The sequence below is a fragment of the Prionailurus viverrinus genome, chromosome D2, assembly GCF_022837055.1.
Source record: "Prionailurus viverrinus isolate Anna chromosome D2, UM_Priviv_1.0, whole genome shotgun sequence".
NCBI lineage: Eukaryota > Metazoa > Chordata > Mammalia > Carnivora > Felidae > Prionailurus > Prionailurus viverrinus.
The window spans coordinates 40,479,346-40,622,895 of NC_062571.1; the positions used below are offsets into that span (position 1 = coordinate 40,479,346).

The 143,550-nt window shown below is 46.5% G+C and overlaps 1 protein-coding gene across 3 annotated transcripts; it reads left to right on the forward strand.

The window, feature by feature from the left end:
* Window positions 1–7,278: 7,278 nt before the first annotated feature.
* On the forward strand, window positions 7,279–99,706 carry SH2D4B (SH2 domain containing 4B). 3 transcript variants are annotated; one of them, XM_047826292.1, is made up of 8 exons: window positions 7,279–7,535; window positions 37,475–37,638; window positions 39,003–39,150; window positions 53,453–53,600; window positions 65,533–65,749; window positions 68,406–68,533; window positions 92,311–92,531; window positions 96,454–99,706. In XM_047826292.1, the coding sequence occupies exons 1-8, from the start codon at window positions 7,338–7,340 to the stop codon at window positions 96,544–96,546; spliced, it is 1,317 nt and encodes a 438-aa protein (XP_047682248.1). In that variant the 5' UTR covers window positions 7,279–7,337; the 3' UTR covers window positions 96,547–99,706. The 3 variants fall into 3 exon arrangements, with proteins under 3 accessions (XP_047682248.1, XP_047682249.1, XP_047682247.1); XM_047826293.1 differs by lacking the exon at window positions 92,311–92,531 and having other exon boundaries at window positions 68,409–68,533; XM_047826291.1 differs by lacking the exon at window positions 7,279–7,535 and having other exon boundaries at window positions 37,442–37,638; window positions 68,409–68,533.
* The last annotated feature ends 43,844 nt before the right edge of the window (window positions 99,707–143,550 follow it).

Here is a 143,550-nt window from a genome sequence, read left to right on the forward strand (position 1 = left end):
TCCCAGACAGAGAGAGAGGAAGTGGGGCCTTGGGGGCCTGGATGGGACTTCACATGGCCAGGGTGTTCCCTCCGTCAGCATCTCTGCTTCTCCCCGCATGCTGACCCTGTGCTCTCCCGCTGCACGCAGACCTTCTCCGCTGTGGGGAAACAGGAAGACCAGCGGCCCCGAGTCGGAACTGTGCTAGAAAATCAGCCCATTTCTTCCAGTGTGTCGATATCAGTCCCAGGCCCAAGTCACACGTGGGTCTGGGACTCAGGACTTTTCCTTGACACCACAAGGGGTCTGGGGCAGCTCGCTGGGCGGACAGCGTTAGTTGCCACGGCTCTCCACAGCCACCTAATATGTTGATTCCCCAATTTAGTGAAGAACCAGGTCCCAGATTAAGGAATGGGGAGACAGAGCTCACATGGTCACCTCCCGTGTGCCTGGCCGACTCTGACGTGACTCCCCTTACGTGTTTAGTGCTGACAGAAGCCCCGTGTGGTGCCCTGATCACTTCCACATACACAGAAGAGGAAAATGAGTCGTGGAAATGAGAGGCAGTGCCCCAGAGGTCAGGCCCGGCCGGCTGCGAGCCTGGGCTCGGCTGCCGTAATTATCAATGTGTGATTGTGTCTATACTGTTGTCTTTTTGTTTCCCAATGTCAGCGTGGGTGTCCTTGCCCTTCAGAGGTACTCAGATCCTCCCAATTCCATGGTGGAGGAAGCCCCAAGCCCCTCCCCGTGATTTCAGCTAATGCCAGGGACCCACGCTCCCATGTGCCTCCAACTCCTGTGCCCTTTAGTGGTCTCTGTTTTGTCCCTCCTCTGTCCTGACAGAATTGGATAAAGCTTAAGGCTTCTTTGGTCTATTATTTTGTTTTTCCCGTAAAAATCTCCTCATGGCAAGCCTTTTGAGGATTCAGTCGTTTTGGTGATGATTTGAGACACGGTGGTCCACAGCCTGGGGTTGTGTGGCCGTCTGCCTCTTTCCTTCCCCTGTCATCTCTGCTCCTGCGGAACCTGAAGTCTGGCCTGTGTTACGTGCAGCCGCTCGGCTCGCCCCAGCGCGGCCTCCCAAGTGTGTGAACGAGACCTGGCAAGGTTTCCACCTTGGGTCTTTCCTTTCAACTGGACCTGATTAGTCTCCTCTTAGAAGGCAGTAAGGGTTAAAATATTCTTTTCCTCCTTCATAAAACTGAGACCATACTACCGACCTGCTTTCTGCCTTAGCAGCACATAACGAGCACCCTTGTGCGTCAACAAATATTCTCAGTAGCAGTTCTGTCCTATAGATCTGCCATGATTTGCTAATCCAAACCTTATATATTGAACCCATCAATTACGTTGAACTATTTCCTCTTGTGACTAATGCTGCGGTAATTTTTTATTTTATTTTATTTATTTTTTTTTAAATTTTTTTTTTTCAACGTTTATTTATTTTTGGGACAGAGAGAGACAGAGCATGAACGGGGGAGGGGCAGAGAGAGAGGGAGACACAGAATCGGAAACAGGCTCCAGGCTCTGAGCCATCAGCCCAGAGCCCGACGCGGGGCTCAAACTCGCGGACCGCGAGATCGTGACCTGGCTGAAGTCGGACGCTTAACCGACTGCGCCACCCAGGCGCCCCTATTTTATTTTTTTATTTATTTTATTAAAAAAAATTTTTTTTTCCAACGTTTATTTATTTTGGGGACAGAGAGAGACAGAGCATGAACGGGGGAGGGGCAGAGAGAGAGGGAAACACAGAATCGGAAACAGGCTCCAGGCTCTGAGCCATCAGCCCAGAGCCCGACGCGGGGCTCGAACTCACGGACCGCGAGATCGTGACCTGGCTGAAGTCGGACGCTTAACCGACTGCGCCACCCAGGCGCCCCGGTAATTACTCTTATGTATGCCACAGAACCCCCAGAGTTCATGACCACTGAGGGATGTCCTGGTAGGATCCCAGGTAACAGACAAGGATCTAGCTGATTAATTATTCCTGGTCTAATTAATTATTCCCTCCCCCCATTATTAGCTGCCATTTTGATTGTGTACTAAATAATTACGTATATATTTGGATATGTGTCTGGGCTTTCGCACTTCAATCTGCCTGTTCCTACGTCAGAACAGAGATATTTGCTTGATAAGTTTGAATTGGGCAGTGCAGAGTTCAGTATGCCTCTGTGTCTTCTAGGCTGTTCTCATCTATTCACTCTTTTGTCTAACTCGGGAATTATTGTATCAAGCTTCTCCCCCACTTCGCAATTGATTTTCAGAGCTGGCCTGAAATTGTATGACATGTGTAAATTGATATTGCATTCGTTACACATTGCTGCATAACAAAATACCCCAAAGTTGGGGAGCTTAAAACAACACGTACGTATCTCATAGCCTTTCTGAGGGTCAGGAATCTAGCAACAGCGTAGCTGGGTGATTCTGGTGAGGTGGCAGTGAAAGTGCAGGACCCGGCTGCAGACTCTCCTACCCAGATCTCCCTGCCAACCTCGCTCACATGACTGCTGGTGGGAGATTGCAGTTCCTTACCACGTGGGGCTCACAAGGCTGCCCCAAGTGGTGAGAGAAAGAGAACCCGAAGGGGAAGCAGAATATCCTTTATACCCTAATGTCAAAAGTGACAGATCACCATTCTGGTGGTTTCTAGTGATGGCACAGACCAGCGCTGACATATGTGGGGTCATATGTCAAATGCTATGGGGTCATATGCAATCCAAGGTCACGAATACCAGGAAGCAGGGAGTCATTGGGAGCCACACTGGAGGCCAACTGACCCGGATGAATGAGACATTTTCTGGCAGTATAGCCCCAGAAATCTTAGGCATGTCCTCAGAGAGGAGTTTTACTTTTCCTCATATGGGTCCCCACCCATATGTCAAATCCGTTTGTCAAATCCATTGCCAGCCTTGCATCTCTGGTTCTTACTGCGAATGGGATCTTTTTCACATGGGATCTTTGTTGCGCTTCTCAGGGACACTTTTACTAGAGGAGTTAAAAGTCGGTTTTCATGGCCACAATTTTTCAGTGGCGCTTAGCTGGTGACAAGGCAGAAACTACTGTAGACTTTCACTGAGCCCTTGGATTGCAAAACTGAGACCAAGTTGAGATCCTAAGTGTGCTCTTGGAAGCAGCTTCCCCAAGTGTCTGTGCCAGGGGAGGTGAGTAGAATAGGAGAACCCTCCTGGGTTCTTACGTGGTCCTTACGTGGTGGCTGTGCCCAGGCTTTCCCGGGGCTAAGATGATGGGATTCTCTGGTCATCGCTTGACTCTGCCTTCAAGGGACCATGTGATTAGGGCATGGGGGGACAGCCAGGGCAGGTGGCCTATAGCAATCAGTCTACCTAATGCCCCATAGATTTAGCCAATCTGCTCATGTCTCCTACGTCCAAGTCTCCAGCAACCTCCCTTCAGAGTGCTGTTCTGGACACCTCCCCAGGATTTGCACAAGCTGTAATCAGTTCTACCTTGTAAGTTCCTTCCTTCATTCTCTTTTCCTTATTTTATTAAATTAAACGTTTTGTTTTTGAAAGACAGAGACAGAGCATGAACAGGGGAGGGGCAGAGAGAGGGAGGCACAGAATCAGAAGCAGGCTCTGGGGCCCTGAGCTGTCGGCACAGAGCCCGACGCGGGGCTCGAACCTACAAACTGAGCAATTGTGACCTGAGCCGAAGTTGGATGCTTAACTGACTGAGCTACCCAGGCGTCCCCATTCTCTCTTTTCCAATAGATATTTCTCTAGCACCTGGTGCATGCTAAGCAGTAATAGAGGCACTGAGGGCTATCTAATAGGTAGAGATAAAAACACAAAATAAGTAAAATGGTATTTTGCAAAGTAAGTAATAAGGGAAAAAAAAACTGAGTTGAATAAAAGACGAACAAGAGTACAGAGGAGTTAAAAGTTTGAGCAAAGAGGTGAAGGAGGTGAATGAGCCCTTGTGGCTTCCGGACAGAAGGAAGAACCGGGGTAAGGCCCTGAGGAGGAGGCATGCCTGGTGTGTTTGTGGAAAGTGGGGGAGGCCAGCGGAGGGAGAGGGGTGGGAGGGCTAATCTGGGGGTGGGGTGTGGAGAGGCAGATCCTGGAGGGCCTGGTGGGCCCCTATAAGGACTTGGGCTTGGACTCTGAGTAAAATGGAAGCCAGCGCAAGGCTCTGAGCAGAGAATGCCACGATCTGATTTAAATTTGAAAAGGACTTTAAGCAGATGCAGAGATGACCTGATAGGCTCTGGGACAAGAAATGTCTCCCAAGTCTTCCCTCCTTGGAGTCCCCACTGGCAGCTCCCGTACAGTCCTTATCACTTCTCTCCTAGACTTTGGCCAAAGTCCGCTGACTATCCTCCCTGCCTCCTGCTCTCCAGACTCCTCTCCGCACCAGCACCAGAGCTGAGAAAATGCCTCCAAGTGGTTTAGGGGCTTGGGAACCTCTGGTGACATGAGCAGTTTACCAATCCCTGCGCTGTAGCCTTCCTGGCCAGGGAGCTTTGGCTTTGCCTCCGCTCCGCCCTGCGGGTGGGGGCGGGTGTGGAGGCCAATGTTTTGGAACCACATTTTAGGACTTTTGAAATACATTTAGTTTCAGGCGTCTATCTTACTTAAAACAATACAGAATGGTCTATAGCGGCCTCCCTTCCCCTTCCAAGAAGAAAGAAACCACGTGTGTGTTCCATATTTTTCCTTTGTTTACACAAAAGTAATCACATACAGAATTGAAACAATGGATTACGCTGTGCACAGCGTTCTGCGGGTCACCTTTTCGTTTTATCTGCCGTGGACATCTTCTCTCGCCAAAGCGGACATCCTCGACCCATCCTTTGTGACAGGGGTAGTGTTCTGTACTGGGGAGACCCCACCCCATAGAGGGACATTCGGGTGGTTTCCAGTCCCTTGCACAGCGTTGCTTGCGTGTACTCCCGCCCCAGAAGGAATTGCGTTAGGATGCAATATTAAACACATCACATCGGCCAATGACCAAAGAAAACAAAGTAAGGGCAGTTGAAAAGCGTCAGACAACTGTAGACCCGGGGGCCCCTCGCCTCGTTTTTAGTCGCCAGTACTCCTTTCGTTTGCGCGGCCCCTGCCCCTGGGGTAGCGGCCATTGACAGCCACCGTGTCCCCGCTGCACGGCGTCGGGGGTGGGGGAGGGATGCCCCTCCACCCAGATCCTGGCGTCACCTCGCGCCGGGTACCCTGGGCTCCCAGCCAGGCTGGCTCCCCGGCTCCTCGCGGCGCCCACACCGGCCGCCAGGGGGCGCTCCAGGCCGGGCCGAGAGGCGTCCTCCGCCGGGGAGGGGGCTCGCGGGAGGTGGCGCGGAGCGGGCAGAGCGGCTCCCACCAGCTCCTGGCGAGCGCGTCTTTCCAGAAAGCCGATCCCGTGGCGCCGGGGCTGCGCTGGGAGGCTCGGCCTGCCGCCCCACCGACCCGGGATTGCCTCGGAGCACCGTGCCCCCTGCGGCATGAGACGGGGCTCTAGCGGGGGTCATTCCTTCCGGCCGCCACCCACCCTCTCCCGGCAGGGTGGCCGCCTCGAGGACGCCATCAGATCCACCCCTCCGGAGGCGCACTCGCAGCCCTTTCCTGCTATGCGTACTTCCCCCTCCCCCCGCCCCCCGCTCTCGTTGTAGGCGCCTGCCCTCCCCCCTACCCAAAGGAAGAAGGAGGCTGCCAGCAGGAGGCTGGACTGTCTTCGTGCCCCTGTCCCCCTTGTCCCTGCTCTGGACTCCGCGCTCCCACCCAGCCCCGGCTAGGGCGGGGAGAGCTGTGCCCCAGGCAAGGGAAGGCTGTCGGTGTAAGACACCGAGGGAACCAGGACACAGGTGGGGGAGTGGCCGGAATGTCTGAGCCGGGAGGACAGAGAAGAGGGCGGGGTGAGAGCCCAGGGCTCTGCGTGGCCAGAGCCTCTGTGTGGAGGCCGCCAGGTCGGGGTCACACTGCAGCAAGCCGGCTAGACCTGAGGGCGGGGCAGCCTGGCCCTTCGCACTTGCTTTTGACCCTGTGGCTTGAAGCTCATCCCAACAGCTTAATTATTCTGTTGTGTGTTAACCTAGCAGAGGGAGAAGAGGACCCGCTCACACCTGCGTTCCGTCACCCTTGGGTGTCTGATCCACCTTTGGTCCTCTGGGGGGAGGAAAGGGGACATGAAGGTCACCAGTCCTACCAGCCCCCCATGCCAGACCCTGTTCTGTTGTTTTCTCCTGGTGGGGTAACATTTTCAAGCCATTGAAAGAGTCACAGTTGCCGGTGGATGTCAAATTTGAAAACTGGGTAGAGTCCCAAGGTGGCAACTCGTGGATTGGGTAGCCATAGGCAGGTTACTTACCTTCTGAAGCCCAGCTACCTTGTGGGAATACAGGGTCTGGGGGCCCAGTCCTACCCCCTGGTAGGACACCCACTCTGTCCAGGGTGCTTCGGATTCAGGGCTCCGAGAAAACACGGTACCATCATTCTGTTCCGTGATCTCCAGACACCTGCGACAAACAAAAAGATCAATGACAGCAACCCAAACTGACCCCTGGAGGCACATGCATAGCTTTAGGACCTCATCCTAGGGAAGCAGAGAGGAAGTTGGCCTCCTTTGTGTCCTTGAATTCCATGGGAAAGCCCCTTCCTTGTCCCTGTCGATTTTTTTTTTTTTTTTTTTTTGTCTTGCTGGGCTCTAACACAGTTAGAAGGCAGAGTTTTAAACGCATTACCTCAGGATGCTACATGTCCTGGAAAAGAAGGTTGGCAAGGTGGAGCAGGCAGAGGGAGAGGCTGAGGAGCCTAGAAACTCCTGGCTGGCTCCTCTGGCCTGTTTGAAGTTGGCTCAAAAGACATGGAATTAGTAGGCAGAGCTGCCCCCTCCTCCTCTTACCCGAGGAGGAGAGATCAGTTCCTGGCTGGCCCGGGGCAGTGTCATCGATACAGCTGGTGTCATTGTTACCTTCCACTAACAGATCACTCGACACCTGTCGGCCCAGGCAGGGCCGGTCCGGGCGATGCCCTGCAGAGACGGAGGCTTTGACCCTCCCCGTTGTCCCTGAACCCCAGGGGAGCCCGAGACACAAGCGCTGCTGGGATGCGGCAGTTGGTGACCCATCAGAAGGACTAGGTTGCTCCGGGTGCCTGCCCCACCCCCCCTTCAGGGTCCCTGCTGCCTCTTGGCTTCCTGCTGCCTGGCCCCTGTTGCTGTCCTGGGCAGAGGCGATGAGTTTGGCACTGGCTGGGAGCTGAGGCCGAGTGACGATGCTGCACAGAGAAGGGGGCCCCCCGAGTGGCCCCAGAGTGAGGAGCCAGGGGTGAGGAGTAGCCTGGGGTACCCCGCCTGGCAGGGCTTCCCTGGCTGGCCGCCCTTCTGGTGTGTGCACCCCAGGTGACACCATGCTGCAGCAGATCCTACATGACATGTACATCGACCCCGAACTCCTCGCCGAGCTCAGCGATGTACAGAAGCACATCCTCTTCTACAAAATGCGAGAGGAGCAGCTGAGGCGCTGGAGGGAGCGCGAGGCTTGGGAGGCCCTGGCCGAGGCAGAGGACCTCAGGCCCCCGAAAGTCAAGCGAGGTATGTGGCTGGGAGTCACCGAGGGGTCACCCCCTGGCCTCCCAGGAGGTGGAAAAGCTCCTGATGCCAGGCTGCATTCTTTAAAACGAGCACTAGTGTGCTGAGGGCTGGGGACTTGAAATCCTTGTCCTGTGAGTGTCTGGCCCCATTCACCCAGCCTCTGTGTTTTGACGAGGTCTGCAAGGCTCCAAGGCTGCAAGGGGGCTCCCCGGAGCCCCTGATGGGGTTGGGGAGTGAGGACTTGCTCTGTCTTGTTGTGGGAGGCCTAAGTTCTGGGAAGACACCGTTGGGATCTCGGTTTGGGCTCAGACGTCGCTCCGTAATTGCCTGGTGAGGGAGAGGGCATATTCTTGACCTTCCCAGTGGTTCTAGGATGGAGGGCCACACAGTTCCTCCCTCCCTTGTGCATGCGCACGGTGGCTCTCAGCTGGGGCCGGCACAGCGCACCCTGCCTGTCCTCCCTATTTTCGCGTGAGACGATGCTTGGGGTTGTGCCTCGAGCCTTGCTGGGGATCTGGAGAGAGGGTGTCAGGGAATGTCCTGCACACAGAATGACCAGCCCCAAATGGCAGTAGCAGCGGCAGAGAAGAAATAGGAGCCCAACCTGCCTTTCGCGTGGCTTCTATGTGGTCATGCGCCCGTGGACCGGTGCCCCTGTGATGAAGATACACGTGAGGTTGTCGGGCTGCTGAGGCTCGGGACAGAACTCAGGGGTCCTGCTGGGGACAGTACTCTCTGTGGACGCCGCACTTTGTGGTTTGCCAAGCCCCTTCATCTCCTCTCTCATTCGCTCCCCACCCCCAAACCCTCCCCTTGACCTCCATACTGTTCAGCAGAGTGAAGCGTAGACTTGATCTGTTTAAAGTTTTCAATCCAGGACCAAGTCCAGCATCCGGACTGGGCATGCAGGCCCCTTGGTGGCCTGGCTCCTTCTCTCCACTCCAGGCTCCCTGCTGGACAGTCCTTGCCACGTGCCACAAGCCACGCTCCTACCCATGGGGACACGCTTGCTCTCCCGAGCCTCTGTCTTAGCACAAGGAGTTCTTCCTGTTAGAAACGCCCCCCTACCTTCAGCCTCCGGACAAACTCCTCCAGGACGAGTCCCCACCCACTGGAGTCTTTAGGGGATGCTCCTTGTGCAGGGAAGAACTTGTTCCTCTGCAGGAGTGTAGCGCCCGCCCCTGCCCGAGAACTCGACACACTGTCTATCCTTTATCATCTGCTTGCCTGGCTCTCCCAGGGGTCCCAAAGCCACTGGAGCATGAGAGCAGGCTGCATTCTGTCTTCCATCCTTGGGTCTAACAGAGACCTGGCACGCAGTTAAATCCCTGTTTTGGACCCCAAGGGGGAGAGCTCTGAGTTGGCTGCGCCTGGCTGGTACCCAGGCCCGGGCCTTCCGGACCGGGCTGCGCTGGCAGCTGCCGTCACTAGCTGGTGACGAGGACAGGCTGCCTTTCCAGCCCCACCCGGCATGAGCCCTGGGGCCTCACACCGTCTGCAGGCTGGCTCTTCTGGGAGGAAGACAGATGCCCAAAAATTTAACTGCAAAAACATTTTTATGGCAATTTGTCACACACTGACATCTACATTTTCGTGTGTAAATTATACATTAAACTCATTTGGGTTTCTGGTGCAGAAGACTCTTTTCCGGGTAATTAATTTTCTGATTTATAAAGAATGGAGAAGAGGAGGAAACACACTGAGGACTGTGTGTATTCCAGGTCAGGATCTCGTTCAAATCTCAGCTCTTTGCTTCAGTCCTGCCTGCGGAAGGGCCTGGGTGGACCGTGTCGAGGCTCTGGGGGGCTGGCTTTGCCTTGGAAGGTCGCAGAGCTTTTGCTGCAGGGACTGGGACACACGGTGTCCGCTTCCTGTTCTGGGATCATGATGCAGGGTTCAACAAACCCGCATCTGATCTGTGAGTATCATACATTTATCAGATGCCTGCCCGCACTGAATGCTCCCCTAGCCCTGTGACCCCGTTTCAGATGGGGAAGCCACGGCTCACAGAAGTGACTCAATCCATCCATAGTCACCGAAATGCTAAGAAGTGGAGTTGAGAAGAACATCCCTTGACTTTGGCCTTGGGTCTGGGGACTGATGTCCATTCATTGACTTCCTTTTTGTTTTTTTAATTTTAATTTTTAAAAAATGTTTATTTATTGAGAAAGAGAGAGAGAGAGAGCGAGCGAGCATGGGGGAGGGGCGGGGGGGGGCAGGACACAGAATCTGAAGCAGGCTCCAAGCTCTGAGCTGTCAGCACAGACCTGGACGTGGGGCTCGAACTCACGAACCATGAGATCATGACCTGGGCTGACGTCGGATGCTCAATGGACTGAGCCACCCAGGTGCCCCCTCCATTCATTTGCTTCTGAACTCAGACTTTAATTCAACAAATGATCTGTGCATGCATTCATTTGTTCATTCATGTAAGTGAATAAGTGAATACTTATTCATTCACTTGTGCAACGCGATTAAGTGCTGCCTTTGGCATAGAGCTTTGGCCCTTGAGACTGGGGGTGGACAGATCACAGGGAACACAGCAGACTGGTGTGCCAGGAGTGAGGCCTGGGGCACAGCAGCCGCATGGTGGCTCAGGGCAGGAGTAAGTGGGGACATGTTCCACTGGCTGGATCTTTTCCTTACCTCCACTCCCCGCTCCCACGTGTCCTGAGGGAAGCTTCTGCTATGCTGCATCGAGGTGCGTGCCCCCTGGGGATCCCTGAGCACAACTTACCCGGTACCTGATGAGTCTAGATGATGCCTTGCCTGCTCCTGCCCATTGCCGCAGTCCTGTCTTGTCCCCTAAGGCCTCCCTCCCACCATCTCTTTTCTGGGGATACTTCCCAGCTCCTAGCAGACCTGACCTTGCTGTTTGTAGGGCTCAGGCCCTGTAGGGCGGGGCCGGGCGTGGTGCTCCCTGTCCCTGAGAACTTTTCCACTATCCGGTTGTGCCTGGAGAGGGGGGTAGTAAACACTGGTGATACGGATCATTCTAGTTTACAGAACCTCGGGGGGGTGTTTATCCTTGAACACACCCTCGGGGGGTGTGATCCTTGAACACACCTTTGGGGACCACACGGAAATGAGCTGGGGTAACAGTGACGGTCATGGCTGTGCACACATCACTCCCCTGACCACGCAGGCACGTTTTTTTGTTTGTTGGTTTTCACTTCACACTTTGGTGAGAATCTTCCGATGTTCTGCCCTGTTGTGGAAGATACAGACCCTCAGCTTCGATCCTTTATACCATCATGTTTCCTGTTTTGTCCCATTTCTGAGAAAATCCGAAGTCTGACAGGACTCTGGCAAGGCATGCTGTAACACTAGGTGCCTGTTAGATTTAAACCAAGCCCTTCCGATGTTACCGTGACCTTCACCCTCTCTTCCCCTGTTGAGGGCCCTTTCTCCACAAAAGCCCATGCCACACGTCAGGGGTTGTAGAGCCTCACAACCTCCGGCCCCTTCCGTGCTTGCTCGGTCACCCCGTTTTTTAGGCTTGAAGCTGGGTGTTGCCTGGGACGAGGACTCAGGAGACACGTGGTTGCACTGCCACCATGACCCAGGAAGCTTCCTCACCTGGACCTGTCCGTTCTGCCATGACCGACAGTTTGTGTCGGTGTTCAAGTGCTTCCTCTATAGCCATCTGGACGTCCTTTGTCTGAGAGCCAGATGTCTTTCCCCACCCCTCCTTCCTGCCTGCTTCTTGAATGTGGCAGACCCTGGCCACCCTGGGAACTGAGCCTGCGTGCTCATGGAAGGGGCAGTTCTCACCACGTGGCCAGCTCCGTGCCAGAGAGCCCCGCATCTTCCTGTGTCGGCTCACTGGTCTGCTCCAGCCCCCTCTGCCTCATCCCCCGCCACTGGGATCGTCCTAGGCCCACCTCTCTCTGTTGGCTTAGCCTGGGCAGCAACCAGGAGCAGCTCTAGAACACCCTCCTCAGCATCCTCCCTGTGTCTCAGAATTAAGCCGCTCCTGCTGCACATCTGCCCCGGCCTCGGTGGCCCACGTGGGCCTGGTCCAGGCCCCGATGACAGCTGTGTGACACACTCCTTTTCATGGGACATCTGCCTTCTCCCTGTTTCCTGGGAACCATCTGGTAACCATGGCAACCTCGCCTGCTAGGCCTGGGCCCTCCTAGCCTCAGTGAGTTCCCTCCCCCCTGACCCCCATGGAAATGTCGACCTTGAAAACCAGCCCTGCCTGGAACCCTGTACTTTCCTGCAGACGTTCCCCGCATGGCCATGTTCCGGGTGGTCCCCTTGCTTCACGCTCACTCCCGGCCACCCTTTCTCCGCACAGCAGCCAAAGAAATTTTGCAATACCTGATTAGCTCATTCATCTTCCGGCCGCAGTGGCTTCCAATACAAAGAAAATAGAATGCTTCTTGCTGGCCTCTGCCCCCTCTCCAACCTAATCTCCACGCATCTGTGTCCCTCTTTGGGGAATGCTCTCTCCCCAGATCCTCACGAGGCTGAGTGCTTCCCTGATCACCCACTCTCCACGAGTCCCATCCCCATCTCTCTCTCTTATGACACCCTGCCTAATTTTCTCTATAGAACCTGCCGCATCTACAGATAATCGTTTTTTTTTTTTTTAATTGTGGTGAATTACACACAACATAAAATGTACCATTTTAACGTGTCCGTTTCAGTGACAGTACATTCAAAATGTTGTGCAACCACCGCCTTCATCGAGCTCCAGAACATTTTCATCCCAGAACGGAAACCCTTTATCGATGGATGAAGCACTCACCCCCCCATCCCCTCCTCCCCTCAGCCCTTGGCACCCCCTGGTCGGCTTTCTCCCTCTATGGATTTGCTGCCTTCTTTTTTTTCCTTACGTTTCTGTTTGCTTGTTCATGGTCTGTCTCCTCCGTTAGCCTGAAAGCGCCGTGAGGCCACGGACGTTGCTGGCTTTGGTGCCGGCATCTGGACGTGGCTGGGGATGTGGGTGCATAGCTTGCACATGTGCTGTGTCACAAGAGCTGGACCAGACGGACGGGTGCTAAAGGGTCTCTTTTTTGAATGGAAACCTGTGCGCTCTGCGGTGTGACCTCTCCTCTAGAAGTCGAGAATCTTCAGTGCAAGTATGAAAGTCACAATATACTTGTGTTTGAGGATAGGTGATAGGAGCTGAAATATGATCTATAATAACATAGAAGTAATGGCAATTCTGTCACCTTTTCTCAGACTTAGAACTCACTTCAGTTTCATTCCTTGTTTTAGGTTTTTGACTTAGATTTTAGTTTGACCAATATGACCTTTTCTGTCTTTGCATCTTCTTAGTGTGTATTTGCCTCCATCTGTTGTTTTTTTTCCCCTCCAGCCTTTTGGTACCATTTTGTTTTAAGAGAGCCTATTGGTAAATGTATATGAAATAGCATATGCCATTTCAAAACTTATTTTTGGAGAGTGCCTGGCTGGCTCAGTCAGTGGAGCATGTGACTCTTGATCTCAAGGTTGTAAGTTCAAGCCTCACATTTGGCATAAAGATTACTAAAATAAATAAATAAATAAATATTTATTTATTTTAAATAAATAAATATTTATTTATTTTAAATAAATAAATATTTATTTTAAATAAATAAATATTTATTTTAAATAAATAAATATAAAAAAACTTATTTTAAAAAATGTACTTGAACCCATTTTATCTATCTTTATCAGGGCTAAAGCATTTTGTCCTGAAGATGAGAAATATAAGGACTTTAAAATACTTTTCTTCATGATTTTCTTGGTATAATCAAGAATTTTATTTATTTATTTATTTATTTATTTATTTATTATTTTTAGAAAACGTTTTTATTTTTTTATTTTATTTTTTTTCAACGTTTATTTATTTTTGGGACAGAGAGAGACAGAGCATGAACGGGGGAGGGGCAGAGAGAGAGGGAGACACAGAATCGGAAACAGGCTCCAGGCTCTGAGCCATCAGCCCAGAGCCCGACGCGGGGCTCGAGCTCCTGGACCGCGAGATCGTGACCTGGCTGAAGTCGGACGCTTAACCGACTGTGCCACCCAGGCGCCCCTAATTTTTTTTTTTTTTTTTTTTTTTTTTTTTAGAAAAAGTTTTTAGAGAGAGGTCGGGGAAGAGTGGTAATGAGGAAGAGAGAGAGAATCCCAAGCAGGCTCCACACTCAGTGCAGAGCCCAACGTGGGGCTTGATCCTAGGATCCTAGGATCATGACCCATGACCTGAGCTGAAACCAAGAGTTGGATGCTCAATGGACTGAGCCACCCAGGCTCCTCTAATCAAGAATTTGAGATGGATTTCATTTGCCTTATTTATTATTTCACGATTTACATTTTAGGCTTACAATAGGAGTTTCTTAATCGAATCATAATAACTAATTATTTGGACGTTATGTCCACTCGGTAGCTGTGTCATTACTCCCTACATGTTTTTTCCCTCTGAGGGGAAAGCAATCAATGTTTTATTCCCCCTTCGCCCCATGGCACAAGTGATTTGACCAAGCCAGCAGCACACCCCAACCATGGGGATTCTCAGCACGTCACACAGAAGTCACTAAACATCCATCAACTGACGAATGGATAAAGAAATTGTGGTTTATATACACAACGGAATACTACGTGGCAATGAGAAAGAATGAAACATGGCCTTTTGTAGCAACGTGGGTGGAACTGGAGAGTGTGATACTAAGTGAAATAAGCCATACAGAGAAAGACAGATACCATATGTTTTCACTTTTAGGTGGATCCTGAGAAACTTCACAGAAGTCCATGAGGGAGGGGAAGGAAAAAAAAAAAGAGGTTAGAGTGGGAGAGAGCCAAAGCATAAGAGACTCTTAAAAACTGAGAACAAACTGAGAGTTGATGGGGGGTGGGAGGGAGGGGAAGGTGGGTGATGGGTATTGAGGAGGGCACCTTTTGGGATGAGCACTGGGTGTTGTATGGAAACCAATTTGACAATAAATTTCATATTAAAAAAAAAAAGTCACTCAACATCAAGGGAAACCCATGCTTGACACTGACTTCTGCTGCATTCTGTTCTTGCTCACATAATGTGGTGGGACCCCATTGATCTTGGCATGCTGACTTCCTTCAACTTCCTTCTTGAATTTTTCTGTTAGGTTCAACAGTTTTTCAGTTGATGTGGGAGGCGATGACCACATAGGATCACTGGAGAGAGGGTGCCCCGGGTTTCTGAACTGTAGTCGGAGCTGTTGCTCATGGCCTCTTTCCTGGGTACCAGGGACAGAGCGTCTAGGGCAGCGCTGTGGGAAGAGGGCGTTGGGGAGACCATTGACAGACTCTCCCCTTTGGATCTCACAGCACCAGATTACCTGCCATTTGTGCCCATTCCTTTTGTTAAGAAAATGTTTCCCGTCGATATGTAAATTTTCAAGGAACAATTCTGGGGAGGGGAATGTTTGATGGTTTTTTTTGGTAGAATATATGTGATGAGGAGAGAAGAGGTGTCTGGGGGTGGGGCAGGGTGTCCAGCCTGCGGGGGACACTAGTTAGTGCTATGTAAACAAGAGGCAGAAAGTCCCTTGTGCCAAGATAATTGGTAAATTGGGGCTGAGTGTGAGTCTGAGGGGTCAGTTCGGGTAGCAGATGAGCAGTGGGGGTGCTACAAGCCTCTTAGGGAACCCTGAAGTCAGGCAAGAGGAACGTCATGAGAAGCGTGTGTATGGTGACTCAGAGCTGTCCACCTGAGCCCAGAAAGGCGTCCTAGCACCCATGACCTGTAAGGTTGGCACCTGCAGCCCTCGGGGTATATTTGGGGGCAGGCGGACCATGTTCATTCTTCTAGATTTTCACCCTTGAAGGGACACTCCATTAGCTCATTTTCTGTGGTTCCCCGGGGTGGGGGGTGGGGCGGGAACAACAGTCACCAGTTAGTTCTTCCCACTTTGGTTGGGTTGACGTTATTTTCAAAATGCCTCTAGCATGGTAGAATGGAACCAGGTCAACTGGGTTTTCATCTTGGTTCTCTTTTGACCTTTGAAAGTCACCTGTGCCAGGGGAATAACAACCCTTTCTCAACAGTCGTTGGGAGGATTCACAAAGCTTCTTCGACAAATGAGAAAAGCTTCTGCCGCCGTGTCGGGCACCTAATTATACTCCTCGCCTTCCTTTCCTCCCCTTACCACCCCCCCCCCCCCCCCCCCCAGCTCCGATGGCAGCTCCTCTTGGAACTGGCTCAGCCTTTTCCTGGTGCTCCACCACTAGACCTAGGCTAGGGACCAGTTGCCTCACGGCCCGGCCAACCTCAGTTTTTCTGGAGTCTCAGCCATAGGGAGGTGCTACCTTGGCCATGCCTGTCAAATCATCACCCCTTGTGTGGTTTTATTTTGCAAGATAAATGAGAGGAAATGCAGTTATTATATTCTTGGTTCTTGGGATGCTGACAAACACCTTTCCTACGGATCAGGCAAAGACCTCAGACGTCGTATTATAGTGCATGCGGGACTAGTCTGCGGGGAATCGCTATTGTCTGCTGATAGCTGGAGGCACAGCATTGTGTGGCCTGGGACCATCCCGGCTGTGACTGTGTGGCTGGGCATGGGGCCTTGTCCTGGGCAAGGCAGTGGGAAAAAAAGCTAGGGGTCTCTGAGAGCTGTGTGTGCATGTGTGTGGGTGTGGGAATGGTATTCATGTTGCTGGTACTTTGGGGTGGGGGAGCGCTGGGGCCAGGCTTTTCTGTTCCACCTGCCTGAACGGTGACACCCAGCACGGGCCTTCCACCGGTAGGTGCTTGTGGACTTGACTAATGGGGCCCCACTTTCTGGCTTTCTAGCCCCATGTCCTGCTGGCACGCGGCAGACAGAAAGGTGGGACAGCTGTGCTGGTTGGTGAGTGAGCTCCTAGTGGAGATGCCACACTGCCTCCCTGCAGCTCAGTTCCTCATCTGCAGTGGGGGAGGGGTTTCCGAGTGGCCGCGAGGATGCCGGAGCCACCGGGCAAAGTTCCGAGCCAACTCTGCTTGCACGGCACTGGCTGGGGGCCTCTGGTTCCTTTGCAGCTCCCCGCCTTGGCCCCTTTCCTTCCTGCCTTTCCCCAAGCCTGGAGATACGGTGCTGACTGAGGCAACTCCATCTGGCAAATGGCGCCGGGGTCCATGGCCCTCCCGTCTCTAGTGGTAGCACTTTTAGAAAGGGAAAAGCCCAACATCACGAGTAAATCACGCCAGTGCAAATTGAAACAATGAGATGGGCAAATGTCAAAGAAGTTTGACAGTGGTAATGTTGATGAGGATCCAGGAAAAGAGATATTCTCTCTTACATGGCTGAAGGGACGTATAAAGAGGGACAGAGTGCTTGTCCTTTTCCATTATTTCTGTTGGTTCCCGAGGAGCTTGGGCCCACTGGGATGGGGCAGATAACGAAGACCAATGCCTGGAGCCATGCAGCCGGCCAGCGGTCAGTGGCCCAGCAGAGAACTTGACTTTTTGGGTAGCTCCCTGCCCTTTCCTGGCTGCTGCCAAAACTCAGGGGCTTTGAGCAGACGGAGTTTGGCTCTGCTCTGGATGGAGGGAAGCCCCTGTCCTGCCTGTTGAAAGGGGGATGCCTGGCGAGCTGCTCAGGTTTAATTTCTCTCCCCTTGCATCAGGGGCGGCCATGCTTGCCCCCTCCCTGCTTCCCCTTCCGGGTTGGAGGTCAGCAGGGACACTTTCTGAGAAAGGCCACCAGCTGCTTATCTCCCGACTCCCTGTAACCCGACCCCAGGTCTCAGCTCCAGCTCAGAGTAACAGGTTGCAGACGGCTGCCTGTCCCTCAACTAATCTCTCCGGGCGGCTAGCATTACTGCTTTCCAGGTTTTTCTCACATAAAAATTAACAAAGCTTCTTAGGGTTTTCCCACTTGGAACCGGGTTTTGCATTCGACTTTGGGGTCTAAATTCCTTGAGGGCATTTTCATACCTATTTCTCCCATGTTCTTGTAAAATTACCTGACCTTAGTTAGGCCTTAGTTATTTTTACCCTATCATTTCACAGATGTGTTTATTTTCTGGCCACCAGGGTTGGGTTCTTGCAGCTGGGCTCTGTGAGATGCTAAACATTTTGGACGTCGGGTCCGTGCCCCCGGTACTTGTGCACCCCCTTCCTTTTACAAATCAAGTTATTTTGTGCCTCAGATGTTGTTCTAGATAAAAATTCATGGCTGACAAGGAACAGAAGTAAGACTGGGGTCCAGAGACCTCCCTAGCACATTGGCTGGGCTGTGTCAGTACTGAGGGGAGGTGGGGTTGAAGGTGGGGCATTAAGGATTTCCCAGTGACGATGACATCAAGTCCTAACATACATGGGGCATTATGGTCTTGGTGGAAGTTCTTGGATTTGCCCCTTAGTCTTCTCACAGCAGGGGGCAAGCCTTCTGAAAGAATGTGGCCTGGAGCCTGGGGCGGGGGCGGGGGGGGGGGGGGGGCTCGACTTCAGGAGCCATTTTACGCTCACAAGCTGAAAGCGAGTTTGTGTGTGTGGGTTTAGTGTGACCTGACTCCAAGTGCGTCGCTGACCCAGTTCTGAATACGGCATAAAGCAGCCTGACTATTGACGACGTACCTTATGCCCGCACCATGCCGACCTTCTTTCACGTCACTTGGGCCGGAAGTGGTACGGCGGCCACAGGGCCTGAGTTCAGCGGCTCTGACCAATGTCTAACGGCAGGTGTCTTCCACTTATTAATTTCACCTCAGCAGGTTATTCAAGCCTTCCTGAGCCTCAGTTTCTTTTTACGTACGTTGGGGGTGATGGCAATAGGACCTGTATCAGAGGTCTGTGGGCAAGATGAAACGAGCTGCTCCCAGTACCTGATAAACATTAGCAAAAGCACATTTCTCACCTCGTGGAGCTCTTTTCTGTTTGTTTGTATGTTTTTCCCAGAAGATTAAAGTTCACAGCTTAGGATAAAAAGCACCTGTATAAAGAGAACGCACCAGCTATTGGGGCAGCCACCTCCGTGTAGGATTCATTGAAAGGCACCATTTCATCAGAAGTGGCCCTACCCTTCGGAGATATCTGTATATCTATCAGTCTGCCTATGTATCTATTTAGATTTATTTTAAGGAATTGGCTACTGACTGTGGGGACTGGCAGGCCTGTCATATCTGTAGGGCACACGGGCAGGCTGGAAACTCAGGCAGGATTTCTATGTTCCAGTCTTGAGGCAGAATTCCTTCTTCTTGGGGAAACCTGTTTTTTGCTCTTAAGGCTTTAAACTGATTGGGTGAGGTCTACCCACATTATATACGGAGAGTAATCTGCTTTACTTAAGTCAACCAATTGTAAATGGTAATCACATCTACAAAAAAAACTTCACAGAAACGCCTAGACTAGTACTTGACCAAACAGTTGGGCACATGGCCTATCCATGTCGTCATATAAAATTAACCATCACAGCTTATAATTGATTCTACCCACATGTAGTAAACACCTACTGTGTGCATCTACTGTGAGAGATACTAGAAGTCCTCCATGTGGCTGGGTGGCCAGACACTTTGGTAAGGACATGCTGGGTAAAGGGGGATCCTTGCAAGCTACCCCTCAGGATCCGAGAATGGCAAGTACGATCTGGAATCAGAAAGCTGTCTGTAGCCAGAGTTGTTTTTCTCCTGGGTTCTTGGTGTTTTTTCTGCACACTTGCTCCTACAGACCACCTCCCAGTGCTACTCATCTGTGGACGCAACCCTTCTAATGCTATCCCAGGTCTGAATTCTAGGTGGCCTTCCACTTCCAAGATCTGTTATCATCAAATGACCCCATCCTTTTTGTCTTAGTTTAGATTCCTTTCAGTGGGCATCTGATTGGCCCAGCTCTGGTTCACATCTGTGAGCTAAGAAGCTGGGGTCATGGAGAAGGTAAGGCTGCTGCTTCTCAGAGTGGTGAGCTATGAAGGCAGAGCTAGAAGGGAAGTTGGATATTATGGGTAAACTGGTAATATCTCTGCTTAGGGTAAACCTTCTTGTCTTGGTTGACCCAGCCTTTATTGGTTTTAAAAGTGAAACTTCTGCATCTTGGGAATCTCCTTTGTTCCAGGCAAACTGGGACTGTTGGCCATCCTATCTCTGGTACATCTTTTCTATTTGGAGGGGCAGGGGGATATGATATTACCTTTCCCACTCCTTGACAGGTAGAACATGGGCATATATAGAGGGTAAAGTAAGGTTCCACGTTCTATTTTCTGAGAAGAAAATTCTTTCTCCATTGAGTTACTTTGGCTCTCTTGTTGAAAAGTATTTGACCATGTATGTGTGGGTCTATTTCTGGACTCTGTTCTGTTTCACTGATGCACACACCTACCCTTACACAAATATCACACTATCTATAGTTTCATAGTAAATCTTGGAACTATAATTTTGTAGTAAATCTTGAGACTGAATTGTTTTGAGTCACACTCTGTTCTTTTTCAACATTGTTTTAGTTATGCCAGGACTTTTGCTTCTCCACATAAATTTTAGAATCAGCGTGTCAATTTCTATAAAAAGCTTAGTAGGAATTTTAGATTGCTTTGGACATGTAGACCAATTTGGGGTGAGTTGACCTATTGGTACAGTTGTCTTCCAATTCATGAAAAAGGTATGGTGCTCCATTTATTTAGGTCTTCTATTTCTCTCAGCAATGTTTTGTAGATTGGAGAACACATTTTGTTAAATTTATCTCTATTTCATGTTTTTTGATGCTATGGTACATGGTATTTTAAAATTTAATTTTTACTTGTTTGTTGATAAGATATAGAAATATAATTCATTTTGGTGTATTGATTACCTTATTTTCTGTGACTTTGCTAAAATCACCTATTAGTTCACATAGTTTTTTCTTTTGTAGATTCTTTAAGATTTTATATGTAGATGATCATATCATATGCAAATAGAAACAATTTTATTTCTTCCTTTCCAATATGTGTACATTTAAATTTTCTTTTTCTTGCCTTATTACATTGGTTAGGCTCTTAGTACAATGTTGAATAAGTGTAGTGAGTGCAGACAACCTTGCCTTGTTCCCAGTCTTACGGGGAGGAATTTCAATCTTTGATCCTTACATATAATGTTAACCAAAGATTTTTCCTAGATATACTTTATTAGGGTCAGGAACTTTTCCATTATTACTATTTTGCTCAGAATTTTTATTAGGAATGGACATTGGTTATGTCAAAAGTTTTTTGTGAATCTATTGAGATAATTATAGCTGTTTCTTTTTCAGTCTGCCCATATGACAAATTACTTTGATTGACTTTTGAATGTTGAATCGACCTTGAATTCTGGGATAAACCCTGTATGGTCATGATACATTATCCTTTTTATATGTTTCTGAATGCAATTGGCTAATACTTTGTTAAAAATCTAAAAACTGTTTCTGTAAGGGATATTTGTCCATAGTTTTCTTTTTCTTAAAATTTTTTTTAATGTTTATTTATTTTTGAGAGAGAGAGAGAGAGAGAGAAAGAGAGAGAGAGAGAGAGAGAGAGAGAGAGAGAGAGAGAGAATGAGTGGGGGAAGGGCAGAGAGAGAGGGAGACACAGAATCCAAAACAGGGTCCAGGTTCTGAGCTGTCAGCACAGAGCCTGATGCAGAGCTTGAACTCATGAACTGCGAGATCATGACCTGAGCTGAAGTTGGATGCTTAACCGACTGAAGCACCCCAAGTGCCCCTGCTCTATAGTTTTCTTGAAGTATCTTTAGTTTATTATCAGGATAATGTTGACCCCATAAAAATGAGTTGAAAAATATTCTCTCTTCTATTTTATGGAAGAGTTTGTGTAGAATTGGTATTATTTCTTCCTTAAATATTTGGTAGAATTCTCTAGTAATTTCTTCTGGGCCCACGTTTTGTTGTGGGCAGATTTTAAAGTACAAATTCAAATGCTTTAATAGACACAATATTTCTTGAGTGAACTTTGGTATTTTATGTCTCTCAAAGAATTTGTTTATTTAATCTAAGTTACCAGACTATCGGCATTAAGTTCTTTATAAATTCTTTTGTCTGCAGGATCTGCAGTGATGACCCCTCCTTCATGCCTGATTGGTAAATTGTGTATTTTCTTGCTATTTTGATCAGTCTAGTGAAAAATTTATTACTTTTACTAATGGTTTCAAAGAACCAATTTCTAGTTCATTCGTTGTTTTCTGTTTTATTGATTTCTATTATCTTTATTATTTCTTTCTTTTATTTTTGGATTTAGCATGTTCTTTGTTTTCTAGTTTATTAATATGGAAGCTTAGACCATTGTTTTAAGATGCTTCTTTTTTTAAAAATATAAACATTCAGTGCTATAGATTTCTCTCAATGTACTGCTTTAGCTATGTCCCATGGGTTTTACATGTATTTTCATTTTTCTTCAATTAAAATATTTTCTAATTCACCTCGTGATTTCCTCTTTTATCCATGAGTTGTTTAGAATTATATTGTTTTATTATTATTAAAAAAATGTATTTTAGAGACAGGGAGAGCATGCAAGCAGGGGAGAGGGTCAGAGGGAAGGAGAGAGAATCTTAAGCGCATGGAGCTTAGATGCGCATGGAGCCTGACACAGGGCTGGATCCCATGACCCTGGGATCATGACCTGAGCTGAAACCAGGAGTCAGATGCCCAACTGACTGAGCTACCTGGGCAACCCTAGAACTATATTGTTTTATTTCTGAATATTTGAAGGGATTTTTTTCCAGACATCTTTCTGTCATCAATTTCTAGATTGATTCCACTGTGGTCAGAGTATATACCATACATGATTTCAAACATTTTAAATTTGTTGAGTTTTTTTTTTTTTAATGGGTGAGAATATGATCTGTCTTTAGTGAGTGTTCTACGTGCACTTGAAAAAGAAAGAGCTCTGCTGTAGTGTGGAGTATTCTATAAATGTCAATTAGGTTAAAAATTGGTTGATAGTGTTGTTTGGACCTTCTTTACCCTGATTTTTCCCCCCTACTTATCTTATAAATTACCAGGAGAGAATTTTTCTTAAAAAACTTTATTGAGATATAATTCATGCACCATGCAACTCAGTTATGTAAAGTGTATGATTAAATCACTTAAAAAATTTTTTTTAACCTTTATTCATTTTTGAGACAGAGAGAGACAGAGCATGAATGGGGGAAGGTCAGAGAGAGAGGGAGACACAGAATCCGAAACAGGCTCCAGGCTCCGAGCTGTCAGCACAGAGCCTGACGCTCGAGCTCAGCACAGAGCTCGAACTCACGGACCGCGAGATCATGACCTGAGCCGAAGTCGGATGCCCAACCGACTGAGCCATCCAGGCGCCCCCTATTAAATCACTTTTAGTAAATTCACCAATATGTGCAACCATCACCACTGTCAATTTTAGAATATTTTCATTACCTTAAGAAAGCCCCGTACACTTTAACTATTACTCCCTTAGGTCCTTTTCTTCCTTCCCCAGTCCTTGGCAATCACTAATCTACTTTATGCCTCTATAATTTCTCTGTTCTGGATTTTGATACGAATGGAATCATGTAATATGTGGACTTTTGCGCTGGCTTCTTGCACTTAGCATGATGTTTTCAAGGTCCATCAATACTGTAGCATTCCTTTTTGTGGCTGAATAATATTCCATTGCTCAAATGTGCATTTAAAAAAAACAATCTGTCCATCTCTTCATGGACATTTGGGCTGTTTTCACCTTTTTGCTATTATGAATCATACTTCTATAAACATTCATGCACAAGTTTTTGTGCACACATATGTTTTCATTTCTCTTAGGTGTGCACCTAGGATTGGAATTGCTGGTTAAACCTTATGTTTAACCATCTGAAGAACTACCAGCCTGTTTTCCAAAAGAGTTGCACCATTTTACATTCCCACCAGCCGTATGAGAATTCCAATTTCGCCACGTCCTCAACGACCCTTGCTTTTATCTGTGTCTTTTGATTAAAGCTGTCCTGGTGGGTATGAAATGTTAGGTCATTGTGATTTTGATTTTGATTTCTTTTATGAGTAACAATGTTGAGCATTTTTTCTTGTGCTTCTTGACCACAATATCTTCTTTGAAGGAATGTCTGTTTAGATACTTTGCCCATTTTTTGACTGGGTTGGATTTCACTATTGAGTTGCAAGAATTTTTATACACTCTAGGTACAAGTTCCTTATCAGATTTAAAAATATTTCCTCCCACTCCTGGGTTGCCTTTTTACTTTCTTGATGGTGTTCTTTGCAACATGAATGCTTTAAATTTCAACGAAGTCTAATTTTATTTATATATATCTAGTTCTTGGGGCGCCTGGGTGGCGCAGTCGGTTAAGCGTCCGACTTCAGCCAGGTCACGATCTCGCGGTCCGTGAGTTCGAGCCCTGCGTCGGGCTCTGGGCTGATGGCTCAGAGCCTGGAGCCTGTTTCCGATTCTGTGTCTCCCTCTCTCTCTGCCCCTCCCCCGTTCATGCTCTGTCTCTCTCTGTCCCAAAAATAAATAAACGTTGAAAAAAAAAATTAAAAAAAAAAAATATATATATCTAGTTCTTGTTATTGCTGTTTGTGTTTTTGGTACCATATCTAAGAAACCATTGTCTAATTTAAGGTCATGAAGGGGCGCCTGGGTGGCTCAGTCGGTTGAGCATCTGACTCTTGATCTTGGCTCAGGTCCTGATCTCACGATTGTGAGATTGAGCCCCATGTCAGGCTCTCTGTGTTCTCTCTCTCTCTCTCTCTCTCTCTCTGCCCCTCCGCTGCTCGTGCCCTCTCTCTCAAAAAGAAAAAAAAAGAAAAAGAAAAAAGTTTGCAGCAGGATCCATTCTCTTCATTGACACAGGCCTCCCGTTGCCCTTTCTCTCCCATTCTGTATCTTGGCCCCATGCTGAGCATTCTAGATATATTCTACCTTCTCAGGGCTCTCCTTCTGTCTCTCCCTTCTTCTCCCTCTGATCTGCTATTTCTAGGTTCCTCTTCATAAAGCATGGAGCCTGCTTACGATTCTCTCACTCCTGCTCCCTTTGCCTTCCCCTACTTGTGCACATGCTCTCTCTCTCTCAAAAAAAGTAAGGTCATGAACATTTAGGCCTATATCTGCATCTGTGTTTCCAAATTTATTAACACGGAATAGCACATGAAATTCTCTTGTAATCAGTCCTTGTTTTACGTTGTCTTTATAATTCCTAATGTTTTCTTTTTTTTTTTAACCTTATTTCTTTTTTACTTAATTAGTCCTGCCAGGTGATTTCTTATTTTACTACATTTTTCGAAGAACAAATGTTTAGACTCCTAGACGCTTTGCATTTCATTAATATCGGCTTTTTTCTTCATTAGTTCTTTTCCTTTCTCTTATTTTCTTTTTTAAATGTTTTAGATTAAAACGTAGTTAATTCATGTGCATCTTTTAAAAATAAAGCTTTAAAAAATCTCATAAAATATTTGAACATCTAGGCAAAATGGAAAATAATATAATGAATACTCGTGGACCCACAATGCCTTTTTAAAAACTTAGAAAAAATTTTTTTTAAGTTTATTTATTTATTTTGAAAGAGAGAGAGAGAGAGAGAGAGTGAGGGAGGGGCAGAGAGAGAGGGGAAGAGAGAGAATCCCAAGCAGGCTCCATACTGATAGTGTGGAGCCTGAGGTGGGGCTTGAACTCATGACCCGTGAGATCATGACCTGACCAGAAACCAAGAGTTGGATGCCCAACTGACCGAGCCATCCAGGTACCCCCTGGTTTTAAAGTTGTTTTTTAAAATTTCAATTCCAGTATCGTTAATATACAGTGTTATATTAGTTTCAGGTGTACAATATAGTGATTCAACAACTCTATACATTACTCAGTGCTCATCATGATCGTGATAAGTGTACTCTTTTTTTTAAGTTTATTTATTTTGAGAGAGAGAGAGAGAGAGAGAGAGAGCACACATGAGCAGGGGGAGGGGCAGAGAGAGAGGGAGAGAGAGAATCCCAAGCAGGCTCCGTGTATTCAGTGCAGAGCCGGTCACGGGGCTCCATCCCGAGAATCGTGAGATCATGACCTGAGCCGAAATCCCAAGTCAGATGCTCAACCCTACTGAGCCACCCTGGTGACCCAATAAGTGTTTTAATCCTCAATCATCTTTTCACCCATCCCCCCACCCCCCTCCCCTCTGGTAACCATCAGTTTGTTCTCTATAATTACGAGTCTGTTTCTTGGTATGTCTGTCGCTCCTTTTTTTTTTTTTTTCCTTTGCTTGTTTGTTTTGTTTCTTAAATTCCACATATGAGTGAAATCATAAGATATTTGTCTTTCTCTGCCTGACCTATTTCACTTAGCATAATACATTGTAGCTCCATCCACATTGCTGCAAACGGCAAGATTTCATTCTTTTTTTTTTTAATGGTTGAATAATATTCCATTGTGTCCATCTATATAGATGGACAACTGGGCTACTTCCATAATTTGGCTATTGTAAATATTGCTGCTAGAAACTTAAGGGTACATGTTTTTGTACGTTTTATGTAAATACCCAGTAGTGGAATTACTGGATCACAGGGTAGTTTTCCTTCTTTTAAACGTTTTAAACTTTTTATTTTTTATTTATTTTTTAAAGTTTATTCATTTTGAGAGAGAGAGAGAGAGAGAGAGAGAGAGCACAAGTTGGGGAGAGAGAGAGAGAATCCCAAGCAAGTTCTGCAGGCTCAGTGTGGACCCGATGTGGGGTTCGATCCCATGAACCATGATATCATAACCTGAGCCTAAGTCTGACGCTTAACTGATTGAGCCACCCAGGTACCCCCCACTTTTTTAAATGTTTATTTTTGAGACAGAGAGACAGAAAGAGAAAAAGAGAGAGAGAGAGAGAGAGAGAGAGATCTGAAGTGGGCTCTGTGCTGACAGCAGAGGGTCTGAGGTGGGGCTCAAACTAATGATCTGTGACATCATGACTTGAGCATAAGTCCAGTGCTTAACTGACTGAGCCGCCCAGGTGCTCCTGAATCTTAGGGTTAGTTCCATTTTTCTTTTTCTTTTCTTTCTTTCATTTTTTTTTAAAGTTTATTTATTTATTTATTTTTGAAAGAGAGAGAGAGAGAGAGAGAGAGAGAGAGAGAGAGAATCCCAAGCAGGGTTTTCACTGTCAGCATGGAGCCTGATGCGGGGCTTGAACACGTGAACCGTGAGATCTTGACCTGAGCTGAAGTCGGAGGCTTAACCAACTGAGCCACCCAGGAGCCCCAGGGTAGTTCTGTTCTTAACTTTTTGCGGAACCTCCATACTGTTTTCCGCAGTGGCTGCACCAGTTTGCATTCCCACCAACAGGGCATGAGATTTCCTAGTTCTCCGTGTTTTCTCCAACACTTGCTGTTTCTTGTGTTTGGACCCATAATGTCTTTATTAAATGTTGATATTAGTGCCTTCTTTGTTTTTATTTAAACACTTTATATACAGCAGAGACCTATGTTAATGACTTCCTAAAATTTTACTCCCCGTCTCTCTCCCAATATGCAACTCTTATTAAATTCAATGTGTATCTTGCTTATATCTTTTCCATACTGCAGTATATATTTTGTAGGCACTATGTTGCTTAATCATTATATGAATGACATTATACTGTATGTAACCTGAAGTTAATTTAATTTTGTGGTTCTGTATTTTTAAAAGACACATATCTGTGTTGTTCAAATATATTTTTCTTGCTATAGAGTATTACATTTTAAAACATATCAAGATTTATTTGTCTGGTTTCCTTTATTGGGTATTTATATTATTTCCAATTTTTCATATTCTGAACAGTGTTAAATTGGAACAGTATTTTCTGGTTCAGTTTTCTTTGAGCAAGTGTGAAAGAGATTCTGTAAGTTATGCACCTGAAGTGCTATTCCTTAGTATTAATGTACAGCATTTTCAACTTAACATTATCAAAGATCTTCAAAGTGGTTGTATCGGTACCTTCTACCATCAGCAATTTGTAACAATGTTGCTCCATATCCTTTCCAACACTTGCCTCATCAGGCTTTTTAAAAAAAATTTTTTTTTAATGGTTATTTATTTCTGAGAGAGAGAGACAAGTGTGAGCGGGGGAGGGGCAGAAAGAAGGAGACACAGAATCAGAAGCAGGCTCCAGGCTCTGAGCTTTCAGTGGCAGAGCCTGACACGGGGCCCGAACCCACGAACGGTGAGATCCTGGCCTGAGCTGAAGTCAGATGCTTAACTGACTGAGCCACCCAGGTGCCCCGCTTCATCAGACTTTTTACAAAATTCTTTCCAATCGTGTAGGAGTGAAATGATAGTTCATTCTTGTTTTTATATGCTTGTGTCTAATTAGTGATAAAGTTAAGTATCTTTGTCAGTTTACTGTTTGTGTTTCCTCTTCCGTGAAATGTCTGTTCGTATCAATAATGTGACAGGAATGTGTTAAGCTGGAAGCAACAGAAAACCTAATCACCAGGGACTTCTGTAAGTAGGGTTTCTTTTCCACCTAACCAAAAAATCTAGAAGTAGGCAGACCTGAAGCGGGCTATTTGCTCTGTGATGTTACTAATGTTGCTGGCACTTCTTTCTTGATCTTCAGATGGTGGCTTAGTAATCTGGGTCTTCAGATGGTTATAGTGCTTTTTAACACCACATCTGTGTTCCAGTTACGAAGAATAGGGGGAAGGAAGACTGGGTGTTAGGGTTCCATGGGGGGCTCAGTCAGTCAAGCGTCTGGCTCTTGGTTTCAGCTCAGGTCACGATCTCACAGTTTCGTGAGTTCGAGCCCTATGTGGGGCTCTGCGCTGATAGTGCAGAGCCTGCTTGGGATTCTCTCTCTCCCTCTCTCTCTGCCCCTCCCTGTTCACACTGTCTCTCTCAAAATAAATAAATAGACTTAAAAAAAAAAAGAGAGAAAGACTGGGTGGTATTTGTATCAGGATAGCAAACACTTGACACAGCTCTTTCATTACCTTTTACTTATAATAATTGGCCAGAACTTTGTCACATGGAAGGGAGACAGAAAATGAGAATTTTACGCAAGCATGTTGCTGTTTGATTAAATTCTGCGTACTAAAAGCAAGGAAACGGTGGAAGGAGGATGGAGGGGTAATTGGTAGGCAACTAGTGGCATTTGGGTCAATTATCAGTTGCCTTTTCTTCTGTGGGGCTGCTGATCATTTTCTTATTTGTTTGTAAGTGTTCTTTGTATATTTCAGATAAATTTTTTTCCCCCTAATCAAGATTCTGTGAAAAAGTTAAGCCCTGATATTTTAGCAGTGATTCTTGCAGTGTGGTCCATGGGTTCCTGGAGGTCTGTGACTCTGCATGTCCACAAGGTTAAAACTATTTTCACAATAATACTAAGGTGCTATCTGACCTTTTTGCCACATTTGCGCTTGTGCTAACGATGCGAAACTAAGAGTGGGTAAATGGGCTGGTGTCTTAGTATCAGTAGCCATTGTCTTTTTCCACCATCGTGTCGTTACAGTCAAGTTTATGATGGTTTCACTCCTCGATGAGACAGTAAACCTTATTTATTATATTGTATGATAAAATGAGAAGTATGCATAAAGCATTGAGGAAAAGATACCTTCTATTCTGAAGTATTCATAGAATGCTTCAAGTTTTTACTTGAAGGAAGATTGAAAGATAAACTACGGCTTTGTTAAGGCTTGGGGATTTGAGAGGCACCTGGGTGGCTGAATTGGTTAAGCATCCGACTCTGGATTTCAGCTCAGGTCATGATCTGGGGGTTGTGACATCGAGCCTGGCGTTGGGCTCTGCGCTGAGTGTGGAAGCTGCTTAAGATTCTCTCTCTCCCTCTACCCCTCCCGCCGCGTGCTCTCATCCTCTCTCTCTCTCAAAAAAAAAAAAAAAAAAAAAAGACAAAAACAAAGACTCGGGTATTTGAAAATGAATAAAGTGAAACTGTCACTTGAAAAACAACTGATACAATATATGCCAAAGATAAAATCCCAGCTTACAAGCAAAATTTAGAATTTTCGGAAAACTCTGTCACCAGAATCATGAGACTCATGGTGATGTTGACAAACACTTTCCTAATATTGTAAAATAAAATGTGTCCACATTGGGAATATCTACTTGACCTAGTGAACCAGTATTTTCCAAAGGACCAATGAATAACGTTGCAAGATCATGCATTAGTAAAAGACCCATTCGAAGCACAAAATAAACCAATTGATATTTATTTTGCTTTTTAGAATTTTAAGCTTTTTATTTTGAAATAACTTTAGAGACTTCAGAGTTGCAAGGTGACCCAGAGAATTCCCATATAGCTTTCACCCAGCTTCCCCAAATGGAAACATTTTATATTATCATGGTATATTGATCAAAAGTAAGAAATTAACATGCAATGAATTCTAACATAATAAAGTACAATAAATTCATTGATATTTTTTCAGGTTTCACATCACAATATACCTTTAAGAAACTACGATTTGTTTAAGTTTCATTGTAGTATCAAAGATTATCAATACATATCTGAAAAAACTATCAATTTTTCTATTTTCTTCTCCTTTCTAACTATGTATCTGTGTGAAGTCAAAAATTTTTCATAAACTTCAACTAAAATTACATATTGCAACAGAATCAACGTAGAAGCAGATATGAGAATCCAGATGTTTTCTATGAAGGTGGACATCAAATAGATTTGCAAAAATGCGGAACAAGGCCACTCTTCCAATTAGATAGTTTTGTTCTAGAATATGCAGCCACTTTTCATAAAAATGCTAGCTGTGTTAGCGTGTCATGGATTTGCCATTATTTTAAATAAACATTAATTTTTTTCCGATTTTAGTTTTGAATATGGTAAATATTAGTAGATATAACTCAAATAAATTAAAGCGTTTGAGATACTCAGTATCTTTAAAGAATGTAAAGGCATCCTGAGAGCAAGTTATTTGAGAACGGTTCCCTAAAGGATTCATTGTATGTAATGAGTTAACTTTTCTACAGTGCATCAGGCTAGTACTATCTATATACCATCTTTGGGAGAACTGAGGAAAATCATCATTCAAATTACATTTTATAGGGCTTATTCTTCTCACAAGACCCCAGTAGGGCAAGATTGTTCTAGACATTAATAAGTTTAATAGATGTAAAATATGTTGAACCATGATTAGCAGATAAGCCCTCTGTAGAAGTTAGCTGTTATTATTGCTTTAATTAATTGTTGCAATCATTTGACAGTTATGTGTATTCAAATATCTTCTCTCAGTTGGTGGCTTGGTTTTTAATTGCCTTTATGGTGTGCGTTTTTGTGTAGAAATTTTAAGCTTTAATCTGTATTCAAATTCATCCACATTGTCTCTTACAGTTTATTCTTTTTATGTCTTGTAGCAGAAATTCTTCCCTTCCCCAAAGTTATCATGATGTGCTTTTATACTTCCCTCTAGAAGTTTCCAAGTATTCCTTTCCATCAACTCATGAAACCACTCTTATTAAGATAACCATGACCTCCATGTTGCCAAATTCAGTGGTCAGTTCTCTGTCTTCATCCTCTTGACTGCAGTTGATGCCTCCTTAATTCCAGAAATTCTTTCTCCCCTTGGCTTCTGGGATATCGCTCTTTTAGGGTTGTTCCTCTGCCTCACAGTGTTCTTTGTCCTTGTCTCCTTTGGGGGGTCCTCTTGCTGTCTAACTGTTGAAGTGTCCTGGGCCTCTGTGCTATACTCTGTCCCTGTTGTCATCCAGTTTTGTGGCTTTAGATATCTACACACTGATGACTGCCAAACTTTTTGTCTTCTTTCTAGCCTCTCCTCTCACCCCTATTTTATTCAACTGCCTATTGGACACCGAATAAGCATGTCAAACTTAATTTGGCCCAGATGGAATCATTGATTTCGCCAAGTTGTTTCTTTCATGTTACCAGTTTCAGTCACGTGACCATTCGTTCTATCATTTGAGCTTGAAACATTGGAGTTCTCTTGTTCCCTTTCTTTCACAATCTGTATCCGGAATTTAAGCAAATATTGCTTTTTTTCTTCAGAATATATCCTAAATCTCAAGAAATGATTTCCTTTCACAGGGACCGTTCACAAATGCTAATGGACCCACGGTTTTCCCCACAACAGGTGGAGTGCATTGTGAAATGTAAATGAGATAGGTCACTTTCCCCGCCCTCCGCTTCTTGTGGCTTCCATCTCACTCAGGATGAAATCCAGAGTCCTTACCTGTGCCATCCGTGTCCACCAGGGCTGGGGCTGCTGCTGCCTCTCCACCTTCTCGCCCACTCTCCTTCTTGTCCACTCTACTGCAGCCACAATGGCCTCCTTGCTGTTTCTTGCACTTGCCAAGCATAACGATCCTTTCAGGCCCCTGCTTTGCCTGGAGAACTTTTGTTCCCCTTTTCTCTGTAAGAGTTACATTCCTGGTGACCACGATTTGCCAGGGCACCCATGTGGAGTCCAAGGCTTCCACACCGTTCACTGTTTCCACATTCCTGTTTGGAATAGATTCCATGGAGGTGTTTCTTGTATTCCTATGCATTTTTTCCCTATTATTTTGTATTTATTATTGTTACGTGCTTGGAGAAGAGAGGTGCATCTTCATGGGGACATCAAAAAGGAAAGCCTTTAAGTCTATAATTTTTCTTTTATGTGTCGATAGTTTTGGGCTACATTTTCCTTTTACATAATGCATAATTTCAATTTTGATTTTTTCCTAAGATTTCATAGAAGACCTAGGAGATATCTTGTTAATTATGAATTTATTAATGGCTTTTATTTTGATTTTTTAATTTTTATTTTTTTAGAGAAAGAGAGTGCGAGCAGGGATAGGGGCAGAGGGAGAGAGAGAGGATCTTAGGTCCCACACCCAATGTGGAGCCTGAGGCGGGGCTCAATCCCAAGAGCCTGGGATCATAACTTGAGCCAAAATCAAGAGTTGGATGCTTAACAGACTGAGCCACCAGGTGACCCAAATTTATTAATGACTTTTAAAAATGGCTATTTTTCCCATCGATTTCTAGTTTTTGTATTATGATTAGAGATTATGGCCTATAGAGTTCTCCTCATATTTGCAAGCTCAAAAGGAAAAAAGTATAATGTCAAAAGCTAAGGAATAAAGTTCTGTAATTATTAACTAAAATTTTGTTGACACATTATTCAAATCCTCTATATTATTTTTAAATAATTAAAAAATTTTTAAGTATTTAAATAATTAAAAAAATCTGTTTGATCCATCAACTTCTGAAATAAATGTAGTAAAACTTGCATCATATATATACATTTTCAAATTCTTCTTGCCTTGTTAGGAGTTTTCTGGGGGCACCGGGGTGGGTCAGTGGGTTGAGTGTCCAACTCTTGATTTTGGCTCAGGTCATGAACTCGAGGTTTGTGAGTTTGAGCCCTGCGACGGGCTCTGTAATGACGGTGGAAATCCTGCTGGGGATTCTCTGTCTCCCTCTCTCTCTGCCCCTCCCCTACTTGCTCTCTATCTCTGTCTCTCAAAATAAATACATATTTTTTAAAAATTTGAAAAGTTAGGGAGTGCCTGGGTGGCTCAGTCGGTTGGGCATCCAACTTCGGCTCGGGTCATGATCTTATAGTTTGTGGGTTCGAGCCCCGTGTCGGACTCTGTGCTGACACCTCGCAGCCTGGACCCTGCTTTGGATTCTGTGTCTCCCTCTCTCTCTGTTCCTCCTCCTGCTCACACTCTGTCTCTTTCTCAAAAATAAAGATTAAAAATTTTTTTTAAAAAATTTAAAAAGTTAGGAATTTTGTTTGATGCAAGTTGTCTGCTGTATCACATATTGTGTCAAGTTTCATGACTGTTACATCTTCTTTGTGGAGTGCATCTTTTATTGCCACACAGTATTCTTCTTTGTCTTGTTGAATACATTTGTCCTTGAATTTGCTTTGTTTGACATTGCTACTTTTGCTTTCTTTTTGCTCACCTTTTCACAGTCTATTGTTAGCTAGCTCTTTATTTTTAACCTTTTTCTTGTAAAAAAAATGTATGTTTTATTTAAATAATCCACAGTTAGATTTTATTCTTTTATTCTTTTTATATTGTTATTATTTTTTTAAGTAGACTTCATGCCCAGCATGCAGCTCGACGTGGGGCTTGAACTCATGACCCTGAGATCCAGACCTCAGCTGAGATCAAGAGTCAGATGCTAAACGGACTAAGCCATCCAGCTGCCCCTAGATTTTATTTTTTGACCACGTCTGGAAGCCTCAGATTTTCAACAGGGGAATTCTGTTCGTGTTTTTTGTGTTAACGAACATACTTAGGGTTTAGGGTTTCAGTGTTATTTTGTGTTTGTTACCTATATCAGTTAATGATGTGCTTGACTTTACCTAATGGAGCACCTAGCAAATAGTTGCTTCATTAAATTACTATTTCTTGTTTATATGGTCACATTTCATTTGATAATGATAGAATTGTATTCTGTGAAGTTCCTTACTTGCCTGCAATGGCCAGGCTGGAGATGTACTGCACGGGTTAGTATTGGTGTATCTGCTCAACAGAATCATGAAGGCCCCGAATCCTCACTTTCTCCTTGCTTGCCCTTAGCTTGTGGCTTTCTTCCTCCTAGAGACAAAAGTCTTCCAGCTGTCCCTGGCCTCACCCCTTCATTCCTGGGAGGAGGAAGGAGGAAAGTGTGAAGGGGTTTCTTCCAAAGAGTCTTCCCCTTTTGTTCCGAGGGGGAAAGCCCTTTGCTCAGACTTCCACTTACGTCCACTTTGCCAGAGACAGGGACATTTGCTCTCTTCTAGATCGATCGCTCACCAGTTTTACTTGTCCTTTGAGGCTGGCGTAGAAACATGCCTCTCGCAAAGCTGAGAGATGTCTGTAACACCCTGAGCAGATCGGGGTTTTCTCATGCAGGGAGGAAGGTGGGGGTGGGGTGGGTGGTGGTCAGGAACTGACTGTCTGCTGTAACAGCTGCATAGTTTTTGTTGTTTTCTCTTGTCCCTTTACATATTTTCATAAGATCGGTAGGCCTCTTATCATTTATTTCCCCCCACTATTAATTTAGAAGATGTATGGGGCGCCTGAGTGGCGCAGTTGGTTAGGCGTCAGACTTCGGCTCAGGTCATGATCTCACAGTTTGTGAGTTTGAGCCCCACATCGGGCTCTGTGCCGACAGCTCAGAGCCTGGAGCCTGCTTCGGATTCTGTGTCTCCTTCTCTCTCTGCCCTGCCCATGCTCACGCTCTCTCTCTCTCTCTCCCCAAAATAAATAAACATTAAAAAAAATTTAAGAAGATTTATAATTTTAATAGCGGTTGCCTCCCTGTTTCTACCAGTCATAATTAAGCCTGTGTTTCTCCATTACAGTATTTCTTTCAACGTGCAGAAAAATGACAGTGCCCTCCTGTATCAGGGAATTAATGCTGCCCTCGGTAATAGATACACGCTGAAATTTCAGCGAATTAAGTGAGGAAGCTTTATTTCTTGATGTGGATGAGGTAACTCTTCTGTGTCATTGGCTTTCAAACATGGACTCGTGGATCAGGCTGCTTTTTTCTCGCGATGCCACCATCTTGGATGAAATGGGTAGATGAGAGACAACGAGGAAAAGACATACCAGTTGCAAAAGCCACAGCCTGAGAGTGTACAGATCAGATCCCCTGACATTCATAGACTAGAATTCCTTCACACGGCCACATGGAGCTGAAGGGGAGCTGAGAAAAGTAGTCATCTGGTGGGTTCAGGGAAGGGAAATAGGGTGCCAGACAGCACGGCCGTTGTCATAGATTGTCATTCTGGTCCCTCACACATTGTGTTCTCCTCTTCATGTAAATACACTCACCATCTCCTTCATGGGGACACCCTCAAGTCGCAGGCAGTCACTGCATCCAGCCCAAAGTCCGCAGTCTGCACGGATTCTGCGTTAATCTCTAGAATGTCTGGATGTGGCTGAAAAGACATGTTACCTAAACAACCCCACCCCCACCCCCACCCCGTACGACACAGTGCACAGCAGTAGAGCAGGTCCACTATGGAAAAGAGGAGAATGTGAGCCTCACTCAGTCACTAGTTGACAGCATTCCTGAAGTCCTGCTAGTCAGGCACTGTGAAGTTCTCCTGTCCTGGCAGTGAGGGGACAGCCTTGAGTGAGGGTAGGACTGTGCCCTAGAGGAGGCTCGTCCTTGTTCATTGTCCCCCTTGGCTTCATCTGAATGAGTGTTGAGGACCACGCCCTCCTTGGATCAGGATACCCTTTGAAATCTGCCTCCCATTCATTCATGGAGCTTGGGTACCCAAAGGTTGCTGAAGTCTTGAATAATCGAAGGCTTTTTTGTTTTAGTTCAGACTCAAAAACTTAGTAGGCTTCTGACCTGTTTGCTTCCATGTCCCAGGAACAACATCTAAAATTCTTTTCTAGACATATTTTGCAAGCTGACTGCAATTCTCTGCCTCTTTTTCCCTATACCTCTACTTGCAACCGAAGGGCATCTATCTTAGGCTGTTTGAAAAGTAAGTGGGAAGGATTGCACTCTTCATGTGCTTGTGTTAGCCTGGCTCCTCCGAGGAGTTAGAGATAGGGATGGGGTTACACACACAAGGGTTTTATTCAGGAAACGCCTGTGGGGGGAAAGGGGAAGAGTGCTGGAGGAGTGTGGGAGAGCCATCACCCTGCAGCACAAGTCTGACCTTGAGTGAAGGAGGCAGGGAAGGCAGATGAGGGGACGAGGTGTTCTAGGCAGCCATGCAGCCCAAGGGAAGCTTGTCCAGGCTGCATGGAAGCTGCCCATCCGAAGGGTCTGGTGTCCCCTAGGAATGGGCCCACCATGCTGAGTCAAAGACTGGGGCCACCTCTGGGAAGCATGGCCATGGGCAAACACAGGAGCACAGGGACTGTACTGTTTGCTCACTTATGCTGTCTGTAGTTGGATGTCTGCGGAGCACATTCTCATGGCCACCTGTACCTTAGGTCACTTTATTCACCTTAGAAGTTTTATTAGGCTCTGTCATGCAAAACTTAAAAAAAAAAAAAAATCCCATCTCTTGTAATTTGGGCCCTAGAAAGAGGTGGCTTTTCCAATCCTACAAAGTCCCAAATTTCTATATTCTCTCTATTCTCTTTCATTTTGATTTGCTAAGCACTCAATCCTTTCTTGAACTCCTTTCTTTCTCTTAACACCTTGCTGAACACAGCTGCTAGCAACCAACACCCGCTCTCAATGTTCTGTTTTCTAGCATCTTCCTTAGAGTGGCAAGGTCAGAAGGTACGAGGGTCTGCCTTTCCAGTTGCAGCATCTGACAATTCGATCAAGTGTTTTGCCCTTGCATAGCGTGGATCTCTGGCCATCCATTCAGCCTGCTGCTGAATGCCAGCAACCTGCTAAGGCAATGGCATTACATAGTTTACATTTCTTTTTTTTTTTTTTTTAAATTTTTGTTAACGTTTATTTATTTTTGAGACAGAGAGAGACAGAGCATGAACGGGGGAGGGTCAGAGAGAGAGGCAGACACAGAATCTGAAACAGGCTCCAGGCTCTGAGCTGTCAGCACAGAGCCCGACGCGGGGCTCAAACTCACGGACTGTGAGATCATGACCTGAGCCGAAGTCAGACGCTTAACTGACCAAGCCACCCAGGCGCCCCATAGTTTACATTTCTGTGTCAGCACTACCCCGCTTTGGGGACAGATTTGCATTTTAGTCACGGGAATCGATGGGGTCTGTTGCTGCCGGCAAACCAAGAAATCTCAGTGGCTTAAAACAGCACGGGTTTATTTCTTCCTCACGTTACAGGCTGATGTGGGTCAGGGGCCTAGCGTCTTCGTCTTGCAACACTATCTCCGTTCCCCGTTTCCAGCCAGTGGACGGGAGGGAGAGAGAGGAAGGACTGGTGCGCTGTCTGCTGAAGATCTCAGAGGGGCTCGGCCTCCAACACCAGTTCCAGCCTTGGGCACCGGCTTTGGCAGCTGTGATGCTCCCCAGAAGGGGCGGGAGGGAGAGAGGGAGGTGGCTTTGCATTCGGGCCGGCAGGTATCTCTCTGGAATGCCTTTGTTGATGACACTGCTCTGTAGAGAGGTGTGAAGGTTGTGCTCCGTCGGCCAACCTAGCTCATCCCGTACTAATTGGGACTCAGACCTGTTTCTTCTTCCTTCCTGGTGCCTCCTTCTGCTGTGAGGCAGCGAGTGACAAGCACATCCAGTGGCTCCTGGGGGCAGATGGTGAAGTCTGGGTCTGGATCATGGGAGAAGGCCCTGGCGACAAGCCCTATGAAGAGATCTCTGAGGAGCTGATTGCGGAGAAGGCGCGGCTGCAGGCACAGAGGGAGGCCGAGGAGCTCTGGTGAGACGTGCAGACGGGTACCGGGTCGGGTCTGAACACAGAGCCTACGGTGGGTCCAAGCCGCAGGACGCTAGGTTGTGGGTGGGAGGGGGGAGGTGCCAGGCAGCTGGCTGGCCGTTTTCTTAGCTCAGCTAAGATTAGGGGACCAAAGCACCAGTCTTCCATCAGGTAGGTCTGGTGGGTTCAAATCCCGGCTCCACCAGTTACTTGTAAGCTGATCTGGGGTCTCAGTTTTCACATCTGTGGTGCGGGCATAACAACACTCTTTCCGTCTGGACATAGATTGGATTCACTGCGATGATACAGGTGGCATGCTTTTCCTCTCTTCCTCGGGGAGCTGTCCCTGGGACAGCAGAGGAGTTTGGGTTCACCTTTGTGGCTGCTTGTTCCTCTTCACCGTACCTGCCTTTCTCACACAAGGTGCATAGTTGAGCCCCCAGTGAGATTTGGAGTCAGACTTCTTTCATAAACAACTTTTAACTTTTTTTTTTCGGAAATCCGTATGAAGTTGACTTCAACATTCCCCTACCCCCCTATAAAATAAGTGACAATATTTTATTTTATTTAAGTATTTATTTATTTATTTATTTATTCATTCATTCATTTAATGTATGTATGTACTTATTTTTGAGAGAGAGAGAGAGAGAGAGAGAGAGTGCACAAGCACAAGCGGGGGAGGGCAGAGAGAGAGGGGGTCAGAGGATCTGAAGCGGGCTCTGCGCACACAGCAGAGAGCCCGGGGTGGGGCTCGAACTCACGAACTGTGAGATCCTGCCCGGAGCCGAAAGCAGACGCTTAACCAATGAGTCACCCAGGCGCCCCATAATAACAATATTTTAGTTGTAAAATTGTAGCAACAACTCAACGCCCACCGCCTGAGATAATCACGGTGAGCATTTAGGCAGCACGTGCTTTATAAACTGCTTTATTCACACCGTGATAAATTGATTAATATAGATTCACAGTGTTATTTAAGACTACTATATAGTATCCTATTACATGAGAAACCCAATTTATTGGCCCTGTTGATGGACATTTAGGTTGTTCGCCGTTTGTTCTGTTATAAAAATTCTCTGATGAACATCTTCTACCTACATCTTTGTAAACTTGAGTGAGATATAGGATTTCTGAGTCTTTTTTTTTTTTTTTATCCGTGGCTTCCTGACAATTCTGTTGATTGACACTCCCTTCCAGGAGGGTGACTGTTTCTCTCCAACTTGGCAACATTGAGTTTTGCTGACCTTAGATCGTTGTCATTCTGATGGACCCAGAAATATTGCTCATAGTTTTTATTTGAAGCTCTGTGGTTATGTGGTCCTTCAGTCTCCTGCATGAGCTTATATCTGCTGGTGTTTTATTGGAAGGAGACAGAAGGAGGCAGAAATCACCAAGAAGTTTCGGGATGCGCTGGCCAATGAGAAAGCCCGGATCCTGGCGGAGAAGTGGAAAGTGGAGACGGAAGACCGTAAGGCTGCCAAAGTCCTCGAGGAGCGCATCCACGAGGAATTCAAGGTGAGGCCGTGCGTGGAACGTGTGTGTGGCCACCTATGCGAGCTCCCAGGCAACTGGCGCCCACCTCTGGTTTGAGCATTGGTTGGCACTGAACAGAAATCTCACATGTCTGAGCAGGAAGGAATTTGACACACCAGTTGGGCCAATTCACTTCTCACTGGACAGATGAGGAAACTGAGGGTTAGACAGAGGAAGAGATTTGCCAAGGACAAGTAGCTTGGGACTGAGCCAAGATCAGAACTCAGACCTTCTGCCTCCCAAATGAAGGGTCCTGCAAAGGGACCTAGAAAGTGTCGAGGTTGTGGTCAGACCAGCCTGGCATCCAGTTCCAGTTCTACTGGTTAGTGCTGCGTGACCTTGGGAAGCTTGCTGAACTTCTCTGAGCCTTCACTTTCTTGTTTATAATATTAGGGTAATAACAACACCCAACTTGAGATTTTTGGAGGATGTAAGGAGATGAAAAATGCACATTTTCTGGCCCCAGACAGAAAATTGTTGGGAACCTTGCATACCTATTCATGCTGGGAAAGTTCAGTGCCGGTAAAGGAGATTTACACTGCTCTAGTTAGAAGTTAAGATTGCCTGAAAAAAAATTTTATTCCTGGTCCCTATTTTGCGTTTTTTTCCCCCTACAGGAATAATATATTTTGGGGGTGAGGGTAGAAAACTCAAAAATACATATAAGTGAAAAGAAGAAAATAATAATCTGCTGAATCCTATTAATGATATTATTTTAGGGGCGCCTGGGTGGCTCAGTCGGTTAAGCGTCCGACTTCAGCTCGGGTTCCGATCTCACGGTCCGTGAGTTCGAGCCCCGCATCGGGCTCTGGGCTGATGGCTCGGAGCCTGGAGCCTGCTTCCGATTCTGTATCTCCCTCTCTCTCTGCCCCTCCCCCGTTCATGCTCTGTCTCTCTCCGTCTCAAAAATAAATAAAATCTTAAAAAAAATTAAAAAAAATGATATTATTTTATAAATTGTATATTCATGGAATGTGCACATTTAAACATTTTAAAAGTATTTTTTCCTATAATGATTAGATAGAACAATGGCCCCTTAAGATCATTTATGTTGCAAATATTCTTCTCAGTGTTATTTTTTCTTAATTGTGGTTATAGTGCTTTCGGACGTACAGAAGATTACAAGTTTTATTAGCCAACTATATCAATCTTTTCTTTTAATGTTTATTTATTTTTGAGAGAGAGAGAGAGAGAGCACGAGTGGGGAAGGAGTACAGAGAGAGGGAGACACAGAATCCGAAGCAGGCTCCAGGCTCTGAGCCGTCAGCACAGAGTCTGATGTGGGGCTCAAACTCACAAACCGTGAGATCGTGACCTGAGCCGAAGCCAGACGCTCAACTGACTGAGCCACCCAGGCGCCCCTATATCAATCTTTTAAAAATTATTGTTACATGCTAAGAAAGATCTGTGCCACTACAAGCTTATAAAACACTAATCTACGTTGTTTTCTATGTCTTTCATGATTTTATTTTTTTGCACTTAATTTCCCTCCACTTTAATTTTTCTTTTAAGGTTTGTTCATTTCTCAGAGAAAGAGACAGAGCGTGAGCGGGGGAGGGGCAGAGAGAGAGAGGGAGACACAGAATCAGAAGCAGGCTCCAGGCTCTGAGCTGTCAGCACAGAGCCCGACACGGAGCTTGAACCCACAAACCGCGAGATCATGAGCTGAGCCAAAGTCAGACGCTTAACCTGCTGAGCCACCCACGCGCCCCAATTTCCCTCCACCTTAGAGTGTGGTATGATATAGGGCTATAACTTTGTTTTTCTTCCAAATAGTTAGCAAATTGTCCCATCATCATTTATTATATCATCTCCCTTCTCTTAGTGCACTCGCTGCCTTGATTCTTCTTACCTACCTTTGGATCTCTTCATGGGTTCTTCTTCATTGATCATTCCTGAACCAGATTCACTTATTTAATTATTGTCGCTTTTAAAATGAAGTTTAACATCTGCTATCAGGGAAGAACCTATCCTTGCTCTTCATTTTCAAAATGTCCTTGGCTAATTTTAGTCATTCTTGGCCCACTAGAGATACATCTGAATCATCATGTCGCCGTCCTCCTCCCCGAAACAACAAAAAAACACACGGTGATTTTCACTGGAATTACATCCGCGTTAGAGATGTATTTCTCGTTCAGTCTTCTTTTTCAGGGTGTGGTGTCTTCTTCCTGTTACTCAAAGCTTCTTTTTGTCTTTGATAAAAATTTTTGAAACACCTCTCTATGCACCGTCCACCCAATCCCAAACATGCACAATAACTTATATATACGCATGGTGCCTCCGTCTTTTGGAACTGGGCAAAGTTTATTGTTTTATTTAAATGCTTCACGTTTCTTTTCTACGTAAACCTTAGGTTGAATATTTTTTGTTGCTATCGTGAAGAAGACTGTTCTCATTACTTTAAAACCTATTGCAATTGCTGCTTATATATTTACATTGCTATTGATCTTATTTAATTTTCCCTTGCGTTATATATACATTTTTAGGAGATTCATTTACTCTCAAAACATACGATTTAAAAGCAGTTTCAGACTTGCAGCCACACTGAGAGAAAAAAACAAATGTTCGTGTGTTCTCCCCTGAAATTCACCAGTTATTGATGCCTTGTCCAATTTTCATTCTCCTTCCTCCTCTTCCTCTATATCTGTGTCTATCTATACGCAGACATATATATACACACACATATCTACGTATGTACATTTTTGTTGCTACTGCTAAATTGTTTCGCTAAACAATTTGAATGGAAGCTGTAGACATCATATCCTCCAGCCCAGGGGTTAGCAGACTATTTTCGGTAAAGGTGCAGATAGCTAATATTTTAGGCTTTGTCGGCCGCATCGTCTCTGTCACAACTCCTCAACCAGGCCATTGTAGCACAAACACGGCTACAGACAATATGTAAGCAAATGGGGGTGACTGTCCTTTAACAAGACTTTGTTTTAAGTAACAGGGGGCAGATCTGGGAGCCTTAGTCTGCTGACTCCTGATCACACACTATGTACTTCAGCGTGCCTCTCCCATGACTGAGTACCTTTGCCCCTGGGTAGCCAGGACAATCCTGATCGCACCTGTTGAAATGAACAATAATTCCATGATAGTATCCGTAATCCAGTCAATCCATAGTGGAGAGATGTTCAGTTTGTATCGTTGGGTTTTGCTTTTGGTTGTTCAAGTCTGCTGGGGAAGAAAACCAATACTTTCTATGTATCTCTAACAGCAAGAATCACATGTTCTTGTCTCTGGCCACCCTCCTTCCCAGAGGTGAGCTGAGTCCCAGATACTGGGAGGGTGGCTCCTTGGAGCTGGGGTCCTGGGGTTCATTTATTTCACAAGGAGATTCCAGAGTGAATGAGTTCTCAGAGATTTTCGGGTTGGACTTCTCCTTGAGAACTTCAGTGAGAGAGAGAGAGAGATGATACGTTGTGGGGCGCTCTGTGTGGACGTTCATGGAGGGCTCGGTAAAGCCATGAGGTTCACTAAGGAACCCAAACGCAGACTTTTGGTGTTATTTCCAAAGAAGGCCATGGTAATTATATGTTTGTTTTTGTTTTAAGAATTAACTTGCTGAATGTGAATGTTTACACATCAGTACTCACATTCTGATTCTGATTTGGCGTATCTGCATTTTGAAAAGCCTCAGACTTGCAGGTTGTATCTGTGAGGCCCTGGTGGGGTTCACCAAGGCAATGTCTGACAGGAACACCAGCACATGGACTCTGGAGTGGGAAGGGCCAGGTTTATGAACTAGGATATTTCCTGTCAGAGCTGTCTGTAAGTGAGCTACCCTTGTATTGTGATGAGATCTTCATTGCAGGAACCGCTTACCATGGGCTGAAATGGTATCTGAAAAGTTTCTGTGGTGGATTAAATATGGCCGGTGGCAAGTTCTTTGCCATGTCTCTCTTTGAGACTGCTCTTCCCTTGAGTCTGCTCTGGCCTTGTGACTAGCTTTGATCGGTAGAGTGCAGTAGAAATGACTCTGTGTAACAGTTGAGGACAGGATACAGGAGATTTGTAGCTTCGGCCCCTCTTGCGATGCTCACTTTTGGAAGCTGCCCCCATGAGAAGCCCTACGACCTTAGCCCATCACTCTGTAAGGAAACCCAGGCAAGCCAGGCAGAGAGAAAGGGGCTGTGTGGGGGAGCACTGAGGCACCAGACACGTGAGTGGAATCTTCTTGGTTCTTCCAGTGAATGACCCCAACCAAATGATTGGCCTCGGATGCCTCGGATTAACCTATGGAACCACAGGCAAATAAGATTGTTGTTGTTTTAAGCCATTATGTTTTCTGGTAGTTTGTTACTTGGTAATAGACAACCGGATCAGTTTCGCCAAAGGGATTTCTGCACTGGATTAGAGATTGGCTTAGATAATTTTTATTGTGTCTTTCAACAACCAAGACTCTAACCTGACGTGAGGCTCGCATGCAGGCATACGCCAACAACGTTCGTTTAATTTCATACACTTTTCCCCCTTTCCCTGAGAACCTGAGTGCAGGTTGTTTGGGGGAAGTGATGGTGGTAGTTATAAACTCCCTCCTCTCCTCAAGCATAGAGGGTGCCAGGGGAGAGAGAGAGATAACTCTGGGAGTAACCTTCAGCCCCCACCACGCCTGGGGGACTATGATGGAGCTCAATGGAGCACCTGTACGCGTCCGGGTGTGAGCAGAGACGGGAAATGGACAGGAGATATGTGGAATCGTGAATGGTCTGCTGGTGGGAGAGGAAAAAGTGATGGGGGAAGCCAGACAGGGATCTGGCAAGGTAGGCTGTGGAGCCCTTGGGTGCTACCACAAAGAGGCAGACAGTTCCCTGCGGGCAGAGTGGAGCTGTGAGGATCTCGAAGCAGAGGGACATGGCCAGACCAAGTTCAGTGAGAGTAACTGGTGGTGATGGTTATGATTCAAGTGCTGAAGGCATGGCGAGAGGGAGAGGCCAGTGGTCCAAGTGGGAACTGCTGAGTGTGACTATGGTGAGATTCAGGGGGATGGACACAGAGAAATGGAGGTGAAATCGGCAAGGCTTGGCATCAGTTAGATGCCGGGATGGGGGGAACCCAAAGAGCAAAGACATCAGAGCCCCAGGCTGAGGAATAGGGACAGGGTGCCACCCTGTTGCTATGGAGATCTGGGAAGGCAGAGTAGGCTTGGGGGGAAGAGAATGTGCTTGGGCTGGCTGGGCCAATGTGGTTCTCTAGAAGGGGAATTTGGGGTGGGGGCTGGAGGAGAGGGGAGACGCTGGATGGGAAGCCTGCTGGTGGAGGGGGGCTGGCTGGGCTCACTTCCGGCTACCGGTGTGGAGGATGCAGGCAGGTTCTTGAAATCCTCCTGCTTATAGGACAGATGATAGTGAAAATTCCTTTGAGAAAATGGGGAGGAAAAAAATCCCAGAATCTTGTGTCAGGTTAAAGAGGGAACTTCAAAATAGAAGATACAGACAGCTGGAAACCTGTTTTTAAAAACCATTCTGTTGTGGCTGGCACCATTGGAATGCAATTTACAATGCATATGAAAATGTTCCTTTAGTAAAAAAGGGGATCAGGAGGCCAGATATAATTTGCATATTTTCTCTGCTTTCTTAACTCATAAAACTGCTTTTGGCTACTTCTGTCTCTGCTTAAGACCGCAGAACACGGACAATAAGGCTCCTTCTCTCTCACTCTTAGTCTCCCTACCCTCCCGCCTCCTGCCAGGGTTCCTGATAAGGAACAGGCACGGGTTGATAGAGTTAGGCTGCCCTTTAATTTTTTTTTCCATTTTCTATTCAAGGCCACTCACGCCCTTTGTTTTTTCTTTCTCCTTTAAGGTTGTAGTTCATTTTGGCCCTTTGTGACATCTTGTATGACTACAGAAACTATCCCCACCTTATTTCCAAAAGGATTATATAAATGGTGGGGACACTTTCCACTTCTCAATTTTCTCTAGAAAATTGTAGACTTTATCTGAGTTTCTCTTGGACAAGGCTGGCATCAACAGGACAACATGATATAGTTTACGCTTTGCCTTTCAACAATCATCACAAGCCCTGTCTTACCTTCACTTGTTCACTTGCTCCTCCAGTCAGTGTTTATGGAGCACCTGCTATCTGCCAGGCTCTGTGCTGGGGGCTGTCGATGGGGGAATAAATGATACAGGCCTGGCCCTGCCCTTTTGGTGTACCTCATCTCGAAAAGCATGATGGTATTATTTGGGCCAGATGAACAACTAAAGGGTTTGGGACAGCCCTCCCGCCCCTGGAATGTGCCACTTTGGCATGTGGATTGTTTTGAGCTGAAGGCAATTGAGACCCTGAGGTCTCAGGAGAAACTATCGCCCCTCCCTCCAACCACATAGAAGAATCTCAGTGGGGGCTGTTTTCCAGAATGAGGGTTATTAACAGTGATAAATTTTATCTGAGTGACCCATCTGTATGGCAGGGCAGACATCTAATTGCCAAACAGCTGCTCATCTCTTTATCACCCTGTGAGGTGCATTCCTTTCTTTTGAAGTCCCAGACCCCTATCGCCTCTCCTAAGCTCAGGATGACACAGATCCCTCATTTTGCCTGATGGTCTTTGGAATTTTCATATCCGTGTGCTTTCCTTGTATATCTGTTATTAAATCTGATTGTCTCCTGTTAATCTGTCTCACGTCAGTCTGATTCTTAGTGCCGCAGGAAGGATCCTTGAAGGGGACAGGACTGCTTGCTCCCCAACACAACAAAAGCGACTATGCCTTCCAGAAAAGCATCTGTCTCGGTGACATTTTCCATCGGGGTGGGGCGGACCCGGGCCTCTGGGGGCTCCTGTGGTGTGCTGTTACTGATGGGTTATCAGGAGAAGGGGGATTGAATAAGCCGGACGGCTCAGAGGGCTTTGGGCCTGCCAGAAAAAGGCGTCCATTCCTAACGTGGAAGGGAGTGTTTTCATAGTCGCCTTTTGGCTGCCTTGGCCTGTGGCTGCTAAATTTAAAGACAGACTTTTCACTGGGGCTCATGGAGGAGCCGAAGGATTCTGAGAGCAGCCCCAAACAGGGAGAGCTTTTCAGACAATTTCAGCTGTGAGGGGTGAGTCATTTCAGCAAGACCCTGGAGGGAAGGATGCAGTGCTCTTTATCTGTAGGTGCAAAATGTTTCCTTTTGTTGTCCCCATCCCTGTGAGAAGCTTGTCTTTGTCACAGTAAGTGGCCAGTTATTTTCCTTGGAGATGGAGGCTGTTTTCCGACTCCCAGTCTGTTGTTCATTCGTGGGTGCAGAGGATTGAGTGAACAGTGGCACTGCCGTTTATTTATGTATTTATTTATTTGCTGGTAATTATCACCCCTCCCCTTTACTGAGCTACAATGTACAAAGAAAAATTGTATATATTTGAGATGTGCAATGTTTTGGTGTATGCATACATTGTGAAATGATTACCATAATCAAGATAATGAACGCGTCTCTCACCTTACCTGGTTATTGTTTTCGTGTGTGGTGAGAACACTTAACATCTGCTCTCTTAGCAGATTTCAAGTATACAGTATAGTATTAACTATAGGTACCATGCTGTACATTGTATTTCCAGAATTTATTCATCCTGCATCACTGAAACTTTGTAGCTTTTCACCAAACACAATCTAAGTGTCTGTTGACCAATGAATGGATAAAATGTGATATATATACATAATGTATATGTGTACATATATATGTGTATGTAATGTGTGTATATATATATGCATATATATATATATAATATGATGGAATATTATTCAGTCTTAATAAAGAAGGAAACCCTGCCATTTGTGACAACATGGATGAACTTGGAGGACGTCAGGCCAAGCATCAGTCATGACCCTTCTCTGGGGTGCAGTCTCTTTGTTATGGGCCTCATATGTTGACGGCCTAACTTCCACCATCACAGAATGTAAGTGTATGTAGAGGTAAGGTCTTTAGAAAGGTCATAGGTTAAGATGAGGTCTTCAGGGTGGGCCCTAATCCAGTATGACTGGTGCCCTTATAAGAAGAGGAAATTTGGACACAGACATGTGTGCCCACAGAAGACAGGGCATGTGAGACACAGGGAGAAGATGGTCCCTCTAGAAGGCAAGGAGAGAAGCCTCAGAAGAAACCAGCCCTGCACACGCCTTGATCTCGGACGAATGGGTGTTCTAATTGATGAGTTATGGCCTCTGTAGCTCCTAAGTGTCTGTTGTTTAAGCCTCCTGGTTTGTAGTACTTCGCTATGGGAGCCCAAGCAAGCCAATACACTCCTTGTCTATATCAGAAAGTAGGACCAGGAGGCTGAAGCCCCTCTGACTCTGACAGGTCTTGGCTGACTGTATTTTCCGTAAGACCTTCCCGCCTGGAAGACCTGACGTGGGCAGGTGCTGGATCTGAAGTGTCTGGGTGGATGCCATTTTGGCTGGCGCTCTGTGTGTTGGGTGATGTGACCTCCTTGGTCAGAGGTGGGGGGGCCCTGTGGGGGCACAGGAAACCTGCTGTGTACACTGTAATGCTGTGCCCACGTGGGGCTGATTTTTGCTCTGCTGACATGCTGGTGATTGCCGAAGGTGAGTTTTTTTCACGGCTTTGAGCTAGAACCCCGCTTGTTCTGCCTTGGAGCCAGGCCGACTTTGGTTCCAGTTTTGTATCCATCACCAACTCTTGACTCTAGCATTTCTCACCTGAGGCTATTTCCCTCCCGACCCCACACTCCCCTCCACCTGTTGATCCCTGTCTCTGCTTGTCTGCAGATGTCCTTAAAGGGCTGCCTGCGGTCATTCCACTCCCTCCCCTCAGTCGCCTGGATGGCTGCCTTCCCCTCCCCTTACCTTGGCCGCTTTCGCTCTCCCATCACATCCTGTGGCCACCACCCGCCTTCCCTTGTCGCTTCTCTGTCCTTATCTTCTGCGCTGTCTCGATGTCTCTGGGCCTGCAGCTCAGTTTACCACTCCCTTTTACTTGAAATGTTCTCTTCTATTGGCTTCTCCAACAGGCATCGCAGACTTCTGGGTTTTTAGCTTATCTGTTGGCCTTCCTTCTCAGCCTCCTTTCCTGGCTCCAGCTCTTTCTCTCAAGTTTTAAATGGTGGAGTGGCCCAAGACACTCTGGTTGTTCTCTCTCCCTCTCGCTCTTTTTGACTGTTATTATTGAGGTGTAATTGATGTACAGTGTTAGTTTCAGGTGTGCAACATACTGATTTGACCATTCTATGCATTACGCAACGCTCACCTCGATAAGTGTGGTCACCATCCGTCACCATGCAACATTATTACGGTTTTATTGACTATATTCCCTACGCTGTACTTTCATCTCTGTGATTTATCTCTGGTTGTTTTCTTTTGATCTGCATTCTTTCTCTCAGGGATAGCATTAGGTCCTGTGGCTGAGACACTTCATCCCTCTGCAGATGGCTTCTCAGCCAATATCTTCAGCTGAACTTGCCCTGAAGCCCAGGCACACGCATCCTGCTGCTAACGGCAGGCCTCTGGGGACGTCAGATGGCTTCTCGAACTCATCAAAGATAGCATTTTCACTTTTCTTCTTTCGGTTATCAGATCACATTGTCCCTCCTAGGAGGGCTTCTGGTCACACAGCCTAAAGTAGCTTCCTAAATTCTGTCACTTACCCTGTTTTAATTCTTTGCACACTGTTTATTATTCTCTGGCATTTCCTGATTTTTATTTGTCTGGTGTGTTTCACGCACTGGAAGGTGAGCTCTGAGGGTGGGGCCTGTGTGCGTCATGCCCATGGCTGTGTCCCCAGAGCCCACAGCCCGATGCCAGCCTGAGCCTCTAGGTGCTTTGTGTTTGGTGAGTCACTACATGAAGCCACTTGCCTTCTTTCGCCCTAATTCCCAACTCTTGAGAGTGGCTCATTTGGAAGTGGAAATTTTATTCTTTAGGATTAAAAAATGGATTTGAATTAGTGGAAAAACCTTAATCTATACCATTTCAGAAGAAACAAAAAACTTTGTCTTTATTAATGAGGGATTAAAACTCAGTTATCTTTTTTTTTTCTCTTGTTGATCCATTAAAATAGTAGCAAAGGACCGAGGAAGTTCTAAAGCACAAGGAGATAGAAGACGAGAAGAGAGAACAGATGAGAAAATATTCACCAGAGTTTGGTTGCCGGGAGGGGGAAGTGGGGAGGGGTTCAGTGGGGCGCCTGCAGGAAGAGGGTGAGTAGGTGAGCTGTATTGGTCTGGATCCACACGGGCTCAGGACCCGGAGGCACCAGGGACTATGGCGAGGGGAGCTCAGACTGGCTCAGTTTCTCTGTGGTGTGGCTGGACCCCCATGTCCCCATTTTCATCCATTTCTTCCAGGCTGCTACATCCCTCCCTCCAAGCGGAAGGAGATGGGGCGCTGGCAGGGGTCCAGAGCTCAGTGTGTCAGGCAGAGTGGAGAGAGCAGGCCAGGGGCAGATGGGAAACAGTAAAGGTCTGAACACGTGCAGTGGGACCTGCAGCCAGGGTTCCCCTAGGATGTACAGGGCCGCAGGTATTTCTGCATGGTGTCTTTGTTTATAATAAATTATTAACTTGAGCCACATAAAATCAGCCTGTTAGCTCTGTTCTGGTGACCTAATCACATGCGATCCTGTGATGAAAATATGGTGCTGCGGGCACCTGGGTGGCTCAGTCAATTAAGTGTCCAACTCTTGATTTTGGCTAAAGTCATGATCTCACAGTTCGCGGGATCAAGCCCCACATCCGGCTCTGTACTGACAGTGCAGAGCCTGCTTGGAATTCTCCTCTCTCTCTGCCCCTCCTTCTCTCTTACTCTCTCTCTCAAAAATAAATAAATAAATAAATAAATAAATAAATAAATAAATAAACATTAAAAAAAAAAAAAAGAAAATACCATGCTAGCTGGCAGGTTTCATCTGCTTGCCAGGTCACCCTCCTGGAACCATGGCCTGGCCATCAGGCTCCAGGATGCCTCCATAAATGAATCCTGGAGCCCCTGTGGGGCATATGGTTAACACCTTTCACGAAGGAAGGGTCAGAGAGCACCGAGGGGGAGAAATGGAGACTAGGGCTCATGCAGGAGCCGGTCTGGACTTGGAGTACCTTACCTGGATTCCACTGCTGCCCCTGCGAATCCTGGGAGGACTCTGTGGCCATTCCTGGGGGGGACCTGAGAGGGATGTTTGCAAAGAAGACATTTCAAAGCATGGTGTTCCTATGAAATATGAGGTGTGGGCCATGGGTTCTGCTTGCTAGGGTCTAAGAGCTGTCCTGCCTGCAGCCTGCCTCCCCCACAGACTTCTGGTATACCACTCAGGTAGGATAATCTCCGAGAAAGGACTTCTAGATACTTGAACGTTCCCCAGCGAAATGGCTGATTCCTTGTCCATTCATCCTAGAGTGGAGCCCACCTCTCAAAGAAGTCCTGTCTATATACTGAGTCTCTGTGTAGTTATTTTCTCTCTTGAATATGAATAGACAGCCAGGAAACATCAGACATCTGAGGAAAGCCTCCAACACGAATGACAAGCATCACATAAAACACACTTTAAAGAAAATAAAAAACAAAAAACAGAGGAACTAGATCTAAATCAGAATATAGGGGAGAAAAAGCTCTAACATCCTCAGAGATGAAACATTACTCTCATAACAGGGATGAAACCAGAACAGGGTGCAATGAAGCCAAAAAGAACGACCAAAGAATAAGAAGGAGGGCTTGGGGATTACAAATGCAGTGCTTGAAATAAAAAATGTGGTAGCAGATTTAGACAAGAAAGTCAGTGAAATCAACCAGGAAGTAGAACAGCAAAGACAGGAGACGGAAAATAAGAGAGAAATGATAAGGCACCAAGAGGATCAAGTCAAGGAGTCCAGCATTTGACAAACAGGAGTTCTAGAAAGAAAAACAGTGAGAGGAGAAGAAATTATCCAAGAAATTCTAAGCCAAGGTGTGTTAGACTGGAAAGATCTGAGACCTCAGCCAGAAAGTTACCTGAGTGCCTGGCACAGTCAATGAAAGAAAATCGCCACCAAGGCACATCATGTAACTACGTTCAGAATGTCAGCAATAAAGAGAAAAATTAATATCTCATGCAGAAGATTAAGAATCCGAGTGGCAGTCCTGGATGCTAGGAGGTAAAGTCTTCTAAATTCTGCTTTAGGAAAATGATTTTTAATTAAATTCTATGCTCAGCCAAATGAGCTGTTATATCTGAGGGCAGCATATAGATGTTTTCAGCTAAGACTCAGTGAGTGTCTCTCTGTGCGTCCATAGCTGAGAAGTCCTGTTGCTGCCAAATGACGAAGGGGCCAGAAAAAGAACAAGGAACAAAGAAACAAGAGCTTCAACTCAGGGAGGGCTGAGAAATGAGTCCCTGGTGGGTGGACAGACAGGAGACTCCGGTAACAACCAGTTGAGTTGGGAGAAAAAGGGAGGCTGGCATCTGGGGGCAGTGATGATCCTGGAAAAACAATAACTGCTGTTTATCTGTTATAATAATAAACACAGTGGGGCACCTGGGTGGCTCAGTTGGATAAGCGTCCGGCTTCGGCTCAGGTCATGATCTCACGGTTCGTGAGTTCAAGCCCCGCATCGGGCCCTCTGCTGTCAGCAAAGAGCCTGCTTCAGATCCTCTGTCCCTCTCTCTCTCTCTCTCTCTCTCTCTGCCCCTCCCCAACTAGTGCTCTCTCTCTCTCTGTCTCAAATAAATAAACATTTAAAAAAATCTTTAAGAAATAATAAACACAGAGAAAGATCTACCACAGGTCTTAGAGAAGTTTGGGAAAACTCAATATTCAACTTCAGGATAAAACAATTATAAACTCAGGAAAGAAACAGCCATCATACTATCATGTTTTACTAAATATAAGATGCCATTATTAGTTAAGTAACGACTTGTCAATCATCATTTTAGGAAGAAAGAAAAAACCGTTGCCCATGAAAAAGGCAGATTGTAGGTTGTGAGACATATACCCACGTTTCAGAGATTGTGTTAGAAGGCTAAAGAACATCACAGCGCCCCACTCTGGCTTTGCGGTGAGCCATATTTAGTCTGACCCATTGATTTCACCACAGAGAGTGATGTCGACATTGTGAGGATGAAGAGAGGGAAAGTGCGGGTGTGTTCCTGTGTGAGAAACATTAGTGCTAAATAGTCATGAAGCAAAAATGAAAGGCAGTAGTTTAATGCCTAGAATTGATACATCAAAATATTAGCCGCATTAGGCAGACAGAGATGTAACCACACGAAGGAGCAGCCAAAATAAGGGAGAATGGTGGCCTCTGGGCACTGGGGAAGGGTGGGGTAGGTTGGGGTGAAGGGGTTTGGAGACTTGCCGGTTTTTATTGTATTAAAAAAAATTTTTTTTAATGTATATTTGAGAGAGAGAGAGAGAGAGAGAGAGAGAGGACAAAGACAGCTTGAGAGGGGGAGGGGCAAAAAGACCGAGACAGAATCCGGAGCAGGCTCCAGGCTCATAGCTGTGAGCTATCAGCACAGAGCCGGATGCAGGACTCGAACCCACAAGCAATGGGATCATGACCTGAGCCGAAGTCGTATGCTTAACCAACTGAGCCACCCCCAGGCTCCCTGAGACTTGGTGGTTTTATTCCATTTATGTATGTATGTATGTATGTTTATTTTTGAAAGACAGAGAGAGACAGAGCGTGAGCAGAGGAGGGGAGAGAGAGAGAGGGAGGCACAGACTTCAAAGCAGGCTCCAGGCTCTGAGCTGTCAGCACAGAGACTAAGGTGGGGATTGAACTCAGAAACCGTGACATCATGACCCTAGTGGAAGTCAGATGCTTAACCGACTGAGCCACCCAGGCACCCCATAGACTGGCTGGTTTTTTAAATGAGCCTTTGGCATATAATGCACGTTTGACCAAAGGTAGAGGAAAATACACACACGCACACACACACACACACACACAGCCCTTTTGGAGATTAAAAGAGGGACAACAATTGCAGAAGTGGGGCAACCCTGCTTGTCTCTGAAATACCTTATTCGGACATAAGGTTAGGACATGGTCCTATCCTGCTTCACTGGCCCCCAGGAAGACTGGTACTTACCCGCCTTTCCCCGCACAATGCAAGATGGCCCAGCGTCCCCTTTTCTTTGCAGAAAGCCTTAGAGTCTACACATTGTTCCATGTGTTTTTACCCATTTGATCCTTCCCGCTGCCTGGATTAGGCCTAACGAACTGTTGCCATTTCTGCCTCAGAGCCGGAAACTGAGCCGCCGCCACCTGCCGGGCCGGCCCACCCCGCCCCGCCGCGCGACGGCTCAGCCCTGCTCAGCTGCACAGGGGCGCTTCTCTCTCGTGACCTCACGCCCCTCTGTCCCCATGATATTTTAGAGGAAAGAGGAAGAGGAGCGGAAGCGGGGAGAGGAGCAGATTCGCCTCCAGGAAGAGCAGAGGGCGAAGGAACTCTACTGGACCCTGAAGCAGGCCCAGCTGCAGAGCCACGCCAGCGAGAAGGAGGAGCGCGAGTGGGAGGAGCAGCGTGAGTACTCGGGCCTGCCTCCCCGCCCACCCTCCTCCCATTTGTGTCTGTGCTGCGTCCTCCTTCCGGTTAGCTAGCGCGCGCGGCCCACACGCCTTTAGCCGGGGCCACCCACGCGCGCGGCCCTGCAGAGGACCCAGAGGGTAAGGGCTCTCTGCCTAGGGGCGAGATTTCTTACACTAAAAAACGAAACCCTACATTTACTGAGCCACCAGTACTTCACTGGCCAAGTTCTGGGCATCCAGATATGAGGGTTCATGGTGCTTATCTTGGAGGGACTCATGGGCCAGACTCACAGGCGACGGGCTTGGAGCGGGAAAGTAGCACGTACTGCTGGAACAGAGAGTGGGGATCCTGGCGGGCTTCCAGACGCAGCATTACGGAGTGGAGCTTGATGGGGGGCACAGGGACAACTGAGGCAAACAAGTGGAGGAGGGAGAGGGTGCAGGAGATGGAGACCCCAGCAGGTGTAAAGGCATGATGACCAGAGTGTGGGGTGCTCAGGAGGGTGGAGATGTACGGGGGTGGCGAAAAGGCTTGGAGGCTGTCGGTGGCGAGAAGTTAGGTGGGAGAGGGAAGGCGGGACCAGATTTGCAAGGTGGTGTTTCAGTATGTGCTCGGGGTTCGTTTGAATCAGGTCTGGTGTCACATGCAGATGTGGAGATGTGGATCTTGCAGGAGGAAGTTTTTACTCGAGGGGGCGGGGCTACGTGGGGAAGGCCTGGGGCCAGTCAGGAGGCGGTGGGAGCCAGGGGACAGTGTGGGCCAGAGCCTTTGCTGTGGTTTGCTTGGGAAAGGGAGGGCCAGGCAGGGTAAGCAGGTTTAGGATTGGCGGGCTTGAATAATTTCTGCAGTCTCTGGGGCATAGGGGCTGTCTCTGGTTGCCTGACACCTGGCCCTGGGGTGATGGGGGCATGTGGATAGTGACCCAGAGTATAAGAACTAGATAAAGGAAATGGTTGGGATGTAGGTTTTTGATTGGCTGGTTTACAAATCACTGATTGTGATTGTGATTTGATTGGCTGGTTTACAAAGGCACACTTGCACGTGAGCCCTTTAGTATCTTTGGGACTTGGCGAACTCTGGGAGGGGCAGTCCCTCTGGGCTCAGGTGTGAAAACATCAAAAACTATGGAAAATAAAAAGGCATGGTTCATGCAGGTGGACAGTGGGAAGCATCCAGAAGTGGGCTTGGGAGTGAGAGGGAGGAGGCGGCTGTTGCCGAGTTACACATTAGAGATGATTGGAACCAGGGCCGCAACAGGGAGAGCGGAGATGTGGGGTGACTTCTACTCGCCAGCCCTCTGGTCCTCAGGCTTTTCTCAACCACATGCCAGAGTCCTCAGACAGACCTTAAAAAAATGGAAATACAATTCACATGACATAAAATTCACCGTCCTAAGGTGTACAATTCAGTGACTTTTAGTATACTCGCTACATTGTGCAGCCTTCACCACTATTAGTTCCAGAACATTTCGTCACTGCAAAGAGAAACTCTGTACACATTGGTTATTCCTTCTCTTGCCATGCCTCTGGAAACCACTGATGTAATTTCTGTTCTTATGCCTTCGCCTATTACAGATATTTCATATACATTGAATCATGCGTTACGTGGCCTTCTGTGTCCGACCTCTTTCATTCAGCGTGCTTTCAAGTCCAGCCATGTTGTAGTTTGGGTCAGTACTTCATTCCTTTTTGTGGTGGAATAAAATTGGAATGTAGGCATGTGCCACCATGTTGTTTATCCATTTGTTAGCTGATGGACCTTTGGGTTATTTCTACTCTTTGGCTATTATGAGTAATGTTGCTGTGAACATTGGTGGGTTTTTGTGTGCACATATTTTTCCGTTCTCTTGGGAGTGGAATTTCTAGGTCATATGGTAACTATGTTTAGCATTTAGAGTAACTGCCATACTGTTTTCCAAAGTGACTGTACCATTTTACATTTCCACAAGCAGTATATGAGGGTGCTAGTTTCTTCCCATCTTTGCCAATGCTTGGTATCTTTTGTCTTTTTTCTTTAATTTTTTAAACGTTTATTCATTTTTTAAACATTTTTAATGTTTATTTATTTTTGAAAGAGAGTGAGTGCTGGGGAAGGGCATAGAGAGAGGGAGACCAGAATCCGAGGCAGGCTCCAGCTCCAAGCTGCCCAGAGCCCGATGTGGGACTTGAACTCACAAACTATGAGATCATGACCTGAGCCAAAGTCGGACGCTTAACCGAGTGAGCCAGCCAGATGTCCCCGTTTATTTATTTTTTGAGAGACAGAGCATGAATGGGGCAGGGTGAGGGGCAGAGAGAGAGGGAGATACTGAATCTGAAGCAGGCTCCAGGCTCTGAGCGGTCAATGCAGAGCCTGACGCGGGGCTCGAACTCACAAACCATGAGATCATGACCTGAGACGAAGTCGCCTGCTTAACTGAGCCACCTAGGCACCCCTGGTCTTTTTGATAATAGACATTCTAACAGGTGTGAGGTGACACCTCATTGTGTCATTTGATTTGCATTTCCCTGGTGATTAATGATGTCGAGCACTTTTTCACGTACCTGTTGGCCATCTGAATATCTTTTTGAAAAAAAATATCTGTTCAGGTCCTTTGCCTATTTTTAAATTGGGTTATTTGTTTTGGCTAATCGAGTTGCATGGGTTCCTATATATCTTGAATATTAACCCCTTATTAGGTATGTGGTTTACAAAGATTTTTGCCTATTCCACAGGCTGCCTTTTAATTTTGTTGATGGCTTCCTTTGCTGTGCAGAAGCTTTTCGAATGGATGTAATCCCACCTGTTTAATTTTGCTTTTGGTGTCATATCCAAAATATCATCGCCAAGACCAATGTCAAGGAACTTTTTTCCTAGGTTTTCTTCCAGGTGTTTTACAGTTTCAGGTCTTACATTTAAGCTTTTAATCCATTTTGAGGTGATTTTTGTGTATCCTGTGAGATAAAGGTTCAATTTCATTCTTTTCTAGTAGCTGTCCACTTTTCCCTGCACCTTTTATTAAAGAGACTATCCTTGCCCATTATGGATTCTTAGTGCCTTTGTTGAAAATTAGTTGAGTATATATGCATAAGTTTATTTGTGAACTCTACATTCTTTTCCATTGGTCTGTGTGTCTTTTTATGTCAGTACTATACTGTTTTGATTTCTATAGCTTTGTAATATAACTTGAAATCATGAAGTGAGATACTTCTGGCTTTGTTCTTCTTGCTGAAGATTGCTTTAGCTATTGAAATCTTTTGTGGTTCCATACGAATTTTAGGATTATTTTTTTCTATTTCTGTGAAAAATGCCATTGGAATTTTAATAGGGATTGTTTTGAATCTGTACATTGCTTTGAGTAGTATATTTATTTTAACAATATTAATTCTTCCAGTCTATGAACACAGGATAAATCTTTCCATTTGTTTGTGTCTTCTTCAATTTCTTTCCTCAATGTCGTATAGTTTTTAGTGTACAGGTCTTTTGCCCCCTTGGTTAAATTTATTTCTAGTATTTTGTTCTTTTTTTTTTCTTTTCTTTCCAAGCTTTTATTTAAATTCCAGTTAGTTAACATGTAGTGTAATATTAGTTTCAGGTGTAGAATTTAGTGATTCATCACTTACATACAACACCCAGTGCTCATCCCAACAAGTGCCCTCCTTAATCCCCATTGCCTGTTTCATGCACCCTGATGCTATTGTCAATGGGGTTGTTTTATTATTATTTTTTTGCTGATTCACTGTTAGTGCATAGAAACACAACTGACATTTGTATGTTGATTTTGTATCCCGCCATTTTAATTTGTTTATTAGTTCTAACAATTTTTGGGTAAAATTATTAGGGTTTTCTATGTGCGAGGTCATGCCGCCTGCAAACAGAGATAGTTTTACTCCTTCCTTTCTGATTTGGATGCCTTTTATTATTTTTTTCTTGCCTAATTATTCTGGCTAGAACTTCCAGCATTATGGTGAATAAAAGTGGTGACAGTGGGCATTCTTGTCTTGCTTCTGATCTTAGAGCAAAAGCTTTCAACCATACACTGGGGCTTATGAGGTTAGTTATGGGCTTGTCATATATGGCTTTTATTATGAGGTACATTCTTTCTATCCCCAATTTCTTGAGAGTGTTTATCATGAAAAGATGCTGAGTTTTGTGAAATGCATTTTCTGCATCTACTGAGATGATCATGTGATTTTTATTCTTTTTGTTACTGTGGTGTGTCAGAGTTATTGATTTGCCGCTATTGAGCCATCCTTGTATCCCAGAATACATCCCACTTGATCGCGGTGTATAGAGCATTTGGAAAGGCCTCCATGGAGGAAATGACATTTGGTTTGGGGAAAACGGAGAGGTAAAGAAGGCAGGGAAGGGCATCACAGCAGCACTGAGCAAAAGCAAGGTCATCATCGTATGCATAGGGCACGGCACGTGTTCTAAATCGGCTGCAGCCTGGGGTTCCTGGTGAACAATGACGAGAATGAGGCTAGAAAGGGAAGATAGGCAAGAGCTAAAGAACAATTCATTTAGATTCAGAACGGAAGAAGAGAGGGGAGAAACAAGAAGGCGGGACAAAGGTTTATACTGAAAATATGGTGAACAGTTACAGGGTGAAGTCACATGAGGCTACTCTAGTGTGGGAGGGGGAGGAGCCCTGGACTGGGAGCCCCACCCCAGCTCTGCCACTGGCTAGGGTGACTGTGGACCAAGTTCGTGCTCAGTTGCTCAGTTTCTGTTTTGTACAGTGGGGACATCCGTGTTGAGTTGAGGCTTGTTGGGAGGGTAAAGGGAGAGGGAGGATGTGTCACTCAGGAGCGTTTCTCTTCTGGTAGTGACACGATGAGGTGGACCGTTATGGGCTGGGCTGGTGTTTCCTTGGGGATGGAGACAGGAGATTCTCTGGCTCAAGTGCTGCCTGATTGCTAATTAATGTACAGCGTGGCAGCGGAAAATGGAAAACCCTCCAAAAGACAGAGGAAAGGTGATAATTCAGGTCCCCTGATTTTGGTTCCCTATTTTATGCTTTCTTGAAGAATGATGTGCTAAACTCTGGAGCCTGTCATTCAAAACCAGCAAAGCCGTTCTGCACTCAATTAATTTAATATGAGAGATTATGGTGGGCCATTAATCTCCTGGGAGCAGCAGTTTTTGATAAAACACCTAAATTAAATTCTCCAAGTTAGAGGAAAAAGGGCATTGTTTCCTTTAGTATCACTAGAATACGAAGTTAGTTGTTCAGTTCAAATAGCAGAGCAGGCTCTGGCTTCTGAGAAGCTCTGAATATTCCAGGCAGAAATTCATTTAATTATGTCTCAACTGTGAACTTGCAGGCATGTGGAGTTAGGTGATGTCTAGCTGCCCAGAGATTTGGAGACAAGCCAGCATGACTTGGTGAATGATACACTTTCCAAAAATTGGAGCTGTGTTCTTCTTTACCCCTCTCCTCCCTCCTTGAACCGTGTGATTCTGGTGTGACCCTTAACACACGATCTGTGCTCTGCTTGGCTCCCCCCTTGCCAGGGTGTGGTCAGAACTGAGGGAGAAACTGTGTGCTCAGGCCCAGTATGGAGTCCAATTACGTTGGTTCCCTTCTCTTTGCCCATAGACAGGAGACTGCTCTGGAGTCTGGGTTTCATGTGGGTGATTCTAAAATGCTGTGTGCTTGAGACAGGCAGAACCCACAGGGGTTTGAGGAGACGCAGTGCGGTCTGGAGATGGGGTGGGGCTGGAAGGAAAAGATAACACAGAAGAAGGGCCTGTCCTATCTACTCATGGGATGGGAAATTATGCAATGTCTCTTTGGATGTAACCAGTTAGAGCTGTTCTTCATGCTCTGAGTGCCAAATGTTTTTGGTTTTACAACTTAGAATAATGCCAGCCTGAGTCTCCACATGCCTGATTCATATCCTGCTTGGGGTTCCCTCTTCTCTTGAATTGCTCAAGAATCCCTGGGGGCTTTCTTTTGTCCCAAAGCAGAGTCATCCCCAGGTTTACCCTGGCCTTAAGGAACCCCTGAAATTACTTCTGGTGGCCGCAGGGGGTCACTGTTGGCAGCCATCAAGAATCGTCAGCAGGACAATGGTGGGTGGTGACCTCAGAAGACTTGAGTCAGGGTGGAGAGAGGTCTTCTTCCCTTGGCCACGTTTAGCTGGGGGTGAGCCTCACTTTCTTTGTCCCCAACCCCTGGATACCAACATTCTCCTTTTTGCTGTGTATTTAACTATTGTAAGTACCGTGCATGGAATATCAGTGGAATCATATGATGTCCTTTTGTGTCTGGCTTATTCACTTAGCATAATGTCTTAAAGATTCGTCCACATTGTAGCAGGTATTGGAATTCCCTTCTTTTAAAAATTTTTTTTAAAAAATGTTTTATTATTTATTTGAGAGAGAGAGAGAGAGAGAGAGACAGAGACAGAGACAGAGACAGAGTGTGAGCAGGGGAGGGGCAGAGAGAGAAGCAGACACAGAACTAGAAGCAGGCTCCAGGCTCTGAGCTGTCAGCACAGAGCCTGATGTGGGGCTCAAACTCACAAACCATGAGATCATTACCTGAGCCGAAGTCGGACGCTCAGGCATCCCAAGGAATTCGCTTCTTTTTAAAGGCTGAATAATATTCCACTACATATATATATATGCATATATGTATATACGCACAAACACACACATACCATACTTTGGTTATCTCTTTGTCCTTTGATGAACATTTGGGTTGTTTCCACCTTCTGGCTATTGTGAATCCTGCTTCTATGAATATTGCTGTACAAAAATTTGTTTCAACCCCTACTTTCAATTCTTTTGGGTATATATCCAGAAGATTGTATGGCAATTGTACGTTTAATTTTTCTGGACCTGCCATACCATTTTCCACAGCAGCTGCACCATTTTTCATTTCCACCAACAATGCACGAAGGTTCCACTCTCTCCGTATCCTTGCCAACACTTGTTTACTGTTTTTTTCTAACTAAAAAAATTAAAAACAAAAGAGCTACCCTGATGCGTGTGAAGTGGTGTCTTAGTGTGGTTAGTCTATTGTTTGATACCTCGATTCAGCCTTTCTCCTGAAGTCCTCGGTGTTTTCACACTGTTCCAGCCATCCATACAGTGTTACTGTGACATGAGCCTCAGTTTCCCATTAGCAGAAGGAGAAAGGAGACCACGGATCTTACCTTGGAAGTAAGAATGGCCATGGTCACCCTTTGTTCTGTGTGTGGAGCAGGCCTCACAGTACCTGTTGGCCAGGCCCATGGGGCGTCACCTTGGGCTGGGACATGGGCTGTGGGAGGAAGAAGCAGGTATCTTGGTGTGGGTCCTCACCTCTGCAGTGGGTCTTCCAGGCCACGGGGAGAGTCTGATACTTGCTGGCTCAGGGCAGAAAATGCCTGTGGCTCCTCATGTGAGTTTGAGCTGTTTTCACTGGGTTAGAAGAAAAATACCCCGTGGGTTCTGGCTGAGGGTTTTCTGTGGCAGATTCCTGGGATACAGTCTGAATTCATTCCTGATTCTGAGAAGGAACTGAAGCAATCCCTCAGGAGTTCAAAGTGGAATTTAGGGTAAGCTGCTTGACCCAGAGAGGATTCCCCATGATCGGCCAGCAAGGGTGCCCCCTCCTGGACTGGCCAGGAACTCAGTTTTGGACCTGGCAATTCCGGGGCTGATGAAAAGAAACATTTTAGCTAATACTTAACCATAGTGCTTAATATGTACCTGACATGGTTTTAAGTGGCTTACCTTATGAGCTCTCTGGATCCTCATGACAACGTTATGAGGTAGGGACTGTTATTATCTCCGTTTAACTTAGGACGGAATGCAGGCCCAGGGCGATTAAGTAACTGGTCCCGCGTCACACAGCTGGTAAGTGAAGGTGGGATCTGAATCTAGGCACCCTGGCTCCAGACTCAGGCTTCGAGAGATTTGAAGAAAGGATCAAAGCCAGGGGCCTGATTTAGTCAGACATCGCTTTTCCAGGACACTTCATAGTTTATAGTGTTTTTATATGTTTCATTTACTCTCCACGACAACTCCGTGAGGCAGACGTTCGTGTCGTTCTCATTTTGACAGAGGTGGAAACTGAGTCCCAGGGCCGTTCTGGAATTTTCTTAGGGAAGCCAGATGGAGCGTGCCAAAGATGTGCAGAAAAGGGAACCGGTGTATGCCGTTGGTGGGAATATAAATTGGTGCAGCCACTGTGGAGAACAGTGAACTTCCTCAGACACTTAAAAATAGAAATACCCCATGATCCAGCAATCCCACTTCTGGGTATACATCCAAAGGAAATGAAAACAAGCTGTTGAAGAGATACCTGCACTCCCATGTTTATTGCATCATTACTCACAATAGCCAGGATATGGAAACAACCCAAGTGTCTATCAATGGAAGAGTGGATGAAGAACGTGCGTGTGTGTGTGTGTGTGTGTGTGTGTAGACACAATATGTATACACACTCTCTGTGTGTATGCACACACACACACACACACACACACACACACACACACAGAAATACTATCCATAAGAAAGAAGGAAATCTTGCCATTTGCAACAACATGGTTGGACCTTGAGGATAATATGCTAAGAGAGATCAGTCAGACAGAGAAAGACAAATACTACATGATGATATCGCTTATGTGTTGAATCAAAAAAAGTGAAACTCCTAGAAACAACTAGAATGATGGTTACCAGGGGCTGGCTGGGAGGGAGCAAGGACTGGGGGAGATGATGGTCAAAGGGCACAAACTGGCACCTAGAAGATGAGTAAGTTCTGGAGATCTAGTGCACAGCACAGCAGCTCCAGCGAACAGTGCTGTGTTATACACGTGAGAGCTGCTAAGAGACTAGATCTGGAATGTTCTGACCACAAGAAAGAAATGATTATGAGAGGTGTTGGAGGTGTTAGCTAACGGTATCGTAGCCATCATTACAATTACAATATATAAATGTGTCAAATCAGCACGTTGTATGCCTTAAACACACGCATTGTTATAGGTCAATTATATCTCAAAGACAAAACAGGAACGTAAGGAGAGAAAAAATAAAACAAACCAAGAAAGTTGTTTTGGAGCTGCCCTTGACCCCGTGTGACTCCACTCCGGTCCCTTTTCCATAATCCCTTTTCTTGCTACCCAGGGGGCTTTGCCAAGGCCAAGGCAGAGCTCCCACTTGCTTCCTGCTTGTGGCTTTGGCCACGTCCTCACCCCTGAGAGCTGTCAGTGCTGCCTTGGCCTTTCTGCGCTGCCCTGGCTGTGTATTCATCACAGTTGGTCTGAGCTGGCTGGGCACAGCCGAGCAGGACAGAGTCTCCAGAGCATGGAAGCCCAGTGGAGCCCAGTGAAGAATGGGGAGGAGCTCAGAAACCATCAGGCTGGGAAAGAAAGTGGGGCAGGCGGGACACTTCTTAAGGGCTGGGGAGGGGAATTTGTCCTTTATCCTGTGTCCAGTGGGAGCCCCTGAAGGCTTTGAGGAAGACAATGGCAGGCTTGAGCTGGCCCTTAGGAGGCTGACTTTAGTCTCTGTGTGTCGAATGGCTCTGGGCCTCACCTGGCTGAGTCCCAAAAGCCCATCTTCCTAGGTTGCCTATGACTTCCTTCTGCAACTTGTCTGTCACTGAGTTTCGCTGTCTGTGTGGGGCTGTAAGCTCTCAAAGGTTGCTGGCTTTTGTAGGGCACCACTGTCTGTGTTTCTTTTGCTGGCTAGTGGCTGCAAAGCCCACGCCTGGGCACCCTGGCCTTGTTTGACCCTCCCACGGCAATGCAAGGCAGGCATCATGGTGTTCCCGGTATCCGGAACTTACAGGTGAGCCAGCTGGGCACCAAACCTAGGATTCTCCCTGGGATGGCTTCTTTCTCTGGAAAACTCCTGTTGATCTTCCCAGATCCTTCCTCTCCTGTGATGGCTGTTGGCTTTCTCACAGAATATGAGAGCTGCTGTCCCTAAACCCTGACAATGCTTTATTTGTCCCAGACTTCATTGTGTTAGAGATATTTATCTTGTTTTCCCAGATAGCACCTTGAGGGTCCGGTCTCTGTTATGTCTGCACCCAGCTCAGAGTTAAATCCTTAACTGGACACAGTCGGCCAAGAATAGGCATTGTCTATTGGCTGGCACGTATGTATTGTAGGCACTGGACGATAGCCATGGGTAGAGCAGAAGAAATTCCCCACCTGACCTTGTGGGACTCGGCCTACTGGATCCTCTGCATGTGACCTCCACTTCTATAAATACCTTCTGAGGGACAGACTTGATGTGCCCTTCTTTGGATCTGGGGCAACGTTGTTTTTTGTGGTTTTTTTTTTTTTTGACATTTATTTATTTTTGATAGACAGTGAGAGACAGAGTGCAAGCAGGGGAGGGGCAGAGAGAGGGGGAGACACAGAATCCGAAGCAGGCTCCAGGCTCCGAGCCGTCAGCCCAGAGCCCGACGTGGGGTTCGAACTCACAAACCGTGAGATCGTGACCCGAGCTGAAGTCAGACGCTCAACAGACTGAGCCACCCAGGCGCCCCTGGGGTAATGTTTTATTTCAAGAAAGGGTCTTTGACAAGTTGAGAGACAAATTTAGAAGTGCTGCCTTTCAGGACAAGGGCTTATTTGTCTTGTGTCCTCCAGGCACTAACAGAACACAGTTCTCTGACGTTGGCAGGTTGTAGGTGTTGGCTACACATGCATGGAATGATTGGAATTGAAGTAGATTATGGGTAAGATTTTACTCTAGGAGGGGAAGGTGACCTTCTCAGGCCCACTCAATTACCAGTCATGCACAATTAGGACACGGCCAGCCCTAAGAGTTCTCTGCAGAAAGAACTAGATGTTAGAGGCAGATAGGGACCTGACAGGATGCATTCAGACTACAAAAGAATTAGCTTGAATTCCAGACCTTGCCTCCAACCGGTTTTGTTCCCTCTCTTGGCATTTTCCCAGCTCTAGGACTCCCTTGTGAGTGTTAGAAGCAGCAACACACAGATGTCTTTCCAAGGCCACTTGGCTGAGACAGGGCCCTGCCTGGAGGAACACAAAAGCCTGGAAGGCTGGAGAGAGGGGCCTCTGGGAGTGACAGAGCTCCCAGAGGATCTTCTCGCCAACACACTCATCAGCTGTCAAGGCCACTGCAAACCAGAGAAGGGGCACCAGGACCGGGATGCCAGTGTTTTTAACAACTCACCCTGTGGTAGCAGAAAGGATGGTTCCTGGCTTGGCCATTGACCCAGCCTGGCAAGTTACTGTCCTAGCATGAGTGGGGGAGGGGCAGAGAGAGAGGGAGACACAGAATCTTAAGCAGGCTCCAGGCTCTGAGCTGTCAGCACAGAGCCTGACGTGGGGCTTGAGCTCATGAACCGTGAGATCACGACCTGAGCTGAAGTCGGCTGCTTCACTGGCTGAGCCACCCAGGTGCCGTGGAGGCTGGGTTTCTGGTGTAGAAATTGTGATGGGCCCTCTTCCCTGGGTGGTTGGGGGAAGTGTCTATAATGAGATATCGCAGGCAAAGCATAGAACCCAGGGCTTGGCACAGAGAAAGCTACAATCAATGTGGGTGATGGTAGTGCTATTTGGAGATGCTGACCACCTTGACAGGTGCCCTTGAGGCTGGGCAGGTGGGCACATGGTTTGAGAGGCTGCTCTAAGCAGGGTACTCCTGGAAGGAAATACGTAGAGAGATGTATATTTCCATCCAAAGTTTGCTTGCTCATTCTGGAACAGAGCCATAGGAACAGGCAGATGACCCTGAAGTGTCACGAGTGTTTCTACCTCCACAGGGACAGGCAAGCCCCGGGCTGCTGGCCAGGGCTGGGCCTGCCCTGCCGTTTCCAAGCTCTGAAGCTCCATGCAGCCCATGTGGGTGAATCCAGGTGAATCGTGGGACTCTGGGTGACTCCCAGGGCTCTGGGCCCAGTCCTGACTTGCTCAGTGTACAGCCTGGGCTGCGGGTCTGGGTAAACATACTCTCTACCCCTTTGCAGTGCGCCGGTCCAAGGCTGCTGATGAAGAGAGGAGTCGCAGAGCCCAGCGCGCCAGGGATGAGTACCGGCGCCACTCGCTCCGTGCCATCCAGAAGGGCACCGTCGCTGGCCTCAGCTCCATGTTCCGAGAGCTTGGCCAGAGCCAGGAGCAGGAGGCCAGACTTGACCACCACCTTCCCGGCCCAGGGCCACCGCCACCCCTTGCCGTACCTGTCAGGTGGGTCTGGGGGACTCTGCAAATGCAGTGTAGCTGGAGGATCCAGTCCTGTCTCTGCTCCAATTGCTGTGAAATTTGGAGCTAGTCATTTCCCCGCTGTGGGCCTCAGTGTCTCAGTCTGCATAATGGGGCAGGAGGGGACAGTGAGGAGTCTGGTCAGAGATTTCTAGTAGCCCCGGAGCTCTGGGAGTGTTAACATTTTGGGTCTAGGAGTCCTTTGAGAATCTAAAGAAAGCTGCGTACAGTCTTGCTTCCAAAATGTGTGCATATGAACATACCCCAAAATGTCTGCATATAATTTCAAGCTCTTCAGGGTCTACAGATACCGGGTTAAGAACTGGTAATATAAGACCTCGAATGGGTTAAATATGGTCCAGCAGCTTGGAAACCAGTGTTGGCTGCTGTTTCTAACCGCAGGTGGCGCTGGTGCATCCTGGGTTCTGATACGGGGTTTGCAGGTGAGTGTGCTTGAGTGCAGGGGGGCGGTCATCTGAGGAGTGCTTTGGCAAGGACACTTAAGTGACTGCCCATGCTCGCCAGACCCACGGTCAAGAGGTTGCCTGGAGCGTCTCCTTAGACCAGCCCCAAGGTTGGTCCCCGCACGTCCATCACTGCTGAGCAGCTCCTGCCCCGGTGAGGGTGGACAGTGAGTGTTTGCTGCTTCCCCGAACCACAGTTAATTTGCAGGACAGTCCATTCACTCCCAAATGACAGTGGCTTGTCTGAGTTTTGCTTTAATTGGGATTTAGGATTATTCATAACCCCCTTCTCCCTCTCCCCGCCGTCTAGGGAGAGCTGACCACGTCTGCATTTCTCCTTTCCTTCCTCCCCTTCCTCCCTCCCTTCCTTGTCATTTATGATTCACAAACCAGGAAGTTTAAAAAGAAATATGGAAGAAGACAGACTTCCATTCCTGCCTCCACCTACTTGGTTTTCCCGTGCCCCGTGGGTGGGAGCACTGTTCTTAGTTTATGTGTGCCTGCCCACTTCTGTCGTGTAGTTGCTGACGTGAAAAGTCGTAAAAAGTCCTAGCCCAGTCTCTCTCTCTCTCTTTTTTTTTATAAGAAAAGGTTGCATGCTGTATACATGGCTCTGCTTTTCACATCAATTCTTAGCTATTCATTTATTTTTATTAAGTTTTCTTTTTTTAAAAATATTTTTAAGTAATCTCTACACCCAACATGGGGCTCAAACTCACAACCTGGAGATGAAGAGTCACATGCTCCCCTGAGCCATCCAGTGCCTCTATTTAGTTTTTTCTTTCTTCCTTCCTTTCTTTCTTTCTTTGTTTCTTTCTTTCTTTGTTTCTTTCTTTCTTTCTTTCTTTCTTTCTTTCTTCCTTCCTTCCTTCCTTCCTTCTTTCTTTCTTTTTCTTTCAGTGAGAGAGAGAGAGAGACAGAGAGAGCGAGAGAGAGAGAGCGCATGATGAGGGAGGGACACAGAGAGAGGGAGGGAGAGAATCCCAAGTAGGCTCCATTATGTCAGTGCAGATCCGATGTAGGGCTTGATCCCGTGACCCTGGGATCATGATCCTGAGCCAGAAGCGAGAGTCAGACCCTTAACCCACTCAGCCACCCAGGTGCTCCTAGTTTCCTTTCTTATAGTTACGTCGTATTCTACTCCATAGATGTGCTAGAAGTTAATTATCAAAAACTACTGGTGGACATTAGAGTTGTTTGAAATCTTTGGTTATTACCAACAGTGCCCTTAAAGAATAGCCTTGGGGCGCCTGGGTGGCGCAGTCGGTTAAGCGTCCGACTTCAGCCAGGTCACGATCTCGTGGTCCGGGAGTTCGAGCCCCGCGTCGGGCTCTCTGGGCTGATGGCTCAGAGCCTGGAGCCTGTTTCCGATTCTGTGTCTCCCTCTCTCTCTGCCCCTCCCCCGTTCATGCTCTGTCTCTCTCTGTCCCAAAAATAAATAAACGTTGAAAAAAAAAAAAAGAATAGCCTTGTAGACACTCATCTGACACACGGTGGCCACAGGCGGGAGGCCTATGAGCGGCCGGGAAAATGCCTTTTCTTTCTCTCAGACATCTCCTCCTGTCCTCTTTTCTTTTCTTTTTTTTTTTTTTAAATTTTTTTTTTTCAATGTTTATTTATTTTTCGGACAGAGAGAGACAGAGCATGAACGGGGGAGGGGCAGAGAGAGAGGGAGACACAGAATCGGAAACAGGCTCCAGGCTCCAAGCCATCAGCCCAGAGCCTGACGCGGGGCTCAAACTCCCGGACCGCGAGATCGTGACCTGGCTGAAGTCGGACGCTTAACTGACTGCGCCACCCAGGCGCCCCTCCTGTCCTCTTTTCCATTCCCACCTGTGTGGCTTTTTTTCGAACCAAGTGACAACAGTTCTCTTTGGGGAAAAGTAATAACAGCTGGTACGTTATAATCTGCAAAGTGCCTTCAAGCACCTGGACTCATTTAATTGTCTCCACAGGCGTGAGTGTGGGCATCATGCTTATTCATCTCATAGCGGCCCCCCCTCCTCTCCCCTCCTCTCCCCTCCTCTCCCCTCCTCTCCCCTCCTCTCCCCTCCTCTCCCCTCCTCTCCCCTCCTCTCCCCTCCTCTCTCCTCCTCTCCCCTCCTCCTCCTTCTCCCTGCTCTTCTGGTCCCCTCCCCCTCCCTCCCTGACTTTCCACATCCCTGCTGTCTTCTCAGCAGGACTTGGGAGCGTCCACGGAGACCTGTCTCCAGGGAAGTCATAGTCCGCTGGTTTAAGGAGGAGCAGCTGCCTCGCGGAGCCGGCTTTGAGAGGAACACCAAATCCATCGCCCCCTGGTTCCATGGTAGGATGGCTTTCCGGGCCCCTGGGGTGGATAATTTCCACGTGTCCACCTCTCTCTGGGGTTGGCAGGAGGTCCTGAAGGACTGCGGTCATCAGGGCTAGTGGAGGACTTTGGACTCTGCTACTTTCACGCTACCCCCACAAAGACTGGCCGGTCTCCCAGGGTTAAGGATTGGCTGTCCTGCGTCGCCTGGGTGAGAGTGGAGTGGAGAGAGGTCCCGTGGCTGTCCTCTGTTTGCTCATTGAATGTGCTGCGTTCAAGCCACAGGTTGTGATTTCCCCAGGGCCTGAGCTGAATTACTGAGTGGCCTTCATCAAGGCCCTCAGGGACCAAGGCAGACATGTACGAGCAGGGGTCCAGGACACGGAAGGCACCAGGGATTTCTAATGTGCGTTCCCCTCTCTCTGCTGGGGAGGGATGACCACGATCTTGCTCACTGCTTTCACTCACAGACTCCTTGACCATCGGGGCCTCCTCAGAGGTGTCTTCTCTATACACCCAAGCGTGAGCTCTCCGTGAGCTCTCACTGCACCGTGAGCTCCTGGTAGGCAGGGCCCACATCTCGTCGTCTAAGCCTGCATCCCAGATGCCGGCCATAGGCTGGCACACAGCAGGCTCTGAACAAGTACTTGTTGCTGAGATGACAGAATGGCTGAATGAAGAGGTCAGGGCCACCCAAGCATAGAACATGAGAGCTGGAAGCCTCCCTGGAAGTGTCTCATTCCTCATTTTACAGATAAGGAGACAGGTCCAGGTCAGGGAGGACATTTTCATAATGTCACCAACAGACTGGTAAGGTTCAAGAACACATCTCAAGCTCATGACCCCGTCCAGTGATCTGAACCTGTAGAGGCCTCAGACAGGGAAACAGGATTGTGATTTCAGCAGAGACTTGCTACAGTGAAATAAGAGTGGCTACTGGCCATCAGACTCTTCTGTATCAGTTAGCTGTTGCTACATAACAAATCACCCCAAAACTCAGTAGTTGAAAACAAATAAGCATTTATTATTTATTCATACTTTTTAAAAAATGTTTGTTTATTTTTGAGAGAGAGAGTGCACGAGTAGTGGAGGGACAGAGAGAGAGAGGGAGACAGAATCTGAAGCCTCTGAACTGTTAGCACAGAGCCCGATGCTGGGCTGGAACCCATAAGCCATGAGACCGTGACCTGAGCCGAAGTCGGATGCTTAACCGAATGAGCCACCCAGGCACCCCAATTTATTCATAAGTTTCTGAATCAACTAGGCAGTTCTTCTGGAATGGGCCAGGCTCAGATGATCTGAGCTGAGCTTGCTTGTGTGTCCCCAGACAGCAGGCTGGTCTCCTGGGTGCTGGCTTATCCGGGATAGACTGGACCGAGACCTCTCCTCTCTGCTCCATGTGGTGTCATATTCTCCAGCAGCCTGGCCAGACTGTCAGGTTTCTCTGGATGAGTTGTCTCCTGGCCTTGCTCCCTGAGTCTTCCCTCCCTTGTCAGCACCGAGCCGAGGTTGGCCTGAGAGCTGCTCTGGTCAGAATTGATCTCACCTGCCACAGTTAGCATCCATCAGACCCTTACCTGCCTTTGTTGCACTTCTGCCTGCTTCCTGGGAGCTTGGCCAACCTCCCCTTGGCCTGTGTGCCCTCTTGCGGTGTGAATTGCCAACCTGCTTCCTGGCCAGCTTCCATGTGTTCTCAATTCCATCCGGATGTAGACATGACCCCAGTGTCATGATGGGCACTAGAGACCGTGGGATCTCAAGGGCTACTAGGGAGGCCCTCACAGGCAAGCTGTGGGCATGGCTCCAGCTCCAGGAAAGACAGCTGGAGTGAAATCATGCAGACATCATGCAGGGGCGAGCAAGGCCACGTACGCCTTCATCCCCATCTTCAAGAGCCTAAAGAGCTTGTGAACTCCTAAGTATAGGCAGTCACAACATTACAGATGGGGTGAACTGTAGCATTTTTCAGGGACTGTCCCAGGTCATAAAGGTCACAGAGGCACCATCCAGTTCATGCAAGAGTATCTTCAGTGGTCTGCCTGTTTCACTCTGACCCCTCTACAATTTATCATTCACACAGCATCCTGAGAATATTTTAAATATAAGTCAGATCCTGTCACTCCCCTGCTTAATACCCATTGCTTACTTCCCTTTATACTTGCAATGAACTTCAAACTTCATGCTGGGGCCTGCAGGTCCCCAGATGATGGGTCTTGCTTCCTGCTTCAGCCTTATACCACAATTCTCCCCTTGTCCACCTTGCTTCCACAGCTCTGGCATTTTTCTTCTTCAGACAAGCCATTTTCTACCCCAGGCCCTTTGCACTTGCTTTTAATCTGTTTGGTATTGCTCGTTTCCTAGCTTTTTTTGCATGGATGATGCATTCTTATTTCTCATCTCAAATATCCCCTTTTCCCAAAAGGCCCTTTCCTGAATCCTTACCTAGAGCAGCCTTTGTCAATTTCTCTCACTTTACTACACTTATCTCTTTAAGAGTGCTCCCTCGGGACTCCTGGGTGGCTCAGTCAGTTAAGCGTCTGACTCTTGATTTCAGCTTAGGTCATGATCTCACCATTTGTGAGTTTGAGCCCCATGTCGGGCTCTGCTTTGTTGGCACAGATTCTCGGTCTCCCTCTCCCCCCCTCTGTCTCTCTCAGAAAAATAAATAAACATTAAAAAAAAAAAGAGTGCTCACCCAATTGATATTTATCTTGTTGTTTGCTTTTGTGTATTCTCCTCCCTTAACAAAAGCCTGTGAAACTAAGGACCTTATTCATTTTCCCTGGATGCCTGCCATAGTAAGTGTCCATAGAAAGAATAGAAGAAGGTGGAAGTGAAGTGTCAGTTTAGATCCCAGTCTTTCTGGTCCCCATGAACAGCCATTGCTTCTGTGCACTGGGCCCTGGTGGGTGTGTGGGTCCCCTCAGGGTCTGATGAGTGAGGTTAAGCTAGAGCCATCTGCTTGTAGACGCCTTCCTTCTCCAGGCCTCCACTTATCCAACAGAAGGATGGAGAGGCTCTTTATGGCCCAGAAAGAAGGGAGTCAACATTCACAGGTGACTGAGCCACCCGTCCTCGAAGCCGGTCCTGGGGGATGCCCTGCCTGTCACTCCCAGTTTTGTGTCCCTGTAGCCCTAAGAGAGCTTGAATCATTGTTTTCCTTTTCATTTATCCATTGGGATCATGGAAACACAACGGTAGCGTCTCAGGCACCTGTGTGGTGCAGCTCAGGAGTTCTGTGGAGATGGGGCTTTGCAGGGGCCCTGCATGCTTGTGGCAGCCAGCAGAGAAGGCATGACACAGGGACTCCAATTGATCTCTAGCTTTATTTTCTCTCCTGATGGAAAAAACGTAATTTTTGTATTGTCACAGGACAAACAGAGCCATGATTTAGGTCTCGTAATTTATGTAACTGATTTCATGTTCTTTTGACAGTTCTATCATAAAGTATGTGAGAAAGTTGCTAATACATAGACCGGAGCTATTTAGTGACAGAGTTTTTATTTGATCTGTGACAGAATGGAAGAAAAAGGCTCATGTATGGAGGGTGGCCGACCGTCTTTGCTTGGAGAGGACTGAGTCATGTTCTAAGATGATAGCCTTTCCTCAGTTTCAGTGTTCAAATGTTCCATCATCTTTTATGAATTGGTGGTGACAGTAAACAGTAGTTATTTTTATATATTGCCTTTGCTCAGAAGAGTAAAAAATGTAGCAGCCCCATGCTGGTTTCCAAACTCTTGAGAGTACCTTTGCTCATACCTAAAATCCCAAAGCCTGGAACGACTGGTGTGGTCCAACTTCTGCCCCAACGTAGGCATTTCCTGACAGCATCTCTGAGAGCCTCCCCCGTACCAAACCTTCCAGAGATGGAGCTACTGACCGTAGTGTGCCCAGACAGCCTGCACCCATTTAATTGTTAGGGAGACTTTGCCCCAGGTTGGCTGGGGGCTCTGCCTTCAACTGGTCTTGGCAGACATCTTAGCGGGGGCGGCTCCGCTCCCTGTATCTCCCATGCTCCTCCTGGGGACCGGCAGGCTGGCCCACGCACGCTCTTCTCAGGGACCAGAGACCAAGTGGCATTCTTGGCTTGTGAATCTAGTCTTTGAAGCGGGACGCTATTGCCCTCATCTCACACCATTGGCCACGTTATGTCCCAGGGTTCAGGGGTGGAAAAATATATTCTACTTCTTTCCTGTGAGGAAGACAAGGAGGGGAGGAGAATTTGAGTCAATAATGTCATCTGTTACAATCCCAATATAAGTCTTTTCTTTTCTGGGTAGAACAGTCCTAGTTAATTTAGCTGGGTTTTAGATGCAGGTTAAAAATGACCACCGTGATTTCTAGTTCCTTCCCTTCCCTCAAACACATCCGGTTGTGTTGTGGGGGTATACAGTCCAAAGAGCAATGTGGACAAGGAGTCTGAAGCTATGGGGCCCACTCTAGAACCTAGCAGCTCTGTGACCTTGGGCGTGTCCTTTATTTATTTATTTATTTATTTATTTATTTATTATTTTTTAAATGTTTATTTTTGAGAAAGAAAGAGAGACAGAGCATGAAAGGAAGAGGGACAGAGAGAGAGGGAGACACAGAATCTGAAGCAGGCTCCAGGCTCTGAGCTGTCAGCACAGAGCCCGACATGGGGCTGGAACTCACGAACCGTGACATCACGACCTGAGCCGAAGTCGGACGCTTAACCGACTGAGCCACCCAACAGTCCTTGGGTGTGTCCTTTAAATGCCCATCTATGAAATTGGGATTTTCACATCGATTTCACGGGACTTAGGAAGAGAAGCCAACAAATGTGCTTTGTCCGCCATAACGAGCCCTATCGGTGTGAGTGCTGATGTCTCTCCGAGTCTGAGGTGGGCCACCAGAGACCCCACCCCCTCTGGGAAACAGAGTGTATATGGAGGTGGGGGGTTGGGAGAGGACTCAGAACAAGAAGGGGAGGGGAAGAGAACTGGCTTCCTGTTGGGACCAAGGGGTTCTCAATAGTCTCCTCTGTTAAAAAGAGAAAGTGGTAAAGTTATTCCTTGGTTCTCCTTCGTTCATTGTTATGTTCCAGGGTTGTAAGAGAGCCTTGTAGTTATACAAAAATACTCCTGAGAAAAGCTACTGCATATGAGCTTGGCTTGGAGGAGAAAAATCTATTTTTGGACTTCAACATGTATCTAAAATTATTAAGAGCATCCTCTGTCTGAACATTGGCTCAGTCAGACCCCATTTCTCTTTCTGTGCTTTACCTGTAGGAAAACAGTCACAACGTGAGCCACGATGTATTGTCTTGGCGGCCGCCCGCTGGCCATCTTGCAGGTTGACCTTAGGACTTGGTGGGGAATCGGCAGTGGCTGATGTAGTTGGTTTGGTAAACTACTCCCACAAGACCCTTCTCAGGGCCTGGGGGCGGACCTTGAACACAGCCTCACCTGCATGCGGGTGGGGTGTTACTGTCATGGCTTTTTTGACCTTCACCGGGGAGGAGGTATTCCCCATCCACGTGGACAGACGGTGCAGTCTGCAGGGTGCCCAGCAGTCGGGGGTGGCTTTCCACGCAAAGCTTGAGCTACCCAGTGGAACGGGCACTGCTTCCTACCTTTCCACACTGTGACTCCCAGAGCTGCAGGGTTCTAGGATGGGCCCAAACCTTTAGACTCCTTGTTCACCTTGATCTTTTTTTTTTTTTTTTAATGTTTATTTTTTGAGAGAGAGCGAGAGAGCAAGCTAGCAGTGGGGGAGGGGCAGAGAGAGAGAGGAAGACACAGAATCCCAAGCAGGCTCCAGGCTCGGAGCTGTCAGCGCAGAGCCCAACTCGTGGCTTGAACTCATGAGCTGTGAGATCATGACCTGAGCTGAAGTCGGACGCTTAGCCAACAGAGCCATCCAGGCGCCCCTACCTTGCTCTTGATTACAACGCTTCCAAATGTATTTGAAGGAAGGGAAGGAAATAGAAGTCATTGTCACATGTAGCGATTACCTGGGGGAATGTCGGTCTTGGAAAAGAGAACCTGTGGTGTGGGATGGATGGGGGAACAGAGCCGCCACTTCTTGATCTCAAGTTCTGTCTTTTTTGTTAATTTTTTTTTTTAACGTTTATTTATTTTTGACACAGAGAGAGACAGAGCATGAACGGGGGAGGGGCAGAGAGAGGGAGACACAGAATCTGAAACAGGCTCCAGGCTCTGAGCTGTCAGCACAGAGCCCGGATGCGGGGCTCGAACTCACAGACCGCGAGATCATGACCTGAGCCGAAGTCGGCCGCTTAACCGACTGAGCCACCCAGGTGCCCCTCAAGTTCTGTCTTTTTTTTTTTTTCAACGTTTTTTAATTTTTATTTTTGGGACAGAGAGAGACAGAGCATGAACGGGGGAGGGGCAGAGAGAGAGGGAGACACAGAATCGGAAACAGGCTCCAGGCTCCCAGCCATCAGCCCAGAGCCCGACGCGGGGCTCGAACTCCCGGACCGCGAGATCGTGACCTGGCTGAAGTCGGACGCTTAACCGACTGCGCCACCCAGGCGCCCCTCAAGTTCTGTCTTGAGAGGAGGAGATTATTAAAGGGGATACGACCGGAGCTGGGGGCTAAGCGTTTGGAAGGGATACGTTTCACTTCGGTACAAGAAAGAACTTTTTGGTGGCTACAGCTTACCACCGGGCAGTCTGGATGGCTAGTGGACTCACCGAATGGGAGAATGGGGACCTTTACGCTTTCTGTCCTTTGTGTCTGGGATACAATGTGATTCTGAGCGCATGTTTTGCTGGCATCACCTGAGGACCACGGGCTCTGCTCCTGCTGAGGCTCCAGAACTTTCTCTGGTGGTTGGGAGCATTGGAAACTATGGCCAGGGCACGGGGCTGGCCACTAGTGGGCGCTTGGGAGTCTGCGGCCTGAGGATGAAGGTTGTTCTTCCCAAGACTGTTGGCTTCTTCCCCTTCCTCATTTCTCTATTGCTGGTGGCGTTACTGGTCCAGGAGCCGAGGCACTGGCAGTGGTGACACCTTCTGGATGGTTTTCAGGAGTCCTGCAGCTGAAAGGCGGACCCACCAGGCGTCCTGCAGGGAGGCAGCCCTCTGTGAGGTGGGAAGGATTATGCCTGGAAGGCAGAGGCCGAGTGGGAATGGAGCGTAGACTCAGTTCCTCCAACTGCATGCACTGGGAGGTCCCTTCTTCTCTGAGCTGCATGGAAGGACTTGGTTGGCTGACCAGCGCTGATCATCGGCGATCCCTCCAGCATGATGGTTGCATGTGGCTGTTTAGACATATGGGGGTGGGGGTGGGGGGTGGATGTGCACCGTCTCACAGGCGCTCTCAACTGCTCTTGACCCAGTCATGGTTCACTTTTTACAGGTGACCATACTGAGGCCCGGAGAGCTTGAGAAACCAACCCCTGTCACCCAGCAGGAATCACAGGAGCTGTAGGGCTTCTGGATCCTGGCCCTTCCTACTCCATTTTGGCGGTCCCTTAAATATACTGTTACCCAGGGAGGGAGATCGGGGCCTAGAAGTGTTCCCTCTGGATTCACTATCCCTTACTGTATATTCATTTGAACCTCTTTTAGATGCTGCCCGGGTTCTTTATTTTTAAATCTCACGCCTGCTCGTTCTGTGACCTTGTGGAGTGGAGATGCCACTGGTCTCCTGGCCCAGCTGGAGGGAAATCTGGCAATGCCCTGTTTGGCCTTTGGGATCACTCTCAGAAGCTAGCTTTTCTGGGGCCGAGATGGAGAGAGTGAACCAGCCCAGGCCCCGTCCTTGCTGTCCAAGATCCGTGGGAGGACAGGGAACCGTGGTGAGGTTTGGAACCTGCAGCCAGAATGAGGGACTTGGGCAGCTGTGGACCCAGACACGAAATCCATGCTAAGCTTGGAATAGCCGAAGACACCGGCAGGTGCAGAAAGTAGTAATATCCACTTTGTAGTTGTGTTATGAGGATTAAGTTATAATATTTATAAAGTGTTTAGAACATTCCTGGCATACAAGAAATGCTTCCATTTGTTACCTGGAATAAATAAACACGGTAGCCTTTGGAGATGCATATCATGATTTGAATATGTAAATGGTGGCCTCACACCCTGAGGCGATGCTTCTGCTGTCAAGGAAGTGAAGAAAAAGATGACATCAAATGACTGTGCTTAAAAGGAAGATGATGCTGTTTAGCCTTCCCACCCCCAAAAAGCGAAAGTCTGGATTTTCTTACGTTATGAACATGATCCCCTCTTTCAATGTTGTTTGAAAGCTGTGAGGGTAACACACGGGGTCATTTGGAAGGATGGTTGGCTTGTCACAGATCCATCATGTCAAAGTTAGATTGCTAGTTCCCCGCTGCCCAGCAGAATGTGGAATGGAAATTTCCCACCAACTCGGATCCCAAATGCAAACATTTCCAAAGAGGAAAAAAGTAGGTCAGTTGACCTACTTTCCTCTTAAGCTCTTGCTTAAGCTGTTCCAACTAAGAAATAAAGGGATCTTTTTCCTTTTTTCAAAAAAAGGTTGTGCGCTGGCTGTAAAGTCTCAAAAAAGGAAAAAAAAAAAATTACAAAGAAGAGCAACGCTAATTTTCGCTTTGGGAAAGCGTAGATTGTAAATGGCATTTTCAAGGTCTTAACTCTTTCCTTTCGGCCGTCTGTCATTCTGTGTTTTTGATTTCGGCCTTTTGTGTCTTGTCTACCTCACACGTTTATTTTGGCTCTTTTCCTGCCATCTTTACTTTCTGATCCACAGGTGGGGGTGACTAAAATGTGTGGGCAGGGACAGGGCTAGGGCATCTAGTTGGATTTGAGAGGACTGAATTTTTGTTTTCTTTCTGGATTAAAAAAAAAAAACAGAGTAACAATAAACCATGATTTCTGTTGATGTAATTGATTTAATATTCTTCTGACAGTCCCGTCGTATTTCTGGTGTTCCCCAAAGATCCCTCCTATCTTCCTAACTCTGGGAAGTGCCTATCGTAGGTTAGACCCTTCTTCAACTCCAGCAAGCTATTTTGGGACTTTCTTTGTTCCAGGCTCTGTAGTCTATCTAGTTTCTCACCCGTTTCCAGCCCCAAGTTCATCCCAGCCCTGGCACCCACGGCCACTGCTCAGCCCAGAGCATCAGCTGTGCATTTTCCTGAGGGCAGGCGTGGGGTTGAGAAGGAAAATTTAGAGCGAGGGGCACAGCTGCTGTCTTGAAACCACCAACGTCCCCTAACCTGTTGAAGGCCTCAAGGTCAGGATGTGAAGTACATGGTGAAAGGCACAAGGTGCTGACTTTGATTCAGTCTGGTGAACTTTGCAGCACTTAGCTGTCTGGACACGGAATAAGCTATCTCTGGGAGTCGCGAGCACCCAGTGCTGGGGTGTGTAAACAGAGGCCAGACAGCCCTTCGGTCAAAACAGCGAGCCTGTGGATTGTCCAGTCTGATGGGGATTAGGTCTTATCACGTGACATTTCCCCCCTAACCTGCCCACTGTTAGTTATTCTGTCTCTGCTTACCTGAGAAACAAATAACGGTGGCTTTGGCATTTGCTGGAGAATCAAGTCTAGTCTCAACTACAATAGTAGTTGAGAAGACTTTCTGGAAATGAAGATTCATTAATATTTATGCTTAATTATTAAAAGTTTATCGGACTCAAATTAACTTCTGTCTAGTAATTAAGTTCTTTATGGATTTACATGCCTGAGCATTTGCTTACAGGTTTCATTTCAACCCAGGATGCTGCTTTTGGGTGTTGTGATTCACACTCCGTCTCACCAGCCTCCAGGGGTGCACAGGGCGGGAGGGTGGCCCCTATCCCTGCGACAGCCTAGAAATGCTTCCTGGAGGAGAACAGCATGGCTTGCATATGCAATCAACGTATGGTTTCTCCTGTAATCGACACAAATGTGCCGCCCCTTCAGACAGTGGGGCATTGCCAACATTTGTGCAGTCGGGATGTAGGTGTCAGTGTCCAGAGAAAATGCAGTTCCCTTGCTTTTCTACATTTTCTCCCATATCCTGAACTTCTCATCACCTCCTTTTCCTTTCTGGGTAGTAGGGAAAAAATAAACTCTAGTCCATTTTTGGTTAACTTTGTCCTACTCAGTGGAGTCGTCTTTTTTAGTTAAACTGCCTTTTGGGGGAGGTGAGGTCTTTGGGGTTTTCTCTCCCCACCCCCTTGCTTCTCTGCAAGGGGGCATGGGGGTGTTTGGGGCTTCTCTCCAGGGTGAGGAGGTGGTCAGGGGCAGGGCTGCAGGGCAGATGTTCAGACTTCGTCTTGCATGAGGGTATGTGGCTGAGGCGACCAGAGAGGCAGAAACCTGGGTGTCTGCTTCCGAGCCCTGTATGCCGTATGGGGCTGTGTCCATCTGGAGCACACCAAAGTCCCGCTTGGATTGGTGGCACCCCCGGAAAGGAGGCACTTTTTTTTTTTAAGTTTATTTATTTTGAGAGAGAGCTGGGGGGAAAGAGAGAATCCCAAGCAGGCTCTGCACTGTTAGCACAGAGCCTGACATGGGGCTCGAACTCATGAACCGTGAGATCATGACCTGAGCCGAAACCAAGAGTCAGTGCTTAGGTGACTGAGGCCCCCAGGCGCCCCTGGAGAGGGGCACTTCACCTTGTACTGGTCCTCAGGTGTGCGTGCACTGGTTGCTATCCACAGGGGTGTGGTTGGTTAGCCTCCCCTGTGGCGTCACGCTGGCTTTGATGTTGTAACAGATCATTTATTAAGTTTTTGCTTTGTGCTGGCTATTGCAGGTAAGCATGGAACAGCCGGTGTTTCATTTAGTCCTCCCACAACTCTCTGGAAGAACTGGTAATACTGGCCGTGAGGCAGGTGCACAGTGTTTAAAGTATGCTGGCTTCTCGCTCACATTCGTTAATTTATTTAAGCCTTGTAACATCGCATGTGTGCTTCCGCTAGCATTAGCCTCCTTTCGCAGACGAGGAAGCTAAGGCACAGAGAACGGAGGCCACGTGCATGAGGCCCACTGTTTGTAACGGGGGGCAGTGGGGTTCAAACCCCAGTGGTCCATGCTCGGATCTGTGATGCAAAACAGCCTTGTTGCCATTTCACAGTTAAGTAACTGCCTGGGGCATGCAGTACTCAGGGAGCTAGTTCCCTGCCCAGTCCAGAATGTCTCCTTGAGCAGGGAGAGATGGCTCTTCCGTTAGGAGACACCAGCGTCTCTGGGTCGTGGGGTGAACTGTTTCAGCTGCCATGCCTTATTCTTGGCGAGGCAAGTGTCTGCTGTTTCCTAGGCCTCCCTCCCACAGAATTCCTGAAGGGTGCCCTCCAAGTCTCCTACAGTCTGCAAAGTCCTCACGCAATAAATAGAGCGAAACTGGGAATTGTCAGTGTTTGGAATTACCCAATTACCTGGGCAGGGGCACGAGGAGGCAGGCTCCCTGCATAAGGCATTTGCATAATTAATTTATTGATTGTTACTATTAGGCTGCTGTTGTGTGCTAGGCACATGCTAAGTACAGAGCATGTGGTGGTGAATGAAACTGACAACTTCCCTGCCCTCACAGAACTTACATTCATTTGCAAGTAACAGAAAAAAATCAAACTGATAGAATCAAAGAGAGGATTTATTTGCTTATATGACTGAAAAATCCAAAGATATGTCTAGCTTCAGGCTTTGCTTGATCCAGGGAGCTTAGGTTGGCCTGGCCTTTCTCCATCTCTCAGCTCTGTTGCTCTACATGTTGTTTTCATTCCCAAGCAATGCATCAGCCTGTGGTTGCATGCCCACTTTTGCTGAGTTTGAAATCCAGGAGACACAGGGCATGGTTTTCTCTCAATACTCTGAATACTAGTCCCCATATCCTGCCTTGTTGGGTCTGCTTTGGTCACATGCTCACTCCTGACTCCAGTCCCTATGGTCAGAGGCATGAGACCTCTGATTGGCTAGGCTTGAGTCACATGACCGTACCTGGCATGGGAGAGAGTCCATCCCACTGCAACTGCATAGACATGAATGAGAGGGTGTGGCTTTCTAAAAGAAGGTCCAGGATCCCTTGCCAGAAGAAGGGCAACTGGTCCTGAGTGGGCAAGACTGATGGATGTCTATCATAGAGAGGGAAAAAAACCCTGTCCTCTGTCCTAGTGAAACTGTCCGTCCAGTCAGCAAGACCGGCATGAATCAAATAATAGATTTATGCTTCCAGTTGAAGTTAGTGCTACACAGGATCCTTGGGTAGCCAGGTTGGGAGGTCATTTTGCTGGGTGGTTGCAACGCTCTGTCACCAACAGTGGCATTAGTGATTTGAACCTGGCATGTCAGCTTGGAGCAGGCAGTCATGGGTGTGGGATACTGCCTCTTGTGCATGGCTGTATCTGGAACCAAGAAGCTCATCCGCTGAAACCCTTGTCTCAGCAGTTCGCTATGGTTAAATTTCATTTGGAGGTATAAAAAATGAAGGCATGCGAGCTCCTTTATCACAATCTCTGTGGCTTTAGGATGCTTTAAGAAACTGTTGAGAATGAAGAGCTTAACAATTCCAGCCTCTTTAATGATGCCGTCTGGAAAGTATGGCAATAAGAAAGGAAAGTCACAAAAATGAGTGAGAAATAGCTAACCCGTCATGGAGGAGTTGCCGGCCGGTGAGGCGTAGCTATAGTGAAAGCTGTAAGAAATATGCACGTCAGATAAATTGAGACCCATAAAAAGTAAACCCGTCGTGTCTGGCCCTGCTGCATTTCTTTCTTTCCAGAGAGAAACCCTAACAGAGAAATAAAAGGAGCTCATTTGGTTACCCAGGTGCAATTCAGAGCTAATGATTTCAGGGAATGGGCATGGAGGTGGAGGAGGGGCTGGGAACTGAATCCCGGGCCGGCTTTAGAATTTGCTAACATGTGGATTTTTGGGTCCCTTATAGCTGAGCGTCTTTTGAAGCTGTGCCTTCCCTTTCCTGGGGCTGCCATAGTTAGCACCGGTGGGATAAATATTTTGATAGCAACTTGAAGTTGTTGGCAGGTTTGAGAGCATCTGCATGGGATGCAGGGAGATGATTAGGTGAGGTATCGGGGAGAAGGCACGGGGATGCACGGGGATTCGTGCTCTGTGCAGTAAGAAGGGAGTCGGGAGCTGCTGGCTGCACCTCGCAGGGGTGCTGGGTGCAGACGCCTGCCTGCCTGCCATATTAATGGGTATTGGGACAGGAATAGCAAGCCTTGCCTTAAGCCTTGACTTCTTGGCTGGCCATCCTCCCCTCCTGCGTTCCTAGCTTCTCAACCGTCAGGGGGCAGCCGCCCTGGAGGGCTTAGGTTCCCTGACCTTGGCCCTGGCTTTTTCTGCCGAGGCCCAGCAGAGGGCGCTGTAGTTGCCTTTGACGCCCAAAGCCCAGAGGAGCCCTGGACTATTTTTGCTCTAACTTTTGTTGTTATTGTCAATGAGAGATCTGTCGGGTCTATCTCCATGTCAGTCGTTCTCAACTTACCAGGGGTGATTGTACCCCAGGGAAGAGCTGATAGTGTCTAAAGGCATATTTGGTTGTCACAACTGCAAGGTGCTGTTGGCATCTAGCGGGTAGAGGTCAGGGATGCTGTTATACATCCTACAATGCATTCTGCAGACCCTTATCTGGCTCAAAATGTCAACAGTGCCAGGTTGAGAAACCCTGGTCTACCTATAGATTTATGTGAACCTCTCTACCAAGCTTTTTAATTGTTGCTGGAAAGACCTACAAGTGTAACTTCTTTAAAAAAAAGGTTTTTTTAATGTTTATTTATTTTTGGGAGATAGAGAGGCAGAGTGCAAGCAGGGGAGGGGCAGAGAGAGGGAGAGACACAGAATCCAAAGCAGGCTCCAGGCTCTGAGCTGTCAGCAGAGAGCTGGATGCGGGGCTCAAACTCACCAACCTGCGAGATCATGACCTGAGCTGCTGTCTGACGCCCAACAGACTGAGCCACCCAGGTGCCCCTACTTCTTTTTAGAAATGATCTTACCTCATCAGGACCTCCATTCTGCTAATGCCTGAAAAAAACCCCTTAAAATTTCCGGTTCCTCTGGTTTAAGAGTCTCTTTCAGTTTACCTCGGTTACTTTCTAGCAACTATTCAACCTTAATTTTAAACTCCAAGTTCTGCTTCTCCCTTCTCATGGGGTCTCTCCAACATCACTCCTTCCCCCCAAGTAGTGTCTGAGTGTAAGGGCAGCTTGTGGCTTGGGAGGAAGCCAAAGAAAGGCCGTGGTTGGTTGCTCATCTCTGGACTTTGTTCTCTGCTTTTAGGGGTCCCCTTCCCCGCGCTGATTATCCCCTAAACTTGACTTGGCTGTACCTTGACTCTTGCTGGGGCTTCTGAATTTTAACAACTGACATCAATTAGCTGTTAGTGAAGACCATCCACCCCAAAGCCTAAGTTCGGGGGTCACCTTGCCTCTTTTCTGGGCTCTGCTCTTTTTTTTTTTTTTAAGTTGATTTATTTTGAGAGAGGGAGGGACGGAGAGAGAGAGAGAGAGCGAGTGTGCGTGTGCAAATGGGGGAGGGGCAGAGAGAGAGGGAGAGAGAGGCAATCCCAAGCAGACTCTGCACTGTCAGTGCACAGCCTGACTCTGGTCTGGAGCTCACCAACCCGGAGATCATGACCTGAGCTAAAGTCTGATGCTTAATGGACTGAGCCACCCAGGCGCCCCTGGGCTACACTCTTAATGACGATTATTTTTTCAAAAAACCCTTAGTCCTAAAGGTTCATTTCACTGGCTCCCTCTTCCCTCTCTTGTCCTCACAGTTTATGATCATTATGGAAAGGAACAAGGCTGTCCCTTATTGTTTTATTTTCTTACTCTCCTTTATTTTTCACTCACATTCCCATTCCTCCTCAATAAGCAGCCTCTCTGATAATACTGTGTATCTGTTCAAACGGTTCTTGTATACATATTGTATATATATATCACCCGAGGGGGGTTACTCTGCTCTTTATTTTCTTTTTTTCTCATGGTAGCGTTGACCTTGGTGCTTTTCTGTGGCTAGTTTTTATGTGAAATTAGTTTGCCTGAACATTTCAAGTGAAACAAGAGCCTGGAGAGTTGTTTTGGACTTTCCAGAGCCTCCTGTTCTATTATTTTTGTGAAGTGCTCACAAACAGGGCAGCTTGCCTCTCCGGAGTAGCTCGGCTCTGTTCCCCTCCCCCGACGAGGGTCTGGACTTTCTCCTTCTTTCTTCTCTTTTGTCCTACCCGGCTCAATTTTTATGCCACCCCCAGTGGTCGAAGGTGGCTCTGGAGGGTGTCACCGTGGGCTTCTTGCACTTCCCCAGGATTGCAGAAGGCAAATCCTTCCCAAGTTTTGACTGCTGTTCTTAAGTTAGCCTCCTGCTTTCCAGTGAGTTCCTGTTGACTGCTCTCAGGTCCATTGGTTACTCTTGCTTCTCTCTTCTTCCTGTGGAAACACCTGGTATGGTGAAGGTCTTGTGTTGACTATTTGTTCCCACCACTGTTTGTATGTGGGGTTCATGGGACCACCTTGCTACCTAGTTCTGTTGTAAACATAGCCCATGGACTTTTGGTTTCGTCTTTACTTGTCCTGCTTCTTCTTATTTGGGGATTTGGGCAGATTGGAAAATGATGTTGCTGCCATCACAGATTCTACCTTGTCCTACCCTGTGCTTACGTACATTTGCCTGAAAGCTGAGGTAAATCATTCTTGTTCCTCACTCTGTCTCACCGAGTATCTCTTACGAGAGCCATGCTGTTCCTGTCTCTGGCCTATTATTTCTAATTGCTGCACAGTATTCCTCAGGGTGAATCTACCTGGTTTTGCTCATCCACTCTGAGTCATGGACACCCTGATTGCCCCCAACTTACCAGCACCACAGATCAGTCTAAACCAATTACGTCTCTTGGCGCCAGATGCTTATGGACCTGTGTGACGATTTCTTTAGAATATATCTCAGTAATGGAATTGTTGGGCCAGAGGGTATACATGCAGTTAATTTGACTAGGGGTACCAGTGGCTCTCCAGAAAGCTGATCCGGCCCCTATTGCCAGCAGCCAAATGTGAGAGTTGCTCTAGCCCCATGTTCCAGATCCCACACCAGAACGCGGTAGAGGTCCTTGGTCCCCTCCACGATTCACAGGAACTTGGGGAGGCTGGCAGACATGATCATCAGGCTCTTCTGTCTCCAAATACATCATTCTGCCCTAATTGTGGCTCTATTATGTGGGCAAAATTGGGGTACGGGGGGATATTCTACTTTCTCAATATCTGTGGGGTGCAGGAACATGAGTGGGGTCCCTCCCTTTAGTCCTTCATCCCCTCTGTCCCACCCCAGCCCAGGAAAAGCTCTTTCCCATCTGGCAGAGACTTCTCATAGGACCTATCCCATGTCCTCTCTAGAGTAGGTCAGTTAAATTGTGTTCAGACCTCCAAGTATTACTTTAAATACAGAGGAAGTTTCTAGAATGTAAAAATCACTTTTTACCTTTTTGCCAATCCTGGCTTGCAAGACTGTTTACACTCTAGCTCGGCGAGTCTCAAACCTGGCTGCCAGTTGGAATTACCTGAGAAGATTGTAAACATGACCGATGCTTGTTGTTCCCAAAGTGACTGACACAAGACTCAGTCAGAGTGGGCCAGGGTTGAGAACCATGCTCTAGAGACTCAAAACAGCCAACACTGACATTTAAAGCTCATTAGCGATCCTTTTTTTCCTAGGTGATAACCTCCCCATCCCTCAAAGGACATTGACCGACTTTGAATGAATGTCATAGCATAATGTGTGGGGAGGTACAGAGCAATGATATTTAAATAAAATATTCAATGTTGAATATACGTGGTGTGTGCACGTACAGATGTGAAGGGCGTGAAGGGAGCTTCAGCAGCGGGGACACGACCAATCCTGGAAGCACCTGTGTGCTCGTCCCCAGGCCAGCCCCTGCTCCTGTGATCTGTCGCCTGAATATTTTCTCCATCAGCTCTTTGCTTCATTTCTTATTTCTATGTTAATCTCCAAACACTGTAGTGTTTAGCTTTGTGAGCTTTTCCATTTAATATAAACGGAACTATAGTGGCGTTATTTTTTAGTTATTAGCTTGCTTCACGCTTCATTGAAAAAAACTTTTCTCTCATTGCATTTTTCCATCTCCGTTGTTTGGAGGTTATACCGCTCTCAGTGCTCGTCTTTCAGTGGTTGGTTTAGAGGATTTAACATTCATATTTCACGTATCCTAAAGTTGATGTATATCGTTACCCTCTTCCTAAACACACAGAATTTTTATTTATTTTTAATGTTTATTTATCTATTTTGAGAGAGAGTGGGCACATGAGAGAGGGCGTGAGTGGGGGAGGAGCGGAGAGAGAGGGAGAGACAGAGAATCCCAAGCTGGCTCCGTGCTGTCAGCGCAGAGCCCAACTCGGGGCTCGGTCATGAACCGTGCGCTCATGACCTGAGCCGAAATCAAGAGTTGGAAGCTTAACTGACTGAGCCACCCAGCTGCCCCTATTTTTGTTTTTTATTATTTTTTGAAGTTTTATTTATTTAGGTAATCTGTATACTCAACATGGAGTTTGAACTCACGACCCCAAGATCAGGAGTCGCGTGCTCTTCCGACTGAGCCAGCCAGGTACCCTCTAAACACATAGATTTTTTGAAGTCCAGCATTTCTACTCTCAACTGATCAGATGTTGTCAACATTACAGTTCTATCTTTTTTTAAACCCTCCACTATCCATTATTAGTATTATTTTGTAAGTCAACATATACTGTTAACTTACCTGTGATATCTGTCCTCATCATGCCTTCTAGCCTCTCAGATGGTCTATCCAGGATCCAATTTCTTCTACCTGAAGTACGTCCTTTAGAATATCCCTAATTGTCAATTTTCTCAACTTTTTTTTTTTTTTTTCAGAAGATGCCTTTATTTCGTCCTCCTTGAAAGATAGTTTCATTAAACACTGTTATTTTTTTTCTCAGCGCACTGAAAATATTATCCCATTGTCCTCTGGCTTCTACTGTTGCAACTGAGGAGTTAACCAACAGTCTAATTGTTCATTCTTTGTAGACAATCAGCCTTTTTCTCTGGTTGACAAAATGAGACGTTAAGTGGCTTTGTGCAGTTTCCCTGTGATGTGTCTGTGATGAATCACTCTTAAATATTGCCTCCTCTCCATTCTCCTCACCGGTCTTCTCTGGGATCCAGATCATACACGTGCTAGATCTTTCCGTCCATCTGCTGTGTCTCTTCCTGTCCTGAGACTTAAATTAGGCTTCTCTTAGGTTGCATTTTTATAAATGTGCCATGGACTCGTTCTTCTTAGTCTTCGCTGTGACTCTTCACTCATTTTATCCCTCCTTCTCCCCTTTTACCTCACCACCTCGGCTTACGGCCATGGAATCTACCCAGCCCCCAAGGCCTGCTTCTCATCCCCCTTCGTTGCCTCTTTGAGGCCTGCCCTGACTTTTCTACAGGCCACATTAGTCTCCTCCTTCTTGTGCCTTTCACAGCCCTTACTGTCCTCTGCATGAGATAACATGGTGTAGAGCAAAGAGTACTAGACTTGGAGTCTGAGGACCTGAGTTCAAATTCTGACTCCGCCATTTAATAGCTCTGTGGCCTTGGGGAAGTCCCTTTTCTTGCTGACCCTCAGTGTCCTCAGTTATGAAGTGATGATAATTGGGATGGTAGGAAGACCAAAGGAGATGAGGCCCACTGAGGCCCCAGATGGTGTCCCATGCTGGCTGTGACATGAGGCTTTTCATGTAACCCCCGATGTGTCCTTTTGCCCCCCTGCTTCAATATAGAAGCCATTTCTGGCAGACTAGTGGTCTGGGAGCTAGATTCCAGTGCTGTAGCTATGGAAATGTAGCTATGAAGAAATGCTTAGATGAAGGAGCCCTCATTGCATTGAGATCGCTAGCTTGTGTGCCTATAATTCATGCCCCCTGAGGCCATTTTTTTATCCTTGAACATCTCATATTCTTCTTCTGCTTAGGGAACACCAGTCGTTTCTCATTGCCCTCAGAATTAGGTCCAGAATCCTTCTAATGGTCTGGGGAGCGCATGGGAGCTTGGCCCCTGCCGACCTCTGTGTATGTTGTCACCACCCATCTCCTACGTTGGCCTCCTCTCCTGCCATGAAGACTCATGTGCTAATCCCTTTTGCAAAACAGATACTTGCCTCACCCCTCTGTTTTAACCCTTCTGGTCTTAGTCTAACTGTCACTTCTGCCCCTGGCACCAGAGCTGGGTGGGGTGCTTCCCCTGGGTGCTCCCATAGCACCCGTGGCCTTGATCACCACTGGTTACGGAGAGCCTTTTCTTTAAAAAAAAAAAGAAAAAAAAACACAATAAAATAGAAAAATTCTGCCAATCTCTACTTCTGTCCAGAGTCAAAACTTCTGGGAGGCAGGAACTGTTTCTCATTCAGTGCTGACTCCCAGGTGCTGAGCATGGGGCTTGGCTCCTAGAGAGTGCTTAATACATACTTATTAAAGGGAGGAAGGAGAGAAATTACAGGAAACGCTACATTTCTCATCGTTGGTGGGTGAGAATTGGCTCAGAAGGGATCTACAGTTGCAGTCTCCAGTGACCATTCCAGAACAGGTGCTGTGGGGCCTTGGCCATGCCCCTCAGCCAGCCCTGGTCACTGGCTGAGGCAGAAAGTTCCCGTGATCCCTGGGGAGCACTGTGCTCGCTCCCCAGTCAGAAGGGGTGAGGTGAAGCTCTCCCTTCTTCCTCAGCCAAGAGGTTGTGGAGTGTTTAGAAGGGGCAGAGGTGGGATGGGTTGGGGTATGGTTAGTGCTTAGGATCAGTACACTTGGCTTAGAGGCCATCCAGGGAGAGAGAGAGGGAGATGGGGAGGGCAGGGTGAACGGGGCAGGAAAATGTGACAGCTTCTCCTTGTAAGTGTCCCTCGGGGTTCCCAGCCACTAATTCTCTTGGGGGTCAGGTTTGCTGTGAAATGGCCAGTGCCGTCCTAAACGATGAAGCTGTACTCCTTTTGGTCTTGGGTCCAGATACAATTTTGATTTCTAGGTTAAGTATCCAAGAGCGGGGCAGGTCTCACAGATGTTTACTATTCCAGACACCCGGAAGAGTCTGCGGGGGGAGGGGGGGAGGTGGTGATGGCAGTGCAGGCTGGGGCCCAGGGACCTGAGCAGTCCCCACCAGAAGAAGTCCTCCTCAGCAGCCTCAGTCTGGGGGGATTGGGTGCTTGGGCAGCACAGCCTGGCAGCACGATGACCAAGGCTGCTACCAGCGCAAGGTGACATCCAGTCTTGGCACACGAGCAGCACCCTTGTGTGGCCAGGACAAACTAGTTACGTGTATTAGACAGCCATTGCGGAGGTGCCTGGTGGCTCAGGCGGTTAAGTGGTTGAGTGTCTGACTCTTCATTTTGGCTCAGCCCGTTCTGTGTGAGATCGAGCCCCGCGTTGTGCTCTACACGGAGCATGGAGCCTGCTTGGGATTTTCTCTGCCTCTCCCTCTGTCCCTCCCCTGCTTGCATGCATTCTTTTTTTATATAAAAAAAAAATTAGATGGCCATTGTGTTCTCAGCCACTGTGGTAAGCACGTTCACACATTAATTTAATGTAGGCTCGAGCAACCTTAAGACGTAGATAGTATTAGTGCGACTGCTTAATAGATGGGGACGCCACCCTGGGTTTCAGAAGCTTAAGTAACCTGCCCAAGGCCACCTGTTGAACAAGTCCCTGAGCTGTGGTGTTAGTCCACGCTCTGGATTACTGCTTTGGACAAGCCCCCCAGCATTCCAGGTCCTTGGGGCACAGACATCAGCTTCTGTGTCAGTGTGGGGCTTCTGGGAAGCAGAAGTGCCAGGGATTTACTGGAAGAAATGCCCATGAAGGATAAAGGGGAGAGGGAGCAGGAGAAGGTGGGGAGTCTTCAGACAGTGGTGCAGGGAGGGAGGGAGGGAGTGAGGGAAGGAGGGGCGGTTGGGGGAGGAGCCTGCTACTGGAGCGCAGCTCAGGGCAAGTCTTGCTTGGGCTGATGGGAAACCCCAGAGCAAGGACTGCTCACTCAGAAGTCCTGCACTGGGTGGGCACGGTGGCTCCAGTACCCTTGTGCTCAGTCATAGAAACCTCTGTGCTCTGAGGCAAGGGCGCCCAGTCTTTTTTTTCTTTTGATGTTTATTTTACTTTTGAGAGAGAGAGAGAGAGAGAGAGAGAGAGAGAGAGAGAGAGAAAGCAGGGGAGGGGCAGAGAGAGAGGGACAGAGGACCTGAAGCGGGCTCTGCGCTGACAGCAGAGAGCCCAGTGCAGGGCTCGAACTCACGAACTGTGGGATCATGACCTGGGCTGAAACTAGGAGTTGGACGCTTAACTGACTGAGCCACCCAGATGCCCCAAGGGCACTCGGTCTTGTACCCTCTGTGCCAGAAGCAGCCTGGGGAGAATATGCTTCAGCGGTACGTCCTGAGCAGCAGCTGGAGGCTGTCAGTCCAGACATCGTTTGCAGCGGAGTCCATCCTGAGGGTCCCACGGTTGCCACAGGCTCTATCCTTGAGCCGTTCACAGCCTGTTTCCTAGTGTACTATAGCCTCTGGGCAGGGCGTTATGAAAGCTCGAAGGTGGGTATCCCGTGCAGCCTCCCGGTGTAGAAATGATTTCCTGATAGGGTTGAGCAGATTGCGCACTGAGTAAAGCGAACTTGCCAAGAGGGCTAGTTGTGGGCAGGAGGGACTGAAATGCAGAAACGAGAGCTTGGCCATTTGGGTCCAGATGGGCACCCTTTTCAAATTCTACCGCTCAGAGGGACATCTTTTTCTATCTTGCACAGAGGCAGAGTGTAAGTGATCACCAGCTTGTGCTTCCCAGGAGAGAAGAGACATCCTTCATTGAGGATTTGGGGTCCGCTGGGACAAAGGGGGCTGGGCTGGGGCTGAGGCTTCTGCACAAGGGGGGTGGAGGTCAGCAGCCAGTAATGGCTCATGAGGGAGTGAGTGAATGAGCCTAGAGAGGTGGGTGAGATGGGGTCCCAGAGCCCAGTGCCTGTCATTGCTGAGCCTGGACTCTGCTGGATTTCAGAGGGGCTATTCAAAGGTTTTAGATGGCAGAGAGACATGACATTGTCCTTTTGGTCTTACTGGTCACTTTCGGGCGGTAAAAAGTCGAGTCCTATTCAAGTTTGATTGTTCAGTCTCCTACCCCATGTAACACTTCTCTCCTCTCCCAGTTTCCAGTCTGGGCTGGGCTTTAGCTTGAGGTGTGGGGAATGGGGTTGGGGGTAACATTTGCTGGTCTCTCGTCCTCCTGAACCGGCTCTATACTGTCTCACTTTCTTCCCCACCCCAGCTACCTTTAGGGTCTAGGTCCTCTGATATTGGGGCAGGGAGGTGGGTGAGGGACTGTGCTGAGTCTTATGACAGATTCCAGGTGGGCCATTTTGGCCCTCTTTTGGCTGTCATTGCTTCCCCGGCCGAAGGCACTAATGCCCTCCCTGGGGGTAGGGGACAGCCCCAGGGTGCACCCTCCTGCCTACGAGGGGTTTGTGTGCAATTCTTCAGGTGTCCTGTGGCAGAAGGGCTCACTACTTCCTTCCCTTCCTCTCTCTCTTCCTAATTTCCTACTTCTATAGCCTGGTTGGGGAGAGGGTGGCTCACTTGATTGCCTCTTGATAAGTCCTGGGCAAGGAGGAAAGAGGTGGCCCCCATTTGTGTTGGCTGTCTTTAAAAGGGGGACAGGTGACAGTGTGATTGCCTCTATGTCCTCTGCTTTGGGTGCAAGGAAAGTCTGGCCAGATGACCTATAAGTAGGAGAGTGATGGTGGTGTGTGTGTGTGGGGGGGAGGGGAACACTACAGGAAAGTGCAGTATTGAAAGCGGTACCAGGGTGCAGCGTGGGACAAGTCACAAGTCCCTGGGTCACAGGGATGAACAGCCCAGCTGCCTTCTACCCCTTGGCTATGTCACTGCCGTAAATGATCCCACTGAATGTATGCAGCGGGTGAACAGGTGGGCGTGTGAACAAGACAGTGTGCTCCTCCTCTCCCCCGAAATAACAGAGGACAACAGCAGCCAACATGTCCCCAGTTGTTCTCGATTTACGAAAGGCTTTCACGAACTTTATCTGACTTGAAAGTTGTGAGGTGCCCTTGAAGTGGTCGGATTAAGATGATCACTTAAACGTCGAAGGACACCGCAGAAGTTGAGGGGTTGGCTGAACATCCTGTAGCCCGGGTGAAGGCAGGGGTCAGTAGGTAATCTAGGTTTTCTGGCTCCTGCCCTCTTCCCACTGCCCTGCCCTCAGAGGCGGACCCACTGGACGCATGGCTTCCTGTGCTCTATCCCTGAGCACAGCTCCCTAAAAGCCCTGCTGGAGATAGCCACTGGCGAATACTCGACTCCAGGGCCAGACCGCCTTTCATACTGTGGTGAAAGCACATTGTGAAGGACTGTAGAAAATTTTGTCCTTTGAGCTGTTTGCCTGGTGTCTGCAGGTGGATGGAGGAAGCCCTCTTTCTTCTTAAGAGGACGTGCTGTGTTCAGGCGCTCATTCACGGGTACAGGAAAGGTAACTGGGGTAGTAATCGTAAGTCCCTCCAGTGTTGTTATCAAAGCAGGACTCTTATGTGTAATTGATAGATGCTATAATCCTGGCTCATTGCTAATTCTTTGCTTACCCAGTTAATCCAAGTTAGTGTGGCATAATTTGGAGGAAAGAATGCTAAACTCAGGTCCTAGTAGGAATTCTGCCCAGACAGCTTGTTCTGGGCCAAGGTGAGCCCACTGTGGAATGAGGCAAGTACCTGAGCCCCCCGCAGCCTCCCTTCCTGACACCCTTGAAGGAGGATGAGGGGCAGGGATGAGTGGAGGAGAGTGGCAGGGGAAGGTTTGCTGAACCTATGGCCTTTTTTCCCCCCCTCTTTTAAACCAGGAATTATTAGCCGAGAAGATGCAGAAGATCTCCTTGAGAACATGACAGAGGGAGCATTTTTGGTCCGGGTCAGTGAGAAAATCTGGGGTTATACCCTCTCCTATCGCCTGCAGAAAGGGTTCAAGCACTTTCTTGTGGATGCCTCTGGAGATTTTTACAGCTTCCTGGGAGTGGACCCCAATCGCCATGCGACGCTCACTGATCTCATTGATTTCCACAAGGTATCCCTCGTAGGGGTGCTGGTTGAGAGATGGGACTGGTAGAAACTTGAGCTGAAGGAGAGCCAGGTTGTAGGTGTTCTAAGAGAGGAGGTGGAGAGGGAGCACGCAGCCCCCAAAGGTCTGTAGGATCACAGGAACATGGAACATTGGGGTGGAAGAGAGTACCGTTGTCTAGACAGGCTCTGGGACCTTCTGTTTTTCTCTCTGGCTTACCCCCTGACTGATACAGGCACCTGATCCCTAGCGTCTTCTCACCTCGAGTAGCTGAGGGCTTCCTACTGTCAACACTTAGGAGCTGGTTGACTCACCTTCAGTCCAAACCTGCATCTGACCTACAACTCATCCCTAGGATGTCCTGCTTGAGAACATTCTAGGCAGGTCTCTGGCAGCTCTGTAGGGTTAGCTGAAGCCTAGCTGTCAGCCCCGTGGTTTGAGAAGCTTTTCTAGTAGAGTTACCATGTCTCTTGTTCCAACTACAGCTTTACCACTTGGTATGTGTATGACCTTGGGTAGGTTCCTTAGCCCTCCCTGAACCTGAGTTTCCTAACCAGGCAAATGGATATAAATAGTACTTAGTTCAGATCCCATGACCATTAGATGAGGCAGTGTACATAACAGTGCTCTGTAACTGGGAAGCGGTATGGAAGTTCTTGTTTTCCAGAACCCTGTCTTGTTATTTGTCCCCTGCTGTAGACCTCTCATTGGGAAAGATGTTGCCTTCCGAACAATATATTTAGACAGGAGCAACTTTTGTGTTGATGTGGCTGTTGGCACGGTGGTAACTGGTAGCTGGGAGAAAGCCTAAGATGGAACTCGATGGCCCAGAAGGGTGGGGGAGGGATTCCGAGAGACAGAGTGGTGGGAGCTCACCATCTCCCTGAGCTTTGCACCTGCGGAAAGGTTCTCAGGGTTACTTGACCATCTCACTGGGTTTTTGCTGTAATAGGGACTCTTGGATTTGTATTGTTTTCTCTTCATGGATGTTCCCAGGGCTCTGAGGACAGCTCCTGACTTGACCTTGTAAGTCAAGCACATAGACAATCACCCGTTTACAAATACCTAGACGTTGGCTGGAGAGTACGGCTGGAAAACTGGACTCACCAGGTTGAAGGCAGATTTCTACCTGTGTCGGGAACAGTCTTCTAACAATTCTAGGAAAGAGAGAGCGAGGGCATGTGTGGATGTTGGCACCTTCTCTGTATCCGGCATTGTGCCTGTTGCTGTACATCATGGTCTCACGTAATCTTCATGGCAGCTCTGTGAGGGAGGCATATTTCACAGATCAGGAAACCAAAGCCAGGGAGCTTGGGTAGCTTCCCTAAGTTTTCGTGGCTGGTACCCCTAGGTCCAGCAGTTAATCCTCAGGCTGTCTGCCTCTAAAGCTTGTGCCTTTTCCCTCTGTACCACACTGCTTGGTTTCCCCTATCAAATATAATGTGCCTTGAGCAGCGATGAACTTCTTGCCCCTGGAAGTGTTTAGGCAAAGGGAAAAGGTCCGTCTCTCGGAGATGCTATGCTATGGTTCCTGCACAGGAAGGCTTGAACAGTATCTTTGAAGGTCTTTATTCTCTTCCGAATCTGGGGTTGGAGACTGCCAATCCAATTTTGTTTCTTTCACAAAAGGGAGAGCTCATCAATGCCCATGTGGCAATCTGATGGCCAGCGTGTGTAAATCAAAATTTTAATTACACAACTCATTTATGATTACATTCTAAGAAAAATCAGATACAGTACAAGGTGAAAGCCTTGTTCTTTAAAGATTTTTTTAAGTTTATTTATTTATTTTGAGAGAGAGTGCAAGCAGGGGAGGGGCAGAGAGAGAGAGGGAGAGAGCGAGAATCTGAAGCAGGCCCTGCACCGTCAGCACAGAGCTTGATGCGGGGCTCAAACTGACAAACCATGAGATATGACCTAAGGTGGAGTCCACCACTTAACTGACTGAGCCACTCAGGCGCCCTGTGCCTTGTTCATTTAATATCCCCACTTCCCCTGGGTGGTTCAGTTGGTTAAGCGGCTGACTTTGGCTCAGGTCATGATGTCACGGTTCGTGGGTTTAAACCCCACGTGGGGCTCTGTGCTGACAGTTCAGAGCTTGGAGCCTGCTTTGGATTCTGCTTCTCTCTCTCTGCCCCTCTCCCACTCACACTTTGTCTCTGTCCCTCAAAAATAAATATTAAAATCCCCACTTCAATCCAGTATTAACATAGAAATTTGTGTACATAAGGAAATACATAGTTTTGTTAATTTTCACATAAACTGGACAATTCTTTACTTAATAGCTCAGCAATATGATTGTTTTGTTTAACACAATATATCATATGGTATATTTTTTGAAAGCATGGTCCCTGGAAGCAGTCTGCTAAGTTTTAAATCCCAACTTCATTACTGTGTGTGATTGCAGGCAACTACTGATGATTTGATGCTTTAGTTTCCTCCTCAGTAAAATGGGTTTCAAAATAGCACTCGCCTCCCTAGGGTCACTGGCAGGTTTCACTGAGAGAGCACTGTGTAAATTGCCGAAACAGTATACCTGACATCTGTAAGTGATCAGGACGTTGGCTGTTACTGAAACGTTTCTGTTCAGTCCACGCACCACATCCTTGTACGTGCCCCATGGTGTTCCGCAATGGCCACTTAGTCAGCTTCCAGGCTCCCACGATCACAAACGGGGCTGCAGAGATTTGCTTGTCTGTGTCTATGTCACTTAGGGCGCATGTGCAAGGATTTCTCTGGATGGATCCCTCGTACTGGGATTGCTGGATAGAAGATTATGCACATTTTAATTTGAAAAGATCTGCCAGATTGCCCTCCAAAAACATAGCGCCAATTCATGCTTCTGCCAAAGCGAGATGAGGCTGTTTCCCCACACTGCTGCCAGCCCTGGGGATTATCAGTCATTTTAATTTTTTCCCATTAGATGGGCAGATGCTGTATCTCCTTGTTGATTAGCTTGCATTTCTCTGATTCCTACTGGCACAGAGGATCTTTTCATATGTTTACTGGCCACTTGGATTTCTGCTGGGGATTGTCTGTTCCTGTCTTCTGTCCATTTTCTACTTAGACATCTCCTTTCTTACTGATGTGTCAATTCTTCCAGCAACAGAATCGCTCTTTAGTTATGTCCATCCTGCCCCTCAGGTCTTCTATGGAAATTTTTATTTAAATGGGCATTCTTTTCATTTCCAGGTTCTTTAATTTTGAAAAAAATATAGCCCATTCTTATCTCATGGATGATTTATGCTCTTATGTTCTCCTGAGGAGATTAATACCCATCCCTTAAAGGCTCCTTCCGTTTGTTTTATAAACTTGACCTTCTCTTCAATGTCCATTCTGTTGTTGAGTTTGGCATCTTTCTTTTACAGGTGTGATTTTTCCTTAAATATTCATAGATTTTGAGCTATGAGGTGGTGTCTGAACTTGAAATTTCCTGTTTATCCATCAATGGATGTAGTCCCTATTTCCCAAATCTGTTCTCTCCGTGCTGTAAGGGTTGGAGTTGATAGTGAGTAGCTAGCTCATCTTTTGGGCATGGGAGTGTAGGAGCTTTGGTGGTCTCTCCTCACTTCTGATCTGCCCAAGGCAAAGACCTTTGCTGTATGGGGTTCCCCAGCCCCTGCCCTACGTTATCTCCTCCGACACTCTCATCCTGTGGGTCTTTTGGTTTTTCAGTACTCTTTAACATTTAGCTTTGTGGATGGCCTTCCTTCTTATTTTCCCGTGTTGGATTTCTTTCCATTTTCCCAGTATGGATTTACTTCTTTTTAAAAGCAGATTTTTTTCCCCTGTCATTTCTATAAATTTGAGTGAGGAGAAGGCAGATACATATTCATAGACTTTCTACCTTGAACTGGTCTCTCTCTGGCGGATGTTTATTTCCCTTACTTGATTATAAGTGCGCTTTCCTTTTTGTTTTCCCTTTTAGGAGGAAATTATCACTGTTTCAGGGGGAGAGCTGCTGCAGGAACCCTGTGGACAGAGGGACAGCCCGCCAGACTACCATCTGTTGTTTGAATGATTTTTTTTCCCCCTTACCAATTGGACTTCTTTGGGCATCCAGTTTTTGAACTCAAGAATTTCCCAGCTCAAATCCTTCCTTATGGCCTTCTGGAATATCCACCACCATCCAGTGGATTAAGTAGATTAGTATGCCTCAAGGGATATGAAATATATGGCGTATGTGCTATCGGTCCCTGTCCCGATGCCCAGGACAGAAATTGCAAATAGCTGCTGCAACTCTTTCACGAAGAGTTTAGTTATGACTTCAGAAGAGAAGCCTATCTGCCCTAAATCGAGCTCCTAGAGCACATGGACCATGTTTTAATAATCGAAAATAATTCCAGTGCCGAACTCCGATTTTAACATATGGTAGGCATTCGATAAATATTTGTTTGAATGAATGCAGTTCTTCTGAAAGTTTTCCAACACTAATCAGCAGTCGTTTCTAGTAAGTTATTTCCTACCTGTTCCATTTATAAAGTCATGGAGAGGATGGAAGAAACGTTGCAAAGAATTTATATGGAAAATAGAGATGCTGCGTCTTTAATGGTGTATGTTATTGCCCTCATTGATTTTACCGTTGGAATTACCCAAGGCTTCTGAGACCCCGCTTCCAGAATAGGTGATGGATGCTGCCCTGCCTTCCTTATTTGCCACCCCTGCTTGGTCTTGGAAGCATATCTTGACCCTGGTTTTACAATATTGAGGCAGTGGTTTCATGCAGTCCCAATAAATGTGCGCAAAACCTGGGGTGAATTATAAATCCAAAAAAGCCTTTGCTCTCTAGGATTTACCCCTCTTTATGCAGGTTATTCAAATGATTACTTCTGCCTTTACGGTCCTTTGGACGCTGATCCTTGTGTTCACTTACTCTGGCTATGTTTTTCATATCAACAGGATTCTTCCTGTGACCCCTGAATAACTCTCAGGGGCAGTGTCTTTGCCCACACTCTGCCTTCACGTTTATGGACATATGCGTAGAGACAGCATGTTGTGATGGGAATATTATAGTGGCATCAAGCAGACTTGCATTCAACTCCCCACCCTGGACCTTACTAGTATTGTAATGCTAGAAGCCCCGTATTTGGTGGGAGTGGGAGGATGGATGGACTTTGTGCCTTGTCGGTGGACGGGCATACGTTACTTGATGGTCACGTCACACATATCCTATGTCACGCACCTCTCACATCATGCGTCTCTTCCGTCACGTTATCTCTTACGCTCCATTTCCTCTCTTGCCTCTTCTACTCTTCACATCCTTGGCTGCTTATTATGCCCTGGTCACCATCACTGTAATCAGTTCTGCGTGGACTCTGTTTTTCACCACTGGGCCCATCAGCTTCATTTGAGATAAGCCAACGCCACCTGGCCCCACGTGGGGCTCTGGGCCTCTCATCCCCTATGGCTGCAGACGCAGAAGACACCAGAAAACCAGCAGGAGCAGGGCAGTTAACTCCCCATGCGGTGAAGCTTGCATCAATGGGAGACAGCAGCTTGAGGATTAGTTCTTCTGTCTTCCTCCTCCGGGTGGGCTGTTTGGACTGGCAGCTCTTCCTATGACCTCTGGGAAAACAGTCCTGCAAGACGGAGCAACTAGTCCCGATGGAACCAAGGAGCGGCCGGATGAGGCCCACCCCCTCCTGTGTGGCCCCCCTCCTTCCCCGCCTCGCTCTCCTGCTCCCCCCCAGGATGGCACTCTTGAGCTGAATGACACCACAGAGGCATTTGCCGCAGGCTCTGCCTCTTAGGGAAAGCCAGGGAAGGCCCCATCGTACAGATAGATGTGTTCGATACTGTCAGCTTTGCAACCTGGCACCCTTCTGCCGTCTCACAGGGCCCCTGAATGAATAAAACCAAGGGAAGGCAGGAAGCCGGCTTCCTGAATACGGAAGTGCTTTAAAACTATTACCGATTATGGTTCGATTCTCTTCTGTTAGACGTCGAGTGGCCTCAGACGAGCTGAATTTTAGTTTTGGCCATGCTACTTACAGACTATGTGACTTTGTTCAAGTCAGTTAACCCCATGAAAGCTTCTCAGTATACTGAGAAGAGAGCTTTTTGTGTGGCCGTCACTGGTTTTTTTGGAGGGTCAGTTACATGAGCAGTAGGAAAGCTTCATCTAAATGGAAGGCATTGCTAATAACAACCCCACTAACAGCAACAATTATTCTGGGCTCAGCAGCGATGTGTCAGGGGAACATGGTGTTGATTTTCAAGGTGTTAGAGGAAGCTTCTTATTCCAAGAACTAGCAGCAGCTCTGAAAGCAGACCAAGGGTTGAGAACCTGAACCCCTGAGCTGTTGTTTCTGTCGCTCCTAATTAATATGTGAGAGACAACAGCTGGGTTTTCCATGCCTAACACATTTATTTCATTCTGTTTGGGGCCGGCACTTTCTGCACATCTCATATATTTTAGGTTTTACCTGGCCTTAAAATAAATTCCTCGTAAGTTGTCCTGCAAATGAAATTACTGTCTGGAAAACTGCAATTTCATCTTGAGAGTTTTATTATGCTAATAAATGTCAGGATTCTCAAATAAAGGGATTGGCTTTTTTTTTTTTTTTCCCCTCCCCGAGCCCTGCAAATATAATGAAAAACAGTCAGTCAGCTACAAGATTTCGCAGAGAGAAAATTTACAGTCTGGAACTAGAAAGAGAAGTTGTAAAAAACACTAGGCAACTTATCGGAAGATAAACATCGACGAATGGAAGGGTGACTTGGGGTCCCGGTCAGGGAGAGCCCTACGTGGCTGAGCTGGGGAGCTGGACACCTGGGGTGCAGGGGTCTGGGGAGCATAGGCCGCAAGCGGCTTCTGGGAGTGGGAATGGAGCCCTGGACATGAAGACCCGGGTGCCTGGGGAGTGCGGCCCTTTTTTATACCCTTGAACCCTTCCTTAGCCTGAGGACCAGATCTGGAGCCAGAAAGACCTCTGTTCGGTGACCCTAGACAAGTGTTTCCAATTCTCTGGGCCATCGTTTCCTCTGTGAAATGGGGTAAACCGTGACTGTCTCAGATGGTGGCCTGTGAAAATGTAGTCGACCCTTGAATAATGTGGGGGTGAGGGGTACCGGCCCCCCACATGCTCAAAAATCCACATATAGCTTTTGAGTAACCTCAAACTTAACTACTAATAGCCTGTTGTTGACAGAAGCCTTACCAATAACATAAACGGCCAATGAAACACCTACTTTTTTATATGTATCATATACTGTATTTTTTACAATAAAGAACCTAGAGAAAAGAAAATGTTATTAAGAAAATCATACTGGGGGCACCTGGATGGTTCAGTTGGTTGAGTGTCTGACTCTTGATTTTGGCTCAGGTCATGATCCTAGGGTCGTGGGATTGAGTCCTATGTCGAGCTCTGTGCTGAGCATGGAACCTGCTTGAGGTTTTCTCTCTCTCTCTCTCTCTCTCTCTCTCTCTCTCTCTCTCTCTCTCCCCCTCTCCCTTTGGCCCTTTCCCATGCTCATGCTCCTCCTCCATCTCTAAAATAAAAAAGATAATAAAAAAATAGAAAAAGAAGAAAATCATACTGAAGAGAAAATACATTTAGAGCACTGTATTTATTGGGGGGAAAACCACGTATAAGTGTACCCGTGTAGTTCAAACCCATGTGGTTCAAGCATCAACTGTCACATGATGTGAGATTTCGTAATAGTAATGACAAATTCTGTTTCAGCTGTGTGTGTGTGTGTGTGTGTGTGTGTGTGTGTGTGTGTACTCACAATCATGCTGAGGCAGACAATGCTATCATCTCCACCTTTCGCATGGGGAAATTGAAGCACAGAGAAGTTTAGGACCTCCCCAGCGTTACCTGTCTGGGAATTCGTATTTTAGAGCTGGGATTTGCCAACCTGGCTTCAGAGTCCGCGTAGACCTTAAACCAGTGCTTCTCAAACTCGGGTGTGCAAATCAGACACAAAGGGATGTTCTTAAAATGCAGATTCTCCTTGCGTGCATCTGGGGTGGGGCTTGAAGTTCTGTATTTCTAATGAGCCCTTGGGTGCTGCTGATGTTGCTGAACTGTCTGCCACACTTTGAGAAACCAGCTTTGAAAGCAGGGCTTTGCAAACCATTGCTACAGGCCAAATTTGGCCTGAGGCCCTATGTTTCTACAGCCTAAGTAAGAGCCAAGAGTGGTTTGTACATTTTCAAGTGGTTGGAAAAAAAGTTAAAAAGAAGAATAACATTTTATGACCTGTGAAAATTTTATTACATTCAAATTTCAGCACTCATAAAGAAAGTTTTATTGGAAGAGAGCCACGCTCATTTGTTGACATCGTGTCTTTGGCTGTGGAGGGCCTGGAAAGCCTGAAATAGTTACCGTCTGGCCCTTTACAGAGAATGCTTGCTGACCCTGGCTTTAAATTACGTGCATATGTCACAAATTATTTTGCTCTCTTGGTCTGCTTTATCTAAATCTACTCTTAGGAGCGATTCTCACACTATATTTATACCCTGAACAAAATGTGTTACATTTTCCGACAGCGTTCCTATTTTATTTATTTATTTTTTTTTTAAAAATTTTTTTTTTCAACGTTTATTTATTTTTGGGACAGAGAGAGACAGAGCATGAACGGGGGAGGGGCAGAGAGAGAGGGAGACACAGAATCGGAAACAGGCTCCAGGCTCTGAGCCATCAGCCCAGAGCCCGACGCGGGGCTCGAACTCACGGACGGCGAGATCGTGACCTGGCTGAAGTCGCAGCGTTCCTATTTTAAATACAATACATGTCACCCCCTCTCTGGTAACCAGAAAGGAGGCTCATTTCTTTGACAAAGGGTTTTAACCAAATGTAAGCCAGTAACTATCACGGTTATATAGATGCTTCACGTGGACATTGAATCATTTGCCTCTAAATTTATCACCCTTTCTTACACTTAACTGTGCCTATGTCTGTTTTGCCCTTCTGTCTGTGCGGTCGCCGAGGTCCGACAATGTCATATTTACTGGTGTGTTTTATCATGCGTGGCACAGTGGATGTTGTTGGGTTGTGTTTGTTATAGATTCGGGACAAATGGACTATGCAGATCTCAAAGCCTTGCTTTACCCTTGACAGGAGCCCCATAGTCGAAAATCACAGGCTGAGCTAAATGATGGCTGCCTTGGGTTGGAATCTCAAATCCACTACTTTGAGTTGTCTAGAGGAATGAACCAACCAACCAATGAGACTGAAAAGGTCAGAGACAGCCCATCTAATAGCTAGGGTGGGATGGGCGAACTGAGAATTAAAACAGAAATTGCATCTTGGCAAAGCTGTTCTGTGACTTGCCAAACGTAGACTGAACTCAGCCACAGCAGGCCAGAGAACTGCCTGAGCCCAATCTCTTTTAGCTTGTTTGTGCAGACTCGTGTGTTCTCACAGGACGTCGGATGAGCTGATCTAGCGGTCACTCTGCGTGACTTTTTTTTATTATGGTAAAATATACGTAACATAAAATTTACCATTTGAATGCACTCGGCACCCTGCCCGTGCACGGAACACTTCATCTTGTAAAACTGGCGCTCGGTACCCATTAAACAATAACTCCCCATTCTCCCCTCCCTCTGGCCCCTGGGAATCAGCCTTCTACTTTCTGTCTGTTTTAATTGGATAACTCTAGGTAGCTTATATAAGTGGAATCATTCTGTATTTGGCTTTTTGTCACTTGGCATGATTCCTCCAAGGTTCGTCCGTGTTGTAGCATGTGTAAGTATTGTCTTCCTTTTGAAGGCTGAGTAGTATCCCCTTGTATGTATGTACCACGTTGTGCTTATCCGTTCATCCATCCGTGGACGTTTGGGCTGCTTCTGCCTTTTGGCCACTGTGAAAATCATCCTGCTAGGAAAACTCCCTGGTTTACAGATTCTGACCAATCCCTACCGTTCCCAATCTCAATAAGAAACCTTGCCTAACTCCCGCCTTACGAGAAGTTCATGATTCCTCTGGTCTATGCTCTTTCTTGTCGCAATAAGCTAATAAACCTAACTTGGGTTACACGTATGCTCTAGGTGGGCTTTAGCTGGTGGGCTTTAAAACGATGATATCTGTGAAGCATGGGGTCCATGAGAAGCACTTAATAAGAGCTGAATGTCTTCTCCCCCTTGACCACGCTAAGAGCACCTGTGCAAGTCCGTGTCATGAGTCGCAGTGTGTGCACTTACACCCTCGTCTCAGAGAATGAGCTTCTGGACTGGCTGGGCTACGAGCTCATCCCCCAGAAGACTGTGTAAAGCGGTCTTTGCAGAGCCAGAGGCAGACTCAAAAATGGTGCGCCAGCTGCTCTTCTGAAGGGAAATTTCTTATCCCAGAGGCCCAGTGTTCAGAGGGACCCCCTCAAGGGAGGCTGAAGGAGGAGGCCTCAGGAACACCTGCGTCCTGTAGAATGGGGGGGGGGCAGTGGAGCTTGTTTACGGTGGACCCTTAACCCATTTGCTAAGGGGCTTCTACCCTCCATGGACACCTATCCTGCCCACCCCCCCCCCCCCCCCCCCCCCCCGCCTCCTCTGCAGACAGAAGGAGACAGCAGAGGATAGTGGGAAGAGTAATTCTTTGGGGCTATCAATATAAACCTGAATTTAAATGGCAGAAGAATAGAAGAGGCTGCCAGGGGGCACCTGGGTGGCTCAGTTGGTTAAGCGTCTGACTCTTGATTTTGGCTCAGGTCATGATTTCACTATAGTTGTGAGATCGAGCCCTGCAATGGGTGTGGAGCCTACTTAAGATTCTTTCTCTCCCTTTGCCCCTCCTCAATCATGTGTGCGTGTTCATGCATGTGCTCTTTCTCTCAAATAAAGAGAGGAGAGGAGAGGGGAAGGGGAAGGGGAAGGGGAAGGGGAAGGGGAAGGGGAAGGGGAAGGGGAAGGGGAAGGGGAAGGAGAAGGAGAAGGAGAAGGAGAAGGAGAAGGAGAAGGAGAAGGAGAAGGAGAAAGAGAAGAAGAGGCTCCCAGGAAGAGGAAACAAGTGTCATAAGCAAAGGTTCGGAGGCATGAAGGTGCATAAGTGTCTGTGCATGTGTGTTTGAGGGTCAAAAGCCTTAAATATGATCCAAGGGGGTCATTCAGACCCAAACATGGGCCGTGTGTGTGTGTGTGTGTGTGTGTGTGTGTGTGTGTCTGTGAGAACGAAGACCTGAGGGTCGCTCTCTAGGATACTATTCTCTACTCCTCCCTTATCATACCAACTAAACGTTTGCATGACCAAATTCATCACTGGGGATGCATTCTGCCCAGATTCTCCACCGTTGGCCAAGTGCCTTGGACACTTCTGCAAGCCTATGGGGCAACAGCAATTTGTGCATATAACTTGGGTGTTGACCAAAAATTCAGCATAGCCTTCCATAACTTGGTTTGTTCCTTATACGTCTTTTCCTGAATCCTTTAATCAATATTGCTTTAATCAGTATTGCTGACTACCTTTTATGTCCTCTGCTGGAACGTCTCTGGGCAATTTCTCTTTTATTCTCACATCGTCATGGATTTTTGGTGGGTTTTCCATTTGTTTTTTTCTGACTGGCTGTCATTATTGCCTTTCATTTCACCATTTTCTGATGGTTCTTTCTGCCCTGGGCAGCTGCCAGGCAATTCGGTGAGAGGAGGGAACCCACCCCCTTATATGTGGCCTGGGTATTCTTTGCAGTGTCATGTTTCTACTGGGTTGTTTGTTGTTGAACAGAACTGTAGAAATTTCTTTGCGATAATCAAACCTCCCGCCTCATTTTTGGTTTCTAAGGATTTATGAAAAGTATGACACACATATAAGCCGATAAAACAAACAGCCAAAATATTACAATGAAACACAGAAATTAGTATTCTAATAAATAACTACATCCATAAAAAACATCTGTGAGCTAGTAGCCCAAAGTCTGACTCTAGCACACTGTTTTAGGAACAAATCTGACACCTCCCCAAGTCTGCCTAACAAAACATCGTTTTCCATTAACAGCTTAGCAATTTGTTCAAGAGGCATGGAATCCCTGAACAAATGGGCCATCGGGAAACTAATTAATGACGCTCTGCATTAGACACGTTCTTAACCTTAAAAAGCAGACGCTAACTCATAGTTGAAACAGAAACACAAAATCATTTTAGGAACAACTTAGCTTTTATTACTTAGTGCATACCAAGGGAGGAATACTTTGTGTTAAAAGCACTTACCTGACACACCTATAAAACAATAGAGCCCGGGCTGGTAGGTGTACCACACATGGCCCTTAAAGAGAAACTGTCAGTATTCACAATAGAGATTTATGTTCTCAATTAAGCAATTCAATTATTGGTTTAAGGGAGGTACCATTTTTCCCAGCAATTTAAAAAGCCCTGAGCACTAATTTTTTAGCCAATTGTACTGAAAAGTACGATGGTGGCTCAAAAAGGAGAAAAAGTTAGAGATACATTTCATGGGCTCTTACAAGCTTTTTCTTGTGTCCCTGTTACTTCTTCAGATAGAATCATTTTTCAATACCATTGAATATGTATTCTGTCTTTTGCCAGACATCTGAGAGTGGCCAGAAGCAGACCTAGGGGCTGTTGGTGTCTATATTAGTCAGATCCCTTAATAGGAAAGAAGAGGGAGCCCAATACAGGGCCATCTGATGAGGCTTCATTCCCAAAGGTGGGGGTGTAGGGGAGCCAACTGGAAAGTGCAGTGACCTATGGCTTAGTAGCTTCCCAGCTGTCTCCCTCCCTAGCTCACCCCCAATGACAAGGGAGGAAGCAGGTGCCATATGAGGAAGGAGATCCACATGCAGGTGACCGGAGACAGAGCTGGCCTCAGGTGACCTTGCAGGCAGGTCCCTGGGGCAATAAATAAATACCCTGACCTCACCCTCCTCCTTCCTTCTAATCTCTGCAGCGTGCCCCAGTGGCTGCACCACCTAAAGCCAGAGGGTCCGAAACTCTGGGTAAAATCTACCCAGGTCAGTCTCCAAGGTAGAGGGGGCCAAAGGTGTATCTGGGGGGCAAAGTTAGTCTGATGGCGTCCCAGCATTCTTTGCCAACCTTGAGTCCTCTCATACATCCAGAGCTATATCTCTGCCTGCTTTCCTGTTCCATCCACCCCTGTCACCTTTCCAGTCCCCCTCGGAAAGTCTGTGAATGGGCCTCTTCATCTTGCTTTGAAGGCAGACACCATTATCTCATTACCTAACTTCCAGCTTTTCAACTTGGCTCTAGTGTTTTGGTGCCTGCCACCACCACCAGGTGACGCTCACCTTTCCCTCCTTACCTGAGGAGACAGACAACATGGCAGTGGTCACTGGACCCCAGGATGGCAGACTGCCTCATCCTCTATACTCTGATGTGCCCATTTTGATGGATTTTCTATTTAGTTTCATGTTTAGCAAGGAACCCATTCTTGGGATATTTCAGTCCTGACTGTGACTGTTTGATCCTTTTGTGGGTCTCCAAAGACAAAGTAACCATGGGAGATTTGTGAGGGTCATCAGAGAAACACACAACTGGAGTCAGTACACTCTGAGCATCTCTGGAGGCTCAGGGCTCCCGCACAGGTCCCTCAAGCCCCTACTGCTGGAGGAACATGAAGCCTGGGTCCCGCCCCTCAGGAAGCTCTGTCCAGGGTCTCCACGAAGTAGTTCTACAGTGTTGGCAGGATGAGGGGGTGGCCATTCAAAATGGCTGTTGTCATTTTCTCACTGGTTCATCTGAGCATGGGATGAACCACTCGTGTGATTTCTAGCAAATTAGGAGGAAGAAGTGAAATTCAACTATAGTTGAGACTTCTGGCTGAGTCTGATATGGCCATATTTGAAATTTGGCCACAACAGGAGGACAGAAAACACACTAGCAGTGAGGGGAAAGACCCGCAATTGTCTGCTTCTGTCTGTCCAGCCAGTAAATTGTCTAGACACAGGATCACATACCGGGCATGAACAGGAAGATCTAAAGTAGTTTCCAGTGGTACATGAGAATAATCCAGGCATCTTTCAAACTAACAAACAAATGAGCAAGCAATGCCTGCCCTAGTTATGTGGACACTGTTGGTCTGAGCTGGGGTCTCTGTATCAATATATTTGAAGGAAATGGGGGACTCTGTGTGTCAGAGGCTAAATTTGCCCTCTGTGGGGCACAGGATAGTGTGGACATACTGCGTTTGTGGGGACGATGACATTTATAACCTTCATAACTTCAGGTAACTGTGCAAGAAATGAACCTTTAATTTTCTGTAATTAAAACTAATTAATGTCAAATTCTCATTCTGCTGAAATAAACTTGGTTATTTCAGGTTAAACTCAAGTCAATTCACAATCCCGTCTTCTTCCCTGCATGGATTTAAAGCACTGGGGGCGGGGGGTTTGTGACTACTCCTAGGTGGGATGGGGCTGGCTAGGGGTCTTCCTTTCAGGAACTGCTCTTTCCGAGTCAACGTCCACTGGATGTAGCCCTATGTGATGTTGGGGTCTGTCCTGCTTTCCTGCTGCGTGTTGGTGGACGTTCCCATCTTGTTCCCAGCCATGACATTCACACTGCCACTACTGATAGTCCTGGTCTGGCTTCAAAGCCCCAGTAGGTCCACCCTCTGTGAAAGGCACGCAGGGAAAGATCTGTCTGCTTTCTGAGCTCTCTCTATCCAGATGTGTGGAGACTGTGCAACCTCCTGGGACTATCCTTCTAGGTACATTCATATATATATTTAAATAGAAACATCACTTTTATTGACAAGTTAGGGCCACAGATAAGACAGTCCCAAGACAAATACACACACACACACACACACACACGGATGTATATCTATCTGCAGGGTTTGTCTTTGGAGAAATGAACCTGAAGTTACAGTTCAGTCCAAAGACTACTGCAGATTTTCCGCTTGCTCAGGGGAGGTCAGTCTTTTGTTCTATTTAGGCCTTCAACTGATTGGATGAGGCCCACCCTCAATACAGAAAGCAATCTGCTTTATTCAAAGTCCACTCATTTAAATATTAATCTCATCCAAAAACACCCTCACAGAAAGATCCAGAGTAGTCTTTGGTGACATATCTGGCACTGTGGCTCAGCCAGATGACATACAAATAACCATCACAGTGGCCCTTAACTCTAGAAGCCAATGGTGATGTTAAAAAGCATTGACTTCCTGATGACAAGACTTGGGCCATGGTGTCCCTAAGGAGGGCCTTACTTGGTGGTCCCCTCTCTTGCTGTTCTGCCACACCTATGCCTCAGACTAGGAGGACCCAGCTCTCTCTAGCCTCCCAGATCAAAGCCTTTGGTAAATCGCTCCCTGCTGCTTCTTCAACCTAAAATGGGAGAGAGAGATTGCCCCCAGGCTCTGCTCTTTCTCTGAGGTTGCCAATTCAAAGGCATAGGATTAAAAATAGCCCTCTTTCCAGAGTCAGCCTGGATGAATTCCTCGGGGGGCTCTCCCGTGAAAGCACATCTGTCAGGGGCTTATGAGCCTGTCCAGTCCTGCCTTCCACTTGCTAGCAGGTGAAGAGAAGTGACCTGCTGTAGCAAATCTCCCGTGTCCTTTGGGTATTTGATGTGACTTCTGGAAGCCATCTGCATCAGCTCCAGCTTCTATCCTCCTCCGAAGAGGATGGATAGTTGTAGACTGGCTGTGTCTGAGAACTCCATATGCTTGTTCACCTTCTACAGACAAATGCGCACTCCACACTGGATCCTTTCTAATGGCAGGGGTCCTTTCACCTTGGAAACTCCAAGAGTTTTTTTTCCTTTGGCAGAGACAGTGTGGTCAGGACTTGCACGAGAATGAAGGGAGTGTAAATCCAGGTTGGAATCCCTGACCTGCACTTGCTTGCCTCCGGTCGGGTCTGTGCTCATCTCTGTTGCTTCATTTTGCATCCCAGCAGCAAATGTGCCGATTATAGCCAGCATTTATTCACTTTTTGACATTTCCAGGATGCCTGCTAAGCTCCTGCCCTATGTGGGGTGCTGGGAACGTAGGGACAAATCAGCCACAGGCAGTGCTTTCAAGGGGGCTCCCAGTCCAGTGGGCCCCTTGGAGCGGAGAGTGGCAGAGCTCTCTCCCACCTCCTTGGACCCCACTTTACCATCGCTGCTGTCAACATCATGTTTTTAATAGCTTGTGTCTGCTGCTCTTCTCAAAGGACTCTACTAGGGTGACTGGAGCCACTTTGCAAGGATGTGCCTTGGGGTTTACATTAATTTCCCTCTCCCACCCTGGCTGCCACTAATCAATGCCTGTTGGGCATGAAGTGTGGGAGCCCAGCCCCTTGTCTGGGGGTGGGACACTTCTGAGATGCAGATGACCCTCGTGAATTCCCGAGGGGTCAGCCCGAAGCCACCCTCTGCTTCACTTCCGTCTGAGATCTCCTCCTGGCTCAGCTTCCTCCGCTTCCTGTCCTGTCCTCCCTTCTCCCCACACCGATCTTCCCCCAGGAATTGCCTTCATAAGTCCCTGCTATGTGATTCCTCTTCTGAAGGTCTGCTTTGGGGGGAGTGTATCCTAAGTCACAGCAACCTAGTCAGAAAAATACAGAACCATATGATTAAGCTTAAGGGGTGCTGGGAACACAGGTCAGGGACTGTGGGTGAGTGAATGTGTGCGTGTGACACACACAGAAAAGCGTGTCTGGGGAGTTTTGGTGCCACAGGGATGCTCGTGTAGAGTCGCCGTGTCTATTCTGTTTCTGGATGCCTGGCATCTGAGCCCTTTACCTGAGTGAGTCTGGCTGGAATGCAGGCTGTGTGGCCCACCACGGAAGTTGAAAAGCCCAATTTTCCCATTCTCTGCCCCTCCTTATAAGAAGGGCAAAGTCCCCCAGACTTGCCCATTTGGACAGATCGGTCTGAACTTGGCATTGCAGCTGCTGAGTCACATTTCTTATTGGACTGGTGATGGTGGCAGTGTGGGGGCAGTCAGCCCGCGGCAGGTGGTGATGGTGAGGCCCACACCTATGGCTTCTGGTGCTTGGCAGTGGAGGGGTTGGCCCTGAACTGTTTTGCACTGCGGTCTTGGCCGCGGTTCTGACTGTGATTTTCCATCATTCCCAACCACCTGCCTAGGCTTCTCAGTGATGCTGGGAGCTCCTCTGGCAGGCTGCTTTAGTGCTGAAGTCACCTGGAGGCAGATTCTCTTGTAGCCAAGAGGCCTGACTGGCCTTGGGTCAAAAGTCTGGGGAGGATGGAGGGAAAGGGCAAGGGGAGGGGGCATGTGAAAAACCACGGAGGTGGAAGGGGCACCAGGAGCTACAGAAGTTTGACATTTATTGGATACAGAGTCAGGGATGAGCTGGAGAGGCCAGAGCAGAAGGATCTCATGGGTTCTGCGATGGAGATGGGCCTATGTTTCTGTTGCTTTTTCTTCCAGATGTAACCCAGATGGGGAGATGGGCCTTCGATGCTCAGTAACTGAAACTCTTTGGCCATAAGATAAATTGTAGTATATTTTATTTTCAAATGAACGTTTCTGTAACATCTCCTGCCTCTAACTTCCTGGAACCTGGGACCCAGAACTAACCACGAAGAAAGGGTCCTGGTTTTTCTGGAATTCCAACCCCTCTGACACAAGAGGAGCCAAGGCAGTGGGGATGGTCCTTTTCAAAGCAGTTCCCATTCTGTGTCTAACTTATGCGTTCTGTTTATCAACTCCTTACAGGTAAGAAAACTGAGGCTCATGTGACTTAAAGGTTGTTTGAGGTGACCCAATGACAGAACATTGATGCTGGTATGTGAACCCAGACCTTCTAGCTCCATAGCTTTGAGTCTTTCCCTCTGGGCTCACTGAAGATTTTATTTGCAGGTCACGTTTCAGTGTCTGCCTGGAGCACAGGTGAAATACGTCTCACTTCCAGTGTGGCGATGAGGCATCAATCTTATTTCTTCTGTGTCTTTCCAGTTTGGATGTGAGAGAAGATGTACATTCATCAGGGACGCCTAAGACCCCTGTTAAGAATTCAGCTCTAACTGAACAAAAGCCTCGGGGTTCAGTTATAGGTGGATCTCGCCTTGGCAATGAGGGGGCTAATAAATGACTCTGACGTCCATAAGTGTGAGACGCTATGATTTCCATGTTTGTGTAAATCAAAGCCTTTTACTAGTATCCACGAGCAGTGAGCTGCTGAGGACATGAGCCTATTGGGAGAAAATTCGCATAGTGGTGCTGGTAATGCTCACCTTTCACTGCATGCCCATTACACACTGGAGACCATCCTAGGTACTCATATATGGTATCCACACAATCCAGGCAAAATGCAGTGAAGAAGGTATGGACACGCCCATTTTACAACAGGGACTTCAAGGTTCAAGACGGTTAAGTCGTTTGTCTGAGATCACACAGCTGGTAAGTGGGAAAATTGGGGTTCAGACGATTCCATCTGACTCCAAAGTTTATGCACTTCCGTCTACAATCTTGCTACTCAGAGTGTGGTCCTTGAGCCAGCAATCGTATCACTGGTGACCTTGTTAGTGATGCAGGGTCCCAGGCTCCGCCTGGAGCCCAGCTAATCAAAATTCGCATTTCCACAAGATCCCCAGGTGAACAGGTCTGTTCACCTTAAATTTCTTAAAAAGGTTCTTTTAATGTTTGATGAGAGAGACAGAGAGACAGAGCATGAGTGGGGGTGGGGCAGAGAGAGGAGGAGACACAGAATCTGAAGCAGGCTCCAGGCTCTGAGCTGTCAGCACAGAGCCCGACGCGGGGCTCAAACCCACGAGCCACCAGATCACCATCTGGGCCAAAGACGGATGCTTAACTGACTGAGCCACCCAGGTGCCCCACGTTCACATTAAATTTCAAGGCACTGCTCTGGACTAGGCTACCTGGGTTTCATCCTTTCAGGATCTCGTGGATGGAATTCTGATGGCCATAGTTTCAATTGAACATGAACAGAACAATGTCTCATGGAATATTTCATTTCCCCTCTATGTGGACGGTTGTTTCACTTTGGCCCCATAGCTTATGTATAGGTTTCCAACCGCTGGCGATGGGCGGGCACTAATAGGGAGGGCGGGCAGGACTGTGATACTTTGTTTGTCCAGCAGGGGCATCTGCTGCATCTGCCGACCTCTCTAGCTGCAGACCCCCCAACATGGTGAGTGTAGTGAGTGGAGCAGACCACGCCTAGGTGAAAAAGTCTTGCCGTCTGCTTTCTTGGACTGGGGCCCATGATTCCGCAGTGCTGTGGCGCAGAAGTGCAGGGGGCTTTGTCAGTGTGTGTGTTTCTGAGTAAGCTATGCTACAAACCCCCTTGGAAGAGCCTGCACACTTCTCTGCAAGTTGCAAGCCAGCAAGCACATGGAGGCGGGAGCTTGTGGTCAAGGGCAAGGGGCCTGGGTTCTAACTCTACCTCTGCCGCGACCTCAGTGTGATTTTGGTTCCTGGTTCTTTTCTCCACCTTAGTTTCCCCAGCTGTCTGAGACTAAGGTGCAGGACTAAGGATGAAGGTCTTTTCAAGCTATAACAGTCTATGAAGTCATAATTACAATGCCCTGGGAGAACACATTGTCTATTTAAAGGATTTTTTTGTTAAATGAAACTGTGCAAAGCTAATTATCACTCCTTAATTCATTTATTTTATAGCTTTCCTGTTTTTTTTCCTGCCTTTTTTTTTTCCGGTACAAAAGTGAATATTTAAAGTGTGAAAAGAAATCCCAACAAAACACAAATTTGAATAAGTTGCCAAACACCACAAACATCTTCAAATCCAAGGTGGAATAATGTTTGCTAAACAAGTGCCTACCACCCGTCTAGAGTACTTACATCTTCCTACCTTTTTCTTGGCTTCATATTCTTTGATCATCTTGCCCCAGAACTGTCATTTTCCATGCAAAGAATTAAAAGGATAATCTCCTGTTTCTTCTAACAAAGTTGATCAAAATTTAAGGCGTATTCTTGAGATTTGGGACGTATATGTACCACGTGACTTCAGACACACACATACATACTCATTTGTTTATAGCCTTGCTACAGGATTGTGCTTTTCAAATAGGAAGTCTGAAAAAAATTGTATTTCACTCAATTTTCATCAACACCGAGAAGGTATAGGGTACACTTATAACTCTATACACTGCATCCTTGAGTATGTTTTTGAAAGGAGAGCACTTCCATTTTGGCTAAACGGCAGTGAGAATTCTGGCTTCCACTGTCAATTGTACACATATGATGGCTTGAGAACTTTCTCACAGATTGACTTCTGGCTCAGTAAACAGCAGACCATGTTTCTCCTTCTCTGTTCTCCATTTATTTCTGGGGCCAGGTGCAGCAGGACGTGTTCACTGGGTAATAGAACTGGTGGTCCTATACCTTCATGAGAGGATGTAGATATGTCATCATGTAGAGCATTCTGGAAGCCATTCCTGCACTCTTGCCTTCTTCAGAGATCTGGGCAGAATTTGGGCTGAGATTCCATCATTGCTGCTGAGGGAAGTTCACCTCAGGGGGCAATGTAGGCCACTGGCTATGGTTGAGCCGGGCTTTGATCTTCCTCAGGGAAGGTGCCAGTGGAAGATGGGGCCACCGGAAAAGCTTCTTCTAATGCTTTAATTTCACCTCCTCTGAGCAATTTCCCTCAATGCCATTTCCCTCCTATATGATGTGTCCTTTCTTTCCATTAACTATTTTTCTCACCATATGCCCAAAGCCTGAAACTGTGGGTGGACTTGGGATGGAAATAGTTGCACCCTACTTTCCCTCTCGCTCCAAACCACAACTTGAAGGGTGAGTAAAAAAGGAAGCAAGGGGCACCTGGGTGGCTCAGTCAGTTAGGGATCCGACTTTGGCTCAGGTCATGATCTTGTGGTTCATGGGTTCAAGCCCATTGTCGGGCTCTGTGCTGGCAGCTCAGAGCCTGGAGCCTGCTGCGGACTCTGTGTCTCCCCCTCTCTCTGCCCCTCCCCTGCCCACGCTCTGTCTCTTTCTCTTTCAAAAATAAATAAAAACAGGGGCACCTGGGTGGCGCAGTTGGTTAAGCGTCCGACTTCAGCCGGGTCACGATCTTGCGGTCCGTGAGTTCAAGCCCCATGTCAGGCTCTGGGCTGATGGCTCAGAGCCTGGAGCCTGTTTCCGATTCTGTGTCTCCCTCTCTCTCTGCCCCTCCCCCATTCATGCTCTGTCTCTCTCTGTCCCAAAAATAAATAAACGTTGAAAAAAAAATTAAAAAAAAATAAATAAAAACATTAAAATTTAAAAAAAAATAAAAGGAAGCTAATGTTTTGGATGTTCTGTGCCTTTAGAGAACATTTTCCAGTCAGGTCTCCTGCTTCTCACCTGTGCTGGTAATTCTTTGCCTTTTTTTTTTTTTTAAATTAAGCCTCATATGAGGATGTAGTAAGCCAAATTCAGAATGAGAGAAATCCTATAGGACAAATGACCTGACTTCTTCAAAAAAGAAATGGCATAAAAAAGGGGGGGCGGGGCAGTAAGTTGTAGATGAGAAGAAACTTAAGAGACAGATCAACCCAATGTAATGTGTGGACACTGTTTGAATCCCGAGCTGAACAGATTGCCTATAAAAAGGATGTCTGTGAAAGATGTGGGATGTTTAAACATGGTCTAGAAATCAGCTGATGCTAAGAAATTTTTGTTGATTTGGCCAGATGTGCTGTGCTGATAGTTTGTTTGTTTATTTATTTATTTATTTATTTATTTATTTATTTATTTATTTTCCCCCCTGTTATTGGTTTCTTTTTATTGAATTAATTTTATTTTTTTTAAATTTAGATCCAAATTAGTTAGCAAATAGTGCAACAATGATTTCAGGAGTAGATTCCTTAATGCCCCTTACCCATTTAGCCCATCCCCCTTCCCACACCCCTCTAGTAACCCTCTGTTTGTTCTCCATATTTGTGAGTCTATTATGCTTTGTTCCCCTCCCTGTTTTTATATTATTTTTGTTTCCCTTCCCTTATGTTCATCTGTTTTGTCTCTTAAAGTCCTCATATGAGTGAAGTCATACGATATTTGTCTTTCTCTGACTAATTTCACTTAGCATAATACCCTCCAGTTCTACCCATGTAGTTGCAAATGGCAAGATTTCATTCTTTTTGATTGCCAAGTAATACTCCATTGTATATATATACCACATCTTTATCCATTCATCCATCAGTGGACATTTGGGCTCTTTCCATACTTTGGCTATTGTTGATAGTGCTGCTATAAACATGGGGGTGCATGTGTCCCTTTGAAACAGCGCACCTGTATCCCTTGGATAAATACCCAGTAGTGCAATTACTGGGTCATAGGGTAGATCTATTTTTAATTTTTTGAGGAACCTCCATACTGTTCTCCAGAGTGGCTGCACCAGCTTGCATTCCCACCAATGCAAAAGAGATCCTCTTTCTCTGCATCCTCACCAACATCTGTTGTTGCCTGAGTTGTTCATGTTAGCCATTCTGACAGGTGTGAGGTGGTATCTCATTGTGGTTTTGATTTGTATTTCCCTGATGATGAGTGATGTTGAGCATTTTTTCATGTGTCGATTGGCCATCTGGATGTCTTCTTTGGAGAAGTGTCTATTCATGTCTTTTGCCCATTTCTTCACTGGATTATTTGTTCTTTGGGTGTTGAGTTTGATAAGTTCTTTATAGATTTTGGATACTAACCCTTTATCTGATATGTCATTTGCAAATATCTTCTCCCATTCTGTCGGTTGCCTTTTAGTTTTGCTGATTGTTTCCTTTGCTGTGCAGAAGCTTTTTATTTTGATGAGGTCCCAGTAGTTCATTTTTGCTTTTGTTTCCCTTGCCTCCGGAGACATGTTGAGTAAGAAGTTGCTGCGGCCAAGATCAAAGAGGTTTTTGCCTGCTTTCTCCTTGAGAATTTTGATGGCTTCCTGTCTTAAATTTAGGTCTTTCATCCATTTTGAGTTTATTTTTGTGTATGGTGCAAGAAAGTGGTCCAGGTTCATTCTTCTGCATGTCGCCATCCAGTTTTCCCAGCATCACTTGCTGAAGAGACTGTCTTTATTTCATTGGATATTCTTTCCTGCTTTGTCAAAGATTAGCTGGCCATACACTTGTGGGTCCATTTCTGGGTTCTCTATTCTGTTCCATTGATCTGAATGTCTGTTCTTGTGCCAGTACCATACTGTCTTGATGATTACAGCTTCGTAGTATAGCTTGAAGTCCGGGATTGTGATGCCTCCTGCTTTGGTTTTCTTTTTCAAGATCGCTTTGGCTATTCGGGCTCTTTTCTGGTTCCATACAAATTTTAGGATTATTTGTTCTAGCTCTGTGAAGAATGCTGGTGTTATTTTGATAGTAATTGCATTGAATATGTAGATTGCTTTGGGTAGTATTGACATTTTAACAATATTTGTTCTTCCTATCCAGGGGCATGGAATCTTTTTCCATTTTTTTGTGTCTTATTCAATTTCTTTCATAAGCTTTCTATAGTTTTCAGTGTATAGATTTTTCACCTCTTTGGTTAGATTTATTCCTAGGTATTTTATGGTTTTTGGTGCAACTGTAAATGGGATCAATTTCCTTGATTTCTCTTTCTGTCGCTTCATTGTTGGTGTATAGGAATGCAACCGATTTCTGTGCATTGATTTTATACCCTGAAACTTTGCTGACTTCATGAATCAATTCTAACAGTTTTTTGGTGGAGTCTTTGGGTTTTCCATATAGAGTATCATGTCATCTGTGAAGAGTGAAAGTTTGACCTCCTCCTGGCCGATTTGGATGCCTTTTATTTCTTTGTGTTGTCTGATTGCAGAGGCTAAGACTTCCAATACTATGTTGAATAACAGTGGTGAGAGTGGACATCCCTGTCTTGTTCCTGACCTTAGGGGAAAAGCTCTCAGTTTTTCCCCATTGAGGATGATATTAGTGTTGGGTCATTCATATATGGCTTTTGTGATCTCAAGGTATGATCCTTCTATCCCTACTTTCTTGAGGGTTTTTATCAAGAAAGAATGCTGTATCTTGTCAAATGCTTTCTCTGCATCTATTGAGAGGATCATATGGTTCTTGTCCTTTCTTTTATTGATGTGATGAATCACATTAATTGTTTTGCAGATATTGAATCAGTCCTACCTCCCAGGTATAAATCCCACTTGGGTGTGATGAATAATTTTATTTAAGGTATGGTTGGAGCCCTGCATCCCAGGTATAAATCCCACTTGGTTGTGGTGAATAATTCTTTTTAATGTATTGTTGGAGCCAGTTGGCTAATATCTTGTTAAGGATTTTTGCATCCATGTTCATCAGGGAAACTGGTCTGTAGTTCTCCTTTTTTAGCGGGGTCTCTGTCTGATTTTGGAATCAAGGTAATGCTGGCTTCATAGAATGAGTTTGGAAGTTTTCCTTCCATTTCCATTTTTTGGAACAGCTTCAAGAGAATAGGTGTTAACTCTTCCTTAAATGTTTGGTAGAATTCCCCTGGAAAGCCATCTGGCCCTGGACTCTTGTTTTTTGGGAGATTTTTGATTACTAATTCGATTTCCTTCTTCCTGTTTCAGTTTTGGTAGTGTATATGTTTCTAGGAATTTGTCCATTTCTTCCAGATTGCCCATTTTATTGGCATATAATTGCTCATAATATTCTCTTATTATTGTTTTTATTTCTGCTGTGTAGGTTGTGATCTCTCCTCTTTCATTCTTGATTTTATTTATTTGGGTCCTTTCCTTTTTCTTCTTGATCAAACTGGCTAGTGGTTTATCAATTTTGTTAATTCTTTCAAAGAACCAGCTTCTGGTTTCATTGATCTGTTCTACTGTTTTTTTGGTTTTGATGGCATTAATTTCTGCTCTCATCTTTATTTTTTCCTGTCTTCTGCTGGTTTGGGGTTTTATTTGCTGTTCTTTTTTCAGTTCTTTAAGGTATAAGGTCAGGTTGTGTATCTGAGACCTTTCTTCCTTCTTTAAGAAGGCCTGGATTGCTATATACTTTCCTCTTATGACCGCTTTGCTGCATCCCAGAGGTTTTGGGTTGTGGTGTTATCATTTTCATTGGCTTTCATATACCTTTTAATTTCCTCTTTAACTTCTTGGTTAGCCCATTCATTCTTTAGTAGGATGTTCTTCAGTCTCCAAGTATTTGTTACCTTTCCAAATTTTTTCTTGTGGTTGATTTCGAGTTGCATAGTGTTGTGGTCTGAAAATGTACACAGTATGATCTCGATCTTTTTGTACTTGCTGAGGGCTGATTTGTGTCCCAGTATATGGTCTATTCTGGAGAACGTTCCATGTTAACCGGAGAAGAATGTATATTCTGCTGCTTTAGGATGAAATGTTCTGAATATATCTGTTAAGTCCATCTGGCCCAATGTGTTATTCAAAGCCATTGTTTCCTTGTTGATTTTTTGATTAGATAATCTGTCCATTGCTGTGAGTGGGGTGTTGAAGTCTCCTACTATTATGGTATTACTATTGATGAGTTTCTTTGTGTTTGTGATTAATTGATTTATATATTTGGGTGCTTCTACATTTGGCACACAAATGTTTACAATTGTTAGGTCTTCTTGGTGGATAGACCCCTTGATTATGATATAATGCCCTTCTGCATCTCTTGATACAGTCTTTATTTTAAAGTCTAGATTGTCTGATATAAGTATGGCTACTCTGGCTTTCTTTTGTTGACCATCAGCATGACAGATGGTTCTCCATCCCGTTACTTTCAATCTGAAGGTGTCTTTAGGTCTAAAGTGGGTCTCTTGTAAACAGCATATAGATGGATCTTGTTTTCTTATCCATTCTGTCACCCTATGTCTTTTGATTGAAGCATTGAGTCCATTGATGTTTAGAGTGAGTGCTGAAAGATATGAATTTATTGCCATTATGTTGCTTGTATAGTTGGAGTTTCTGGTGGCGTTCTCTGGTCCTTTCTAATCTTTGTTTCTTTTGGTATGTATGTATGTATGTATGTATGTATGTATTTATTTATATATTTTCATCTTTTCTCCCCTCAGAGAGTCACCCTTAAAATTTCTTACAGGGCTGGTTTAGTGGTCACCAAACTCCTTTAATTTTTGTTTGTCTGGGAAACTTTTTATCTCTCCTATTTTGAATGACAGCTTTGCTGGGGAAAGAATTCTTGGCTGCATATTTTTCTGATTCAGCACACTGAATATATCCCGCCACTCCTTTCGGGCCTGCAATGTTTCTGTGGATAGGTCTGCTGCAAACCTGGTCTGTCTTCCCTTGTATGTTAGGGACTTTTTTTCCCTTGCTGCTTTCACGATTCTCAACTTGCCTGAGTATTTTGTGAATTTGCCTATGATATGCCTTGTTGATGGTCGGTTTTTGTTGAATCTAATGGGGGTCCACTGTGCTTCCTGGATTTTGATGTCTGTGTCTTTCCCCAGGTTAGGAACGTTGTCCGCTATGATTTACTCACATAACCCTTCTACCCCTAATTCTCTCTCTTCCTCTTCTGGGACCCCTATGATTCTGATGTTGTTCCTTTTTAATGAGCCACTGATTTCTCTAATTCTTAAATCGTGTTCTTTTGCCTTAATCTCCCTCTTTTTTTCTGCTTCATTATTTTCTATAAGTTTGTCCTCTATATCGCTGATTCTCTGTTCTGCCTCATCCATCCTTGCCATTGCAGCAACCGTCATGATTGTAGCTCAGTTATAGCATTTTTTATTTCATCCTGACTAGTTTTTACTTCTTTTGTCTCCTCAGAAAGGGATTCTAATCTATTTTCTTTTTTTTCTTTTTTTTATTTCTATTTCTATTTATTTTTATTTTTTTATATGAAATTTATTGACAAATTGGTTTCCATACAACACCCAGTGCTCATCCCAAAAGGTGCCCTCCTCAATACCCATCACCCACCCTCCCCTCCCTCCCACCCCCCACCAACCCTCAGTTTGTTCTCAGTTTTTAACAGTCTCTTATGCTTTGGCTGTCTCCCCCTTTAACCTCTTTTTTTTTTTTTCCTTCCCCTCCTCCATGGGTTTCTGTTGAGTTTCTCAGGATCCACATAAGAGTGAAACCATATGGTATCTGTCTTTCTCTGTATGGCTTATTTCACTTAGCATCACACTCTCCAGTTCCATCCACGTTGCTACAAAAGGCCATATTTCATTTTTTCTCATTGCCACGTAGTACTCCATTGTGTATATAAACCACAATTTCTTTATCCATTCATCCGTTGATGGACATTTAGGCTCTTTCCATAATTTGGCTATTGTTGAGAGTGCTGCTATGAACATCGGGGTACAAGTGCCCCTATGCATCAGTACTCCTGTATCCCTTGGATAAATTCCTAGCAGCACTATTGCTGGGTCATAGGGTAGGTCTATTTTTAATTTTCTGAGGAACCTCCACACTGCTTTCCAGAGCGGCTGCACCAGTTTGCATTCCCACCAACAGTGCAAGAGGGTTTCCGTTTCTCCACATCCTCTCCAGCATCTATAGTCTCCTGATTTGTTCATTTTGGCCACTCTGACTGGCGTGAGGTGATACCTGAGTGTGGTTTTGATTTGTATTTCCCTGTCTAATCTATTTTCAACTCCAGCTAGTTTTCTTATTATCGTGATTCTAAATTCTGATTCAGACATCTTGCTTGTATCTGTGTTGGTTAAATCCCTGGCTGTTGTTTCTTCCTGCTCTTTCTTTTGGGGGTGAATTCCTTCGTTTCATCTTTGAAGGGAGAAAAGGAATTAATGAGGTAGAAGAAATTAAAATTAAAAAATTAAAATTAAATAATATGAAAGTTAAAAACTAAAAACACACACACAAAGTCAAATAAAGGATGCTAGATCCTAGGTGTGTTTTGGTCTGGGTGTTGAAAGTGGCTTGATTGACTAAAGAAAAAATGGAGGAAAAAAGAAAAAGAAGAACAAAAAAGGAAATCGTTTGAAAATTTGAAAAAATGAATACACTGCAGTAGACTAAAGTGAAATGATGGAAGTAAGATAGAATTTGAAAAAATTTACACAAAAGTAAAGAATATAGTAGGAAAAATTAAATAAAATATTTTTAATAAAAATTGAATATAAAGATGAATTTTTTCTCTTTCTGTATTCAAGAAAAAGAAAAGAAATGAAAAAGAAAAAAGAAAAAGAAAAAAAAGGAAATCGTTTGAAAATTTGAAAAAGTGAATACACTGAAGTAGATTAAAATAAAATGATGGAAATAAAATAGAATTTGAAAATATTTGTGCAAAAGTAAAAAATGTAGTAATAAAAATTAAAGAAAAACGTTTTTAATAAAAATTGAAAATAAAAATGAATTTTTTCTTTCTGTATTCAAGAAAAAAGTGAAAAAGAGAAAAAAATGGAATAGATGGACCTGCTAACAGATTCAAATATGACTGAAATTACTTCGTTTTCCGCTAGAAGTCAGACTACGAAGCTCTTTATAGTCCATAAACTAAGCAGGTGCTGAGACTTGTATTCTTGAAGAGTGAGGCTGGCTCAATTGGGCGGGGCTCAGTGTAATGGCTCCATTCTCCACTAGATGGCGCTGCTGGCCTACTGGGATGGATTGTTGTGGTGCTTGTAGGTGCGTATGTGCATGCGCGGGAGCAGTGAAAATGGCGTCACCCAGTTACCCAGTCTCTAGTATCAGAACTCTGTTCTCCTGATCAGCAATCGTGCACCCGTCCTCTGTCTTCAGCTTTTGTCCACTCCCCGCTTTTTCACTGTCCGTGAGCAGGCCCCAGGCAGTACCTCTCTCCCGAGTTTTGTCTCAGCTGCAGCTGTTTTCCCCGGCCCCTTAGTTCTGAAGGACTTTGGCGTTGACCCGTTCCGCCCCTCTGTGGAGGGTCTCACGGAGCAATGGCCGAATGCCGGCCGCACCCAGGAATGTTCGCAGGACCGTGCTGCTGCCGAAGCCCAGAGACTGTGGCCAGGTGCCAGCCGGCCCCATAAAAAAGTTCGCCAGACAGTGTAACAGCAGCGTTTCAGGGATTATGGAAAATCACAACACACGACTGGCACCAAGCTTCACCCTTAACGACCTTGTTCCAGCACCAGCGAATGCGGCCGTTCTCTGGGGTCTGCTGGGCCCAGGTTGCCTCAAGCCTCTACCAAATGTCCTTCCAGCAGTGGAACCGCTTTTCCCCATGTGGCCCGAGAACCTCCCGGACCCCACTCTGCTCCTGGGGATTCGCCCTTCCCACCAGAGCACCGCCAGGTATGGAGCTGTGGAGTTGCAGACGCTGTGCTCGCCCTGTTTACAGTTTTAATGGAGTTTAAACCCTCTCCTTTCTTTCTGCCTTTTCAGTTTAGTCCCTGCAGCTGTTTCCAATTTTCCACTTTCTCTCCAGCTGCTTTTCCCGTATTCTCCACCCCCCGACCCCAGTCTGTCCTCTCTCCACACGCAAAAGCACCTCCCTGGCCTCCGTGGCCTCTCTCTCCCCCGGTTCACCTCCTTGCACCACGCACCTGCTGAATTCTGTGGTTCAGGTTGTGCAGATTGTTGTGTGAATCCTCAGATCAGTTTTCTAGGTGGGCAGGATGGTTTAGTGTTGGTCTGGCTGTATTTCATGGATGCGAGACACACAAAAAACTTCCATGCTGTTCTGCCATCTTGGCTCCCTCCCCGATAGTTTAAATTATGGGTCAGCGCAGGGTCACCCGCTACTACCCACGCCCCCCAGCAGTAGAGGATGTGTAGGGAGGGAGGAGGCAGATGCACAAATCCAGAGGGGAGATGGCGGCGGCTCGGACAAGGGGGCGGCCCTAGGAGTAGTGGGAAGGAATAAACCCCAGATCCATTTTCTCTTTCCGTTTCACCCATTGTCTCCTCCCCATACTATCATGCCTTTTCTTGTCCTTGGGCTTTGCTTACTGGGTTGCCCCTTCTTAGAAGCCTTTTCTTTAGCTTCTTTTCTCTACCTTCCACCCAGCCTACCTTCGGCCTGCCTCCTCCAGGGAGCATCCTCTACTGTAGCACACACTGTCGGCCCTTCTGGGAAAGCCCACTGTATGCCCACCGAATTCACGGGCATTGGCATACAAATCAGATCTTGGTCACGTGCTCATCTACCCAGTTGGACAAGGGTTTTTTTTTAAGTTTATTTATTTATTTTGAATGAGAGAGAGAGGGAGGGAGGGGCAGAGAGAGAGAGACAGAGAGACAGAGAATCCCAGGCAGGCTCCACACCGCCAGTGTAGAGGCTAACACGGGGCTCGAACCCACGAACTGCGAGACCATGCCCTGAGCCAAAATCAAGAGTCAGACGCTCAACTGACTGAGCCACCCAGGCCCTGCTGGACATTGGGTTTTTTGAGGAAAGGCAAGGGCTGGGTCTGATGTGTGTGTATCTCTCCTAGTGTGCATGCTTAGAAAAGGTTTGCTGACTGAGAAGCACACCAGGCAAAGATCATTTATCCTGGAAAATGCACTTGCATTGAGATAGGGTTGGCCCCGGCAGTGCCTCTGCCAACTCACAGTGGGTTTGGAGGCAGCGAGAACACCAGGTGGGGACCTGCACATACCCCGGAGGATAGTGAGTAATGTGGCTTTATTTCATCCCGTCTCACCCCCGATCATGGCACTTCAGAGGTGCTCTCCTCAATGACGAGGCAAGACTCCTGGCAGAGAAGGTGTTGATCTGTTTCACGGCAGTGCTTCTCAACCCCGGTCGTATGTTAGAATCACATAGGATGGGGGGAAAGGCAATCCTTACACATGGCCCTCCTCACCTCTTGCAGACTAATTAAAACAAAATCTCTGGGGGGTGGGGTGGAGACCCAGGCATCTTATTTAAAAAAAAAAACCCATCCAGGCGATCCCATTTGCAGCTGAGGCTGCGAAGCACTGGGCTGTGGGAATCTTTGCCCCACTACAGAGCTGGGATTTACTGGAGTCATTTACAAAGCTGCCAGCTGTTCTGTGTTGGCTGTGCCAACAGAGAGAACAAGCTTATAGTTTTTTATTTCTATAAAATACAGCCAATAGTCCCAACAGTAAACAAGGGGGGGTTTCTTAAAGCCATATGCTGCAGGAAAAAATTGGGGTCTGGGCTTAGCTGCCAAGAGGAGGAATTCAGAAGAATGGGATGGAAGTCTCTTTGCCGAAAAGAAGGGACTGAGCAATCATTTCAGATGTTTTAAAGTTCCTTGTCCTGGGAAGGAGGCTGGAGCATGGGATGAGAAGGACAGTGAGCAAGAGGGCAGGAGGAAGGGGAGAGTGAGGAAGAGCGTCTACCCTGGGATCTGTCCTCAGAGGAAGAACTCTAACAATCCGAGGGGGACTCAGCTGCCTGGAGCCCAAGGTCCAGGGAGAGGGTTAAAGTATCCCACTCTCTGAGCGCCCTGATACCCCTCTATACCATTGCCAGTTCTTGCCAAATGGATGTGACCTGGTGGGGCATGGCTGGGAGCTGAGCGGGGCACATGTAGGCGGCTGAAGGATGCTGGTAAAGGAAGGAAGTGCTAACCAGCTTGGTGACCCCCTTCTGTGCTGCCATGTTAGGGGTCTCCCTCCCTCTCACCACTTGCTACCCTGTATGACCACTGAGTGGATAAAAGAAATGAATGACTGGGGCGCCAGGGTGGCTCAATGGGTTAAGCATCAGGTCATGATCTCACGGTTGATGAGTTCGAGCCCTGCGTCGGGCTCTGTGCTGACAGCTCAGAGCCTGGAGCCTGCTTCAGATTCTGTCTCCCTCTCTCTCTGCCCCTCCCTCACTCACACTCTCTCTCTCTCTCTCTCTCTCTCTCTCCCTAAAATAAACATTAAAAAAAAGAGAGAAATGAATGACTTACATGATACTTGAGGTACAAAAATTGACACATTTCCTATTTTTTCTAAATCCTATAAAATCCAGCTCTGAGATTCACTCATAAACAGGCCCAGTCATTTCTGGGCTTTCCCTAGACAAGTACCAGAGGCTTTTTACATCCATGGTTGTTGCCAGTTTCCTTTTCTTTGCTTCATCCGCTAATGATGTCACTGCTTCCCTGGGAAGTCTGTTGTGAAGATGTTCTAGTCTTAATAGGAGTGGAAACCCAAGCCCTTCCCCTTATGCAGCTGATCTTGAAGGGCTGGAACAACACTACATTCAATCCTTAATGTCCAAAGGGGCCAGTTCCCTTGGTGGTTCCAAAGGGCCCCCTTAGACTAGCTGTTCTCACTGGAGTCTCCTGGGGAACTTGGGACACTGCTGATCATTGGCTCTCACCTCCAGATTTTCTGACCTAATTGGCTTAGATGTACTCTGGCCATAGTGACTTAAAACTTCCAGGTGATTCTACCCTGTAGTCAAGATTGAGAGCTACTGCCAGCCCAACCCCTCTTCATTGAGCATAGAGAAGGTTCACAAACCCAGCTGCAGAGGGCGAGTGGTTAACATCAACACCACACACCAAGTCTCCCACCCACCCAGGTCCAATGTCTTTTCAAGTTTTGTGCAGGCTGAAGACAGTGGCTATAGGGTGGCCCTCAGTGACGGGTGTGAGATCACTTGCCCAGATTTTTGAACACAAATCTTACTCATGCACTCATCCGGCGGGTAAAGGAGGCCCAAGCCTTCAGACTGAAAGCCCCGGCTATCTCTTTGGGGCAATAAGACACAGCTATTTCTAAACTGGGTTATAGCATATTTCTTTCTTTTTTTTTTTTTTAATAATTTTTTTGAAAGAGAGAGAGAGAAACAGAGAGTGAGCAGGGGAGGGGCAGAGAGAGAGGGAGACACAGTATCTGAAGCAGGCTCCAGGCTCTGGGCTGTCAGCACAGAGCCCGATGTGGGGCTCGAACTCACGGACTGTGAGATCATGACCTGAGCTTGAAGTCTGACACTTAACCGACTGAGCCACCCAGGCGCCCTGGTTATAGTATATTTCTAATGAATCATGCTGCTATGCTAGTGGACTTGTCTGTATTTGTCTGGAGAGGCAGTTCCATGAGACTGGGGGCCAGATCTGTGAGTTTACTGCTATGTCCCTACTTTATAGGACAGAGCCTGGTAACCAGCCAGTCATCGGGAGAACAGATGAATGCCTGAGTGGATGGACGGATGGACGGACGGATGCGTGGGTGGGTATATGATGGCTATGTGGACGGAAGAACTGGAACCACAGCCTCCTGAGAGGCTGTGGGAAAACCAGCCCCTCACTCAGGGTTTAGGGTTCTTTTCAAAAGTCAGAATTAGAAGGACATCTGAAAGCGGAACAGCCTAGAAATTCGATTTTTCGAAAGGCCAGAGCCTCCGAGTCCTGGGAAGTTTTATCTTAGCTATTTATGTTGTTGCAATTTAAGCTCTCGTAAGAGTAGCCACCGCATTAGCCTCTCTATCTTGTGACATGCAGACCCCACGACTGAGGAGCGGAAAGAAAGCACGTTCCTAAGAAAGCCATCAATCTCAGAGTGACCTTTCAGCTACGATTTATACGAGAGGAAAAAAGAAAATGCTACAGTGAAAAGACTCAGATTTCTTTCTTTCCTTCTTTCCTGGCTACCTTTCTTCCTGGAGGAAATACCTTTGGGCTGCCTTTTATACCATCATTGTGAAGGCCTTCTCTGCAACCTGTGCAGAGGGGGTCCCTCGGGGCGGAGACACCTCTGAGCTGGTGGGTGGCGATGGGAGGGTGTGAGGTGGCTGTGGTTGACTCCTGTGCCGACCTGGCTTCATTCTGGCTGTGCCCGAGCAGCGTGCAGTCCTGTGGGCTTCTCACCTGTCTCTAAGTAAGGAGAGAGCAGCCCATGTGCCTGTGGCACAGTCTGCCTTCTGGGGACATGGGACACAGGCCTGTCTGTAGAACGGTATCTTGGGTGGCTTCCAGGTTCTCTTGCTTGTCCTACGGAAGCTCTCAGAACCTGACGTCGGTCGGGCCTATAGACCAGACCTATAGGCCTATAGCCTACAGAAGGGCCAAGAATTCAGTAAGAACCCAGGGTCAGCAGGTGCGTTCTACACCCTGATCAGCTCTCACTTCTGACCCCTGACCCTTGCCTCGGCAGGGCTTGAGCCCACCAAACCCTATCATGGACTGTTAGGCACCATCATGAACTGGAAACCCATCCTTGGAGGAGAGCCAGTGCTCTGCCCCTGTTTGAGGTGACGGTTGAGGTTTGGCCATTTTGAACCTTTCTAAGTAGGGGCAGTCAGCTGTCCTCCCTCATCCCAGGCAGCGCTGGACGCTAGCACCGTAAAGGAAGCAGTGAACCCATAAAGCGTGTATTGTTTCAAGGATGTGAACTTTCCTTTGGGATCCTGCTCTGTGTCAGGCTCTATATGCTTTATACATTTCATCTTCTTTAAATTAAAAAAAAAAAAAGCTTTTATTTTATTTAAGAGAGAGAGAGAGAGAGAGAGTGAGCACGAGTTGGAGGGAGGGACAGGGATAGAGAGAGAATCTTAAGCAGGCTGCGGGCTCAGCATGGAGCCGAACATGGGGCTCGATCCCATGACCCTGCGATCATGACCTGAGCCGAAATCAAGAATCAGACCCTCAACTGACGAGCCAGCCCGACACTCCACATTTCACCATCTTTGATCTTACAACAGCCCTCCAAATGAGCATGATTGCCCCATCTTACAGAGGAGGACACAGAGACCCAGAGCCATACAGCTAGAAGGAGTCGTGTTTAAAATCTTGGCCTGTTTGATGGCCCAGTGACTGACAGCAGAGACCCCTGCAGAAATTCCTGAGACTCCAGAGGGTACATATAGGAAAGGTGGGAGGAGGGACACAGGTGAACAGGAGTTCACCCAGGCAGCGTCAGGGTGAACAAAACCTTGAGAATCTGAGACTCACAGTGAATGCCAAGGGCAGGTGCACTCAAGGTCCTATTTAATTCTGTCTGGAGTTAATTGAACAAGGACAGGGTCTGCCTGCTGTTTGGGGGCAAGGTTGATAGGTGGAGTGAAAGAATGCTATTTTGCTTTCTCTTTCTGTGGGGGGGGGCACCACTTCATGTACTGACCCAGTTTGGATGGAAGAACCAATACAATGGGCCGTTGAATAGACCTTCAGAGACAAACTGTATCATTTAGATAAAATAAAATAAATTTTAGCATGAATGTGTCCCAAGTTCACTATTCGGCCCTTAACATCAACTAGTCAGGTACAGGTCAGTCAGAAGAAGCAGAATTTAGGCTCACCCCCAAAAAGGCTGAAGGGTCTGCCTCGGGAACGTGGGCTCTGCTACGAGAGAGATAGCAGAACCAGAGAAAAGATGGGTGTTCTTGCTCTACAGAGATCTCATCCTGTGGACTGGGCTGCACTCTTCAGATGATGTTTGGGAAATTGAAGCATGCACAGAAAAGCATTCATTCAGATTCTAGTCCAAGATGGCAATGTAGAAAGACCTTGAACTCACCTCCTCCATGGACGCACCAAAGCTACATCTATTCATAAAGTGATTCTTCCTCAAGAAGAACTGAGGGCTGACTGGACAGCTTCTATACAACAAAAGCTAGAACGGCAGGAGAGAAGGAGACATGAAGGGACCTCTACCTCTGACACCGGGGACTGCAGTGGGGAGGGACAGCACAGAGGGAGGGAGCACATTCATCTACCCCGAGGCACAGGAAAAAAGCCATGATTTAAAAGAACAACAAGGGGGCACCTGGGTATCTCAGTGGGTTAAGCATCTGATTCTTGGTTTTGCAGTTCCAGTCATGGTCTTTACAGTTTGTGAGTTCAAGCCCTGCATTGGGTTCTGCACTGACAGTGCGGAGCCTGCTTGGGATATTGGGATATTCTCTCTCTCCCTCCCTCCCTCTCCCTCCGCTCCTCCTTGCCTCTCTCTCAAAATAAATAAGTAAACTTAAAAAATAACTAAAAAATAAAAGAACAACTAGGGTATTAAAGATCCAGTTCTAGAACCCCGCCAGGTGATGGGTTGGAGGAGTTGGCAAGCACCACAGTTTATATTCCCCCTTGGCCTTGATAGCACACACAGGAGCAAGGTCCAGGCACCATAGCCTGCCTGCTGCCTCAGTGAGCTCCGGGCTGCCAGGCCCACCAGCCCCAGCCATCCCACCAAAGCGGCCCCTAGGACACTCCTGGTCAGCACTCATTACAGCTCAGGCCATTGTGCCAAGGCGACACAGGTACAAAACACCCCAGAATACTCCAGGCCCACACTACTTAAGGTCCAGATGGCTTTCGGGGGCACCCCTGGCACAGAGCACTGTGGGACTTCCTGGTTCACACCTGCTTCCAGCCACCTGGCCAGGGCGTCCCCTGGGACACCTCAACTTACACCCACTTCAGCCACAGCTGTTCTGCCAAGTTGCTCCTTGCACAGAGCATTTTGGGATTCCCCAGCCACCCTGTCAGAGCACCTCTTGCGCAGGGCACCCTGGGACCCCTCAGCCTGCACCTCACCTTGACTCCAGCCACCTGGCAGGGTGCCCTCTATGCAGAGAGACTTGGGACACCCTGGCCCATGCCCACTTCACCCCCATGCCATCCTGCCCGGGTGACTCCAGGATAGAGTGCGCAGGACCCCCAGCCCAGGCCAGCCAAAGTCACCAGCCATACACAGTCTATCCAAGGCATGACCATACACACGAACATTCTTTCAAGTCGAGGAGAAGTAGCTGTTCCACCTAAATATAGAAACAAATACAGAAAGTCAAGCAAAATGAAGAGACAGAGGAATATGGTCCAAATAAAAGAACAAGACAAAACCTCAGGAAAAGAACTAAATGAAATAGAGATAAGCAATAGGCCCGATAAAGAGTTTAGAGTAATGATCATAATGGTATTCACTGGACTGGAGAGAAGAGTGGAAGAAAAGCATTCATTCGTTCATTCTTTTATTCAAAAATATTCATTAGCATCTGCCAGGGCCAGGCACTCATGAATTTCTTAATCTAATGTAGACATGGTAATAAACAAGTGTGGAAATAACAAGGCAGATTCAGATGCTGATATAAAGTGCAATACAAAATTGAAACAGTGGGGTATGTCAGAAAGTGTCCGGTGAGTGGAGGCTCCTTTAGATCGAGTGGCCAGGAAAGCCCTCTTTGAGGATCTGACATTTGAGCTAAGGTCGAGATGATAAGAAGGAGCCAGCCACGCAGAGAGCCAGGCAAAGAGAACAGTGGTGGGCAGCCTGAGGTGGAATAGACCTAGGTGTTTGAAGAACAAAGATAAGGAATTGAGTACTAGTCCTAAATTGATGGGATGTATGGCAGGGATGGCTAACTAAGCCCTTTCTTCTTCTAGGCACCCAAGTCTTGTATATTTCCTAGCCACCCTTTATGCTGGGTATGACTCTGATTAACTTTCAACCTGTGGCATGTGCGTGTAGGTGATCGGTCCTGCTTCCAGTCTTGGCCTGTAAGAAGCGCCCCAAATCCCTATTTCCCACGTCCCATTTTCTTCTGCTGGTCTGCTGGAGATGAGCAAGATATTAGGAGCCATGTTTTGAAGATTAAAAAAAATATTGGGGCGCCTGGGTGGCGCAGTCGGTTACGCGTCCGACTTCAGCCAGGTCGCGATCTCGTGGTCCGGGAGTTCGAGCCCCGCGTCGGGCTGTGGGCTGATGGCTCAAGAGCCTGGAGCCTGTTTCCGACTCTGTGTCTCCCTCTCTCTCTGCCCCTCCCCCGTTCATGCTCTGCCTCTCTCTGTCCCAAAAATAAATAAACGTTGAAAAAAAAATTTAAAAAAAAATATTGTTTATTTTTTGGAAGGAAAGATCAAGGTTCTTGTTTTGGTTACATTAGGTTTGAGATGCTAGTTAGAACCCATAGGAGTTTGCCCACTGTGAAGTGGGTGCATATTAGATCACCCACACTTCTGACACCAGCTGCAAGCTTGGGGACTTTTTTTAAAAATTTTTTAAAAATGTTTTTATTTATTTTTTTGAAGGAGAGAGAGAGAGAGACAGAGAGAGAGAAAGAGACAGAGCATGAGCAGGGGAGGAGCAGAGAGAGAGGGAAACACAGAATCCGAAGCAGGCTCCAGGCTCTGAGCTGTCAGCACAGAGCCTGACACGGGGCTCAAACTCACAAACCGTGAGATCATGACCCGAGCCAAAGTCAGACGCTCTACCGACTGAGCCACCCAGGCACCCAAGCTTGGGGACTTTTAAAACCACCTTCATATTTGATAATTCACTAGAAGTACTCTTGGAATTCACGGAAAGCTGTTTTACTCATGTTTATGGGCTATTACAAGGCAAGTATACAGATTAGAATCAGTCAATGGAAGACGTTCATAGCAGAGTCCAGAAGTACCAAATATGGAACTTCCGTTGTCCTTTCCCTGTGAAGTCAGGATAGTATTTCTCTCCCAATATCAATGTGTGACAATATGCATGGAGTATTGCCAACCAGGGGGCTCACCTGGGCCTTGGCATTCAGAGGGCTCATCACATAGGCATGAATGAGTACTCATGGGGCTGATCTTAATTTCCAGTCTCTTTGGTTATGCTGATACTATGTAACCTAAATCATGTTGTTAGACTATTTGGTGCCATCCAAGGCTCTCAGGAAAATAAAGACACTCCTATCAGTCAGGATATTCCAAGGACTTACAGATAAGCTCCCATAAGTGAATGGCAAAGACTAGATATTTTTTGGGGGGGCAAGGTTAACTTTTTTACTACACAATATCCAAATGGAAATGTCTAGTAAATAATTGGATATGTAAGTGTAGAGCTCAATGGAAAGGTATGAGCTAGAGTTAACACGGTTGGGGAAGTCCTAGACATAAGGATATTATTAGAAGCCAGGGGTAGAGAGAGGAGGTTTGAGGGCCTAGGACAAAGCCCAGGCACCCTACCTTTTGGAGGCATCCAAACAACCTGAATTAACAAAGGACACTGAATGGTATCAGCCAGTGAGGTAGGAGGAAACTAGACACTTACAGAGAGCCATATATATATGTAGTTGAACAGTTAAAGGTGTCAGAATCATAAATATATAAGAATTTGAAGGAAGAATAATTACTAGTACTTAATGGAATACTTAATATGCATTAGGACTTATGCTGGCATTGTGCATAAAACTCTATGAGCTATATCTTCTCTTGTAAATTCCCCATTTTATAAAAATTCCCAACATGTATTAAGTGCTTAATATGAGTTAAGACCAGTGTTCACATTGTGCACCAGACTCTATCAGGTGTCTTCTCTATTAAATTTTCTATATTACAGAAGAGGCGTTAAGTCTTAGGAAGGTCAAATAGCCGGACCGGGCCCCAACTAGATTCACTCCACATCCATCTGACTTCAGAGCCCTTGCGATTAAGTAGTGGGCAACAGAGTTTCTGTTTGGTCTTTGGGGACTGAGGAAGGAATGGGGAGTCCTTAATGGAGACAAGAGGTGCTTTTGTAGGGGTGTCGGGGTGACTCAGTTAAGTGTCTGGCTTTCAATTTTGGCTCAGGTCATGATCTCACAGTTGGTGGGTTCGAGCCTCGCATGGGGCTCTGTACTGACAGCTTGGAGCCTGGAGCCTGCTTTAGATTCTGTCTCCCTCTCTATCTGCCCCTCCCCTTTCGTGCTCTGTCTCTCTCTCTCTCTCTCTCTCTCTCTCTCTCTCTCAAATAAATAAACATTAGGAGGTGCTTTTGTAGGGCCGCCATTTGGAAGCAGATGTAGAACTGCTCTATGTAGCAGCAGAGGGCAGACCTCGAGCCTACACTGGTCTACTGACAAGATTTCATTTGGCACAAAGAAAACTTCCCAGTGGCTAGTGTTCTCTGAGACAGGCGCAGGTGGTATAGAAGGTGTTCAGACTGGTGAGTCATGGTCAGGGTGGATGGATGTCCTTCTTCCAGTTCACTTTGCTTCTTCTCGTATGTGGGAAGCTGCTACTGGGGTCCAAGCTTTGCTTCCCCTCTATGCTTTCTGGGCCATTAAGTGTAATCCAAATACCACAAGCCTCCAATCCCCTCAAGTTTTTCTTCCCGTATCTTCAGTTTCCTTAAATGGAAATCAGCCAGTCAATAAGCTGCAATTGCGTGGGTGCCACATGGTTGTTGCCATGGAGGGCTATACTGAGCACTAATTTTGTGTTAGGTGCTGTATTAGGTGCATCTCAATAATCCAATAACATAGGTACTATCATTCCCTCATAAAGGTGAGGAAACTTCAGAAAGGTGTAGTTGCAGAGCCTGCATTCTAACTCCAGCTGGCCTGGCCCCAAAGCTTGTCCACATGGCTGTGTATCATTGACCAGACCCTGGGTGACGTTCCTTGTGGCCGTCCAAGACTACAGTGCAAGCTGTCTTGTCAACCTCATTGGTTAATTATGGGATTGCTGTGTTTCTTCCCTTGAGCCATTAGAGACAAATAACTAGCTATTGATGTTTTGGGGAAGGTCCAATAGCAGAAATGTCAGCTTTTTCAGAAGAATAACAGCTAAGGAATATTAGCTGAGGAATAATGTGGATTTTACTTGAACATCAGCTCTGGGAAGTGGGGAATAGACACCCCACCCACATCTGTAGCCACCAGTATTCATGCTGACCTTGACACTTAGCCAGATCTTAGGCTGGGAGGTCAATGTGCAGTGTGGGTGTGTGAGTGCTCATTTCTAAATAACTGAGTCTTCCCCTCATGCTTTTTCTTCTTTCTTTCTTTCTTTCTTTCTTTCTTTCTTTCTTTCTTTCTTTCTTTCTTTTCTTTCTTTCTTTCCTTCCTTCTTTTCTTTCTTTCTTTCTTTCCTTCCTTCCTTCCTTCCTTCCTTCCTTCCTTCCTTCCTTCCTTCTTTCTCCTTAGTGACTGAACCACTGTTCCATTAGCAAAGTGTAAACAATATTCCATAATCTAATGTGATTCTCCTAAAGGGCCTGGAGGCACACAAGACTATGCTATTGTTTCTGTTTTACAGGTGAGGAAACTAAGATCCAGCGAGTCTGAGCAAAATGCCCAAAGTGACATAGTGGGTTAATGGCCAACACCCGGGTGCTTTCTACTCTACCACACTGCTAGCGCGCCTCGCTCACAGGCCCAGAGAGAGGAGTCCAATCTGTTTCCAGAGTGGACAAGTGAGTGGGGAGGAGGGAAAATGGAGATAGCAGCTATTGTGTTTCTTTACGAGAACCATTCTACAAAATTTGATTCTTCCCAGATCTAAACCAAGCATGGCGGCTGGGCTAGTACCTAATTCTTAGGCTTGACCATGCATGGAGGGAAATGGGATATTGAATGCTTATAAGGTGTTATTGTCGTGTTAATGCAGGAACTTGGAGTGATTACACTGTGAAATTTACCTGGCAGCTCAGCAGTGAAATTGCAGCTAATTAATTTTGCCTGACTTGATGGAATCCTCCTCATTCTTAATCCTCTCTCTGCTCTTTGCCAAAAGATGAATGAGGGGGATGTAGATGGAAATGTAACTTGCAAAGTAGCTGCTCTGTGTGGCCACCTGGCATTTCTCCTGCAGCCCACCCATTTTCAAGCACAGAATTCTCTTTTCATGGGGTCTGGGTAGAAAGAAAGCTGGAGGCTCTTAGGGGGTTTCATTCATTTCCAGCAGAGCTATAGAGGAATTGAAGATGAGGAGTCTGAAGTAGGAAGAAGGAGATTTAACAGTCCAGTTTTGTAGAGTTCATGGAGAAATTCAGAAAATTTTTTAGAGCTGGAAGTATAGAACTCATCTATTCTGTTCTAGCACTCTCTCATAAAATTGTGGCAATCTGTGAGTGAGTTTGGACTGAGCCCTGGGAACTTGACCTGAAAGGGGCCAGCTTGGGCAAGGACCCATGGCGGTTGTCTAGTGTTTGGTATGGCCAGCCAAGGGTTGAGGATGATCTGAAAATGATCTGGGGCTGTGGCCATGGAGAGCAGCCTCTGAGCCAGGTAGGCTCTTTAGAGATGACTGAACCATGATTGATCATGTCTTAATGCTTTGGATGGTGGAAGGACCCCCTACTGGGCCATTGTTGGGGTTCTAGCCTGGGCTGCTGCAACTCCGTAGGTCTCAAGCTTAGGGTGCAGAGCAGCAGATGTCCCTACAGCTGTGACTACATGTTCTCAAGGCATGCCAGGGCTCCTTCTGGGGAACGTTTTGCTGATCAAAATTAGGACGCTTCCCAAGCCTAAGCTATTTCTTTTTTCTTTCTTTCCCAGGCTCTGTCTTTAAAGTGTTCCACCCAGGGGCACCTGCGTGGCTCAGTTGGTTAAGCGTCTGACTTTGGCTCAGGTCATGATCTCATGGCTTGTGAGTTTGAGCCCCACGTCAGGCTCTGTGCTGACAGCTCAGAGCCTGGAGCCTGCTTCAGACTCTGTCTCTGTCTGCCCCTCCGTGACTCACGCTGTGTCTCTGTCTCTCTCTCAAATATATATAAACATTAAAAAAAATTTTTTTAAAGTGTTCCACACACATTCTGTCCTGTAGCCTGGATAAGTGACAAGAAGCGGGCTTTCCATTTCTTTCCATCTCTCTCTTGTAGCCCTGACACTAGGAATGTCATCACACAAAGGGCTACATTTCCCAAGATAAGGGACTGGAATTTAGAAGTGTTGGGGGAGGGGGGGCGCCTGGGTGGCTTAGTCGGTTAAGCGTCTGACTTCGGCTCAGGCCATGATCTCGTGGTTCGAGCCCCGTGTCGGGCTCTGTGCTGACATCTCAGAGCCTGGAGCCTGCTTCGGATTCTGTGTCTCCCTCTCTCTCTGCCCCTCCCTGCTCATGCCCTGTTTCTCTCTGTCTCAAAAATAAATAAAACATTTAAAAAAATAAAAAAAAAACAAAAGAAGTGTTGGGAAATTATTGAAAGTTTTTTTTCCCCTCTACCAGTTTCTTTTTAATTTAATAACTGTTCATTTTACAATAGTTTTTAGATTTACAGAAAAATTGCCAAGAGAGAACAGAGAATTCCCATGTATCCCACACCCAGTTTCCCCCTATTATTAATATCTTACAATAACTGGATACATTGATTACAATGTATGAACCAATATTGATATATTATTATTATTAAAAAAATTTTTTTTTTGCTGTTTATTTATATTTGAGAGAGAGAGATAGACAGACAGACAGAGCACAAGCAGGGGAGGGGCAGAGAGAGAGTGGGAGGCACAGAATCCGAAGCAGGCTCCAGGCTCTGAACTGTCAGCACAGAGCCCAATATGGGGATTGAACTCATGAACTGTGAGATCATGACCTGAGCCAAAGTCAGACGCTCAGTCAACTAAGCTACCCAGGTGCCCCTATTGATATATTACTTTTAACTGAAGTCCATACTTTATTCAGCCTTTTTGAGTTTTTACCTAAGGGGCCTTTCAGTTTCAGGATTGCATCAGAGATACCATGTCATATTCAGGTGTCATGTGTCCTTAGCCTCCCTTGGCTGTGAGTGTCTCAGAACCACCAAAGGGTGCTATCTGGCCACGTCTGAGTTTCAGAAAATACTGAGACTAGAGTGATGGAAGGTGGGTGTCTTCTCAGAGATGAGCCTTGGGGTATGAAGAATGACAGGTGGACTTCTGGCATCTGGGCTCAGACCCTTAGTCAGTGGGGCAGGGATCTGGGGCCGTGGGCTATTGCTTCTCACTGGGTCAGACCCACATTCTGCTCCTCCCAGAAGTATTGTCAAGAAATCTATTACTTTATCTCAGTTTTTAAGATTTATTCATGTGTAGTTGTTTTATTTATTATTTTATTTATATTGTGCCTGTAGGTGTTTCCTATTTCATTCCACTTTTTAATTTTCCCCGTTCTGTTCTGATCAGTGTTGCCAAAGTTCTATGTTGTTAATTTCTTCAAAGAACTAGCTTTTGGTTTTGTACAATGTCTAGTTTTTAGTTACCAATTTCATTTATTTTTGCCTTTTTGCAATTTCTTGAATTGGAGCTTTTCAATTTCTGTTTTTACTGTTTAGATGAATTTATGAGTATCTGGAAAGTTCTTCTATTCCCACAGATTTTGAAATGGAGTGTCTTAATTGTTACTGAGTCTTAGAGCATTTATTAATTTCAGTTATGATTTGTTAGACCAAAAATTATTAGTCATATCTAATCCTATTTCCTGATACATAGAATTTTGAACTTAATTTTTTGTTAGTAGTCTCTGTTGGAATCTGAGTAGAGAACATACATACCTTTGAGATAGTAGAATATACCTTTTAGAATTTATTGACACTTCCATGGTGTTAGAGATAGTCATTTCTTGGTGCAGGTTAAATATGTAATTAGGAAGAATGCATACTCTGTACTTATTGGGTGTGAAGTCCTCTATCTTCAATAATTGCATTATCCAGATAGTCTCTACTTTTGCTCAATTTTTATGGCTTTATTTATCAGTTTCTGAGAAGGGGATATTAAATTCTTAACTGTAATTGTTGATTTATAAATTTCTTCCCACAATCCTGGAGGTTATTGCTTTGCATATTTTGAATTATTATTACAATTATATTGTAAGATATATAAATATTCATCATTATATTTTTTTACCCTACTATTTCTTTTGATCAATATATATGTAACATTACTCTTTGGTCTTTGAATTCCATTTTGTCAGGTATTGAAACTGCTCTCCCAGCCTTTTTTGGTTTCATATTTGCCTGGTATATCTCTCCTCATTTAAATACTTTTTAGCTTTTCTCTATTTCTTGGTTTGAAATGTATCTAAGACAACATGTTGGTAGATATTGTTTTCTTTAATCCAATGTGGAGAGTCTCATTTTATTTATTTATTTTTTATTTTATTAAAAAAAATTTTTTTTTAATGTTTATTTATTTTTGAGACAGAGTGAGACAGAGCATGAACAGGGGAGGAGCAGAGAGAGAGGGAGACATAGAATCTGAAACAGGCTCCAGGCTCTGAGCTGTCAGTACAGAGCCCGATGCGGGGCTCGAACTCACAGACTGTGAGATCATGACCTGAGCCGAAGTCGGACACTTAACCGATCAAGCCACCCAGGCGCCCCCGCGAGAGTCTCATTTTAAATTGGTAAGTTTAACCCATTTGGGTTTACTATTATTAGATTAGAACTTATTTGCCATCTTAGGTCATATTTTCCATTTGTTTGTGTGTTTTTCCTCTTTTTTGTGTTTCATTGGGTAGATTGAGTTTTTCTCCGTTGATACAAAAGCCATACGTTCTATTTTGCTCTTATTGTGATTTTCTCCTCTTATCTAACTGATTGGCTATTATCTCTCGTAGTGTTAAGAGTTGTGAAAATGGCATCCTTGCCTTGTATCTAACGGTAGAGCAAATGCCTTCAGCAATCCCCCATTAAATGTGATGTGTGCTCCGAGTAACCACATTTTCTCTATTATCATAATTAATGATAAAACTCACTTTCCCCCTCCTCACTTGAACCCAAGGCATGAGGAAAGTAATCATCATTTACTTTCATACTTTCTGACTTGCCAGGTTTGCAAATAAAGGTTGGAGTCTTTCTGAATGAGCCCACATTAATATACAAATGGATGCATTTTCTTTTGTAGGAACAGTGGCATATTAATACAATAATTTTGAAACAATATTTATAATATATTTAGTATTAAGTGCCTGTGGCAGAGGCAGTTACTTGTTTACCCTAATTTCCATTTTCCGTTTCACATAAGCTTTGATTTTTTACCAGGGCACATGGCTGCATTGAGTAAGACTACATTTCCCATCCTCCTCTGCATTCAGATGAAGGCGTGTAATTAGGTTTCAGGCAATAAGGGTAAATGGCATTGTTGTATAATAGCTTCCGGAGTGCTTTGCCCCTTCTTCCTCTCCTTCTGTCCTTGCTTCTTGGAATATGGATGTGATGGCTGGAGCTTCATGATGGGACATGAGCAGGAGGGCTGTCCTCTGGGAAGGGTAGTGACTGATGATGCTGCAGACACTAACCTGGCCCTGGCCTGCCCACCTTCAGACTTTGAAATAAGACAAACATAAACCTGCTTTAAGCCACTGTCATTTTATGTCACTGTTAACTGAAGCTGAACTTAATCCTAACCACTATAGTTACCATTTTTGGGTGTTCCTTTCTTATTGCCCATCATTTTATATTATGACTTTTATGTTCTTTATTTTGATTTGACATTTAGTCTGGGAAGTTGGTCTTTGAACTAGTCAGATTTGAGTTTAAATTCTTATTTTCTCATTTATTAGCATAAAACTAGGACTATTTTCTGTATTTAACCTAATTCTTTATTTGCAAATCACTAATAACATGTATCTTACATGACTGTTGAGGGATCCAATGTTTATAAAATGTTTAACAAAATGCTAGTCCTATAATAGCCTCTTGATGCATTTTTGGGGTTCATTGTCCTCTTTACTCTCCATGTTGGGGAATCGTATCCTGTGCCACAGAATAATATTCCCAAATCTTTCCCATAAAACTCATTGTATGTTGGAACCCAGTGACTTGTCCTATGGTCGCTGCCCAACTCAGTAGCTTGATCTTCTTTCCCTGTTAATATCGGGGCACCTTGTGCCATTTGCCAGTACCTAGGATGAGAGTGAGTAATTTTACCTTACTTTGAAATGTGTCATCATTTTTTACTTTTAAATATCATTTTCAAGGATGATAGAGAGGTACGTACTCAGACTCTTTTCACAAAGTGATGAACTTCAGTTTTTCTGCAATGAGTTGGTTGGTTGAATTGAGTTCTGTTCATTCAGGGGGACAGGACCTCCGGATTTGTGACAAAGAAAGCAAGACGTCTGCTTTTGAGTAGTCCTGGGAGACAGACAGGAGGTAAACACGTTTGCTCAAGTATATAGAGCATATAGAGGAAGGACTAATTAGTGCTAAGGGGAGATTAGATGTGTTAGGTAAGTGTTGGTTCATCAGACCATACCTGAAGAGGACTTTGAAGAACAATAGGGATTTCCCTGGCAGGTGATTGGCAACATTTTGGGAGCCCTGGGCAGGGCAAATATAGATGAAGAGACCAGACCGCACTGAGGGATATGGGTAGCAACTAGCACGGTCTGTCTCTGCACCTGGGAATGGCTGTATATTGCCAGGTGCAAGAAGGAAAATGCTTAGAGTCTGCACAGTCCTGGGGCTGGAGGGACAGAAAGCTGCAGGAGGGCGCTAGCAAATACAATGCTTTTAGAGGTTAGAGTTTGCATTTCCTCAAGACCCGTGAGGCAGCAGAGTTGAGGGAGGATTGGATTATTCAGGGGAAAACCACAGCAGGCAGCCCAGTGAGGAAGCCACTGCAATCATCCACAAGGGAGAGGAGAAGGGCTGGAATCAGGTAATATCATCTAGGGATAGAAAGAAGAGGGCATGTTTGAGACATATCAAAGGGCCAAAATTGACCCCACTTGACTGCTGATTGGTTGTAAGAGTTCAGGGCTGTCCCCCACTCTCTGGACTGAGTGACTGAACGAATGATGAGTCCATTAACCAGAACAGAGCATCTGTAAGGAGAAGGCAGTGGAGGAAGACAAGGAAGCCCAATGTGGGGCACGATGAGATGATGCTGCCTTTTCAGAAACCTCTCTGTGCCACTCAACTCTGGTCCTGATTCTTATAAGGTGCTTCTTGAAGCCAGCTGTCTTTTACCCGCCTCTATTGTGGGCACATAACAGTAGCTCGGTTTCAAACATGCAGTGTTTTAGGAAAAGTCCTTGGTACACCCGGGAGAAAGCTGGAGTCAGGGCAGTGTTGGAGAAACGGCGTAGGAGCTCAAGAAGGCAGACGCAGTCTGTGAGTCTGTGCTCAAATCCTAGGGGAGCGCCTTACAGGAAAAGTAAGTGAACTCGCAGGAGACAAAACACGAAGAATCTCCGAATTATGGAAAGCATGTTAGAAGGGATGGAGGAGGAAGCATGGGCAAACCCATGCACGAGAGTGAGGGGGTTTGGGGGCGAAGAGGGTTCGGAGCTGATGGCCAAGAAAGAATTCTTGAAGATGTCTTTGGTGCAAAAAAGTGATTTTAGTAAAGCATGGCCCTGTGGGCAGAAAGAGCTGCACTGGGGTTGTGAAGACTGACTGCTTATATACTGTGGAATTGGGGGAGAAAAGTCAAGAGGAAGTTTCTTGAAGGGATTTCCATATGCTAAAGAAGACTCATAGATTACTGGAGGCCTGGCTATTGTCAAGCTAAAGTGGTTTTTCCTTCTAGCAAAGCATTATCTTTAAGACAGTAGGGAATTCCTAGAGATTAGGCTATTGATGAGATATTTGTAAACGGATGGAAACTCATCAGTTGACCATCGGTTTTCTTTCCCTTTCCTTTATCATTGGGCAGCCAGGAGTGCCTGAGGAATATAACACATATCCTACCCTAGGTGGCAGGAGTGGGGGTGGGGGGTGGGGTACTAGTTTGTGCTTGGCCTTCAGCTTGCCTTATGGTCCCTCATCCAGAGGATTGTGAAATAGTGGAAGTACTCCGGCCTGTGCTCAGCACCTGGAGGAGGCCGGCCCTGGAAGCATGAGGATTTCTCTGGAATAGCAGTCAGGTGGGCTGGTGTCCTCAACACCCTCTCATTGCCCTACTCGGTGCACAGGACAATGACAGGGGTGGGAAGAATGAGAGGTGGAAACGTGAGAACGGCAAGGCAGTGTCTGTTGGAAATCACCCTGGAGGGGTTCCTGTGGTCCCCAAATGAGGTCCTGGTGCATTCTGCCCTGTGACGCAGATGCTTTGCCCCCACCGTGATCTCAAGTCCACCTCACCTACCACTTCCTTTTCTCTGTTTCTACTTCCCAGTGGAAAGTAAAACTGTAGGAGGGAAGACCTAAGAAAGTCTCTACCACTGCCTGTCTGAAAAATGAGCTAAAATCTGAGTTTGTAGTGGATATAATTTACATCATAATAAAGCTTCTACAAATATGATTTTACAATAACCCTTTCAATTTCCAGTTAAACTCCTAGAAGTTTGGTGATTTTAGACACTTAAAATTTTTTTTTTAATGTTTGTTTATTTTGAGAGAGAGAGAGAGAGAGAGAGAGAGAGAGAGAGAGGCAGACAGAGTGCAAGGAGGGGAAGGAGGGGCAGAGAGAGAGGGAGAGAGAATCCCAAGGAGGCTCTGTGCTGTCGGTGCAGAGCCCGAGGTGGGGCCTGATCTCACAAATGGTGAGATCATGACCTGAGCCTAAACCAAGAGCTGGACCCTCAACCAACTGAGCCACCCAGGTGCCCCTTTTAGGTACTTTTATGATGTGGAAGGGCATTGAGTCCTACAGTGAGATCTCTGGGCTAATGTACTTGTTAACTTTTAAGATTGGTGGTTTCTGGGTATTTATATGATATCACACAAGGACAGCACAGACCAGCTACATAGCATACTCTACTCGGCTGGTTAGCAGTCTGGGAATTACAGCATCCTTTTCTGCTCATGTCTTAACTGATTGGGGGGGGTAATTTATTTATGAGGATTGAAGTAGCATGAGGGCTGGTTTTCTAATGAGAAGGTCATAGGATAGAGTTTTCTACGTGGCAAGGCAATGTGGTGAGGGGCAAAGTCATGGGTTTCAGATCCAGGTGACCTAAATAGGAATCCTGCTCCCATCACCTATTTGCTTGATGATCTTGGCAAGTTACTTGACCACCCTGTATCTCAGTCACCCCATTTATAAAATGGGGGTGATGACATCTGTCTCATGGGGCCACTGCAAGGATTAGATGAGATGAAGCATATAAGACACCTGGACCAGAGTAGGTGCTTGATCAAGGGGCCTTTTCCTCACCCCTAGAGAAGCTGGAATGAAAAAAACACAGCAACAAGGAGCAAAGAACCTGGATTCAAATACCACATCCAATCCTCCCAGCTCTGAGAAGCTCTTAACTTCTCTGAGTCTCACTTGCCTCATTTGTAAAAGAGGATTAATATAATTGTACTCTCTAATTACTTCTCCCTGATGCTATGAGGCCCTCAACCATAGTGCTGAAAGTCCTTCAAGAGCCACGAAGCCTTCTTAGTTAGTGTGTTGTAGGAGAATGTGTATGAAGGGTCAAGGAAGAGATCAGAGAGGATGTATTTGTTTAGAATTTGTGTGGGAAAGACATTCATTTAATATTCAAGAGACATTTGTTAGTGTGGGCCTAAGGTATGTTTATCCTGGGAGTTAGCATGGTCTGGAGGACTGTATGGAGGTGGGATTTGACCCTACAGTTAATTCACAGGAAGATATTGGGTCTCTCTTGACATTTTGATGGAGGAAGAGAGCATCATCGTGCATATGTATGGCTTCAGACCAAGAGGGTCCTTTTGAGGGTTGATGTGGGATTCCAAGGAAGACAGGCCTTCACTCCAGGCACTTCTGACAGATGTCTTAAGTGAGTCTGAATGGGTTGTATCTTAATGGCCCTGGCACCAAGCAGATGCACAGTCACCTATACTGAATGAATAAACATGTTGACTGTGTCTTTGTGGGACACAGAAAAGACAAGGCATGGAAAGATTTAGAACGGAGGGTGGCAGTGACATTGATTTCCCATGTACTTGTCATTGAGCTTCAGCGCCTAACGAGCAGCAATTGGGCCATGTGGGGCACTGGGCCTTGCCCCACTCTTCGAGTAGGTAAAGGAAAGAGATATTGTAACAGCTCTTGGAAGACAGAAGACAAGAGGTAAATTGCAGGTGTCCCATGGTAGCTAAGAGGTCTCATTCTCAAAGCTCATATAAGAAAACTCCTGGCCGCTGGGGCGCCTGGGTGGCTCAGTCGGTTGAGTGTCTGACTTCGGCTCAGGTCATGATCTCGCGGTCTGTGAGTTCGAGCCCCGCGTCGGGCTCTGTGCTGACAGCTCAGAGCCTGGAGCCTGCTTCTGATTCTGTGTCTCCCTCTCTCTGCCCCTCCCCCGCTCATGCTCTGTCTCCACCTCTGTCAAAAATAAAAATAAACATTAAAAAAAAATTAAAAAAAAAGAAACCTCCTGGCCGCTTAGAGAATTGGCTGGGAGAAAGTTCAGAGGATTCAGAGTTTCCGTGGAGCAAGTGGAGTTGTAGTTAGAGAAATACATTTGGATGCCCAGACCAATGTGTTGTAGTCTATGTCCAAGGAATCTTGGGTAGAAACAAAAATGAATGAGCTGTCCTAACAGACTTTATCGTCTAGTGGTGAAGTAGACACGTACCTCCCTGATTTAGGATGGAAGGAAGTAACTAGGGTTGGAGGAGAGGTCAAGGACGGGTGACACGAGCACTCAAAGGAGGAGGAGATGTGCTCTGCTCAGGACATCAGGGCAGGGGTGGGCTTTGATCTGGGCAGGGGTAGACCAGGGAGGTGAGGCAGAGACTCTTTCAGACACCAGTGCTAAATCCCTAGAGGGACAACCCAATCGTCCCCCTGCTATGTCATATGTGCATGCGTTCCTCTCAACTGGGGATGGGAAGGAGG

Bases quoted from the DNA above. Each gene is read 5' to 3' on its own strand.
- SH2D4B (XM_047826292.1), top strand. From the start codon at position 7,338: ATGCTGCAGCAGATCCTACATGACATGTACATCGACCCCGAACTCCTC. The intron at 39,151-53,452 runs GTGAGGCCGTGC...ATGATATTTTAG, and splicing joins GCATCCACGAGGAATTCAAG to AGGAAAGAGGAAGAGGAGCG. The intron at 68,534-92,310 runs GTAGGATGGCTT...CTTTTAAACCAG, and splicing joins CATCGCCCCCTGGTTCCATG to GAATTATTAGCCGAGAAGAT.